Source organism: Nelumbo lutea, chromosome 2 (assembly GCF_056320005.1).
Source record: "Nelumbo lutea isolate HS-2025 chromosome 2, American lotus-T2T, whole genome shotgun sequence".
NCBI classification, from domain to species: Eukaryota; Viridiplantae; Streptophyta; class Magnoliopsida; order Proteales; family Nelumbonaceae; genus Nelumbo; species Nelumbo lutea.
In genome coordinates, this window is record NC_142685.1 from 10,745 (window position 1) to 138,442 (window position 127,698).

At 38.7% G+C, this 127,698-nt stretch overlaps 5 protein-coding genes, 1 long non-coding RNA gene and 1 pseudogene across 33 annotated transcripts; 2 read left to right on the plus strand and 5 right to left on the minus strand.

The window, feature by feature from the left end:
- Positions 1-6,475: 6,475 nt before the first annotated feature.
- Positions 6,476-7,443, plus strand: LOC148867950 (putative galacturonosyltransferase-like 3 pseudogene; annotated as a pseudogene).
- Positions 7,444-8,176: 733 nt separating this feature from the next.
- NDHN (NADH dehydrogenase-like complex N) lies at positions 8,177-28,042 on the minus strand. The gene is made up of 4 exons (XM_088973908.1): positions 27,077-28,042; positions 9,402-9,518; positions 9,228-9,313; positions 8,177-8,470 (listed from the first exon to the last, which is right to left on the minus strand). Exons 1-4 carry the CDS (start codon positions 27,413-27,415, stop codon positions 8,398-8,400), a joined length of 615 nt encoding a protein of 204 aa, XP_088830034.1. The 5' UTR covers positions 27,416-28,042; the 3' UTR covers positions 8,177-8,397.
- Positions 28,043-28,308: 266 nt separating this feature from the next.
- LOC148867952 (GroES-like zinc-binding alcohol dehydrogenase family protein) lies at positions 28,309-68,550 on the minus strand. Of its 20 annotated transcripts, XR_016108249.1 has the most exons (9): positions 68,022-68,459; positions 67,002-67,176; positions 66,826-66,917; positions 66,426-66,684; positions 61,170-61,313; positions 33,389-33,555; positions 31,895-31,987; positions 31,640-31,757; positions 28,428-28,641 (listed from the first exon to the last, which is right to left on the minus strand). XR_016108249.1 is itself a non-coding variant. In XM_088973907.1 (6 exons), exons 1-6 carry the CDS (start codon positions 68,360-68,362, stop codon positions 28,603-28,605), a joined length of 984 nt encoding a protein of 327 aa, XP_088830033.1. In that variant the 5' UTR covers positions 68,363-68,459; the 3' UTR covers positions 28,309-28,602. The 20 variants fall into 20 exon arrangements, 6 of the variants coding, with proteins under 6 accessions (XP_088830033.1, XP_088830030.1, XP_088830032.1 ...); XR_016108248.1 differs by lacking the exon at positions 28,428-28,641 and having other exon boundaries at positions 31,182-31,752; XR_016108246.1 differs by lacking the exon at positions 28,428-28,641 and having other exon boundaries at positions 31,182-31,757.
- A 138-nt stretch (positions 68,551-68,688) lies between these two features.
- LOC148867953 (uncharacterized) lies at positions 68,689-75,293 on the plus strand. 2 transcript variants are annotated; one of them, XR_016108262.1, is made up of 5 exons: positions 68,689-69,140; positions 69,234-69,355; positions 73,552-73,644; positions 73,759-73,836; positions 74,801-75,293. It is a non-coding gene; the product is annotated as an uncharacterized LOC148867953 (long non-coding RNA). The 2 variants fall into 2 exon arrangements; XR_016108261.1 differs by lacking the exon at positions 74,801-75,293 and having other exon boundaries at positions 68,708-69,140; positions 73,759-73,974.
- A 5,648-nt stretch (positions 75,294-80,941) lies between these two features.
- On the minus strand, positions 80,942-83,309 carry LOC148867954 (Calcium-dependent lipid-binding (CaLB domain) family protein). Its single transcript, XM_088972478.1, has 2 exons — positions 82,623-83,309; positions 80,942-81,594 (listed from the first exon to the last, which is right to left on the minus strand). Exons 1-2 carry the CDS (start codon positions 83,080-83,082, stop codon positions 81,080-81,082), a joined length of 975 nt encoding a protein of 324 aa, XP_088828604.1. The 5' UTR covers positions 83,083-83,309; the 3' UTR covers positions 80,942-81,079.
- Positions 83,310-91,514: 8,205 nt separating this feature from the next.
- On the minus strand, positions 91,515-118,259 carry LOC148867955 (Acyl-CoA N-acyltransferases (NAT) superfamily protein). Of its 8 annotated transcripts, XM_088970226.1 has the most exons (6): positions 117,650-118,083; positions 116,883-116,960; positions 116,665-116,733; positions 116,237-116,293; positions 109,273-109,624; positions 91,515-91,970 (listed from the first exon to the last, which is right to left on the minus strand). In XM_088970226.1, exons 1-5 carry the CDS (start codon positions 117,655-117,657, stop codon positions 109,417-109,419), a joined length of 420 nt encoding a protein of 139 aa, XP_088826352.1. In that variant the 5' UTR covers positions 117,658-118,083; the 3' UTR covers positions 91,515-91,970; positions 109,273-109,416. The 8 variants fall into 8 exon arrangements, with proteins under 8 accessions (XP_088826352.1, XP_088826347.1, XP_088826353.1 ...); XM_088970221.1 differs by lacking the exon at positions 116,883-116,960 and having other exon boundaries at positions 116,665-116,723; positions 117,650-118,259; XM_088970227.1 differs by lacking the exon at positions 109,273-109,624 and having other exon boundaries at positions 117,650-118,146.
- Positions 107,066-109,265, minus strand: LOC148867956 (uncharacterized). The gene is made up of 3 exons (XM_088970220.1): positions 108,886-109,265; positions 107,822-108,013; positions 107,066-107,679 (listed from the first exon to the last, which is right to left on the minus strand). The coding sequence occupies exons 1-3, from the start codon at positions 109,213-109,215 to the stop codon at positions 107,287-107,289; spliced, it is 915 nt and encodes a 304-aa protein (XP_088826346.1). The 5' UTR covers positions 109,216-109,265; the 3' UTR covers positions 107,066-107,286.
- Positions 118,260-127,698: the final 9,439 nt, after the last annotated feature.

The following is a 127,698-nucleotide window of genomic DNA, read 5'->3' on the forward strand; positions in this document are numbered from 1 at the left end:
TTTCAAATTATAAAAACCCCGACAATGTCATCTAAAGCTTATGTGATTGTTGCCAACATGGGACTTAATCAATGTTGGACAGAACAAAAAGCTTATAATGAAATTGCATTTTAATAAAATTAAAAAAAAAAAGGTTTTTAGTTTATCTTATGCCTCTCTCTCTCTCTCTCTCTCTCTCTCTCTCTCTCTCTCTCTCTCTCTCTCTCTCACGCACACACACATTCTCAAAGTTATCTCTCTTTGCTCAATGACTGTATGATTTAAAAATAAATAAAAATGTTTTTTTGATTTCTATGTTTACGTTCATTCTATCAATTTCTCTTATTATCTCTCTACCTATCGTTTTCCCTCAATCTCTCTCATTCTCTTTCTCTCTCGCTCCCTCTCTCATTCTTTTTCTTTCATTTTTCGTACATACATATATATATATATGGTATTAATCAGATCATATAAAAGAACATGAGACCAATTTGGTATGATTCAAAAATCATTACACCAATTTGATAAAAATTCATAAAAAAACTCTTGACTATGAAATTTACACCAACTTAATAGAAATTTATAATTTGATTGTACACGTGGTTGGTCCATTTAGTTCTTTTATACGGACTTATTAATATTGTATAAGGAAAATAAAAAAAGAACGAAAGAGAGAGGGGGAAAAAGACTAAGGGAGAATGATAGATTGAGGGAGTAAGAGAAACTGAAAACATATTTTCAGTATAGGTTTTTTGTTGTATCCAACATTGATTAAGAGTTTCGTGCTGGCAAACACCACATAAGCCTTCGATGACATGGTGGGGGTTTTTATAATTTGAAATGTAGAGATGGTTTTCAAAGTTTTGTTGGTTTCTAAACCAATCTACAACCTAATTTAAAATGTACAATTGACTTTGACTATAATTTTTCTTTTAAATTATATATATCATTTATATTATATTAAATAATTTTTACTTATCACATTTAATTTTTGTTTGCCTATGATACCATTTGACCCAAACCACTAACCCACCACTCAAAAAGAAAAATAGTTTGATTTCTAGGTTGACATTAAATTTTGTATTACATTTCCACCATTGATAAAATTATTTCTTATGTATAATACTTATTTTTGTTCAATATAATGAATGCATAATATTAGAGATGTACCCAATATTTTATCATTTGACTATGGCACCATTTCATTTCTAGATAGATTTTAAATTTGGCATTCCATTTTCATCATTAGTAAATATACTTCTTATATTTCGTACTTATTTATTTTATTTTTTTATTATTTAATTATGACATTATTTATTAATCCATTTGACCCCAATTGGTCAAATTGCTTGACCACCATCGGGAGGGAAGAAAATGATTTTGTTTTCAAATTACTTTTCAAAATATTTATTTTTATACTATTAAAATAAATAGTGGATTTAATTACAAGAATTTAATGATGAGAAAAGTATATTTTAAATATAGGTTTTAATGAAAGGAATAAGAAAATATTTTTATTTCCAATTGGCTTTAAATTTTATATTCCATTTCCATCATTAATAAAAACCTTTCTTCTTTATCATATTTATTATTGTTTAATATGTATTTCAAAAATGTTTCCAATTTTTATAATTTCTACTTTTTTATTTTATTATTTAATCGTGGAAAAAACATTCAATTTCCATCATTAATAAAAACATTTCTTATTTATCATACTTATTATTGTTTAATATGTAAGTTAAAAATGTTCCCAATTTTTTTATTTTATCTATTTTTGAATTTCAGTATTTAATCGTGGCAATATGGATTGACCCAATTGACCCAAAATGGTTTATTTTCTTACCACCACTTAGATGAAAACATTATTTTTTCTAGGTAGATTTTAAAAGTATAAGCTTTTATGTTATTGAAATTATTAATTTATTAAGTATGGATTTAATTAATAGAACTTAATGATGAGAAGAAAAAATGACTTAAACAAATGATTTAATGAACATGAATGCAAATTAATAACTTAAATGTTGGATTTAATGAGAGGGAGTTGAATGCGTTGAATATCTTAAAACTACCTCTTTTCAATTCATTTAATACCAATAACCAATTACCTGATTCGCTCTCGTTTTTATCAATAAATTTAAATATAGAGGAGTAAACTTTGTACTCAAAAAATTCCATAAATATTCTTAAGGACATTCGTGCTTTTTAAAGTATTATTATTATTATTATTATTATTATTATTATTATTATTATTATTATTATTATTATTATTATTATTATATATATATATTTGAAATTCTAACTCGCCAAATTTTTCTTTTCCCCAAAAGAAAAAGGAATTCACCTAATATGTACTTAGTCCAATTATAGTTTTCTTTTTGTTTGAACAAAAGGTTAATAATAGCAAATTGATAATGAATGATAAATATCGGTAAGCTTGGATATGAGTACATGTGATATGGTTTTGATCAAGGTTTTTAAAACCGGCCTGGAGAATGAATCATTCGAATGGTTAACCACCTGGGTCAATGGTTTGCTGACCAAAATCAATGGTTTTTGGCAAAAATCCGATTTTGGGGAAAAACAGACTGATGATTGGTTTTTTCAGTCTGACCATCTGGTCCGGTCTAGTTTTGAAAACCATGGTTTTGATAACATGTATACAATCGAAATAAATGGATACAACTTTTACATGTTCCACAAATATATAAGTAATAATAAATCTAAAGTTGAAATAATTATGAATAAGTTATAAATATATAAGAAAATCAAACTTTTATTGACAAATCCATAAGTTCTTCATTATCATGAAAATCATTTAGAATATATGAAATAAATGGCTTTTTATTTTTCAAGTTTTCCTAAAATTTAAGAAAAAATTCATTATTGATACAGTTTATTGTTAATCAATGAGAACTACAATGAAAATCATTTATAAGTAGGAGTGCTCATAGTTCGGTTAACCGAACCGTAGGGTTTTTTTTTTAACCAAACCGATGCAAACAGTTAACCATGGCTCAGTTTTTCGGTTTTTTTTATGCACTCAAAAAAAAAAAAAAAAGGAAAAAACCTTCTTGTTCTACTAGTTGATCTAACCCAACTAGGGTTTGGTCAAGCTAGTGTGACTGTGTGAGGTGCATAGAGTAGAGCAAACTTTTGTAAGACACGACAGAAGAAAATGAATAAGGAAAAAATAAAAAACATTGGATGAGTTAAGTAGTGAATTAAAACAGAAATAAAACTACAAAAATCGAAATAGATAAAAGAATGAACTAAAACAAAATCGAAAAACCTCAGATTTATTACATTCAGAAGGAAAGAAACAATGTGAAGCTAACATTTACAGCAACAAAAAGGAAAATGGAAAACATGAATTGAGAGAAATATGCACTTGCTTGTTGTAGATGTTGAAGTAGATATTGAAAAGGTACCATAGGCCGAATAGAGTTTCGAGAAGTAAAGTTTGGATCATACTGTTCGATTTTGCGCTCTCAAACCTCGTCAGTGCTTTCAGGAACCAAGGTTGCCTTAATGCTAATATCCTTGGTAGCTCAATCGGAAATGAGAGATGGAGTAGAAATCCAACTATTGAAACGCGACAAAGAACAGAGCTATGAAGATCTAGAGCAGGAAGAAGCTCCATGGTTAGAGGTGAGATCGAGTGATCTTGGAGAAGAAGAAGAGAGCACAAGAGGAATGAATCTAGTGGTAGGGTTCCGATTCAGAGGTTCTCTGACATTGAGAAATGGAGTGGAAGGAGAGACAACAACTTGCTCTACATTTTCTTCGGGAGCTGAGAAGGACACTCACAGTAACAACCTCAAAGAGTCAGAGATGCAGATTTTTTAGGTTTTTTCTATGGTTTTTTCGAAAGAGGAAGTCATTGTCAAAAGTGGGAGGCTTTTGTAAAGTAATAATTTTTTGGCAAAGAGCCAAAGACGAAGGGACGAACGTTGTTACTTAAGGAAGAATATTTTATTCATCAGACTGGAATCTACTTATTAGCATGACAATCGAAGAGAAAAGAAAAGGAGAATTCAATTTTAAAAAGTATAATATATAATATAATATATATTGGTGTATATGTACCGGTCAGTTCGGTTAACCGCCAGTTTTTTTAAAAGGTTAACCAAAACCGAACCTGAACTATCGGTTTTCTAAGAATATTGAACCGAAATTGAACCATCCGGTTCGTTTGACCAAATTTACTTGAGTGGTTGAACCAATAACCTACCATTTAGGAAAAGCGTTTAATTTTTAGATCAGCTTTAAATTTTGTATTCTATTTCCATCATTAATAAAAATGCTTCTTATTTATCCACCCGGAATTTTCTTTATTGTTGTATTGTATCTATCTTAAAACTTTTTTATTATTTAATTACAGCATCGTGAAGCTTGTATCAAGATTTAAGGGGTAGAAGAGACAAGGGTGGATTAAAAAGTACAAAGGACTTGGGTAGAAGTAAGAAGAAATGAGTTCAACACCCAAAAAATAATAGATATCACATTGAATAAATTGGGAAAAGGCATAGATGATGATGATGATGATGATGGCATCGTAGGTTAACATATTTGACCCAAATGGGTGAACTGCTTATCTAATATTAAAAAAAATAGTTTTATTTTTTTGGTTGGTTTAAAATATAGGTAATTAATATCATTGTTCATGAATTTAATTAGTGAAATTTAATGACGAGGAACAATGATCTCTTAAATATAGAATTTAATGTGAGAAAATAAAAGTTAAAACCTTAGATTAGGGACTTAAATGAGTATGAATAAAATGAACTGAATAGTGATGTTCAAATTACTAATTTTACCCTCACAATGGAGAAGGACCAAATTCAAGATGATGTGTATTTTAGTCAAGAAAAAGTCAAAAATCCTAAAGGTGCATGTGTGTTGCATGTGACAGTTTCAAATAAAAATAATAATTTTAGTTTCCTTATAAGGACCTACAAAATAAAAATAAGTAACCAAAACATGGTGTGATGGTGGGTTTAAATTTTATATGGATGAGAATAAATTTTATATTCCATTTCCATTGTTAATTTCTTATTTATCATGTTAATTTTTCTTCGGTACAATATATAATTTATTTTGTATTTTCTATATTTTTTTATTTTTGTCTATTTTTGAGTTTTTATTGTATAATCATAGCATCATCAATTGACGAATTTGACTCAAAAGAAAAGTGAACATTACAATGGAAATGGTAAATGTCAAGGTAATATTTTTTTTATTTTTGTTTAATTTTTAGTTTTTATCGTATAATCATAGCATCATCCATTGGCATCTCTAATGTCAGGGTAATATTGTATAATCATAGCATCATTAATATGGTAAATGTATAATATTTGACATTAGAGATGCCAATGGATCAAGTTCCACATAAGTTTACCTTCACCCTAACCTGATACTCCAATGCTACCCAACTTAACACTATTACCCTAAGCCATACCTAGACCCTATGGCTGCGTTTGGAAACGATACAAATGCAGTGTAAATCCTGGTTCAGGGTAAATTTGCACTCTGGTTCACTTTTTGCCTGTGTTTGGCAATATTACATTTATGCATTGACAAATGACAGAAAACACATTTTCCAATGCATATTTACATTGATAATAAGATGTAAAAATACATCAATAAAAAAGAAATAAATTTTCATGTCGCAGGCCAGGCTGGCCCGTAGGCCAACCCTTGGCCCAAGACGGGCCATGGACTGGGCCAAAGCTATTTTTGCCTATTTATTTAAAAAAATTGAAAAAAAAACCTTAAAAAATTTTTTATATGATTTTTGATGTATACAATTGCTTATATATACAATAATTAAATAAATTAGTATAATAAATTTTAAAAAAATTGTTTATTTTAATAGTATATTATATTATATATATAAATATATATATTTATAAAATTTATAAATATTATTATTATATATATATATATAATATAAATAGTATATATGGGTCATGATGGGCCGTGCCGCGGTCTGTACTGGGTCGGGCCGCAGGCTGGGCCATGCGGGCCATGGGCACCACGGCCCACTTGATCATGCCTCTCTTTTCCTCTCAGTTTTTCTCTATTTTAAACTCGTGCTTCTCTTTTCCTCTCGGTTTTTCTCTATCTTTTCTTCTTTATGTGCAATAATAAATTTCTGCTAGTTTCCTTTTATTTTCCTAATTAGAGTAAGTGTATAGTTTTCATACATAGATTTGGTGTATGGTGTATGGTGATCAGGAAGAGATATAGTGAAAGAGAGAGAGAGAGATTATGACTAGGGAAGAAAATGGGTCTAGATTGTCATTTTCTAAATTTAAAAACAAAGCATGCAAGAAAGGATTACGAGTTTTAAATATAAACCCTAAGGCTGCACTTGTTTTAAGTGTAAATTCGAATTTGGAAAATTTGATCCCGGTTTAGTGATCAATGGAAAATTGAACCCGGGTATTTTAGAAATTTTCTCACATGTTGTTTGGTTGTTCCGATGTAAAAGTGAAACTCTAAAACTCTGCTCTGCTCTAACTCTGAAACTCTACTCTGCTCTGAATCTTGTCATGGATCCCTGTTCTGCTCTGCGAGGAAGAAAGAGAGAAGAGCATCTGAAGCGCACTTCAAGCTATGTTCTGGTTCAACATTCAACACGAATTTGATCCCATCCCTCCCTTCCGACATTCGTCGGATTTTCTACTTCGATTCTGATCTCATTGTGGTCAACAACGTGGCTAAGCTCTAGGAAATCAATCTAGGCACCCACATTCGGGGTGCACCCGAGTACTACCTCGCCAACTTCCCCATCTACTTCAACGATAAGTTCTGGTTCGACCAATTTTTCTCCCAAACATTTCGAGGCTGAGAGTCGTGTTATCAATACTGGTGTGATGGTCATCAATATCCACAAATAGAGGGAAGGGAAATACACAGAGAAGCTAGAATCATGGATGAGGATTGAAAGCGACAAGCGTATATACAAGTTGGGCTCCATGCCTCCATTTCTACTGGTCTTTGCCAGAGATGTAACAGGGGTGAACAGGTGAAACCAGCAAGATCTTGGTGGGAATAATCTAGAAGGTTTGTGTAGGGATCTGTACCCCGGGCAGGTGAGTCTATTACACTGGAGTGGAAGGGGAAGCCATGATTGAGACCGGACTCAAGGTGACCGTGTCCGTTGATAGCTTGTGGGTGCCCTATGCCGTCCTTGTTGGAGAAAAGCAGAGAGCACAGAGAGGAAGAAAGAAGAAGAAGAGAAAAGGAGGAGAGCAAGATTACTCCGTTTCTTGGGACAAGTGCTTGAAAGTATGGCAGGCGTTAGATCTCCGTTGATTGGAGTCCATGAAAGCACACGAAAATGCCATAAACGTCATTACTATTTCTGTCGACGGAACCGTTTACACAACCGGAGCAGACAAATGCAGGGTATGGGGAAGAACGTTAGGAGAGAGACAAAGAAGAGCAGGCAAGAGAGAAGGAGAAGGGGAGAGAGAGAGCAAGCGATGTAATTTTACACTGATTTTCGGTGTAAAATTACATGTTTACCAAATACCTACAAAATCAAATCGGGGTGCAAGGTATACCCCGATTTGATTTTAGACCTCTACGAAACAAGGACCACAGAATTTGGTAGAGAGAAAGAAGAGGCAAGGAAAAAGAGAAGCATCAAAGCATATCATCAGGATGACTTGTTACTGTTCATACACATTTCCTTTCCAAGGTGATTTTTTTTTTCTTTTTCACCATTTTTTACACATGTTTAATACCATATTCATTACCAACACTGTCCTAATCAGTTAAGTTTCTTTTCCGGCAACATTAACAATCACTCCCGTGCTCAGCACAGGTTACTCCGCCAGTATCAAATTACAAGAATAAGTGGGATCAAGACCCAGCAGACCAGGCGTAGCAAAGCCTGAACCCAACTTGGGTGGAAGAATTAAAACTCAATAGACCAGGCGTAACTTGGGAGGAAGTAGTAAAACTCTCTCTCGATCAAGACCCAACATACCGGGCGTAGCAAAGCCTGAACCCAACTTGGGTGGAAGAAATAAGCCAATGTTTGTAAAATTTCCCCCACCCCATTAAATCTTATCTTTCCTGTTAAATTTCTTACAAGCCCTTTTGATATTAGGCTATAGATTAGATATCCTAATCTAAACATGACCTAGACCCAAACCTAAAATTGCCAATCCGAACCTAGAGAAAATTTCTATGCAAATGCATTTATTTGCTGGTTAAAAATATGTAAAAGTTGGGAGGGCCGGCCTTTTTTTTTTTTTTGGTAATAACACATTTTAACTGTGAAAATAAAAGGCAAAGTGCAAGGCTTTGACAAAACTTTTTAGGTGAAAGGAAGATAAAACATGAGATTGATTGGAGGCCGCCGGCCCTCTATTATGCATTTGAAAGTAATGTCTAGGTCTGAGATCAAGCTGCTGCTCCTCCATCATTTGACGGCAATCCTGCAATTTCTTTTAGTGGTTTCCACATGAATCTCCTCCTGTGTATTCACGTTGATCCAATTAGAATGATCATTTATGAATAAAGGAGAGAAGCTTGCAAAACAGATACTAATGAAATGTGGCGGGAGATATGTCAACGGATAGATCCCGGTCTAACTCAAATTTATCAAGGGGAAGGGTTGACCGTGGGTATTCTTAAATAGACGTGAACAACCATTTGATCTGGTAAAGTGATGATGATACCAGTAGGCGGGACCAGCATAATGGTATGCATGGTTTTCAAAACCGGACTGGACTGGATGGTCGGACCGGAAAAACTGGGAACCGGTCAGGTGACCAATTCCGTTTTACCCAAAAACTGGATTTCCCCCAAAACCGTTGATTTTGGTCAGCAAACCGCTGAACCGGGCAGTTAACCATTTGAATTATTCGAACAATTTTGACCGTTTTTTATTTTTGTCAGAACGGGCCAAGCTTTCGGTTCAAATGATCAGACCGTTCAACCCGTTAACTGGACCCCTGACCAGTTTGGTCACCGGATCGGTTTTAAAAACCATGATGGTATGTATCCGGTCTCCCAAGACTTCGGATGGGTTAGCATAGCCAGACGGCCCAGATCAACATAACAGTAGAGTGGCCAAGAAAACGTTTTAAGTCATTTAGACCCCTCCTAAGATGATCCAACAGCATCTTTTGCAGCCACTTTTTTTAGCCTGATCAGATCATCTTGTCCAGCCACTTTGGTTGATATATAATAGATTGTTTTGATGTAATATGTTAAAGAAAGAAGCATACCAGTTTCCACATTCCGCGATGACCTTCACCTTGGGTCGGAGACTGGGAAGCAGAGCAAGGAACTGTAATTCTGATTTGGACAAGACCTAAATTGGATTGACGGGTATTATTGGGTACACAAAAATTAGTGTTTTCAAAAGAGAGGAAATTATTAATATTTTAAAGTAGCAATACCTTAGCCTCAATTATCCACAGCACAAGACCTCTAGCGTCAGGAGGCAATAGAGAAAGCCTGTAATCAACTTCTGGTGGGAAATACCACCTGGCAATGGGCTGTTTTCCTACGTGCGCCTGCATTGCCATTTATTTTTAGATAGATATATCATCATCTAAGCTTTGTCCTAGCTACATAGGGTCTGTTACATCAATCCTGTTCCGCCATTAGTTTGAGGGCACATATATAGCAAGTGTAAAAGTATTGGGTAAAGATAAAAGTATAGTATATCATTAAACAGATTTAACTTTTACGACCTAATCCAAAACAATGCAAATATCTTTATTATGCATTTTATATTGCATTTATAACTTTTTTATTTAGATAAAAAATAATAATTTGTATAGTATTTTCCATGTAACTTAATATGAATAATGTCATATATGCATGTACAAATAAATAAAGTGTTGGGGGGCTTGGTCGGGGGTCTATAATTGGATTAGGGTATTAAAAAGAGACCCTAGTAAATATTTTGCCAATGTCACCCTGCATCCAACACCTTTAATTCTCGGAACCGCATAGTCAACTTTTGTTGGTGCTCGTTTTTTCTTTGGATCCATGTGTATCCAATTTGTTGGAAAAAAAAGGAAGGGCGACTTTAAAGATGAGGAACTAGAGTCAACTCAAACATGTCACAACTATAAGCACGAAAACAAAAGGAAGACTCCTAGGATGGTGGAAGTATAAATAGAGAAGAATGAATCAATCAGATGCAGATCAAAATGAAGAAAAAAAAGACTGGATATTGGAAGTTTGAGTAGGGACGCCAATGGGTCAGGTTAAACGGAAACCCAGCTTTACTCGAGTTTAGCGTTAGGTTTGGGTTTTGCAACTTCAACCAGAGTTGAGTTCAGGTTAGGTTTGGGTTTTGCTGCCCTGACCCATTGCACCATGATACTCCAACGTATAGAGGGTATTATTCCTCATTTGGTATGACTTCTAACCCCATACCAAGTTTAGGATTTCTTCTTTCATTATAGAGGAAGTGACACCTTGTAACCTATAAATCAAATTCCAACTAACATTAGTGCTCTAAAATATGTTTATAAATTACAATTGAAAGACTATGAATCGGGTCAGATCAGATCAGTATTGGACTATTGGGTTGAATCCTCCAAGGTCGGGTTGAGTTAAGAAACTACAAATTATTAAGTCAGTTTGGGCTGTTTTAGGGTGAAGGAAGACCAAGCCCACAGAGCCAGGAATTTTTTACGAGGGGAGCCAACAGTTGGGATAGGAAGTAGGGGAAGGGGAAATATACATGAAAGAGTATAATATAAGTGGGGATTTCTGGCCACCGGGGGCAGGGGCCATGGCTCCCTTAGGTCTCCCTGGCTCTGCCCCTGGCTACAGCTTGGGCTTAACCCAACCACAGCCCATACCCTAGGCTGGGCTTTGGACCTGAAATATTGTCCTAGGCCTGTCCCACACATTTCTAGGCCTGATCCCAATTAAGCTAAAAATGATGACTAGAAATGGCAACAGGGCTACACAGCCAGGTTTTGCACACCCCGTCCTTGACCCCGAACTCAAATACCTCACTCCATTCCCCAATGGAGCTAGAAATCTCAACCCGTCCCTGTGTGGAACGAGGATTCCCAAATTTGCCCCACCCCACTGCAATCATTCCCAAATTTACGTCATCACGGTTTGACCTCCGATTGGACCTCGATTGAATCTTTGACCTGTGAACCTCTCCCTCTTCCGGGTCGATGCCCGATCCAATTCTCTGAACATTGGTTTATTCTGGTGTTTTTTATGACATTTTGTTCTATAGCAAATCTGAGGAAGACCATCTGAAGCATCTAAGAGCAACCTTAGAAATTCTATGAAACCATAGGGGTCTATAGCAAATCTGAGGAAGACCATCTGAAGCATCTAAGAGCAACCTTAGAAATTCTATGAAACCATAGGTTGTATGCCAAATTCAGCAAATGCCAGTTAAGGAGGTTGGCTACCTGGGTCACATAATTTCTCAACATGAAGTTTCCGTGGACCAAAAGAAGATCCGAGCAATTATGTCCTAGCCGAGGCCTAAAACCAGCAAGGAATTTAGAGGGTTTTTGGTCTAACCAGATATTGTCGAAAATTTATCAGGGGATATGGGCAAATAGCAACTCCATTCACCAGGTTGCTCAGAAAAAAAAATGGGTGAGGGTGGGATTCTCAAGCAGAAGAAGCCTTTGAAGCACTGAAGGAAGCCATGACTATGACTCCGTTCCTAGATCTCCCATACTTCAACCAACTATTCACATGAGAATGTGATGCTAACAGATAAGGGTTGGGAATTGCCCTCTCACAGGAAGGTAAGTCAATATCTTATTTCAACATGGCTCTTACTGGGCAAGCCTTACACCTTTCCACTTATGATAAAGAGTTGCTAGCAGTAGTGGCTGCAATCAAAAAGTGGAGGCCCTATTTGCTGTTTGCTGGGAACTCGAAAACTAACCACACCCACACAACAGTGATTGCTCAACAAGTTAATCAGTTACGACTAATGAGATCAAGTACTGCCATGGAAAACAAAATGTTATAGCAGATGCACTCTCTAGACAAGCTAAAGGAGAAATAACAGCTATCTCTATGCAAGTACCTGGATGGATTGAATAGTTGAGGAAGGAAGTTTCTGAATACCCTATCACTAGAAGATAATTGCTGTAATTATCAGCCAGTATTCTTCCCCCATATATGAATGGAGGTCAGGATTGGTTTGGAAGCAAGGCCGGGATAGTATTGAGCCCCACCTCCAATTTCAGGAGGAGGCTATACGAGGAAGCTCATGAGACACCCACAGGTGGGCATTCGGGTTATCAGAATACAATAGAAAATAAACAGAGTTTGTTCGTGAAAAGGGATACAGGAAGGAAATCAGATGATGGGTGAAGGAGTGTGACACCTGCCAAAGAAACAAGATTGAGAATGTCCCGACCCCAGGGTTACTACAACCACTGTCCTCCCAACCCAAGCAAGGACAGACATTTCATTGGACTTTATAGAAGGGCTCCCATCCTGGTAATCGACAGTTCATCAAATACGGGCATTTCTTGTCCCTAGCTCACCCCTACACTACAAAGGAAGTGGCTCAAGTTTTCATTGAAGGAGTATTCAAGTTGCATGGGTTACCCAAATCCATAGTGAGTGATAGAGACCCTACATCAGCAGGAACTTTTAGGGAGAACTATTTTTAGACCCAAGGAACCAAGCTCAATATGAGCTCTGCTTATCACCCCCAGTCTGATGGACAAACTGAGGTCTTCAATCGCACTCTAGAGACCTACCTCAGATATTTTTCCATCACTCAACCTCACACATGGATCAAATGGTGATAAGGGAAGGACCAGAAGAATCTTTCAAGTCGGTGAATGGGTGTTCTTTTGGCTTCAACCTTACAGGCAGAGTTCGATGGTTTTAAGAAAATCACAAATACTTTCAACTCACTATTCGGACCCTTCCAAATCATTGAGAAAATAAGGACCATTGCATAAAGGTTGGAATTTCCGTCGGACAGCAAGATACATCCAGTTTTTCATGTTTCTTGGTTGAAGGCTAAGGTGGTGGGAAACTAAATCCCAATCCCTGCAACCAAACTCGGTTGCTATCCAATGCAAACAAATGGTTAAGAAGAAGAACAAGGAAAGCCACTGAAGTTCTTATGGAATGGGAAGGAATGGGTTCAGAAGATGCCACATGGAAAGACTAGGTCGAATTACAGAAGAAGTTTCCTAGATGCAGCCTTGAGGACAAAGCCGATAGCAAGGGGGAGGAATGATACAGCTCGCTAGAGATGAACAGGTGGCGGTCCACGGGGGAAACCCTCTGTTTTCCCTTGTTCCTCCCTGCTCTTGATGAACCTATCTAGGCGCCCTAATGGTGATTTGTTCAAGAGATCACCAAACTCTCCTTTACTCTCTTTCTTGACTGAATATTCGATATCCTCATTTAATAATGGTGTCTCCTTAAATAGGAGATTACAAGAGTCCTAATCTTAGGGAGTCTCCTTGCTGAATAGGGAGACTTCCAATTCTATCTTGCTAAGGATAAGATAAACTAATCCTAATCTGATAAAAAGATAAACTAATCCTAATCTGATAACAAGATAAACTAATCCTAACCTGATAATAAGATAAACTAATCCTAATCCGATAACTTACTAACAAGATAAGATAAGAGCAATAGAATAAGATAAGAACAAGCAAGATGATCTAATCTAATCTGGCAGTGGGTCAGGTTCCTGTTGCTGCCGACGGCGATGGTACGCCTTTCCAAGGAATGTGTCCATAACATTTTCCCCCATCCCATCCCAATAAAACCAAACAATGGAAACGTAATTTTTTACACTTTCTCATCCCATCCCATCCCACCCAAATCTTCCCACAAACCAAACGGAGCCTAAACCGCCCCAAGGTAACAAACGTGATTAATTGCTTGGAATTGTTAAAAACTGGAGAGACCCTTGACAACTCGGCACTTTATTGCTCTCTTCCAAGGAACTAAGCTTCATTTTTTTCCATCAATAATATCTAGTATCTACTATTCTACTGTACCAAATATAAGTTTTTGAAATGAAGGTTTGAGTTCAAGTGTCACTTTCTGTGTATTTGTTTAATTAGGTAGTTTAGCAAAGGTTTTGTTTTTGTTTTTTTTTTTTGAAGATAAATAAAGAAAAAAAAAAGTTATTACTGAAAAGAGTTTACAGCTCATAGGGTGACAACTGACAAGAGGTCACCCCCAAGAAACAGTCGGAAAAAAAAAAAAAAAAAACAGACTTAAAACAAATTACATCAGAACCCAGAAAATTAAGCATTCAAAGAGCTCCAAAAGTCTGCCCCAAAATCTTCTTTCTTTAGTCCTTGAAAATCTGGCAGGATTAACACCCAACCTATGACTGGTGAACTGATTCGAGCCACCACCTCTTCCCAACTTTTTTTCTTCTTCTCAAAGATTATTTTATTTCTTTCCTTCCAAACTTCCAAGCACTCCGCGAATGGAATGCATCTCCACAACTGGATCAACTTCCACCATGTTTCTGATCAAAATTGAGTACATTGACTTGACTGTAAATTTCCCATCCTTGCATTCCTTCCAACACCTTCTATCATCTACTAACGGATTGATTTCCGAGGACTGCAACTTGGACAGCAGCTCCACACATTCCTCCATCTCCCTGTCAAGTAAAGGTCTTCTGAAGTTTGGTGTCCATACCACAGAACCATTTGAGACTTCATAACAATCAGAATAGGTACAGCCTTCCAACCCAATATGTACAGCCTTGGATAGATTTCACAGAGACTCCCTAACCCAAACCAATCATCCTCCCAAAATCTAATGCTGGAACCATTCCCGACCCTCCAGTAATAATGAGAAACCATTAAAGAATTAGAACTTGTTATCCCTTTCCACACACAAACCCCATAAGAATGTCTTACTTCCTTCGAATCCCACCCAAAGTTCACTACCCCATATTTCCCAGCCACTACTCTCCTCCATAAAGCCACCTAGCCACTACACCCCTTGTTTTAGGTTCTTCGGTGTTATGAGAATTTCTGATGTCTGGGAGATCTCTGATAGAGGTATTTGACCATCATTTGGTGGCATCTTCAACCTCTGGTGCTGTTTGTAGAGACCTCCCAAGATCACATGACACTCTTGGTGCTCAGTTTACTTGGTCTGTACTGTTTAGTCCAGTGGTGCTTTTTGTTTGCTCTTGTCTTTCTGGTTCTTGTGTTGAATCTTTTAGTTGTTGTTTAGATTGTGTTGTTTTTCGTAACCTGAGCATTCTTCGATGAAGTTTAGCTATTTAGTGTCAAAAACCAAAACTCTGGCCAAGAATAAAACAGTTTTGAATTTATCAAAAAGCATAAATTAGTACACCCCTAACCATTGTTAAATGCTGCTCATCATCAGTCAAATTTATAATTTAATAAAGGCTTCTATGGTACCTAAGAGTCACAATGTCAAAAACAATTATAACCAATCAACCGGTATCATAAAAGTTATAAGTGGTAACGAATTCATCAAAATTAATGGAGGTGATTATATTTATATGATGACAGAAAGGTATAATCTATACTAAAGTCTAAAAGGCAGTTGTCTATATCAGTTTACTTACTTTACTTCCCAGTCCCTTTAAAATTTTGTGTTTTTGTCAAGAATAGAAAATTTACAGAGGGGGAAGAGGAAGAGAAATGACAAGAGAAGGGAGAGAGGGAGAGAGGGAGAGAGAGAGAGAGAGAGATTCGAAGAAAATTGCATCTGTATTCTGTTTTCTTACTCTGTAGCTCATTACAATTTATAGGTATTTCTTCAACATCTTACAACCGATGACTTCAACTATTTAACAATTTGACATCTCAGCTAACTAACTAACTAACCAACTGAAGATCCAGAATTCGGTTTCATGACAATTGCCTCCCTCTCAAACAATCCTTGTCCTCAAGGATTGAAATTAGGGAACTAAGAATTGATAAAGGTCCAATCTTCCCATGTAGCTTCCTCAGGACTGAGGTTGGACCATTGAATGAGGACTTGGATGGCTGCTCCTTTGTTGCGCTTGACCATCCTCCAATCCAACACAACTACTGTTTCAATTTTGAATTGCTCATCAGAACATACCAATGGTAATGTGGGACAGGAATTCCCATTTGAACCCACCTTCTTTTTCAATGGAGAAATGTGGAAAACTGGGTGGACTTGGAAGCCCAGAGGCAATTGAAGCTTATAAGCTACAACTCCAACTTTCTAAATAACTTGATAACAACCATAATAATTGGAGGTTAATTTGAGGTTGCTTCGGATGGCTATAGAGGTCTGTTTGAAGGGTTGTATTTTGAGATACACCCAGTCACCCACTTCTAGAGTCCTTTCTGATCTATGCTTGTCAGCAATCAGCATAATACTTCATGCGTTGCTGGGCCTTAGTGAGTTGGTCTTTAAGTGTGTAGAGAAGATGGGCCGAATGGCCCATAGGCTGTTACTGTATATTATCTTTATGTTCTTCTCTGTAATGGGCCTTATTCTGGGCCCATACTCTTTTATGTTCCTCTTTTCTAATTTCTTGTCCAACTAAAGACCTCTCTTGTAATTACTAAAAGATTAACTTAATAAAAGTGTATTAGAGAGTTAGAGGGAATTTATGTTCGAACTCCTCATCCTCTAACTCTTCTTGCCACAGCTCTCTCTTCTTCTCTAATCTTCTCTTGCTAGTTTTCTTTGTTTCAAACACAGTCCCTACTTCTAGGACTGTTTTTCAACTTGGTATCAGAGCAGGCCACTGCTTGGCGTGTCCCTCATGTGGTTCTAGTCCAGCCAACTACATGAGGAGGTTCTAGGGCTGAGAGTTTACAGTCATCCGCCTGATTCTTGGAGGTCATTGGAGGGTTCCCAAGCTTCTACACACTTGGAGAAGGGTTCGGTGACCAGGAAGAATCAGAGAACAAGTTGCTTTGCCTAATTTAAAATCAGAGAAAAGAGTTTTCGAAGTCATCCAAGAGGACAAGTGTTCGGCCTGGTTTATTGTTCAAACCAGAGACTCTCTTACTGTAAGTCTTTGCTCAGTTGTTTCTGGGTTAATTTTTTCACTGTTCTGGACTGTTAAAAGGCCGAAGTTTCTTTGGAAACAGTACAGCTATTCGGCTATCCTCTGGTCTGTTTTAATCCAGAGATTTCTGGGTTATTTTTCATTTCTTTTCTGGACTGTCAAGTAGCCGAAATACCCCTGGAATCACTGCTGCTGAGAATGCTTCATTCGGCCACTGTTGTTGGACTGCTCCTACCCAGAAATTTCTGGGTTGCTTTGGAGGCCCTATTCGGCTGATTATTGAGTTGGGAAGTTGCTGAGACTGTTAAAACTAAGTGGTACTAGTCTCATCTTCATTCCAGCCCCTTCTTGAAGGCTGAAACAGTAAACAATGCCCTATACTTTGAAGGCTGAAACAGTAAACAGTGGGCTGTTAACCTGGCTCTAATACCATGAAACAGTAAAGAAAAAACTATCACCGAACTTTGCATGATGGATTTCTCAAACTTTGAAAACAAGAAATTACAAAAGAGGAACATAAAAGAGTATGGGCCCAGAATAAGGCCCATTACAAAGAAGAACATAAAGATAATATACAGTAACAGCCTATGGGCCATTCGGCCCATCTTCTCTACAAAGTGTTTGCATCATGTGTTGTCTTTCCTTTAACACTGCTTCAACTGGAGTTTGGATCAAATCAGGAGCAGAAAGATGAGGAGAAAACCCACAAGGGACCTGGAACGGAGTCATGTTATTGGTAGTATGAAATGTTGAATTGTACCACCATTCTGCTAGAGATAACCACTTACACCAAAGCTGTGGCTTGTGAAATGTCATGCATCAATTGCATCTATGGTAATTTTCAAGACATTGGTTCAGCCTCTCTGCTTGGACATCAGTTTGAGAGCGGTATGCAGTGCTTAATTGTAGATGTACTCCCACAAGCTTGAACAACTCTTTCCAAAAGAGACTAGTTGTTAGGTAACTGCCTAACTCAGGGCTTCTCGAGGAAGCCTACCTCCTGAAACGAGAGAGAGAGAGAGAGAGAGAGACTGAATTCCCAGAATCAATGTTCACTCTTATGGATTTCCTTTATTTATAGCACTCAGTTACAATTCTGTTATCCCAGCCTCTCACTTGTCCAGTTTATTAGAGAGAGAGGCTGAATTCCCAGAACCAATGTTCACTCTTATGGATTTCCTTTCTTTATTTATAGCACTCAGTTACAATTCTGTTATCCCAGCCTCTCACTTGTCTAGTTTGTTATGTAGTTTGTTCGAGTGGTTGGCTTTCAGTTAAATTACTTAAAGGCTAGCGTGGCCTTTTCTTGTACACTTGTCCCTCTGTTCCACTTATTTGTGTCTTACCAGTCCCTCCTCCCTTGAAAGAGACCTTGCCCTCAAGGTCAAGATGTGGGAATCTATTCTGTACGTCCAAGTAAGGCTCCCAAGTTGCATCTTCAAGTGGGAGACCTGACCATACCACCAATGCCTCTGGTTCGATGTGATGCCCTTTGCATATCCACCTGAAATCTGTTATCTAGGTGGGCTCAGTTTGAACTTGGCCATCTTCAAGAATGATGGGAGGGTGGTTGTTGTTATTGCTCCCGCTTTCGGCCATTTCTTTAATAGAGATACATGAAATACGGGGTGCAATTTTGACATCGCTGGAAGGTCAAGTCTGTATGCCACGGACCCAATGCGTTCCACAATCCAAAATGGACTGAAGTACCTTGGGCTTAGTTTGTTCCACTCGCAACCTGCTACTAAAATTTGATTGTATGGTTGTAGTTTAAGGAAGACTTGATCCCCAACCTGGTACTGGACGGCCTATGCTTTCTGTTGTAAGAGTCCGTCATCCATTGTTGGGCTCGACAGAGGTGGGATTTGAGATCTTCGAACACCCGCTGGAGGAGTTGGTCTTCCACTGCTACTACTGCTATAGACCCTTTCTCATATGGGAGTAGGGTAGGTGGGTCCCATCCATATAGAGCCCTGAATGGAGTCATTCCTATTGCACTGTGATACATGGTATTGTACCACCATTCCGCCCAATGAAGCCACTTGAGCCACTGATGTGGACTATCCCCTGCATAGCACCTTAGATAGGTTTCCAAACTCCGGTTGATCACCTCAGTTTGCCCATCTGTTTGAGGATGGTAGCTGGTTGATTTGAAGAGTTTCACTCCCTGTAACCGGAAAAGCTCTGCCCAAAAACGACATAAAAATTGGGTTTCCGTCTGAGACAATGAAGTTAGGGGTACCATGCAGTCGTGCCACCTCCTTAGTAAAAAACTCAGCCACCATTGAAGCTGTAAAGGGGTGGGAGAGAGGGAGAAAATTGTAATATTTGGTGAATCTATCAACAACTACGAGAAGGACAGACTTGCCATAGAAAAGGGGGAGCCCCGTTATGAAGTCCATGGATATATCAGCCCACACTTGTGTAGGAATTGAAAGTGGTTGTAGTAGACCTGCTGGACACTGGGTATCAGCCTTATTTTTCTAGCAAATGACACATTCGGCTATGAATTTTTGGACCGAATTCCGCATGCCTTTCCAATGGAATTGGGTGGCTAGTCTCTTGTAAGTGCACAAAATTTCTGAGTATCCTCCTGCTGGTGATGAGTGGAACAATTCAAGAAGCTACTGAATATGGGCTGAATCCTGTGGTATCACCAATCAACGTTTATACAGCAAGTTATTCTCCATTGTGTACCCTAGGTGGTTGTAGGGTCCTCTTGGACCTGTGAACACAGCTTGCTCAGTTGTGGGTGTCTTTTAGCTTCTTCCCTTAATTGATTCATGAAGGAACACGTTGGGGCCATGAGAAGTAATGGAAATAGTTGTGGTTGGCGTGACAGTGCATCTACGACCTTGTTAGCGTGCCCTGCCTTGTATTCAATGACATAATCGTAGCCGAGTAATTTGGCTATCCATCGCTTCTGTTTCGGGGACAATATTGAATGCTCCAACAGAAATTTCAGGCTATGGTGGTCAGTTCGTATGATGAACCTCCTCCCTAGAAGGTAGGGTCGCCACCGCTGAACTGCGAGAACAATTGCTATCAGTTCTCGTTCGTATACTGACTTGGCCCATTTTTGTGCTGTCAATGCTTTGCTAAAGAACGCTAGTGGCCTTCCTTCTTGCATGAGAATTGCACCCACTCCTTGGCTTGATGCATCACATTCAATGATGAAGTCCTTCGAGAAATTTGGAAGTGCGAGTGTCGATGGGGACGAGATAGTTGTTTTGAGTGTCTCGAAGGCCTGTTGGGCCTCCCTAGTCCAACAAAATCCATTCTTCTTGAGTAAACTTGTCAAGGGGGCAGCAATCAGTCCATACCCTCTGATGAATCACCAGTAGTACCCTGTTAGACCCAAGAAGGCCCGTAACTCCTTAACATTTTGAGGTTGGGGCCAATTTATCATGCTTGAGATCTTTTCCGGGTCTGCCGCTACAGTGCCATTTTCGACTACGTGCCCCAAGTAGTGTACTTGAGTCTGTCCGAATGGGCACTTTGACTCCTTTGCAAAGAGTTTATGAGTCCTTAGTAGTTCCAAAGTGATTTGTAGATGCACTAGGTGTTCGTCCCATGTAGTGCTATATACAAGTATATCATCAAAAAAAACTAGTATAAATTTCCGCAAATGGGGTCGAAATATGTCATTCATAAGTGCTTGGGACATAGCTGGCGCATTGGCCAACCCAAACAACATCACCAAAAACTCATAATGCCCATCGTTTGTACGAAAGGCGGTCTTGTGGATGTCACCACTGTTTTAAAGTCCCCTTCAACCAGAAGCTACTCCACACCCATTTCTTTTGCAAGAATTCTTCCTTGTATTGCAGCTAACAGCTCTACCCTAATAGAGTTACCAACACCTAAAGGGACAGAGTATAGTAAGACAGCCTCTCCAATCTCATTCCTCAGTACACCTCCCAAACCAGAGGGACCCAGGTTGCCCTGACTAATTTGATCAAAATTCAGCTTCAAAGAACCGCGAGGAGGGGGGGGTCAGCTTGTCATTACCTCTATCTTTGAGGAGGAACAACTTGCTACTGATAACCAATCCCTCCAACAGTCAATAAAGGAGAAATGATCAAACAAATCCAAAGTCTTTAACCAATGTATTGCCCTATACAAAATGCAGTCCTTCAAGGCCTGATTGCTTCTCCCCTTTTCCTGGAAGATCCTAGCATTCCTTTCTTCCCAAACTATCCATAACAAGGCTGCTCGTGCACACCTCCACATTTTCCTTCCTCTTTTATGGGGCCAATAGAACATAGAAGGGTTAAATATTGCACTTACTTCTGTTGGCATATCCCATCTACACCCAAACAAAGATAGAACCTAAACTCATAGTTCTATAGTGATACTACAAGATAAAAATAAGTGATAACAATCCCACCATGAGATCTGCAAAGAGTGCACCAGTTTGGAGAAATACATAGGAAGGGTCTTCTCTTTTGTAGGTTATCCATCGTGGTTACTTTACCATGCCACAGTTCCCAACACAAAGCCATAACCTTGGGGGGAGACTTCTTTGGGAAACTTTGCTAAGAGGAGGTTTGGCACAAGAAATTAAAAAAGGAACCACAAGAAAAAGACCCATTAGGGTGAATGGCCCAAATCCTCTTATCAAGCTTTAAAGGATCCAACCAAACCTTATCGAGGAAACCAAGAAGAGCAGACAAACAATCAATTTCATCCTCCCTTAACCCTCTACGGAAACCAAGTCTTAAGACAAAGACGACAAATTTAAAACTGAAGGAAGGAATTTTGCAATCACCTCTTTTTTATACAAAGAAATAGAGTACAAGGACAGAAAAAGGTCTTTTAGGGGAAGATCTCCCACCCAAATGTCCTCCCAAAACCGAATAGAATTACTAGAACAAGCAGCATACTTTATACAACTTAGGAACTGCAGAAGAATTTTGTGAATTGCTTTCCAAGGTGTTGCAAGGTTAGCCCTCCTTGAAGCACCAGCATCCCATCCACTCTCTGAGCATCGATGAATACTCTTCACCACTTCGTGCCACAACCTATCTCGCTCCATAGGCCACCTCCACAACCACTTCCCTAACAAGGCTGAATTCTTCTTAAGCACATTCCCAAGCCCTAATCCTCCTTCCTCTTTGCTTCTACCCACAACCTCCCCACTGATTAAGTGATCTTTTTTACCTTCACCTGGTTCCCAAAGAAAATCTCTCATTAATTTTTCCAGTATATTCGCTCCCCTAGATGGTATCCTAAAGACAAAGAGGCAATAAGTAGGTAGGTTCGCAAGGGTAGCTCTTATCAAGGTGATCCTCCCACCCAAAGAGATGTAATTTTTCTTCAACACAGCTAATCTCTTTTCAAACTTCTCTATAACTAGGGTCCAGAACCTACTCTCCTTAGGGTTTGCCCCTAACGGCAGCCCTAAATAGGACAAAGGACAGGTAGAAATGGAGCACTGAAGACAATTTGCAATAGCCTCAACCACATCAAAGTCCAAATTGACTCCAGCAACGCAACTCTTTTCTAAATTGATTTTCAAATTGGACACTACTTCAAAGGTTTTAATCAATTCTTTCAAGTTTCCCACCTTCTCACTAAAACCACCACCACAGAAGATCATCAAGTCATCCACAAACTGCAAATGCTACTGAAATTTGGTTTGTGCCTATTCTCCATCCCTTTATCACATCTTCTCTATCAGCCCTTGTGATAATTCAACTGAACACATCAGCTACCAAGGTAAAGAGAAAAGAAGAAAGTGGATCCCCTTGTCTAATACCCCTACTAGCTGGAAAAAAATCCCTTACCACCCCATTTACTAAGATGGAGTAGTGACAAGAGCTAACACAACCAAACATCCAACCACACCATATTTCCCCGAACCCACACTTCCTCAAAACCTCTACTAGAAACTGCTAGTCCACCAAGTCATAGGCTTTCTCAAGATCGAGCTTACATACAAAGCCTTTTTGCTTAGACCTCTTCATCTCCTCCACACATTCGTTGGCAACTAGGATCTGATCAATTATTTGTCGTCATTGGATGAATGCCCCTTGGGCCTGACTAATAATGGAGGGAAGGATTTCTTTAATCCTCAAAGACAACACCTTTGCCAAGATTTTATAGATACTAGTCACCAAACTAACTGGCCTGAAGTCTTTACGATGGATGGCATCAGATTTCTTTGGAATTAGAGCCAAGAAAGTAGCATTAATGCCCCGACTGATTATATGCTTATCTACAAACTCATTAAAAACCTCACAAAGATCATTTTTTATCACATCCCAACAATCTTGGTAAAAGGCCATTGTAAAACCATCTGGGCCTGGAGCTTTGGATCTATCCATTAAGAATACCGCCTTCTTAATCTCTTCTTCCTCAAAAATTCTTTCCAGCCACCTAACTTGATCTTCATCCAGACTTGGCCAATCTATCCCTTCCAATTCCAACCTCTCACCCAAGGGTCTTCTATAAATCGATTTGAAGTGATTCACAAACTTCCTAGCAATATCTTCCTGATTAGTGAAAACCTCCCCCCCAACTCTAGCTTAGACACAAAGTTCTTCCTCCTCCTCCCATTTGCCACATCATGAAAAACTTGTATTTCCATCACCTTCCTTGATCCACCTATGCCTCGATTTGTGCCTCCAACTTATTTCTTCTCTTAATAAGACCTCTTCTAAATCCTTCTTCAATTGTTTCCTTATGTCTCTGTCACCCTCCTCCAATCTAGCTTGAGCTTCTCTTTCATCTAGCTCTTCTATCCTAGAGATTAGATTCACTTTTGGCTCATCAATTCTTCCAAAGTGCTCCATATTCCATTCTTTTATTTTGGATCTCAGCCTCCGCAGTTTCTTATGAAATCTTACCCCTTTCCATTTTATCCCCCTCAATTCCTCATTCCACCATAATTTAACTTTGTTCACAAAGTCCGAGTGGGTTAGCCACATGTTCTCAAACCTAAATAGCCTAGGTCCAGCTGTAAAATATCCCCCACCTATTCTTATAGGACAGTGATCCGAGGTTACCCTAGGCAAAGCTCTAGACACCAAGTTTCCCCAATAGTTTTCCCAATCAACATTAAAAATAAACTTATCCAACTTCGAGCACAAAGGAGTTTCCTGTAGGTTAGACCAAGTAAATCTAGCTTGAAACAATGGAATTTCCTTTAACTCACAATCAACAATAAAGCTATTAAACTTTCTCATGCTAGTTGTGATGGTTTGTTGGGAGTTACTAGTTTCTTCGGAAAAACATATTACATTGAAGTCCCCTCCCAAACACCATGGACCTTCCCATAGACCCTGAATTGCATACAACTCCTCCCACATGTCATTCCTTTCTCTATGGTTATTGGAACCATAGATATTGGCTAACACCCAAGTGAAGCCATCCTCTACATTCTTGAATTTGATGGAAATCGAGAACCTCCCTATTAACTCCTCCATTGCTTCTACTACATTCTCCCTCCATAATGTGACAATCCCTCCCGAGGATCCCCAAGAAGTCTGAGGTCCACCTTACTCCTCTTGACCTCCGCACACTCCTCACCCATCTTTTGTCCAACTCCAACAACTTTGTTTCTTGTAACATAACAGTGGCAAGCCTTTCCTTTCTAAGTAAATCCTTTATCACCCTCCTTTTCCCTGCACTCCCTAATCCCCTAACTTTCCAACCAACTATTCTCATGGTCACAAATCATGCAAATATCATCAGTTGTAAATCACCACTCCTTACTTCATACCCTTTCTCCAATCACCTCTACCACTAAACTTTATATTCCCTTCGATATCACCAATTAAACTTTCCACTTCAGAACGTTCTTCTTTTCCTTATTCCTTTTTGATTCACTCTTTTTATTATAAGTTTTCACCTGTCCTTTCCTTTCAGCCCTCTCTTCGTCCTAACCTCCCTCACCAATAGCTTGCAAAACTGAAGTCTGAAGTCCTCCTTTATCATAATCAACCCCTTCATTTCCCCTATCCATCACCATTTCACTGAACCCTCTACATATCCTTCCTTTTGTTTAAGATTCTCAAACTCTGTACAAATCAGCCCCCAAATTTTATCCACCTCCCCACTCTTCCCTTCAAGGAACCCTTCCCCAACTCTTCCACCTCCAATCGTACCCATGTTGTACCTTCTAGGTGGGATGCCGGTACCTCTGTTTCGGGCATACTACACTGGTTAGTAACCAAAAACAAATTGGCATCCATACCTGGTTGGAAAGGGATAGCATAAGGAATGCTAGGACTAGACTGTTTGCCAAATCCGACTGAAGCTGGTGTCTTTTCCTTACAAGGAGACTTCTGTGGAGTAGACATGGTGGAGCAAGCACCACTATCTAGCCTACCCTCTTGAAAACCCAATCCCAATATTCCCCTTCCTAGTTCACCCTTATCCATGCTGACAAAAGAGAACTGTTCTCTTACATTTAAGTCCTGTATGCCCTGAGACTTTTTGTTGGCTTCCTCGTTATGGGATAGTGGAATCTGTCCAGCACCTCCTACCCTTTGTTCTTCCTTGGGAAAATCTGCAGTAGCCCCTTCTTCTTTAAAGTACAACACCTCCGTATTCAGGCTCCTTGTTTCAATCAGATTTTGTTTATCTTGCAAATCGAGGCTTCCCAAACTTGAGGCTCCATCTGACTCATAGTCATTGTCGCTGCTACTTTCATTTCCAAGCCAAACTGCAGCATCTAGCTTTTCTAAAACAATGCGCTTGACGCATCTAGGATTCCGCCTCTCAGGCGACAACTGAATCAAACTCTTAGTCATCAGTGTACTTTTACACCAATGACATTTTACACTGATTCCGAACACAGCCTTAAGATCGTTGGTGAAACTTGATATGAAACAGGATTTCATGAAGGTTGGATTCTTGCCCATCTAGGACCTCAATTCTTATCTTTCTTGGTAATCTTCCACTGTAGAGGTTTGATTTAATTCAGTAAATTCTTCTACCAAACCCTGGCATCCTTTTTCACCAAATCTTTCGCACAATTCTTCTATGATCTCCTCTCAATAGACCACTCTTCTACTATTTGATATTGATATCCATGGTACCAAATATCCACTCGTCCCTCCAAATGCATTGCCGCAATCTCTAACTTTTGCACTTCTGGAATTTGATAGATCTGGAAGTATTTTTTACACTTCCTGATCCAGCTTCTAGGGTTTGAACCCTCAAGGGTGGGGAAATCAAATTTTGGGAGGGAGAAATTAGAGCAAGATCGTTGATACCTCCATTGCTGACCATTTTCTCTGGCTCCAGAATGTCTGGGGTTTGGCAGAATGCCTTCTTGAGGTGAATGGGCAGTTTCAGGCTTTCAGCAGGCATACTCTTCTCTCGGCTCTGGCTAGTGGACATATTTCGCAGCATCTCCAAGATCACATCAAATATTCAATCCGTTGCTTCCCAGTTCTGCTGGATTTCAGCAGCGAATGATTGTAGTTGAGTCTCCAGACTTCTGATCTGATCATCCATCGTTCTCAAACAAGTTTCCTCAGCCACTTTTCCTTTTGTTTTCTGGGCCAGGATTCCTAAAACTCCAAGAAATCCTCAAAACCGAACGCTCTGATACCAGATTGTCAAGAACATAAAAAAAATTTACAGAAGAAAGGGAAGAGGGAGAGAAAGGAGGAGAGGGGAGAGAAAGAGAGACTGGAAGAAAATTGCATCTGTATTCTGTTTTCTTACTCGGTAGCTCATTACAATTTATAGGCATTTTTTCAACAGCTTACTTGACAATTTGACACCTCAACTAACTAACTAACCAAATGAGAGCGAGAAAACATAGTTATAAGATCTAGAATTCGGTTTCATGACAGTTTTTTATTTTAACAAATAAAAAAATAATAATATAACAAATAGAAGCTCCTTACAACCAATTCCGTTTCCTCAATCTCAGCCCCCTGGGGGTTGAATTTTTATTATTATTATTATTTTTTTTTGCTACCACTTTGTTGATAACGATTGATTGATTATAGTTTTTCTTATAGCATGGCTTTCCAGCCAAAAATTATCATGATTGAAGTTTAACCTATCAAAAGAAAAATATCATGCCTTTTAATATTAGCCGAAAAATAAAAAATAAAAAAAAAGAAACTGACTTACAGGGCAAACTGGATGAATCTTCGTAAGCGTAGTTTCAGGATCGCCGAGGCCTCGAGCGGAGAGGTCGAGGAAATAGTAACCTTGATACCTTAGCCGCGTCAGGTAACGTCCCTCGTAACCCCCCTCGTGCGGTGTGTAAATGGCTAGCGCCTTGTGCTCTTCCACGTCTGACAACCAACGACCTAGATCAAATCTCACTAAGTCCCCTCCGATGAAATCCTCTATCCCACACCTCACTGATGCCATCCGAACCCGTGCAGCGCTTCGGACGTTATTGGGTGATCGTGCTAATCGCCTAAAGTTAACTGGCGCTCCGTAAAAGGAAATAGCAGCCGCCATTGTTTATTTTGTTTTTGTAAAGATGATGAGATAACAGGAATGGGAGAGGGATGCATGTTGAAGTCGGTATAGAGATGAACTTTATGGATCATCCATTCGTAAATGATTCTTTATCCATTTTATGGTCGACAAACAAGATAAGATTCTCCTCCATAGACTTTAAGCGAAACAAACTAAACCCTAGATAAGATTCTAGTGACCATGACGGACGTGTTCGCATCACGGATGCATTAAACCTCATAAAAGGGCAAAAATGGTTACTGTACTCCGGATCCACTACTCTCAAGAATGCGCCAAACTGCATCACGAACATTTGGATTTAATAATAATAACTAGCCGAGGGTGCGAGCATTGCAAGGGCTCGCTCATAACTTATTTGTTTCGAGCAAGATTCGAATTATAAGACTTGAGCTCGAGGCTCGAGTCAAAAATTCGGAAATTGCAGGTCGTCACCTTTAACTGTTACTGCTGAAGTTTCCTAAGAGGCGAGGTCTCGAGTTAAAGTCTCCCTTAAAGTCTTTTTTAATTGTCAAGATGCCAAGTCCTAGGTGATCAAGGTGTCGAACCAAGGTCTCTTTCCGACCGATCGAGCGAGGTCTCCCTAGAGAGACCGACAATTTTGTACCTTAATTGATAAGGTGTCAAGCTAAAGTCTTTTTTAATTGTCAAGATGCTAAGTCCTCGATGATCAAAGTGCCAAACTAAGGTCTCCTTCTGATCGAGGTATCGAGCCGAGGTCTCCCTGGAGAGACCGACAATTTTGTAATTTATAAAGAAAAAGAGATGACATTCTTATAATTTATAAGAAAAGAAAGAAAGTGGTATTTTTGTAATTTGAAAGAAAAAAAACAAGAGAGAGAAAATTGATAAGAAAAAGAATGACATTTTTGTAATTTGAAAGAATCTATATCTATCTATACTATTATAAAAGTGCCAATGAAGTATAATAGTTTCTGGAATTTTAATTGGAGAGAATACCCTCATTTTAAAATTTAAATGGGAAAAACATAAATGGCAAATGTCATTCTCACATTTTCATTTACTCTCAGTATGATAGAAATAGGAAAAGCAACGGTTGTATCTTCCACGATCCAGCAATTTATCTCCCACAAACTATTTCATGCAATTGAATTCCCACCCCGATCGAAACTATCCACGAACGACTTGTCTCCCGCAAAGTGAATGTTTCATCTCCCACAAATTGTTCCCCGGAACATCTGAGTACCCTGCAACATAATTCGTTTTCTTTACATCTGAGTACCCTGTAACATTAAGATTGCCGAGTTGTCTATCTGAGGAAGAGACTGAAGGTTTGGAGAAGAAAGAAAACAAGGCATGCAAAGAATGATCTGTTATTTTTGAAACTGTCTTGCTCAATGAACCGCCCAAATCGATCAGTATGTAAAAAATGAAGTCCAGGAAGACAGATGTATGCTGCTTCAGTGGCGTAAAAGATGTCTAGGAAGACAGAAGTATGTTGCTTAATTTCTATTCTTTTGAACGTATCGGCAAGTATGCTGCTTGCCATCGGAATGTTGCTTAATTTTCAGGGAGCTTGGCCGATTTGGATCGCTCCTCTGACGATACCTCTGTGAATTCTCGGGGTACCTATTTCAAATTTACTCATTTCTTTCCTTCATCTTGTTCTAAACCAACCACTCTTTTTCATTGGTCATTTTCTATGACAACCGGGTTTTATTTCCCTGGCTGTTTCCTGCATTGACCGCACTAGACGTCTATAGAATGTTTGTTGTCATTTAGTACTGTACTCATTAAGCGTTTCTTCTTCAGCTTGGTTTCTTTTATTATGCGTTCCTGGCTTTTAATTTTATTATCATACACTTGTTGATTTGGTTTTCTCGAGGTGTTTGTTTCATACAATGGCTTCACTACCTCTTTCTTCTCTACTCATGACATGAGACCCTGTTTGTATTCCTTGAATGTGTACTCTATTTTAACTTGATTTTTTCCTTTCTAGGTTTTATTTTATGTTTGTATAGAGGAGACCCAGCCACGGCTCTAAGCTGGAATTTACAGAGGACGAGGAAACGCTTATTGCTCGGATGTACAATCTGCTTGGAGACAGGTCGGTCTGATGCCTTTTCCCCATTTCATTAGTTCCTTCGTCCTCTTAATCTTCTGGGTTCTCGCTCTTCCTAAGCCTTGTTTTAATCTAAGATTTCAATATCATTTGATCAGGTGATCTCTAATCGCTGGGAGAATAGCAGGAATAACAGCGGAAGAGATACTCAACAAGTGAATGAGAGTCTTTATGGTGTTTTCTCTATGAAAACATAACTATGATCCATTTTTGGAGTCGAGTTCTGACAGTTGTTCCATAAGAGATTATGTTCTTTAAGATATACAATTGAAAGTTGAGAATATTGCTGCTGATTAATCTGAGATTACATTCCTAATGATGCTGTCCAAAGGCAGAGAAAGAAGTATTGGCCAGCTTCGGATACAGTGGCCGGGGAGTCTACTGCTATTATTGATGAGATTTCAGCAACCAAGGAATGCATCCTATGTTTGGTTGGGGCTCCAACGTCCCTTGAAATTTGAGCTACTGATCAAACTCTTGCCAATGTTCTACAGGGCTTAAGCCTTGGAGCACCTGGATCAGATTCCAGACATCATTTACCACTTCAGATTCAAATGACATCGAAAAAGTCATCGAACAAGAAGCAAACACCAATTCGAAAGGCAATCAAGATTTTGAAGGATGACAAGGAGAACATTGACAAATAACACCACCACCAAGAAACTGAAGTCGGGTAGTGGACTGAAGAATGCCAAGTTATTAACTATCATTGCAGAAGAGAAGGAGAATAATGCCAAGTTATTAACTGCATATCAGGGATTCAGTAGCACGGGTTTAGGAAAGCTGAGGAAGACTCATAAAGAGAAATTGCAGAACAACAATAATAAGGTCAGAAGACATCTATTAGTGGTCAGGGAGTGGTTCACATTGGCTTTGTTTTTTTGTTTTGGTTTTAATCTTGATATGCATAATTGGCTCACATATTTGTTTGGCAATTGCAGGAACAAGAGTAGCAATACCAACAGTTTCAAAAGACAAGAACAGCTCTGCAAACTCTAATAGAGAACCGGTTGATGTTGGGAGATAGAAAAAACTAAGTCAAGATACTTGCTATTGGCGTTGGTGTGGTTATGGCAGTGGGGTTAAAACTTTGCTTTGCCCCTTAATTTTTTTTTTGGTAGTAACATTTTCATGGGACCGTTAAGTGGTTAAGAGTTGCAAGTTCTTATATGCTTGCTCTTTTTTAGTGTTATTAATGTTTAGAAACAATGAAAGGGGATATTTCTGAAATGAGATAGAGAGAGGTAGAGAGAGAGGATGCTTTTCTACAGGATAGTAAATTGAATTGAATGATTTGAATACAATATCAAATCAGAAAAATTCCAAGTAGTAAGCACTTTTCTTCTTTTTATGGCTTGTAAATCAATCAAGAATACCAAGTGTGGAGGACCTACCTGTTCTGTCAGCAAGGAAAGTAACCCCACTGAATTCTATAGGTTTAATTTTGCTTTACAATAGTATAAATGTTGGACTGTTCTTCTCATAATCTATTATCAAATTTACAGTTGCCTCGAATTTAACACCATTTGGGTGATTTTGGCACTATATCAACTCTGACTGAGAGTAGCCTCACTCAGCTTTCTTTGGGGTAGCCTCCATTTCATTGTCACTAACCACTAACCAATAAACCATTTAATATTATCTTATCCTAAATTTTTTTCATCATTTTATGAGTTGAAAACAAAAGGTTACTATCTATACTAAAAGGAAATGTTGTACAGTCAAGGCCTGATGTGCGATAACTGGAATCACTCAGTAACCTCTCTTTTCAATTGTTGTTAAAATGCCCATTATTTGCAAACACGCCACCACTAAGTAACCTCTATTTACAATCTCTCCCTCCCTCTCTTTCTCTCTTCGTCCCCTTCATTCTTTCTCTCTCTCCCCCCATTCTGCTCAGTCTCCAGGCACAAACCTTAATGAAACCGGCTTCTCTCATCGTCCCCTCTGTTCTCTCTCTGCCCCCATTCTGCTCAGTCTCCAAGTATAAACCTTAATGAAACTGGGAGTTGTGATGCCAGTTTACGGCTAAAAATGTTGTGAAGACGGTGCGAGGACCAATTTTTTTGAGGATGAAATCCAGATTCGAATTGTGAGGATGAAATCCGGATTCGAGTTCTCACCTTCTCGGTAATGCTGACTTCATTATATAACCCTTCTCCGACCAGTTAAAAATGGTGGTTTCCCAGGTTCCACTGATGTTTACTCTCGGCTCCACTAACGCAATTTGGAGAAGCTGTGCTGTCAATCGATAGGAAAAATAAGATTGATCACAAGTTTGAAACTTAGCATTTGTTTTGGCAGAATACAAGAATCAGGTGCAGGTGTGCATTGCAGTAAGGGTGTTATGGAACAGAATAGAAGAATCAAGTGACCACCTGCTGGTGCATTGCAGTTTCACCTACAACAGTCGATTTGTTGGAGGCTTCCACAACCAACATAATCACCCACGACTGGCTTCCTTTGACGATCTGTCATTACAGAAAAAGAAAGGGTGGCTGATACACACCTTCATGTTGCCTTTTCACCGATGGCTGGGTAAGAGGCACCACAGGACTGCAATAGTTTGGGTTTTACATTCGAACTTGATCAGCAAGCAAGGAACTGGCATCCAACCAAGACACGGACGGGCAGGTCAGGTTTGGATTGGTTTCAATGAAACAACAATGAAACCGAAGCAGGGGTTATGTTCGGTGATGATGGTCTCAGTCCTGGTTGACGGTAGATACCAACTGAAATGAGACAGAGAGAGATAGAAAGGAGCGGAGAAATGGTAGGAGAAGAGGAGACCAAAGGAGAAGAAATGGAGAGGGAGGAGAAAGAGAAAGAAAGAGGGAAAGCGGAAGGAAGAAGAAAAGAGGAGAGGAAAGAGAAAGGAGCAGAAGAAAGGAAGGGAAAACAGGGCAGAGATGCTGACGGTGATTGGTTCTTACCTCCTCTGATTCGTTCGATCAAAAGGGAAGAGAATGGAGAAAGAGAGAGATAAAAGATAAAGGAAGAAAAAGGATAGAAGGAGAAGAGAGGGGAAGAAGAAGAAAAGGAGTTAGAGACCGACGGTGTCGTCACCTTGTTTCGATTGGAGAAAATACTAAGAGGGGGGAGAGAGAGAGAGAGAGAAATGGGGGTGATCGCTCGTTGGTAATGGAGATGGGTCTCCGTTGTGTTCGTTCCATCAAGAAAAATAAGACCCCCCTCTATTCGCAGCCTCATGGAGAAGAAAACCGCCTTTTTCCTACGTTTTTATTAATTGAAACCGAACAAAGAAAGAAGAGGAGAGAGACGAGAGGTGGAGGGGGAGGTTTGAGAATGGAGAGTGGGGGCTCAGAGAACGAGGGTGATATTGGGTTTCGTTATAGGTCATGTGGGGTCACATGTGCACAGATCGTAACAGAGCATTAACGAATGCTAATGACAGGGGTAGAGTTAGTCAATTGTCAGAAACAGTAGGGTAGTGTTAGTCAATTTTCAAACAGTAAGGGTACACTTAGTCAATTAGCTAAACCATAAGGGTAGTTTAAGAAATTTACCCTTTAACAAATTATTGGAAGTTGCATGTTAAAAGTATAGCTGTTGATCATAATCTGGTCTTATCAGGCCAAAACCTAAAACCCTAATTACAGACCCTACAAGGTCTGGTTCAGAACTGGTTGTGCACATGGACTTGTCAGGTTGGGACAGACCCAAACCATTTGGATTTCTAAAATGCAAAGAACCAAACATCAATCATGTTGGCAAAGACGCCCTTGTTTTACATATGCATCTTCTGTTTCATGACTTGTATAGTGGTATCTGTATCCTCCTTACTTAACTCTAGGTTATTATTATCTAGCCACCTCACAGAAAGAAGTAAATAAGAATGAAAGGCCACTTACAGTGGCGGATGAGTATCAAGACTTTCACACTTCAAGTCTAAAATGGCAATGTTCTGTGAGTTCAACCATGATCATATCTTAGATTCCAGAAACTTCTGATTGTTGAATGCAATCATCACCTTCCCAATGACTTTCCTGTCCTTGATTGCAGAGAACGCAAGGTTGGCCTGTTAAGAGCATGTAAGCAGAATTAAGCACCAATTATTCCAGTATTAATTATAACAACCATGCAACTACATGCATTTTAGTGCATTCTCTACAGAAATCTGGCGCTTCTAAGAATCATAGACCTGTTTCAATGTTCTTTCCTTGGTAACATATAAAGGTTACTGATGGCAAGGTTTGAGAAGGAATTCCACAGGTATCAAAGTGTAGGATGCATAAAGACAAAAAAGAAAAAGGATAGGAAAATTTTTTTGAGGATTTAAAGATTCTACAGAGTGTCTTCTTTGTTAAGCACGGGTGGTGGCGAATGGAAATACTTGTTGCATAGCAACGCATACATTTGAGTAATTAATAAAATCCTCCCATCGTGTTCTCTTCCTCTATTTCCATAATTCTATTAGAACTTCTGGTACTCATCCTAAAAAGACAACATAGAAAAAAGGAAAAAAAATAAAAGATGTGGTGAATAAATTATAGAAATATTACACGAGTAAAAAATATAGAACTTCTGCATATTACACGAGTAAAAAAAAATAGAACTGCATGGAGGATTTGTTTTTGGGGAGAAGAATGGAATTCTTTGGGTGTTCTTTCAGGGGCCAATCCAAAGGAAAGTAGATTCTAAAATCCAATCATAGGAAGGGTCAAGAAGAAACTAACAACTTGGAAAACGAACCACATATCTTTGGAAACAACCTTAAAAAATATATTTTGGTAAACCTTCCAATTTACTACCTTTCAATCTTTAAGATCCCACATAAGATAGCAAAGGTGATAATGTGAATAATGAGAAACTTCTTGTGGGAACCAAGTGAAGGAAAAAAAAAAGGATTATTCAGTGAAATGGGGAAGTTGCATTAAGAGTAAAAATCAAGGTGAAGTGGGGACTGGAGATTTAAGAGCAAAGAACTTGGCACCTTTAGGAAAATGGCTATGGAGGCTGCCTCTTGAGAATGAGACGTTCTGGAACAAAGTAATAGTAAGCATTCATGAACCAACAAATAATAGTAAGGATGTAGGTGTATCACATCAGGCTACCTTGGCTTCTCACTAGAATGCTATTCTCTAGACTTTCTAAATGTTGTAAAGTGTAATATATGTTCTACGAACAAAATTTGTTTTTGGGAAGACAATGGCAGGCGATTCTACCCTTAAGGACCTATCCCTTTGTATTTTATTGCCAACCTCAAAAGGAAACGATTTCGAAATTTGTATCTTTTTCATCTTCTTCACCCAAGGGTTTTGATTGGGTTTTGTGTTTGGGTCTGTTTGGTTCGCAGTCGGAATCAGAATCAATATCCTTCAGAACCGGAATTGGGATGGTTTATTCCCATAGTCTGTTTGGTTCAGACAGGAATTGGAATGAGAATTAGAATGAGCTGGAATGGGATTTCATTCCCAAGGGAGGGGGAGGGAATGGCCACACCTTCAAATGGGGGAATGCCATTCCACTAGGAATGGGAATGGGATTCCGAATCTGCCCAACCAAACAGATGGAATCAGAATGACCCATTTCGATTCCGATTCCGATTTTGAACCCCTATTCCCACAAACCAAATGGACCCTTTATTAATGTAAATTTAGTAGTTACAAGAGATTACAGATTTGCCCAAAACATTTATTGTCTTACAACCCCTTGTTTGGCCAAAGAATCTGTCATTCCATTTGTTGTTCTTCTCACCCACTTAATGTTAGACAGTTATGCCCTTAGCTCTAATCAAATTGATGTATCTTTTGACATTTATTGTAAATGAATAAAGTACATAATTGATTCATGTCATTGTGGTGTGTTTCTGTGTAATACCCTTAAACTGGACACTTATGAGACTCGTGTTAGTTTAGAATTTTCACAACCATTGGATAGATCTGGGGAGACTTATCCTGCCAAGGCTAACACTGATGTACCCCAAGTTGGTTGGGGTGGCTTGTCTCAGCTACCAGGGTGAGACCTGAGGTACATGTAGTGTGGTTTTCCTTGAAACCCTGAACCGGACCAAAATTCCAATATTGCCCTGAACCTTGGAGATAGATGGGCAAAACTAGAATGTTACACCTAACCCCTGGACTCGATTATAGTACTGCACTAGGTGTTGAATCGGACTGTCTTTGATATGCCAATCAGTGAGATCCTTAGAGGGTTTCAAAACCTGGGTATGTTGGGACAATCTGAGAATTCATTTGAGTGGGTGATCATAATGACAGGATCAACTCCTTTGTCGGACAAAGTGAACGATCGGGGATGCACTCTCTCTAATAGAAACCTAAACTGCCGACAGTTGATTTCAACCGTTTGAAATTTGCTTTTGTAAAATATATTTATGAAGAAAATTGAAGAAAACAGACCTTGAGAGTTCGGCAATGAGGGTTTTGAGAGTGAGAGTTTCGAACCTTATTCCCTCTCAGCACCCTAACACTATTTTATTAAGATAAATTTGAATAATTACAAGGAGGCCCTTAGTTGGGCAAGAAATTACAAAAAACATAACATAGAAAGGATGGGCCTGGAATAAGGCCCATTACAGAAAAGAACATAAACAGTAAGAAAATCTGCCAACTGAGCATAGATGTCAATCATGCCAAACTTGCTAGTATCACGCTGAAGTTTTACCTTGGGAATGCCTTTGGTGAGAAAATCTGCCAACTGCCCTTCAGATGTGATGAAAGGAAGACATACTTCACCCGAAGAGACCCTTTCTCTAATAAAGTGTTGATCAACTACAATATGCTTAGTTCTATCATGTTGTACTGGATTGTGAGCAATGTTGATGACAGTCTGATTATCACAGTACAACATCATTGGCTTGTCGTGCTCAACCCCAAGTTCCTTCATCAATTATTTTAGCCATAATAGTTCAGAAACTCCATGTGCCATGGCCCTGTATTCTGCTTCAGCTGAAAACCGAGCAACAATCGATTGTTTCTTGCTTCTCCAAGAAACAACATTACCAGCCACCAAGCCACAATACCCAGAAGTAGATCTTCTGTCATCAATGTTTCCGGCCCAATTAGCATCAATGTAGGCTTCAAGTTTCATACAACCATGCTTGGCAAACAGAATTCCCTTTCCTGGGGAGCCCTTCAAATAACATAGGATTCGCTCTGTTGCTACCATATGAGTGTCTCGGGGAGCATGCATGAATTGGCTAATGCAACTGATTGCATATGCAATATCTGGCCGAGTCATGCATAGGTACAGAAGTTTCCCAAGAAGTCTCTAGAAGATTCCTTTGTCTTCTAACAATGTCCCATCTGAGGCAGAGAGTTTATATCTCATATCAATAGGAGTAGCAACTGGCACCCATCTTTTCAGTTTCAGAGAGCAAGTCAATAACATACTTCCTTTGGGAGATCAGAATCCCATCCTTGGATGAGCAACTTCTATGCCGAGGAAGTATCTCAGTTCCCCCAAATCTTTAATCTCAAACTCTGTATGGAGGAAAGATTTTAGATCATGAATTCCTGAAACATCATTACCAGTCACTACAATATCATCTACATATACAATGAGGTATACTGCCAGAGGTCCACTCCTCTTCACAAAAAGAGTATGATCAGACTGTGTTTGCACATAACCAAAATTAACAAGTGTTGTTCTAAATCTCTCAAACCATGCTCTAGGGAACTGTTTTAGTCCATAAAGGGATTTCTTCAGCCTGCATACCTTTCCTTTCATATTAGTTCTGTACATCCCTAGAGGAAGAGACATATAAACCTCCTCATGTAATTCGCCATTCAAAAATGCATTCTTCACATCCAATTGATAAAGGGGCCAGTCAAAGTGAGCAGCTAAAGATAGAAGAATCCTCACAGATGTCATCTTGGCAACAGGTGCAAAGGTCTCCAGATAATCAATCCCATATGTCTGTGTATAGCCTTTTGCAACCAGCCCGGCCTTGTACCTTTCAATGGTGCCATCAGCTCGATATTTGATAGTAAAGACCCACTTGCAACCGACCGGATCATTCCCTTCAGGCAAATCAACCACTTTCCATGTGTCATTCTTGTGTAGGGCATCAATTTCAGACCTCATAGCATCCCTCCATTCTGGAATATTAAGAGCTTCTAACACAAACCTGGGAATAGGGTTAGAAGCAACAGAAGATTGATAGACCAAGTATGAAGGTGAAAGCAACCTGTAAGAAAGGTGCTTGGAAATGCATTTCCGTTTTCGTTTCCTAACAGCAACGGGAATATCAAGGTCAGGGAAGGATGAATCCAAGGGTGCTGAAACTGTACCTGTTGTCTCATCTGTGACTGGAAGTGTATGAGGCTCATGTGTTGTAGGAGAAACAACCTACTCATTTCTGGATCTTTGCCTTTGATACACCTTGGGATTGAGGATAGGACGAGAAGGTAAAGGTGGAAGAACACTGGGACAGGGAGAATGAAACGACTGATCCGCCTTTGATTCATTTGAAGGAGAAGCATACTCATCAAAAGACTCAACTGGGACAGGAAGAGGAAGAGCAAACACCTGTGACAAATCCTCCCCCTGTGGACAATGTCCATCCGGAGAGGAACCATAAAAGGGAAAAAGCTTATCAAATGTGACATCCATTGAGACATACCGAGTGCCAGTCTTTGGATCAAAACAACAGTAACCCTTCTGCGTGGGGGAATAACCAAGGAAGATACACTTGTGGGCTTTGGGTTCAAACTTATGCCTTTGGACACTTGGAACATGTACATAACAGGTGCTGCCAAAGACATGAAGAGGAATAGGAAAAAGATCATTGTCCGGATGAAGGAAATTGAAGGGAGACTTAAACCCTAAAACCCTGGATGGCATACGGTTTATAAGGTAGGTGGCTGTGAGAACGGCATCACCCCAAAACCTTGTAGGAACATGTGAGGCAAATAAGATACTTCTTGCAACTTCAACAATATGCCTATTTTTCCTCTCAGCAACTCCATTCTGTTCTGGGGTCCCAACACAGAAACTTTGATGAATAACCCCCATGTCAAAGAAATAGCATGATAGATTCTTCTCAAAATATTCTTTTGCATTGTCAGATCTGAAAACTTTAATCCTGGTATCAAATTGGGCTAGAACAAATTCATGGAATTGTCTTATAAGTCTTGGAACTTCATCATGGGATTTCATCAGGAATATCCAAGTGAACCGAGAAAAGTCATCAATAAACAATATAAAATATTTGTAGCCACCCATTGAGGGTAAGTGGTAAGGCCCCCACACATCAGAGTGCACAATATTAAAAGGAAAAGAAGATCTTTTATTACTCAAAGGATAATTGTTTCTACAATGCTTTGATAACTCATAAGACTCACAATGAAGACTGGACAAACTAATTCCCTTAAACAGTTCAGGGAATAGATGACTCAAGGCAGAAAAAGACAGATGACCCAAACGACGATGACACAACATAATATGACTAACAGACTCTGAAGAAACAAACCCGAAAGCAACATTCCCAGGATGATCAGTGCATTGTCCCGGAGTATCAAGCAGGTATATTCCGTTCGCCTCATGGCCACTCCCAATCACCTTCTGAGATTCCAGATCCAGAAAAACACAGTAAGAAGGAAAGAAGGTTACACAATAGTTTAGTGACTTGGTTAAACTACTTACAGACAACAAATTTGTATTTAGTCTAGGTACATGAAGGGCAAAAGGTAGAAACAAGGAATCTGTAGCCTTGATGGTTCCCTTCCCAAAAATAGGGGCAAGTGAACCATCAGCTAAAGTGATTTTATCACATCTAGGAAGCAAGTCATATGAAACAAACAAGGTAGAAAGGTTAGTCATATGATCAAAAGCACTTGAGTCAATAATCCAAGGGATCTTAAGATTACCTGAAGTGGTTGCATGATTGGCAGACGCCCTTATACCTGAATGAGCAAATGCAAAAGAAGCAGACAACTCCTGAAGGGTTGGAAGAAAAAGTCACATCCTCTAGATGACTGATCATCTACCCAAACTTTTCATATTCTGCTTTCATGTCTGCCAACTGTGCACAAGCAGACATCTCTTCAGTATAGTACTTATCACTATCTGGCCCAACAGCCAGATTTGCACTTCCTGTCCTTTTACTATCATGTTTTTTCTGAAACCGAAATGGAACAAGATTATGATGTAATTTCCAACACTTGTCTTTGGTGTGCTTCGGCTTCTTGCAGTACTCACATACAACTTCTTTCTTTCTTGAGCCACTAGATGTCCCAACAACACCTTTGGGTTTAACCCCCATATTCGCAAAGTGATCACTAATACCAGCCCCTTGAACCTGAACAGCCCTTCTGCTCTCTTCACTGCTCACCAATGCATAAGCTTGTGACAATGAGACACTCTCCTTGGAAAGAATATTTTGTTTTGTGATATCATATTCTGGGTTTAGTCCGGTTAAAAACTCAAACACCTTGTTCCTTTCAACCAATTTTTTGTAAGTCTCTGCATCATTGGCGGTGTCCCAATTTACAGCTTCTATTAGGTCAATTTCTTGCCGCAGAGACTTCAGGGTTGAGAAGTATACAACTAAAGGTTTCTCCCCTTGCTTTAAATTCTTCACATCACTTCTCAATTTATAGGCTCTAGCCACATTTAGTTTTTGGGAATAGGTTTCTGCAACATTGTCCCAAATTTCCTTTGCTGAATTCGTCCATAGGTAGTGTTGGCTAATTTGTGGCTGCATTGAGTTCACAAGCCACCCAATGACAGTGTAATTTTCTTGCATCCACTTCTCGTAGGATGGATCATTTTCTGGGGGAGCCTTCTTGCTCCCAGAAATAAATCACCTGGAGTCCCCTGAACCGGTCCATATTCAGCACCATTCTTGTTTTCAAATTCTGAGGAGTTCATCATGTAAACACTTCAAATATGATTTCAGATGGCTCCTACAAGTGTACCGAATGAGGATAAGCAAGGATTGAGCTCAACCAACCTCAAGACAGCAATACACAAGGCCAAACTACACCCGGAAATTGTAAGAACCAAAACTGAAGTAGAACCTTGGTTCGGCCTTCAAGAAGTAATCAGAAAACTTCTAAGCATTGTGCACTCAATTGAAGTTCCTTTTCTAATCAGGGACTTCAAGGTAATCAACAAAAAGTAGCCAAGAAGAGTAAATACCAGTCCGTATTGATGAAGAGGCCTTTTTACAAACACAATGTGGGCAATAGAGAAGACCCCATTGTCAAAGGTGAAAAAAGTCTCAAGAACTGTCCGTACAGGCCCCCAAAACATAGTAAAAAATAAGCAACAATTTGCAGCACTGAATCCAAGGATGTTTCAGCAGTTTTAACAGTCCAAAAAGGAGTGAAAACAACCCAGAAATCTCTGGGTTCAACCAGATTAAAAGACAGTTGAATAGCTTTACAGAAACAACCCAAATAATTTGGACACTTCAACAGTCCAAACACAGAAAAATAACCTAAAAATCTAAGCACAATTTACAATATTTAAGCTTCAAATTAGAAACCAAGCTATTTCCCTTTTTTCTCTGATTCCTCCTAGCCACCGAACCATTTCTCCAAGAGATTTGAGTCTTGGGCACCGTCCAATGACCTCCAAGAATCAAGCAACACGAGTTGAAGCTTCCCGCCCTAGAATACTGAAGTTCAGGCCTGCTCTGATACCATGAAGAAAACTGAAGAAAACAGACCTTGAGAGTTCGGCAATGAGGGTTTTGAGAGTGAGAGTTTCGAACCTTACTCCCTCTCAGCACCCTAACACTATTTTATTAAGATAAATTTGAATAATTACAAGGAGGCCCTTAGTTGGGCAAGAAATTACAAAGAACATAACATAGAAAGGATGGGCCCGGAATAAGGCCCATTATAGAAAAGAACATAAACAGTAAGAAAGAATAAACAGCCTATGGGCCATTTGGCTCATCTTCTCTACAATTTATATATATATATATATATATATATATATATATATATATATATATTTGCAAAAGGTTTTAATTCTTGAGATCCATGTGAGAAGAGAGTGCAACACTGTTCCTTGCAGCCGAGGGAGAGGTCCTCTCTTGTCGGGCAGTGTTTAATCATTATGGGCTGAGAGGTTAAGTGTAAAACCATTGAGGGTAATACCTGATGGGCTAATCTTGCATCTGCCCACAGTCCTTGGGTTTTCATAAGGTGGCTGGACCCAAGGACCTCACTATCTCCTATAGTGAATTCGGCCAGGCCTTGTAACAAAGATTGGGCTGAACCCATGTAGTTGATGTGTAGATCAATGTTTGGGTCCCACGCCATACAAAGAGAGCCAACAATATGTTAAGAAGATAAGTGAGCACATAAACTTAATGGGCCTAAAGCCCAATTTCGAACTAAGTTAATTAGATTAATTAAATAGGGGCGGATCTGGGTTTGGATCAGCAGATAAGAATAAGAAGGTAAGTCTTATCCACTTAAAGAGTCCAGATCCAACTAAAGATTTGGATTAGGAAACTCCTAATTTGATTAGGATTAAGCTGATCTTGAACTGCAGATAGGATAAGGGATTAGGAGGTTGTCTCTTTAAGGCTATAAATAAGAGAGCAAGGCGGACATGAAACTACCACCAAACACCAGATACAAGACAACAATCTACAGAGTTCTTCCCTGTTCTTGCCGCCCCTACCCAGTTCGATCTCCACTTGTGAAAGTGATCAAGAATCGTTCTTGATATTGCTTCTTGGTAGAAGAAGCAATCTGAAGTCGTACTCACCAGCCCTCTACTCCATTCTTGCTGAAGAGTCGTCCTGTTGATCCTACTTCACCTAACACTATGTCATCTTCAGTGGAAGCAGGTTTTGGTTTTCTCCTTGGGCGTGAACACCTTCATTGGAAGTTACTGCTACTTCGTATCAGGTATATCCCTCTCCCTTTTGGTTTCAGATCTGGTCCGATTTAGTTCAAGATTGATCCTTGAAAATGCAGCTTTCTAAAATAAGGAATGAGATTCCCAGATGGGAGAGAGAAATTTTTGAAATTTCGCCCATCCTTCCTGCAGGGTTCGGCCATCCATATGATGGATCTCTCATCCCTTTCACTTAAAAGGCAACATTTAGCTCCCTTCTTAGGCTTACAATCTCGCTGAATTTATACCAGAAGACCCAAGAAATCTGGGTACTGTTTCTAGTCCATGAGATGACTACTTGAAAATCCCCTTCCACCTCTAGATTGTGGATGCACAATTGTTTAGCAAGCCTTTACCCCCTATAGTAGACTAACCAATTTTGCTGTCAATGTGCATCGCCATGCTCCAAGTCCTTATGCAAGGACCAACACAACCACTAGCCAAGTCAACTAAGTTGGGAGCAGTTCAACCAAGCCTAGGTCCCTATGCAAGGGGCATCAATAGACCCAAACACCCTAGTCCTCTACTCCAATACAACCACTAGCCCAAAATTCCATGCATAGGGCAACACTCTTGCCTGTGACACCAATTGACCCAAGGCTAGACCAACGATTAACCCACCGACAACAAAGCCATAGCAACTTGCAAGGTAACAATTTGGACTTAGTTGACCTTAACTTGACCATTGGACATAGGCTACCTCTAGGCTTCAAGTGGCCTAACATGGTCAAATACGATGGGACTGGGTGCTCAAGGGCTCACATTAGAAAGTATCAGCAAATCCTAAGGACCAAGGGCTTAACTGATGAGCTTCTAGCCCAAGCTCCAAAACTTTGGCCTGATCTCTTGTCAGCAGGCCCTACCAAGTCAAGGCCTGACTTGGTATGATTGGGATTAACTGAATTGGTAGGGCCTGAACAACCAACCTCTAAATTTGACATGGAAGATTTGGCAATGGTATAAAGCAAGTTGAGCATGACCAAGACAAAGAAATCTAGCATAGTACAAGGCAACTAAAGCAAGACTCAGATCGGGTCGATCAAGACCCCATCATTGAATTAGAATTGGCATAGTGCATGGTAAGGAAAGCTAAAGCCTAAGTAGGCTGACCCATAGACCATCGTGAATACAAGCACTGAAGTTTGGTAATGACACAATGATGGTTAAACAAGACATAAATGGAATTAACCAAGATCCCATCATTAAAACAAAAGTCTAGCATGACACAAGGCAGGTAAAACAAGAACCTCAACAAACCAATTTGGATCCCAACCCCATCACAGAAATAGAAGACTAGCATGGCATAGGACAGGAAAAGAGAGACCTAAACTGGGTCAGCCAAGACCCCATCATTAGCATAGAACCAAAAGGTAGGAAACATGAAGAGTAGGTCAACTATGATTAACATCGGCCCAACTCGGTGGTTAGTTTCAAATCGAGTCCAGAAATGCAACAGGAAGCTTAACAGGATGTGGAACAAATCAACCATTATTCAAGTCAGCTCAATTTGGGGCTTACTTTTGACTCAAGTATAGAGATGCAACATGGGACCTGTCAAGATGCAGAACAGAATAGCCATAATTGGTACAATTTGAAGCCCATCTATGACTCAGATCCAAAAGAAATGACTCTCGACCTCTTACAAGAATTAAGCAAATTAAGCTTGGTTCACATGGGTAATTTCTTTACCAACAAGGTAAGCCTCTTAGCCCACCATGGGTAATTATCCAAGCAAAACCTAACCCTGGGTGATTGTTCAATGGACACTAATGCACCATGGGAGTCTTAAGTCCACATTCGATTTTGGCCCAAATCTAGGGCTTTCATAATTTCTCACAACTGCTTGGTTCACTGGATCCACCATGCACTAGACTTAAGCCCACATTTGGCCTTTGTCTGATCATAGTGTCTCACAATCTTTCACAATTGCTCAACCAACCATGGGCTAATCCTCATTTCATCTCTAACTTAGGCCCAAATCATAGGGCCTCACAAGCAAGACTTCGTTACTACTTGGTTCACTGGATCCACCACAGACTTAAGCCCACATTTGGCCTTTGTCCGATCATAGTGTCTCACAATCTTTCACAATTGCTCAACCAACCATGGGCTAATCCTCATCTCATCTCTGACTTAGGCCCAACTCATAGGGCCTCGCAAGCAAGACTTCCTTTTCATCCCTTCCTAGATCATTTGAGACTAGGGGCAAAGTAGTTGATTGAGGTTCACCAAAATAGAGGCCACTCTTGGCCGATTTCTACCCTACTGAGCCACCCATGCCTACACACTTACCCATTGTAACCCATGATTGGACCTTAGCCCGCCCTTCCTTAAACCCGAAAAGTTGACTCTTAAACCCTTTCCTAGAATAAATAGCTCACCTTCCCCACCTTATTGGGCCACATGGATTCAAAAAAATCAAAATCCAAGCAAGAAGGACCTCTTGGTGTTAACCACTTGTGTCTTAAACAAGGGGCAACAAAAGCCCTAAAGAATCCATAAAAGGGGAGGCCATCGTTGGCCTAACACTTACCCTGACCCGCACATGATCACATTTTAATCCCTTGCAAGCCACTTTGGACATGGGCTTTGTTAGACAGTTTTGTATGCCCTTAGCATCAATCCATTTTGATGTACTTTTGACAATTAGTGTAAATAAATAAAGTACATGTTTGATTCATGTTGTTTGGTATAATTCTGTGTAAGACCCTAAAACTGGACACTTATAGAAACTTGTGTTAGTTTTAAATGTTCACAGCCATTGGATAAGTCTGGGGAGATTTATCCTGCCAAGGCTGATACTAATGTGCCACCAAGTGTTGAGATGGCTTGTTTCGGCCATCAGGGTAAGACCCAAGGCACATGCAGTATGGGATTGCATGAACCCTTGAACCGGACCAGATTTCCAGTATTGCCCTAGACCTTGGAGATAGATGGGCAAAACTGGAAAGTTACACCTGACCCCTGGACTCGATTATGACACATCACTAGGTGTCGAATCGGGCTGCCTTTGATGTGTCAATCAGTGAGATCCTTAGTCGAGTCAAAACCTGGACATGTTGGGGCAGTCTGAGAATTCATCTGAGTGAGTGATCATAGTGACAGGATCAGCCCCTTTGTCGGAAAATGGTAATGATCGGGAATGCACTCTCTGATGGAAACCAAACTGTCAGCAGTTGAATTTTGTTTTGCAAAATTAATATATATATATATGTACGGTTTCAAAAGATTTGCAAAAGGTTTTAATTCCCGGGATCCATGTGAGTAGAGAGTGCGGCACTGTTCCTTGCAACCGAGGGAGAGGTCTTCTCTTGTCGGGCAGTGCTTGATCATTAAGGGCTGAGAAGTTGAGTGTAAGACCATTTAGGATAATACCTAATGGGCTAATCTTGCACCTGCCCACAGTCCCTAAGTTTTTATAAGATGGCTTGGCCCAGGGACCACTTAATGTAAGTGCTGGGCCCATAGGGTCCATGTGATGGGCTCAAAGGGGTCACTGAGTTTTTCAGTGAATTCGGCTAGGCCTTGTAATAAAGGCTGGGCCAAACCCATGTGGCTAGTGTGTAGATCAATGCTTGGGTCCCACGCCATACAAAGAAACCCAACTGGGCAGCAGATTGGAAACTAGTTAAACACTGAACACTTAATGGGCCAAAAGCCCATTTCGAACTAGGCTGATATGATCACCTATTCATGGGGCGAATCTGAGATTAATGTTAGTAAAAGGATTGGGTCTTTAACCTAATCCACTCTAGGAGACCAAATTCAAATTAGATTTGAATCTGGTAACCTCCTGATAAGATCAGGAGTCAGCTAACTTAATCTATAGATAGGATTAAGATTATCCCCTATCCAAATACTGATTTGGATTAGGATAACACCCAAATTAGGAGGTTTCTTAATCAAGAAGAAATAGGAGAAACCCTAACAGAAATATCAGATTTCGAACAGGGTTGGTATGCAAGAGATACCTCCTGCGAATTGAGATTTGATCTCACACAGGCTCCAGAGAGAAGAGACACAGTTCAGCCCTCTTCGTCCCTAGATTTCTCCTCCAGCAACCGCCATTCCCTGTTGCAAGATTGGATCTTTGCATCAATAGGAAGTCAAGAAATCAGTTCTTGACAACAGTCTTGCAAGAAAGACCAAAAGATTCTGTGTCAAAGTTTCCAGAGGATTCTTGCGAAGGATCCAGTGTGTAGGATGCACCCTGCTGGTTCCGTTCCATCCATAGTTGTGTCATCTTCAGCAGGAGCGGATCTTGGTTTCTTCTTTGGGCGTGAACACCAACTTTGGGAGATATTGTTTTTCCGGATCAGGTATAATCCTTCATGTTTCCTTTTGGTTCAAATCTGGTTTGATTATGGTTCAAGTAGAATCCTTGAACATTGTATTCTAAATTTAAGGAATATGATTCCCAATTGGAAGAAGGTAGGAAAATTTTTGAAATTCGCCCACCCATTCCGCACCCTTCATGGCGTCCATTAGATGGATCCTACCATTCTTTCAGGCTTTCCTTTCTAAAACCTTAAAATTTTCCGAAAAAAAATCCAAAAAGATTTTTCTTACTACACCCTTTCACCTTCCTTATGGTCCTTTTAAGGAATATTCACCCAACCTCCACCCAAACTAAGGGCAATATGGCCATGAAAAAAAGTTTAGTCCTAACAAAAGCTTTTGAGAGAAAGCTCGAAAAAAAAAAAAAGAAAAGAAAAATAAAACTATTCAAAGAAAGAAAAAAAAAAGAAATTTAAGCAAAGGTCAAGTCAAAGTTGTAATCCATCATGACCCCAACTATCCAATCACTTAAATGAGGCGATACATTGTCTTCATAACCCCTCAATAGGCCCCTAGGTGCCACTTTCAGTTGAGCTTTTTTTTACCCCTATTTTCTACACCCAAGTCCTAAGCGATGTTTCGTCCTACAGAAAAGTCCTTTCCAAACCCTAGGGCAACGAAAAACTTAAGCCAAAAGAGATAGGTGGAACCACTATAAGAGGCCCTCCATTGCAAACAAAAAAGAACCATTATCCTACAATTTTCAATAGGAAGGTGACCCCTAAACACTTAAACCCCATTGTCGCAAACCCACAACCCTTCAAAGCAACTTTATATCCACTGTCATTGAGCCTCTTTATCCCTTCCTTTCCAAACCTAAATCCTAAATCACATTTTGTCCCAAAAAAAGTCTTTTCTGAATCTCATCAAGCTACCAACCACTTATGATCAAAATCAACTCCTAAAAATACATTGGCTTGACCCCACATTGGGTATGTGAGCAATGTAGACCCTTGTTCCAGATGCATCCATTCCTGTTAGATAGTTTTGTATGCCCTTAGCTTCAATCAAAATAATGTACTTTATGAATTTATTGTAAATGAATAAAAGTGCATATTTGATTCATGTTCCCTTAGTATGTTTCTATGCAATACCCATAAACTAGACACTTAATGAGACTCGTGTTAGTTTAGAATGTTCACAGCTAGTGGGTCGGTCTGGGGAGACCTATCCTGACAAGGCTGACACTGTGGTGCCACCAAGTCGGTAGGGGTGGCTTGTCTCACCTACCAGGGTGAGACCCTAGGCGCATACAGTGTGGGATTATTTGAATCTTTGAACTGGACCAGATTTCCAGTATTGCCTTGGACCTTGGACATTGATAGGCAAAACTGGAAAGTTACACCCGACCCCTAAACTCGATTATGATACTGCACTAAGTGTCGGATTGGGCTATCTTTGATGTACCAATCAGTGAGATCCTTAGCGGGGGTCAAAACGTGGGTATGTTGGGACAGTCTGTGAATTCATCTGAGTGGGTGATCATAGTGACAGGATCAGCCCCTTTGTCGGACAAAGGTAATGATCGGGGATGCACTCTCACTGATGAAAACCAAGACTGCCGGCAGCCGATTTCAATCGTTGAGATTTGTTTTGCAAAATATATTTTATATGAGATATAAAAGTATATATATTATGGTTTCGAAATGTTTGCAAATAGGTTTTAATTCCTGTGATCCATTATTGAGAGAGTGCAACACTGTTCCTTGCAGCCGAGGGAGAGGTCATCTCTTGTCAGGCAGTGTATGATCATTATGGGCTGAGAGGTTAAGTGTAAAACCATCGAGGATAATACCTGATGGGCTAATCTTGTATCTGCCCACAGTCCCTGAGTGTTACAAGGTGGCTTGGCCACGGGACCACTTAGGGTAAGCGTTGGGCCCATAGAGCCCATCTGATGGGTTTCAGGGGGTGCATTGTCCATAACAGTGTATTCGGCCAGGCCTTGTAATAAAGGCTAGGCTGAACCCATGTGGTTGATGTGTAGATCAATGTTTGGGTCCCACGCCATACAAGGAAACCCAACTGGGCAGCAGTTTGAAAGGCTTAATGAATACATAACCCTAAATGGGCCTTAAGCCCATTTCGAACTGGGCTAATTTGATTAGTCTTTAAGGGGCGAATTCTGAGATAAGATCAGCTGATAGGATTGGGCCCACACCCTATCCACTCAGAGAGTCCAAGATCTAAATGAGATTTAGATTTGGAAACTTCCTAATTAGATTAGGAACTAGCTGATCTAATCTGCAGATAAGATAAGGATTATCTCTTATCTTAAAGGGACTTCTAATCCAGATATGATTTGGGTTAGCAACTCCTAATGGGATTAGGAGTTGATCCATTTAAGTCTATAAAAGGAAGAGGGGGCGGCAGCCTTTAGACATCCAACACAATCACCAGCATCAGTCTTGTCTTCAGAGCTGAGATCACATAAGAGATAATTCTGCACCCTGCAAATACTCTCTAGCCGCCTCCTTCCTGCAGCCGCCGCCTATAGCAGTTCAATCTCCATTGCTTGGGAGAATCTTGATTTCAATCTTTTGGAGAAAAGATTGGTAGGAGTTGTATTCACAAGCCGTCCAGGTGATTCTTTGGAAGGATCAAGTTCTTAGGAAGAACACTACTGATTCTGCTCCACCCTTCACTGCGCCATCTTTAGTGGGAGCAGATTTTGGATCCTACCTTGGGCATGAACACCTCCATTGAGAGATATTGTTTCTCTATATCAGGTATTATCTCTCTCTCCTCCTTTTGGTTCAGATCTGGTTCAGTTTATGGTTCAAGAATGATCCTTGAAAATATGATTTTCTAAATAGGGAATTCGATTCCCAGTTGAAGGGAAAGAAAAATTTTTGAAATTCGCCCCTTTATTCCGCAATCTTGGGTGTCCATATGATGGATTTCCTATCCCTTCATTATGATCAAAATCAACTCCTAGAAATACATTGGCTTGATCCCACATTGGGTATGTGAGCAATCTAAACCCTTGTTCCAGATGCATCCATTCCAAAAGAAGGATATCTCCCTAGCTCATTGACTTGAAAACCCGAAAGGACGACTTAGGCAAAAGATATTGTACAAATAAAACAACAAAAGCAAAAAAAAGAAAAAAAGATGACAAGAAAAGAAATAAGCCTATTGAGTGAAAACCTAAAAGGGTATCCAAACAAAATATAGGGAATCAAAAATAAATGGCATAAACAGTGAAGAAAAAAAGTGTTTTTAGCATCTCATGTAGTCCATCACCACCATCTACTCTATTGCACCTCTCCAAGGCATACCGGTTACAATCAATAACATCAACACCATCGAGCTTCAACATAGATAAACACCATATATGCAATCATCAATTGTCTCATCTCTTACATTGCAAATCATGCATCTTTTTGTTACAATTGCACTATCTCATCTTTGCATCAACATCACCATCATTGTATTGCACCCATTACGGAAGCTCTGAGTCAAGGTTTAAAGTATCAGAAACGCTAAGTGTATCAGAAAGACAAATTTAAGAGACACATCATGATGTCTTGAATACACGCACGGATACGGACGAAAAATTAAGATGCGCATGGAAAAGACCAAATACTCTAATAAATCATAAATATACACCAATAACATTAAATATAGGGCCTAAATGAGCTATATATACATAAAAATCAAATCCTTTAGTGATTTTTATGAAAAAATGTCATATCAACATACGAAAACATAAGGATATTCTCTAATAAGGTTATAACTACAAAATATAAGCTTAATAATTATTTCATGAAACCTTTTCTATAATTTGTTAAACAATTATTTATTTCTTATTCAAACAATTATTTTATTTTTTATTACAAAAATTATAACAAAAAAAATGTAACAGAAAAATAATTCTATGGATGTGGTAGGTCATCCATAAATTTACAACATGGTAAATATTATGATTAGATTACACCAAAAATTAGAAAAAAAAATAAATATTTTACATAAATTTCAATAGATCATCAAATTAAAAATTGGAAAAAAATCTTAAAATTACAAAAAGTTTATAAATAAATATGTTTCATACTAAAATTGGAAAAATAAATATTATTATTCAAAAATTAAAAAATGAATATTTCAGAAATTTCAATAGATCTATGGATATGGTACTCACCCATAGATCTATTACACAATTATTCTTCATGGGCAGATTACACCAAAAATATAAAATTTTATTTTTTATGTTATTTTTTTATTTTTTCTAAATTCTCTTCAAAAAAATAAATGGATCTATTTAAAGCACAAAAATATAGGATATTCAACATATATATATATATATAGCATTTCCAAGAATTAAAAAAAACACAATATTGTAATATATTATCGAATAAATTGAAAAAAGCATTTATTTTGCAATTTTAGTAAAGAGTTGAAAAAACTAAAAAATCTAGAGTTTTGGAGGTTGTTTTTGGGTTTTTTTTTAAGATTTTACAATCCAAGAATGTGTAGGGATGATTTGGTGAGTTTGGGAAAGAAGGCTTTTGGAGTGAATTAGAAGCCTTTTTTTCCTAAAAAATTGTAATTCATTTTTTGCTGACAAGAAAACATACTGTATCGGCTGATACACCCCAATACAAGTACAATACAGTCCCCATACGCCCTTGATACAGTCACAATACAGGGTCAACATGACGAAAAGACACGATACAAATGATTTTGTAGTGCCAACCCCTTAAAGATACGATACATATCGGCCAGTACATTACGAAATTTTGAACCTTGCCCTAAGTTCCATACACCCTAGTCCTCATTTTAGGCGGCTGACCAAACACCCAATGTTGCGGATGCGTTCATAGGGAGGACGTACAGCCACCAACAACAACAGTGAAGAGGGGCCCACAAGGGTCCCACAAAGGCAGCAGCTTATCTTAGCTCATCTTATCTCATTCTTAGTAGTTTTCCTTATCTTCTAGAGTTTGATTTACCTATTAGAATAGGAGTCTGTTGATCCTAAAAGTGTGAATTATCCTTATCTGTGAGTATTCAAATTCTACTAGGAGTCTTCCCCCACCTCTTGTAATCTCCTATTTAAGGAGCTACAAATTAAGAATAAAGCATTCAGTTTTCAGTCAAGAAAGAGTAGGAGAGTTAGGGTGGATCTCTTGAACAAATCACCCTCAGGTCGCCACCATAGGGTCTGCGCGCAAAGGGAGGGGCAAGGGGAAGCTAGGAGTTCTCCCTGTGGACCGACCCGTGACAAGATCCTACGCTAGGGCCCATAACATTTTGGTATCAGAGCCAAACGTCATGGGCGACATGGAGCAGCTGTCCTCCAGGGTCCACGATTTGGAACACCGACTCGTGGAGAACCACGCGGAAGAGAAGTCAAGGAAGATGTCAGGGAGCTTCGTCGCCTACTCAAGTTATACTTCTCCACCAAGGAGAGGAGCCCTGAAGGGGCGACCACCAGCAACAGCCACCGCCCAGAATTGGCAGAGGAATCCGGCGAATGACCAATCGCCGCCCCAACAGCACCGATCATACCCAAGTACAGTCGACTAGAGTTTCCCTCATACAGCGGCAGCGGCGACCCACTGGGATGGTTGTACTGTTGCGAGCAATTTTTCCGGAATCAGCGCACGGAGGAGAAAGATAAAGTCAGCCTGGTCGCATTCCATATGACAGACAAAGCACAGCTCTGGTTCTACCAGGTAGAGCAGGAGAAACCAGGTCTCAATTGGGATCAATTCAAGTCCTACTGCCTCCTATGGTTCGGACCTCCATTAACAAGCAATCCATTGGGAGAGTTGATTAACCTCAAACAGACCGGGATTGTAGCCGAGTACCAACGACAATTTCAGACTCTTCTCGCTAGAGCCTCTTCGGTGCGCCCAGACCAAAAGGTGGATATGTTCACCGCTGGGCTAGCCGAACCTCTGAGAGTCGATGTAGAGATGCAGAGCCCTCCCAACCTAGTCACTGCGATGAACTTAGCTCGTGCCTTCGAGCACAAGCTACAGATCAGCCGAGGGTCCTTCAGCATGGGGCGTTTAGCGACTTCTTGGGCAAACCCAAAATCAGCTGGAGGAGGGTCTTCGTTGACAGACAGCAGGGAACGACTCCACTCAGGCAACACTTCCAGACCGGCGCCCAGCATAGGAAGCAACACGGCAGCACCCCCCATCAAATGCTTATCTAGAGCTGAGATGGCGGAGCAACGGGCAAGAGGTCAATGCTTCAACTGCGACGAGCTGTACTCAGCTGGGCACCGATGTAAACGACTGTTCTGCCTCCTGGTTGACGAACCGGAGGAAGACGATGAGTAGACAGCACTAGAACCAGAAATCTCCCTCCACACCATCACCGAAATACAGAACTCCCAAACCATGCAGCTACGAGCACAAGTGGCAGGGAAACCAGTTCGCATTCTGGTGGACTTGAGAAGCACCCACAATTTTATCAGCAAGGAAGCGACACTTCAACTGAAACTGCCAGTGGAGGGCAGACCGCGACTTCAAGTAGCCGTCGCAAATGGGGAGAGGGTTCACAGCCTGGGAATCTGCCGGAACATCCAAATTCAGGTTGAATCAGAACCCTTTTTCGCTGATTTATTTGTACTGCCCCTGGATGAGTTCAATATAGTGCTTGGAGTCAAGTGGCTCATCACTCTATGTCCTATCCTATGGGACTTCAGTCCCCTAACCATGACTTTCAACCTAAATGAAAGGCAAGTCACCTGGCAAGGAACCAAGGTAAGGGCGAAGAGACTACAGGTACATACTCTCCATGGCGACACCATGCACACCACAGAGATAGAGAGACTTCTCACCGACTTCCCAGACATGTTTTCCGAACCCAAGGGACTCCCACTCGTCCGGTCGTGTGACCACTGGATTCCTTTAATCCCAGGTTCCGAATCCGTCATCGTCCAGCCATACCGCTACCCGCACCTGCAAAAAGATGAGATAGAAAGACAATGTGCAGAGATGTTGAAACAAGGAATCATCCGCCCCAACCACTCACCCTTTTCTTCACCGATCTTATTGGTACCGAAACAAGACAACACCTGGAGGTTTTGTGTGGATTACAGGGAACTTAACAACAGAACCGTCAAGGACAAGTTTCTGATTCCCGTGGTAGACGAACTACTAGATGAACTCCACGGATCTCAATACTTCTCAAAACTGGATCTCAAATCAGGGTACTTTCAGGTCTGGATGGGCCCTGAGGATGTGGAAAAAACAGCCTTCCGGACGCACCATGGCCACTTCGAATTCCTGGTCATGCCTTTTGGCCTCACCAACGCTCCCTCCACATTTCAGTCTTTGATGAACAAGGTATTTCGGCCCCACCTCCGCAAATTCGTCCTAGTATTTTTCGACGACATCCTGGTTTACAGTACATCATGGGTGGAGCACGTTCGTCACCTAAGAACTATTCTGGAACTACTGCGCCAACACAAACTCTTCCTAAAGCGGGCCAAGTGTTCCTTTGGGGAACGGCAGGTACTTTATCTGGGCCATGTGATCAGCGGAGAAGGTGTTTCGGTAGATGGCTCCAAGATCCAAGCAATTCAAGAGTGGCCCAAACCTCAGTCCACCAAGGCTCTCCGCGGGTTCTTGGGACTCACAGGATATTACCGCAAGTTCGTTAAGGATTACGGACTCTTAGCTACCCCACTGACCAAGATGCTAAAGAAGAACACATTCCAGTGGGATGAAGCAGTAGACGCCGCCTTCACAACCCTAAGGGATGCATTCTCCACCCCAGTGTTGCGGTTACCAAACTTTGACCTAGAATTTATAGTTGAATGTGATGCTTCTGGTATGGGCATTGGAGCGGTACTACAACAGCAAGGGCACCTCGTAGCCTTCTTTAGCCGCAAATTGGCCAACTGGCACCTAAAGCTACCGGCCTACGAGCGCGAGTTGATTGGACTAGCCAAGACCGTACAACACTGGAGACCATACTTGTGGGGTAGACCCTTCGTCGTCAAGACGGACCACTACAGTCTCAAGTACCTACTAGAGCAGCGGCTTACCACTCCACCCCAACAACACTAGGCAAGTAAACTGCTCGGGTTTGACTTCCAGGTAGAACACAAGGCAGGGACCTTAAATCGGGCCGCAAATGCACTGTCCAAGCATGACGAAGATGCTATACACCTTTGTGCGATCTCCAGGCCCCGCATCACCCTATTGGACAGCATTAGGAGTGTACTGCCCCGAGCAACCAACCCGAACTGGTTCATCCACGACAGACTAGTACTATACAAGGGGCGGGTATACCTCCCGACAAATTGTCCATTAATCCCCGCCATCATCTCCAGCATTCATAACGCCACACATGAAGGGGTTCAGAAGATGTTGCACCGCGTCCACACCAATTTCCATTGGCATGTTATGCGGGCTTCGGTTAGGGATTTCATCCAGAGTTGCTCCATGTGTCAACAACAAAAATGGGAGAATTTACACCCGGTAGGCCTCCTCCAGCCGCTTGCACTGCCAACACAGATCTGGGCTGATATCTCCATGGACTTCATTAAGGGCATGCCCAAGGTCAGGGGGAAATCAGTTCTATTCGTGGTGGTGGATCGTTTCTCCAAGTATGCACATTTCATTCCCTTATCCCACCCATACAACGCAGTTTCGGTTGCCCACGTCTTCTTCACACATATTTTCTGCTTGCATGGGCTACCCAAATCCATCATTAGTGACAGGGACCCGGTCTTTACCAACACCTTCTGGAAGGAGCTATTTCGATTCTAGGGCACGACACTAGCTTTTTCATCCGCCTACCATCCTCAGACGAACGGACAAACAGAGGTCGTAAGCCGGATCATAGAGATGTACCTCCATTGTTTTGTGAGCTACCAGCCACGGCGATGGGTGGATTGTCTTCCATGGGCCGAATACTGCTACAACACAACCTACCACTCCTCTCTTGGCATGACTTCGTTCCGGGTTGTCCATGGTCGGGATCCCCCCGCCTACTGTCCTACGAACCCGGTTCGACACGGTTGGAAGAAGTCGACCGTAGTCTACAGGATCGCGATGCCCTCCTGGCTGAAGTCACTCTCCGCTTATAGCAGGCTCAAACACGCATGAAGAATATCTACGATTAGCGCCACAGGGACCTAACCTTCGAGCCGGGACAATTCGTGTGGTTGAAGCTCCAACCGTATCGGCAGCATTCTCTCAAAGGCAGATCTCCCCCTAAATTGGCCCCCAAGTTTTACGAACCCTTCAAGGTGGTACGGTGAATCGAAAAGGTTGCATATCAGCTTGAGCAACCAGAGCACAGCAAACTCCATGATGCCTTCCACGTGTCCTTGCTCAAGCCATTTACAGGAACCCCCCCTGACGAGGTACCTCCCCTTCCACCCATATGAGACGGCAGGCCCATTCTACAACCTCGAAGTCCTAGTGGCGTGGGACGATCTACCACCAGCTGAGGCCACCTGGATTCCCTGGACTATTCTACAAGACGCCTACCCCAATCTCGAGCTTGGGGGCAAGCTCGTCGTCCAGGAGGGGTGTAATGTTGCGGATGCGTTCATAGGGAGGACATACAGCCGTCGACAGCAGCAGTGAGGAGGGGCCCACAAAGGTGGCAGCTTATCTTAGCTCATCTTATCTTATTCTTAGTAGTTTTCCTTATCTTCTAGAGTTTGATTTACCTATTAGAATAGGAGTTTGTTCATCCTAAAAGTGTGAATTATCCTTATCTGTGAGTATTCAAATTCTATTGGGAGTCTTCCCACACCTCTTGTAATCTCCTATTTAAGGAGCTACAAATTGAGAATAAAGCATTCAGTTTTCAGTCAAGAAAGAGTAGGAGAGTTAGGGTGATCTCTTGAACAAATCACCCTCAATTCGCCACCATAGGGTCTGCACGCAAAGGGAGGGGCAAGGGGAAGTTGGGAGTTCTCCTCGTGGACCGACCCGTGACAAGATCCTACACTAGGGTCCATAACACCCAACTCCCAACATTAAAGCATATTTTTAACTTCAAAGACAAATACCCAAAGAACCATGCATATTGACTTGCCCATATCAAACATGCATGGTTTAGGTATAAGAACCTTGTTGGATGTCTTTCGGTTGTGCTTAACATGGAAATACGTTGCAACAACTTTTCCACACTTAATTGTTTCCTAAAAAAAAAAAAATCTCATTGACAAAAATATCTTTCCTTTCTCACCATTTGTTTATCAAAGCATGCATCTTGGAAAATCTCAAGGAATTGACCAACGAAAATTTTCACAATTCCTATGTTGCAAGGACAACTATAGTTCTAGACAGCCATACAAATGTTGTGGATGAGAGATTACATTTTAAAAACCCCTTCGAGAAGATCTAGGGATTGGCTTATGTACGACAATCCTTCTGTCAATAGCCGAATGAGTGCTAAACAATTATAATAGTGTACCAGAGGCAAGGTTCAAAGTATTGGAAACACAAGGTCTATTGGAAAGATAATTTTAAGATACGTATCAAGATATGCAAGGATATGGACGAAAAATCAAGATAGAAAGAAATACGTTAGGAAACTTAAATAAATCATAAAAAAATATATTACTAACAATAACTACAAGTTTTATACAATTGTAAATAGGTCATTTAAATGTAAAAAACCATAATTTAATGGGCTATATAGTGTGAAATATTGGGATACAATTAGTAACCGTTGAAAAATGATGAAAGAACTAAAATGTAGAAAAAAAAAATCAAAAATGTGAATGTGTATACATCGATTTTCAGATAACCAAGATAATGTATTTTAGTATTTATTAGTATATAATTTTTATTAATTAATTCTAGCTTTTATTAATAAACATCCACTATGAAAGAGAAAACTTAATTAAAAATAAAAATGCATATGACCATAACAAACAAATATGGGTGTGGCCTAGTGGTGAACTTATGGTCGTTAAAATCTAGTAACCAATGTTCAAATCTTGCTCTTGCTAAATTTCGTAGCATTTATCCTAACAAAACAAAATTAATGAGAGATGATCATTAATTCACGAAATTAATGATAGAATTCGAATTAGGCACTAAAGTTCTAGTTTAAATTTACAATTGCCTTTAGTTATAGGAATAATTGACTAATCAATGAAAGAGAAATTAGACTTAAATATAGGAGTAACTAATGAAATTAATGAGAGAGAATTCGGAAATAAATATAAATTAGTGAAATTAATGAAAAATGACACCCAAAACGAATCAAGTGTATCACGTTGTATCAGACTGTTTCGAGCCTATATCGGCCGATAAAAAGCCAAAATAACCCAATACGTGCACATATCTATATGACATAAGAAAACAGAACATGTGATTTCTAAATGTTACATGTATTGGGCTCTTAATGAAATGATACGTATCGGCCGATACAGCCTAGTACATTGCAAAATTGTAAACCTTGATCATAAGAGGAGAATCTAGAGGAGTCTTTTCAATAAAAAAATAATCATCTTCTTTCAATAAACCAGCATTTTGTCATAAAAATATTTTTTTCGAGTGGTATTCTTTTGAAAATGGGAAAGCTATTCCATTGCATTTCTGCACAAAAATAAGTTACTTCCTCAAGCTTTGTTGTTCAAATTATCATCCTCCAATAAAAAGAGGTAATCTGTAGACACCCCATTTTTACACCCTTTAGTCTTTCTACAGCACTCCAAGCTTCAAGCATGCTTCAGTTAACTTCTCAGCCAACTAGATGCATTTTTGAAATTTCACAAAAGTTTTAATCTCTAGGCCAACAAATCCAATACAACAGGTACATAGAGCCTGAAATTCCAAATCTAATAGTACCATGATTACCCAAACCCAATACAATTTACCCTTTCATCCTAAGGCACAAAAACAAAATTGATTTCAATCGTCCAATTGAAATCTTTTTTATCCTAAACCTCATCTCACATCAAATTAGATATCTAACACCATAGTTATATAGATCCCAAAATTCCAAGTCCAATGATATCAACACCCAAACCCAAAACCATTTACCCCTTCGTCCTAAGACACAAAGCTAGAAACGATTCTAATCGTCTGATTGGAATATCCTTAAACTCATCTTACATTAAATAAAAAATCCAACACCATAGGTACGTAGAGCCCAAAATTCTAAGACCCTAAGTCAGAATCAATTCTAATCATCCGATTGGAATCTTTTCGATCTTGAACCTTATCTCCTATCAAGTTAGAAATCCAACACCATAGGCATGTAAGACCCAATATTCCAAGTGCAATGATACCAAGATCACCCAAATACGAAACCATTTACCCCTTTGTCCTAAGACTCAAAGCCAAAACCGATTCCAACTGTCCAATTGGAATCGTTTTTATCTTGAACCTTATCTCACCTCAAAACAGAAATCTAACACCATAGGTACATAGAACTCGAAATTCCAAATCCAATTATACTAAGATTGCCATAATCCAACACCATTTGCCCTTCCATCCTAAGACTCAAAGTCAGAACCGATTCTGATCATTCAATTGAAATTCTTTCGATCCCGAACCTTATCTCACATCAAGTTAGAAAACCAAGCCTGTAGATACATAGATCTTGAAATTCTGAATCCAACGATACCAAGATCGTTCAATTCCAACATTGTTAATCCCTCAGTCTTGAGACCCAAAGCTAGATTCAATTTGTGCCCTCTGTTATCAGGCCTGTATTTAATTAAATAAATAAAAAGAACGCTCCTGGTATTAGCCTAGAAGGAGAAGAGACGAAGAAGAAGAGGAGAAGAAAGGTCAAACAGAATAGGTCTATACAGTTTCTGTCGAAGAAGAGAACTGCTACACAAAATGTTTAATTCATAATAAAAGGTAAAATTACACTATTACCCCTATATACAAATGCTTGAGAATAGAGACAAAAAAGACACTAATTTAAAGAAGGGAAAAGACTAAAATAACTGTAAAACAAAGTTTGTATTTTAACACTCCCCCTCAAGTTGGAGCATATATATCATACAACTCCAACTTGTTACAAATGTATTTCATCCGAGCACCAATCAAGCCTTTGGTAAACAAATCAGCTAGTTGATCTTCAAACTTCATGTATGGGGTAATGATTTCTCTACTGACCACCTTTTCTCTAACAAAGTGGAAATCAACCTCTGTGTTTGGTCCTCTCATGATATACTGGATTGGAAGAGATATGAATGGTAGCCTAGTTGTCACAAAATAGCTTCATGGGGGTTGTGACTGATATTCCCATCTCTTGTAACAATTGTCTCAACCACACCAACTCACATGTAGTGTGGGCCATGGCTCTATACTCGGACTCAAGCACTACTCCTAGCCACCACATTCTGCTTCTTGCTTTTCCAAGTAATCAAATTCCCTGCCAAAAAGGTGCAATAACCAGTTGCTGATTTTCTATCAGTAACCAATCCTGCCCAAACAGCATCAGTGTGTCCTTCCAAGGAAAGTTCTCCCTCTTTCTTATACAACAACCCTTTACCTGGAGCCCCCTTCAAATAGCGTAGAACTCTAACAACACCTTCCCAATGGGTTGTCCTTGGGTTCTGCATAAATTGGCACAATAATCCAACGCTGAAGGAAATGTCAGGTTTTTTTTTTTGATAATTAAGGAAATGTCAAGTTTTGTAATGGTTAAAAAAATCAGTTTTCCAACTACTCTCCTGTACTGTCCAGTATCATCTAGGGACTCCCCCTCACTATCAAACATCTTCACATTCAGATCTATAGGAACTCCCCCTTACTATCAGACATTTTCACCAATACTTTCTTAAATGTTTGAGCAACACCTTAGAGATTATTTTGTAGGTACCACCAATCAAGCTAATGTGTGGAAACAACACCATGGATCTTCGGTATTAGGAAAATGAAGGTGGAATTTCTGTCATGGGTATATATGAATGTCATCAAATACATGCATCACCTCCATAAAGAAAAAATAGTTTATTTCTTCTTTTATAATATATTATATATTCTACATTTTTACTTAATTTCTTAAATACATATTCATCCCACTACAACCAAAAGAAGAGAGAGAGAGAGAGAGAGATACCCACCATCTTTATGGATAATCGAGAAACATATTTTATTGGAAAGATCTATATACAAAGCGATGAGTGATTTCCCCAAAGTTATGGAGTAGCAACCCCCTTTTTACATTTCACCCCTTTATGTTGTTTCCCAATGTATTTTTTACCTACTCACACCTTGTCTTGCCAAAGAGTTGGTCATGACGTTCGCCAATCTCTTTATCCAATTAAATCTTGCAATCATCTCCCTTGTCGTTTTAAATATTGTTTTTTGATCTGTGTTATATTGTAAACTCAACCTAATAAACTTCCAAGCTGAATTTTGGGTTTTTGAGTGCTGATTCACGTTATGGTTCGTCATAATGGTTATGATGATAACATGGAGTATCTCTTGGGATCAAAAACTAGAAAAGGGGAAAAATGAAAACATAAAGCTGTTTGAAGTAATTGCAAATAACCAAAGAATCAAAAGCACCTACCTCTGATAGACCATAAGTATGAAAAACATTGATGGATATCAAGCCCTTCGCTAGCCAAGACAGCAGCTCCTTAACAGAATCTTTAAGCAAACCAGGCTGATGTATTTTATAGCTCCCCCAGTACAGTCCATGTATTGTCCAGTTCTAAAGAGCAGCATACAATGCAAAGGAGATTAGAGCTTATGATTTATAATCTACTTAAACAGAACATTACCCCCTTAAAAGGAAAGAAAAAGGCAAATAACCAAATGCATCAGCAGACGGCAATACAGAGGAAAAATAAGAAGCACAACTTTCACTTTATACGAAAGTGTGAGAACTTGAAATTCTGTCATTTAGTTGACAAGAAACCAAGTCAAGGATCAGAAATGCAATTTACTACTAAACAATTTTTTATAATTTAAAAAAAAAATAGGAAATTCTTAATTTATTGCCCTTAAAAGTTTGATGAGATATTCTAAAAGTCAAAAATATCATAAAATAAATTCTAATAACAGGTCCTTAAGTGAAGAATGAAAATCAGAAATTGAATTCATTATATGATTTATTGTACATCTTTTAGAAGATGTAGCCACTCGGAAACCAAAATACTCCAGCATTTCCTCCACAGAGCAGCATGTTGCATGCCCCTACCAGTTTCACCATGGCAGCATGCTTGAAAACATAATAGCCATTCATATTCAATCATTGAGATTGAAGGAATCAATTCAATGCAATATTATTTTTCTAAAATAATATACCTGATGAATATTCACACCATTTCTCAAAAAATAAATAAATAAATAATAACTGATCAATAAAAAACTCATTCCAATTCCTATTTGAATGTTCAATAGTCCTTAGTATCAGTGTCGTAGGATGGTATCTATTTTAACAGCAGGCTTTCATGTAGTTTAAGCTCTTTAAGAATGGAACAGTTGAAACTAGATTAGTTCTGTCTTCAATCTGGGCATATAACTAAAAATCGTACATTTTTCTATCTTATTTTCATCTTTATGATTCATTTCACAATTATCAAATTTTATGGTATGGATTTGAAATGGAAAAGAAAGCTTCATTTTATCAATGAACAAAAAAAAAAGATTTGTTATGGATCATACAAAATTGACCCTTCTCATGCTTTAAAATGTCCACAAATTTCCTATTTTTTTATGACATTTCCATTTCCATAGGTATCGACACAAAATTTTGCTAAAATTGACATTTTCTCCAATGAACACTACCGGCACTACATGGAGCACAAGAGATAGTATTATAACATAAGTTGGTGACAATATTTTATAGATATGTGGATTAGCAATGTTACTGCACGCCTAAAGGACACAATTACCACTTTATGATAGCTTGTTATTCATTTCAAACATGGAGTTAACTATTAGTTCTTGTTCATGTAATAGATTATTTGATCGATCTATTCGATACATTTGAATTTTCTAAAGTTCAAATTTTGCATTAACTCATTCCATCATGTAGTTTTGACTTTTAGGGTTAACAGGACAACTTCACAACATATTAATTTGTTTATGACCTTACTTCCTTAGCTTTGTTTAATAAGTTGGAACAAGACAATATTTAAAAAAAATGTGCCTACGCTTCTTTTATCATTCATAAGATATCATTCCATATTTTTGCATATTTCACAATGTTTCTACCATGTCCATAACTTTTACAATATTTCTAACATTTCCAACATGTTTCCTGTATTTAGATTATTGATATTTTGAACAGTGCTCTTCTCATACATAAAGATTGATCTAAGTGGAAAACTTTTTTTTTTCTTTTTTTTTTTTTGCAGTCAGGATCGTAAAGTAAGGGTTTATGGTGATTCAAAAAACTACAAAATAATCATCATCCAAGTCTTATCCCAACCATATAGGGTCGGTGTTGGTGTGAAAATTTTAATAAATTCTCAAGCAACATAATTCACTCAATCAAGTGATTGAGTTTTTATTATTTTGGGTAAGGCCCATTCAAGGAATCATACGTATTGTTCCCCTTAAGTACATCTCCATAAGAAAGTAGAGAACACCTTTTGATTCTGACATGGAAAAATGACTGCTAAAACAAAGGAAAAGAACAATAGGGTACTTAAAAAAAAAAAAACTTTTCTTTTCTTTTACATCAAGTGTACAAGAATGAGAAGAAAGAAAAAGAAAATACAATTGAGAAACTATACAACAATACATTTCTCTTTTATTTTTTAAAGAAAATTTCCTTCTCACTCCTTTCTTCACAATAAGCTATAGTCAATAAGACGAAATTCTGATTGTAGACAGCATTAATCCTTGGAATTTTGCATACAAAAAAAGAACCATAGTCAATCAAACTGAATATTTAATTGTAGATGATTTTCATCCCTCTACTCTTCATTTTCATTTGGAGGGAACCATAATTAGCCTTCGAGAATTAGACTGTAGATGGTTTAATCCCTAAGTTTATCTTGAAAGAGGGACCATAATCAACCAAGTAGAGGCACCTGGTTGTAGATGGTTTATTCCCTTCTACTCTTCATTTTCATTTGAAGGGAACCCTATCAGTCTTCGAGAATTAGAATGTAGATGGTTTAATCCCTAACTTTGTCTTGAAAGAGGGACCATAATCAACCAAGTAGAGGCACCTGGTTATAAATGGTTCATTTCCTCTATTTCCTTTCTCAAAAGTGAAAATAAAAGAGAGAAGAAAAAGGATACATAGCAAAAGACATATATATAGAAAGTATTCACAGAGGACTTTCTTTTTTCTACCTGTATTAGTGAGATTTTTCCTTCCCTGCCTTCCCTTGAGCACTTCTCTTTTCTTCTCTCCTTATTTTTTCTTTTTTCAATAATCTCTTGTGAAAATTTTCTCCGAAGAGTCTCTTTGTCCCCTTTCTAGCTTCCCCTTAAGGTGCTTAAACAAGGAGTGGGGTAGTTATGGAACTACCTCCTCCTCCTAGGTAAAGGACACTTGTCCCTCCCACTTAAAGGGAGGGAACTCCTCACTTAAAGAGAGGGAACTCCCATACGGGATACTTTTTTATAGTTTTAATGATTTGGCTAGCAGACTAGCCAACCAACTTATTTGAGTTCTAATTTATTAAATATTATTTGGATTAAAAAATGCCTTCAACAATCAGTTACGAGAGTCATGTTTCACCATTTTGTTCTGTTTAATGCAATATCCATTGTTAAATTATGGGACTTAAATCAATTCATACTACTTCAACCCAAGCCCTTTTTGATGCACTCCTAGCCCTTCCTAGCCCCTTCAACTTGTAATAGATCACTTCTTATGGGCAAGGTTCAAAGTATCGGAAATGCCAAGTGTATCAGAAAGACAATTTTAAGAGACGTATCAGGATACTCCTTAGATATGCATGTGTACCAGAGAAAAACTAAGATACGCTTGGAAGAACTATAAATACTGAATAAATCAACTATAAATGCTTTAACAAATCATAAAAATATATCAACAACACTAAATATAAGACCTCAATGAGGTGTATATACATTAAATTAATATATTTTAATGATTTTATAAAGAAATATGTTGTAGCTAGTTATAATTTCATTAAAAATCCTATGCTTAACTATAATTTATAAAGTATAATTCTTAAGTTTTAATGTTTTATGGGATGGGAAAAACCCAACTCTCCTATCCAACCATAAAGCACGCATTGGCACAACTTCTATGCTAAATTATAATTAATAATTATTTATTATTTAAATAACTATTATTTATTACTTAAAGCATAGCTGGCCTTAACAATTGTTTTATAGAGCTTTCCTTTCAATCTAAGTAGTAATCATCTATTAGATAAAATTACAAACAAGTCTTAAAATATAGATAGAAATCTAGTTTCAACAATCTATGGATTTTGACTAAAAATCTTATACCTTTTTGCTATAGAAAAAAGGGTTTTCAATCTTGTTTATATTTATTGTATATCCTCCAAAAAATATTAAATAGAGCATTTTAATGATGTATAAATATTGGAGGCAAGAAACTCCTTTTCTATAAGAAAAAGAAGAATTTTTGTTGTTCTGAAAGTAAATCAATGGGAAAATGACAGTCCCCATCTTGTAAATCTATAATCCTACTAAAAAGAAAGGTAAAACCACACATTTTGGGCTAACCTACTTTATTTTATTTTTGTCAAGCAAAAATAAAACTTTTTAGAACTCATTAGACGACAAAATATATATATTTTGTATACAACATTAGACAATTCCATTTCATATTGATTGGTTTAAAACTTTAATTAATAGGAAATTATTGTAAATGAAATTATACTAATGACTCATCAGATTATTCCAATGATTGGTAATTTATTTGATGCAAATGAAGAACTTTAAGAGCTTTTGGTAGAAAGAAATTTTCACTAGCAAAAAAGTTGTTACCATTGCCTACCCTTTCTTTTTCAAATATTTTACAAATACGCTTTTGTCATATAAAAGTACATTTTGTTTGAACCGCCATTCAAGATAAAAGCGGTTGCTCATTGCTATAATTGGATGTAAAAGACATGTATTTTTCTATTCTTTCTCTATATTTCTTTCATATATGATATTTCCTTAATAACATGCAAAAATAAAATACAGATACATGTGCATCACATAGAGTCTCACTAGAGACCAAAATGAAAAATGAGAAATGATGTGATATTTTTTTTCTATTACATATAATAATATAAAGCAATAAACTCCAAGGATCACCCTATAGTTTGAGGTTTTAGCACTTATCCCTTGTTTTATGGTACAGTGACAGCATTTAAAAAAAAAAAGATCAAGAACCACTTGAATGGCAGATATTAGGTGAAATCTTGATCACTCTTGCATATAAACAACAAATGGGCAATTTCGGAAATGTCCATTCACTGTTATCTCTGTCAGAGGTGTGCACAGTTTGGGGGTCTCTTAAAAAATAGAATACGGCATTATGTGCCAGAAACCTCAAAAAGGGGAGGGGAGTTGGAGTAAACTCTATATTTGTCCAAGCTTAAAATACCAAGAAGATTATTTAATTGTTGGGGACTGATAATAATACTTCTACAAGAACTGAAATTTTAGTATTAACTCGAGTACAAATAATGGAGTTTTAAGGCTCAGTTTGGAAGGAGTACAAATACAAATATATAGAGTGAAAAACCTTGTATTTTGTATTATTTTGTATGTATTTACATGGTAGATATTTGTGTTTGTACTCTTTCCATACTGAGCCTAAGCTTTACTGCTTGCATCAGCTAGTAACAGCAAGAGTTGGAATCACTAAGAGCACCTTAACAAGTGCAATATTTGCTGGGATGACAGGGACCTCTCCACTTGCAAACCCTATGACCAGGATATTTGCTCCCCAATTCAACAGTTTCAAGCTTTCTTTTGTGAGATTACCACCTACTGGATCATAGAGAACATCAACCCCTTTGAGCTTCCTTGCCTTCAGGAATTCTTTCACACTTCCAAAAATGTTCCCCTTGCTTATGTCAACAACATGATCAATGCCAAGTGATTTGAGAAACTGTACTTTTTCAGCTCCCCTAAAATCAAAAATATGCTCCAGAAATTATTCATATCCCTTTGAAGCTTTAATAATTTCAGGGTTCAATGGTTGCATAAACAAACAGGAACAGTAGAGATTAACAAAATTCATGCTGCTACACTGTCCAATGCCTACATACCTGGCAACAGCAATGACAGTGGCACCACAAACTTTTCCAATCTGCACAGCTGAAAGCCCAACACCACCAGCTGCACCCAGAACAAGCAAAACCTGTAATTTTATCACCGTCAAAACAAGTTACGCTACAATTTCTCAAAAGCATCACTAGCAAGCTTCTGTGGTTATTTTCTCAACTTCAACTCTTTTGATTCTGAGAAGCCCATGAAACAATTCAAACTTCAATGGGAAGATTAACAGTACTTGGCCAGAGCTTAATCCTGCTCTATGAACAAGTGCCACATGTGAAGTTCCAAATGCAACAAGGAGTGCACCAGCAGCAACCAGATCACATCCATCGGGAACTAAAAACCTTTACGTCAAAGAGAAAGAAAGAAAGATAAAAGTACATGCAAAGTTAATCAAATAAGTTATCCATAAAAATATTAATCAAATATGTAAATAATTAACAAACATGTTAACCAGCGTAACTGCTCATTATTGAAATGACAAAATGAATGAACGAACATACTCTACCACATATATCAGGCTGGACTTGCGAATGAGAAAGTCCAAAAGATTTCCTTAAATTGTCCACTTAGTTTTTCTCTATCTTCTTTTTTCTCCTTCAATTCCTTTCAGTTCTTTCTCATTCACAGCCAACTCATTAAGCATAAACCTATATTTTTCCCGAACATCCATGATAAATTTGATTGATCAAATTAATTTTTCCTGTTCCATATTGAAGCAAACCGGGTACTTATCTATATCTAAGGTACCAGGTAGAAAACATGCAAGTTTAGGCACTAGCATGAAATTCTTATCAGCTGCAATGAAATCTGTAGATGTTTTGAGGTTTTCTTGAAATAGGATTTAGTTTAATTTAGAAAATTCAGACGTCGTGAAAACATGCTAAAAGTTAGGTCCGTATCCAAGCAAACCCTCCAAGACCCCAGATAGCTGGGACCAACAATGGGTAAAGGCCTTTTTAGTTAGGATTTTCAGTTCAGGAATAAATATACAAACATTTTAAAATACAAAAGCTTTTGCCGGTTCTTGAAAAAGAGATCTTCAGCTCTTATATCTCAATATTAAGAAAAAAATAGTTTGTTCTCCCTGCTGGTGGTTGGAATCAAAAGAGTCTATTACTTGTTTATGTACCGAAACAATAATACAAGAAGAAAACATGAAGATCATTTTCAAATAACCAGAACTTACAATTCTTTCTCATCCGCGACGATATATTCAGCAAAAGAGCCAAGGGCTGCAAAGGAACAAACCCTATCACCAATTTTCAACTTGGAAACTTCATTTCCAACAGCCTCCACCACCCCGGAGTAATCGGAACCCGGAATGAAAGGGAGAGGAGGCTTTTCCTGGTATTTCCCAACTATTTGCAGATAATTCGCGCAGTTTAGGCTGGTAGCTTTCACCCTTACTCTAACAGCGGTCGAAGAATCCAAAACAGGGATTGGATAAGAGGTTGATATGAATATCGGTGAAGCTTCCGACAGTGGGACCGTTGGATCACCGATCTTTCTGCAAAGTAAAGCTTCCATTGATGAAAGTTGGGTTTGAAGTGAGCTTCAAGTGGTCTGATGCATTGCCGGTGTGTCTGTGTCCGATGGTTTTTAGTTGTTTTCGTTTTGATTTTGTGAGTCCGGATCTGTTATATAGCGCTACTCACACCAATATCTCCCGCATTAGCGGGACTCGTGCCGGCCGTGCGATGCATGAGAATATGAATATCTAATCTATATCTATATAATAAATAAATATATATATATATATAAAATTCTGGAATGGGTGGTTTCTGCATTGACTCGTGCGAGTAGATTTTCAATCTCACGTGTAAATAATTGGTTCATGTCTTCGATACACACTTGTTCTGACTTTTTTCATAATTTTTCTTTTTGAGAGGCTTCTTCCGTTGCGAAGGGAGAACGGAGGAGGTCCTGGAGGCTTCACAAAGGCCTTCCCGAAGTCTCCCTCTTGAGCTCTTGAGTTCTGGAAGCAGCCGCAGCGGCGGTTTGGCCTCCTCAACTTGTTCATCTTAGCGGCGGTGCCTTCCTTCACCGATCTCTCTCTTCCTCTCTGATTCTTCTTCTTCTTCGTCTTCTTCTTGCCCCCTCTCCCTGTTTTCGTTTCTTCTCAACCACCGCCGCTGCAACTCTCGGCAGCGGTGGTTTGGCCTTCCCATCTTCCACTTGTCTGATTCCCTCTCTATGTCTTTTTGTCCCAACTCTCATTTTATTCCTCTCCCTTCTCAACGAAGCAGAGCCAGCGGACTCTCCCTGTTGCAGTGTTGACAGAGTTCGGAGCCAAAATCTCAACCGAGTGAGTATTTTGATTGCTTATTTTATTTTATTTTATTTTTATTTTGTGCTCATTTTCTGGATTTGTTTTCTCCTTTGCATTTGATTAATCAAGATTTTGGGGAGGAGCCGAGGAGGAAGTTGAGGGCTTATTTTTGGGTTGAACAGTCAATCGTGCAAGAACCTTACTATTCTCTCTGCCTAGACTTTCTAAGATGTACAAGTACTCATTTTTAGGTAACTTGTGATCTTTCACTATACCGACCACTCGTTTATTATGGGTTCTTTAGTTTCTGAGCAATCGTTCGTGTGCTTATGTCATGACATAAAAAGAAAAAAACTAAGATAGTAGTTGAGAGGTACTAGGACTCGGGGCTGAAGCTGAGGTAACTTGTGATCTTTCACTATACCGATCAATCGTTTATTATGGGTTCCTTGGTTTCTGAGCAATCTTTCGTGTCTTTATGTCATGACAGAAAAAGAAGAAAACTAAGATCTTAGTTGAGAAGTACTAGGACTGGAGGCTGACATGGGTAAGGCTTAAAACTCCTATTATGGGAAATTCAGTGAACTGTCAGGTGTTCATATTGTTTATGTATATGAACAGCTACGCCACCCTAAGAAAGTCACTACAGAGGAATACAACGAGTTCTACAAGAAGACCTTCAATGAGTACTTAGACCCTCTAGCTTCCTCACACTTCACTACAAAGGTAACAAGAACAATAATAATGACAATACATGCGACAGTTACTGATGAGGGCAGATTTGGCCCTCCAGTGAAATTGTGACATGTGGCACCTCGTGACAACTAGGAAAACACCCAATCAACAAACTTACGAAGTTGGTGATCCACCCGGGCACCAGTCTGGTCGGCCTTGCGCGACCTACGTGCGGCACACGCAACCTGCGCGGCACACGCGCGACCTGCGCGAGCTGCGTGCGGCGTACGGCCTGCGCAACCTGGACCAGCCTAACACATGATCCGGCCAAGCCGCCCATAAGGCACCCACCGACAAACCTGGTAAGACACTGACCCGCCGACTGACACAGGCACCAGCTTGACGACCTGGTCTAGACACTAACCCGCCGACCTGATGACTTGGCCTAGACACTGACCCGTCGACTGACGCAGGCGCCCCTCTGACAACCCGGCCCAGGCGCCGACCTAGCCGCCTGACGACCTCGAGGAGTTCACCACCGTACCCCGGTTCTGACAAGATGCGACGAGTCTTACCGTTTGGAGGCTTTTCACTCACCTAACTCGCGAGGACTCTGGGATATATAAAGACCTCACCCCCAAAAGGGGAGGGGGATGAAAAAAGGGAAGTAATCCCTACTCTCTAGCTCTCTCATATTATTTTCAAAGTTCTCTACAATAAGAGTGCTAACTTAAGCGTCGAAGAGCCCCCATCAGGAAAATACCCTTGGGATCTCTGCTTCAGTTCTCGCAGGTCCTTCAGCTCCCGCCGCCTACAAAGAGGAGGAAAAGATGGAGTTCTCGCAAGTCTCTCAGCTCCCGCCACCTACAAAGAGGAGGAAAAGATGAAGTTCTCGCAAGTCCCTCAGCTCCCGCAGCCTACAAAGGAAAGAAGACCACCTCATGCTGAGGGCAGTCGGATTGCGCCGCACCAGGGAGCTCCAACATTCTCTAAGTCATCGGCCGCCTAATAGGCAGTTCGCCACCAGGCAATTCGTCACCGAGCAGCTCGCCACCAGGCAGTTGCCACCAGACAGTTCACCATCAGGCAATTCTCCATCGAGCAGTTCGCTAGTAGGCAGTTCACTACCAAGTAGCTCATCACTAAGGCACGCCACCACCGGGTCAAATAACGAGGTACTTAGCCAAAAAATTTTACATCACAAAACATTGGTACGTGGCCGAAAACGGTTACATCAATTGGCGCCGTCTGTGGGAACACGCTACAAAAAGCTAAGTTCTCATCTTGCCAAAACTAAGTCCTTACTTTTTAGAAATTGAAGCTATCGCTTTATAGTTTACATTTTTTATGAACTCAGAGACTATGCAGGGAGCTAACGGACTAAGTAGCTCTACCAGCCTTATTTTCAATTCAGATAATGCCACATCAGTCCTCTCCGCAAGGTCCCCCCTACAAAGATAAGCTCTTCATGGCTTCCGCGGGAGTTGGCGGCCAACTGACTACATAGGCGCCCTTACTGGTCAAGCCTTCCAAGGCTCCCGTGTGAGTTGGCAATCTAAATTTAGTAGTGTTGCCCCCGAAGGTCGAGCCCCTAGGAGCTTCTTGTAGGAGTAGGTGACCGGCATTACGAAGCTGATGCAGGCCAAGCCTACGGGCCACATTACTACATAAGACCCGGTCGCCTCTCCGACACGGGCAAAAGTCAAAGAAGAGTAGACTACTAATTTGGAATCGCATTTCCTGATTTTAGAATCATATTCAATGATCCTACTTGAACCAAACCAAACCAAATTTGAACCAAAAGAAAAGGGAGTGATTATAACTGATCCAGAGAAATAATATCTCTCAAAGTTGGTGTTCATGCTCAAAGAAGACACCAAGATCTGCTCCTGCTGAAGATGACACAGCAACTGTGGAACAGAACCAGCAGAGTGCGTTCTATGCACTGAATCCTTCACAAGAATCCTCTAGAAACAATGAGCACTGAACTGAATCAGCCTTTTAGCAAAAACCGATATCAAGAACTCTTTCTTGATCTTTCTCTCATAGAGAAAACCGAACTGGTGGTGGTTGGCGGCGACTGATGGAGAAGAGAACTAGAGAAGAAAGTGGCGAACTGCTTTTTCTTCTCTAGGGTTTATGTGATCCAATCTTCAGAATGCAGGTGTGTTCTCTGTGAAATCCCTTGGGTTCGAATTCATGTAATTCGAATTAAGGCTTCCTCCACTTGCTTAATGATTAAGAAAACTTCCTAATCATATCATGAGTTGCCCTTATCCAAATCTGTATTTGGATTAGGACACTTCTTAATCTTATCTACAGATTAGATAAGCTTTTGGGCTCATCCTAATCTCAGATCCGCCCCCTTTTGTGACTGATCAAATCAGCCTAGTTCGAAATGGGTTTTAAGCCCATTAATTAATAAGTGCTCAATAGTCTTCCAAAGTGCTACCCAGTTGCCTAAGCATTGATTTACACACCAGCCACATGGGTTCGGCCCAGCCTCTGTTACAAGGTCTAGCCGAATTCACTAGGAAGCCAAGTGAACCCCTTGAGCTCATCACATGGACCCTATGGGCCCAGTACTTACACTAAGTGGTCCCTGAGCTAAGCCATTTTATAAAAACCTTGCCCAATTGGGCTTCTTTGTATGGCATGGGACCCAAGCATTGATCTACACACCAGCCACATGGGTTCGGCCTAGCCTCTGTTACAAGGCCTAGCCGAATTCACTAAGAAGCCCAGTGAACCCCTTAAGCCCATCACATGGACCCTATGAGCCCAATACTTACACTAAGTGGTCCTTGGGCCAAGCCATCTTATAAAATCCTAGGGACTGTGGGCAAATGCAAGATTAGCCCATCAGGTACTATCCCAAATGACTTTACACTTAACTTCTCAGCCCATAATGATCAAGCACTGCCCGACAAGAGAGGACCTCTCCCTCGGCTGCAAGGAACAATGTTGCACTCTCTACTCACATGGATCCCGGGAATTAAATCCATTTGCAAACAATTTGAAACCATACATAAGTATATATCATATATATAAATTTTGCAAAACAAAATTCCAACTATTGAAATCAATTGCCAGTAGTTTGGTTTCCATCAGAAAAAGTGCATTCCCGATCATTACCTTTGTCCGACAAAGGGGCTGATCCCGTCACTATGATCACCCACTCAGATGAATTCTCATACTGTCCCAACATACCCAGGTTTTGACCCCTGCTAAGGATTTCACTGATTGGCATATCAAAGACAGTCCAATCCGACACCTAGTGCAGTACCATAATCGAGTCTAGGGGTCAGGTGTAACTTTCTAGTTTTGCTCATCAATCTTCAAGGTCCAAAGCAATACTGGAAATCTGGTCCGGTTCAAGGGTTCAAGTAATCCTACACTACATGTGCCTTGGGTCTCACCCTGGCAAGCCACCCCAACAGTTGGCAGCACACCAGTGTCAGCCTTGACGGGATAAATCTCCCCAGACTTATCCAATGGATGTGAACATTTAAAACCAACACAAGTCTCATTAAGTGTCCAGTTTTAGGGTGTTACGCAGAAATATACCACACAACATGAATCAAACATGTACTTTATTTATTTACATTAAATATCAAAAATACATCAGAACTGATTGAAGCCAAGGGCATACAAAAACTGTCCAACAACATGATCTTTCATGATGATCCACAATTCAAGGGAATATCACACTATACTCCCCTTTCTCTGTAATCGGTTTGCTTACATCTGTCTGTTGTTTCTAATTGATCAGTTTCCAAGGTATTTGAGTTTCATGAAAGGTGTTGTGGACTCAAATGACCATCCACTCAATGTTTCTCGTGAGATTCTTCAGGAAAGTCAAATAGTAAGTTAATCTACCACATGACCCCAAACCTTTTAGAGACATCTCTTATTCTTGTTTTATTGTTTATTTGAGTATTCATGGCCTAGTATAATTAGCTTTATATCTTGGTTATAGGTAAGGATTATGAGGAAGTGATTGGTCCGGAAGGCCTTTGACATGATCCTGGGCATATCTATGAGTGAGAATAGAGAGGTATGCCACTGTTTTTCTTCTATTTCTTTTAGCCTTTTTGGATTTTGTTGCGATGAGCAAGGGTTCAACTAAAAGCATTTGTTAGAGATATTCCAATTCATGGAGGAATCAATCATTTTTTTTACTATTTTACAAAAAGACTATAAAAGGTTCTGGGAGAGCTTTGCAGGAAACCATTTTATTTGCACGAGGGCTATGTACATCCTTATCCTTATTTTTGAAATATCCAAACTCTTGGAACTAGAAGAACTAAAAGTTTTTGTTTTTTTAGAGATGGCAAAACCCAACCACACTAGGGCGGGGCTGGGTTTTGCCTGCCCCATATTCAACCCTGAATTCAAAGTTCCCATCCTGAACCTCAGCGGGGTTAAGAATCTTAACCCCATCCTCATCTCGGAGAACGGGGATCCTTGACTTTGCCTCACCCCGCCCTAATCATACTTACTTGTATACTTATTAATTTATTTTTTGATAACTACCGAAAACTATTTTATTTTATGAAATATATATATATATATATATATATATATATATATATATATTATGTTATATAATATAGTCAAGGTGAGTTTAGGATGGATTGGACAAATACCACCCCCGACCCTAGAGTTTTGGGTTTTCCCCAAACCCTTGGTGGTCAAAAAATGCACCCCAGTCGGGGTGGGGCACCACGGGGATGAATCGAATTGCCACCTCTTAAAAAACAAGAACAAAGTTGTTCCAAGGGACAACCAATGCTGTGAGCCAATTTATATGGGCATTTGATTTAAGTATTTGGAATATTAAATGACATCTACTATATATATTGTCTCCATACATTAGACAGGATTTCATTTATTCTTAATTACTCTTTAATACTAACCGATGTATGTAGGATGTTAAGCATGTTGAAAATATGTTGACCTTAAGAAATTATTAACTTCCATCAACTATATATCAATTTTATACTTTTTGTAACTGTCAGGACTATGCGGAATTTCCCTCCAATAGGTGGAAATTGTATCAATCGACTTAATTGGAGTATTGAAAACCTCTAACTTAACTGATATCATCCATTCTTTTCTAACTTGTCACATGGACTGAATAAAAAAGGGATCTCCCTCTTAAATTAAGTTTGAATTAGATAGGGGCTTTATTATTGTTGATGTTTCTTTCTAATTGCATAGGATGTAGCTCTGTTCTTGCAAAATTTGATAAGTGTTCCCGTAAGGATAGTTTCAGGTGTTGACATCATTGTTCCACAAACAAATAATTGGTTGGTTTACAAGATGAATAGCTTGTTATTTTGGGAATTATATGTTTAATAGCTTTGTTTGTAAGATGTTCTCTTGTAATGCATATAAAATTTGTATTTCTTTTGGGAATTGTATATTCAACGACTTTGTAAGATATATCTGTTATCATATATATATATAATATCTTGGTTCGTTCCAGCAGAGACTGGGAGACGACCACAACTTATTATTTTTTCCTTTACTTTTTACACTCCCGGTTACTTGGTATTACTCGCCCGGGCACCCCTCGCTAGTATTATTTTAACAAGAAGCCAAAATTTATAGGTTGAATGGACTTAGCAGTTAGCAATTATAAGAAACCCGAATTTTCTGGGTCCAATGACTGATGATGAATAACACGATTGAGTGAAGCTCCATGGATCATGATGATATATGATTCATGGCCTGGATGTTTAGCCTCATTCAGCATGGTAAATAAGGTTTGCATTGTCACTAGCTAGGTTGTTAGTAGGTGTTGCCTGTTTCATTTTCTTGCTTGCAAGTCCTTCCCATTACTGAAGAATCAATCTGGTCCAGAGCTGCGTCACTCAAATTCAGTGTATGCGTCTACAGTAACTAATGGCAAACCGTCCACCCCTCTTCCTAGATTATGCAACGGTATTGTCAAACAGGCTTAATACGAGGAAATGAATCAAACATCTTGTAGAACTTGTATAAAGAGAGAAGGGCCGCTGGAGGTGGAGGTTACGGTGATCAGCAGGAGGAATAGATGGTATCAAGGTTTAAAATTTTGTCATGTATAGGTCGATACGTATGTATCAATGGTCATCGATTCGTGAAATTTTATGAGTTTAGGGATAAGATTTGTTTCAGGGTGTAACCAGGCCTTTAATCGACCCCCTGAACATATTTTGAAAAAAATATATATAAAAGAATGTTGATACAAAATCCAATACACCCAATTTGGCATATCAGACTATCAATTCTTTGAACCTTGGATGGTATATATGCAGAAGGGAAGAATCCAAGAAGAGGGGTTAGGGTTAGGGCACGAAAGAGATGAAATTTCAAATTATTCCTAAGACTCACACATGGAAACGGGGTTATATACAAGGTTTTTAAAACCGATCCGGAGAATGAACCGGTCAGGGGTCCCGTTCCCAGGTCGAACAGTTGGTTCATTTTGACAAAAAATAAAAAATAAAAATAAAAACAATCAAAACAATTGAATGGTTTGAACGCTCGGATCAGCGGTTTGTTAAACAGAATCGGCCACCTAACCGGTTTCTGATTTTAAAAACCATAGTTATATATACTAAAACAAGTAAATTTATCTTTTTTTTCCTTTTTGAAAATTTTAATTTTATTTAATTCTATATCATTTTCACAATCAACGAATAGATAAAGGGAAAAAAAATGTTGCAGGTATGAATCTGCCAATAGAAGACATTCCAACGCTCAATCAACATCATCTCACATCTCATTCATAAAAGGTCCACTTTTATAATGAATCCTAATTTTTAGTGGCATGGGTGGTGCTACGTTGATAGGGTGTTGGAACATGTGATCCCAATTCTACTGGCATCACTAATATCCCACTCCGCATTAATTGCCTACCGATTCACCTGATCAGCTCACATTAGGCATTGGGATCCCATAAACGACAAAGATTGGCTCTGTTTTATGGGCTGACCAGAAATATTAATAAACTATGTAGGACAATATTAATGAATTGGGCGTAGAAAATGAATATATAATTGGTGCAATGGATCGAAAGTGATCTATTGAGGTCTATGCTGCTTCCCATTACATTATAAAAGTGTTCTAAACATTTTTGTGTGAAGGGAAAATTTTGGGGCAGGAATGGATTTTAGGATTTGACAATCCATACGGTGTGGGTAGAGTATGGTATTATATTTAACTTGATTCTTCCCAATATATATATATCAAAGAGAAAAAAAATAAAACTAGCCCAAAAGACAGACTCCCTATCCACCTCTTGTTTGGCCAATCCATCTACAAATGAGTTAGCATTCCTCTTCACCCAGCTATATTATATCTCAATGTCCCTAAACAGCCATAAGAACTGTTTCTTTTCATTGTTATAGTTTCATAATCTATTGTCTTTTTTCTTCAACCAGCTAACCACCACCTTTAAATCACTTTCCAGGATCAAACGGCTGATATTTAATTCTTTTACTCTTCGAATTCCTTCAAGCGTTGCAAGGATCTCAGCCCTAAAAGAGTCACCTTGTCCAATAGGGCCTAAGAACAAAGCAATAACATGCCCTTCCTCATTCCTAAAAACTCCTCCAATCCCAGAGGGCCTAGATTCCTTATACTACTGCCATCAAAATTCAACTTTATAACACCCAAGGGGGGAGGGGACCAAGAGGGAGAAAGAGTCCCCTTGCACCTAGCAGTGGAAGCAATATCTTTCCAATTTCTTAGCAAGTCATCTATAGGAAAATCTAAAAACAACCCCAAAGATATATGAGTTTCTTTCTTCCCATAATTACCAGGACACAGCTGCCCTAATACTCCTCCACATAGTCTTCCCTCCCTTCTTAGGCCATCTGAAAAAAAAAAAAAAAAAAAAAAAAAAGAGAAAAAAAAATAAGCTTTGGACACTCTGGCGGATTCCAAGAACACCCAAAGTAGTAACCTTACAAGAGACCATGAGGTGTTAACCGGATTGCCACTAGCTTTACAAAGAGCACATCTATTAAGAAGAAGGCAATAGTTGGGTCCCTTTCTCTGAAATAAGTCAAATGTGTTTATTCTTTCCATGAATATTTCCCAACCAAAAAAAAAAAACAACCCGAGGAGGAATAGGCTTGCTCCATATTTCATTAACCAGAAAGGAAAACCTAAAGGGACAGAAGGCGGAGTTAAGTTTTCAAAGAATGAAGTGCAAGATAAAGTACCAGAGGTAGAAGGGGTCCAAAATCTGGTGTCTTTCTTATCAAGATTTAGGAAGACATTCTCAAGGGTGGCTAGCAAAGGTAACAAGTTTTCCAAGTCTGTATCCCTAATTGCCCTATGCAGGCCTAGGTTCCACCCAAAACCAGAAGTGGAGTCAAAAGGAACCAAAAAAGAAGAGATAGGTTCATTTTCCAAGTTTGACAGAGCATACAAGGACGGAAACTGATTCTTCAAAGGTGAATCCCCTACCCAAATTTGTTCCTAGAATTTTATTCAGTTACTAGAGTTTAAACCATACCTGATCCAAGGGGAAAAAATTGGAAGCAATTTGTGAATGGATTTCCAAGGAGAAGCAGATTGTGAATGGATTTTCAGGATCCTAGCCATTGTCTTCCAGCCCATGTATGTTAACCACAATCTCAGTCCACAAATTATCCATTTTCCAATGTAAACCTCCACAACCATTTCCCCATCAAAGCCATATTCCTTTTCTTGGTGTTACCAATCCCAAGACCTCCTAGTTTTTTACACCTAGTTACCACCTCCCAACTCACTCTATGATCCCTCTTCTCTCCAGGTTCCCACAGAAAATTCCTTATTAATTATTCCAAGAGATTGGAAACCTTTGAAGTGGTCTTAAACACTGACATATAGTAGACAGGTAGATTAGCTAGGGTAGACCTAATGAAAGTGACTCTCCACTACCGGATTCTAGAAACTTACATTCTTAGGATTATCTCCTGAAATGAGGCCCAAGTATGTTAAGGGCCAGTCTGAGATTGTGCAACCTAGCTCACATGCAAATTCCCTTAGGTCCCTTTCATCCACATTCACTCCCACCACACAACTCTTATCAAAGTTCATCATGAGGTTAGATATCTGCTCAAAGAGTCGTATTTCCAACTTTAGATTCCGGATCCAATTAATGTTCCCTTCTTGTGCCATCTACAAACTGTAAATGTGTTAAAGGAACCTCCTCCCTTCTTACTCTCCACCCTCTTATCAAATTCCTTGAGTCTGCTCTATGAATCAATCTCCCAAGTACATTAGCAATCAAGGTGAAAAGAAAATGGGGAAAGATGATCTCATTGTCTTAAACCTCTCAAAGCATGAAAGAAATCAACCACAATACCATTCACCAAGATAGAATAATGACACGTCTTGACACAACCCCAGATCCATTTACACCACATGTCTCCAAAACCAAAACTCGTCAAAACCTCCAACAAGAAAGACCGATCAACAAGGTCATAAGCCTTCTCCAAATCCAATTTACAAACCACTCCCTTCTTCTTTGACTTCCTAAAGCTCTCCAAGCTCTCATTTGTAGTGAGGATCTGATCAGTGATCCATCTTCCATTTACGAAAGCACCTTGGTTGGGAGCAATAATAGAGGGAAGCACCTTCTTTATCCTAAGAGACAACACTTTTACAATAACTTTGTACAAGCTAGTCACCAGACTGATAGATCTAAAATCCTTTGATTGTGATGCCTCTTTCTTCTTTGGGACCAAAGCAATGATAATTGAGTTTAAACCCAGATTTATTATTCCCCTAACAATCTTGGTAGAAGGCCATTGTGAAGCCATCTGGACTCGGAGTTTTTGTCCTATCCATTGAGAATATTATTTCATTTATCTCCTCCATATCAAAATTCTTTTCTAACCACTCTCTCATCTCTGCACTTAAAGTCGGCCAATCCGAACCCTCCAACCACACTCTCACATTTAAAGGCCTTCTATATATAGATTTGAAATGGTTTACTATGGCCTCTGCAATTTCTACTGGGTGGGACAAAACTGCTCCATCAACTTCCAATTTAGAGATGAAATTCTTTTTTTCCTCCCATTTGCCACTGAATGGAAAAACCTTATGTTTCTATCTCCCTCCTTTAGCCGCTTACACCTGGATTTTTGCCTCCAACTAATTTCCTCCTTAACTAGGATGTCTTCCAACTGCCTCATCAAAACCCATCTCAACTTCCTTTCTTCCTCTCCAAAGGAACCTCTCTATTTTTTTAGGTCCAAATCCTCAATTTGCTTCATCAAAACTTGTTTTATCTCTTCTATTCTTCCAAACTCCAGCCTATTCCACTCCTTTAGTTGTGATTTTAGGAATTAGAGTTTCTTGTGGATCCTTGTTCCCTCCCATTCTACTACCGGATTAGATTGCTCCCACCACTCTCTGATCTTCTCAATGAAAACCGAATGAGTCAACCACATGTTTTCAAACTTAAATGGGGTAGAACCATCACCTCTTAAATCCTCCTTACCCAACACTGTAGGCCAATGGTCTGAAGTAAGTCTTGGAAGAGCCCTAGAAGTTAGATTGCCCTAATGTTCCTTCCAATTTGTTGAGAACAAAAATCTATCCAGTTTAGAGCAAATTATCCTGGATTGAAGGTTGGACCAAGTGAAATTATTTAGGAGTGAAAGTTCTTTAAGTTTAAAAGAGTCCACAAATTAATTAAACTTTCTCACACTTGTTGTCACTCCCCAGCATATATATTATTGAAAAGCATATGAATTTTATGTATTAAGTGTTGATTTTTTATAGTATTTTGAATTTTATGTGAAGAATAATTGATAGTTTGTATTTTTACATATCTTAATAAAATAATTGAAAATTTTTCTATTCATTTATGTTTATTTATTTATTGTTTATCTAAAACAAGAAATAATAGGAAATTAAATGCTGCTTCACACCCAACCTTCAATGCAAGGAGAATAAGGTTGGGTGTTTTGTATTTTCATGTTTGAAAAAGATTTAGATTCTCAAAATCCAACCTACTACAGATTTTGAAACAAATACAGATTGGAAGGTTAATAAAGATGAATAAGGTCTAAATTTACAAAATCCTCCCCAGACCCACCCCCGTTGCCATCCCAAAACAAATTATTCTTTCTTTAGATTAATATTAAATATTAAATACTACTAGGAGCCACATGGTCGCTGGCATAAATGGGAATGTGGGTTTAATGACTTTAATCCAACTTTAGGTAATACATAGATCATAATCATTGCTGTTATATGACACAAGGTACATTTATTAATTGCAAGGTTAGGACAGTATTACATGGAAACTATAAATTTGGATCGGTTGATATGGTAAGGCTAGCATCTTGTAAAACTGCCGGAAAATCAAATCCCGACATAAAATCATCACCAAAGATCACAGCCCCAGCTGCCAATGCCCCAACACCAGCCCCCATTGCAAAACCAGGTTCACCAGATCGGCGTATAGGTGCTGCCCCAGATGATGGCATATTCACGTAGGTTGTTAGGAATTGGTCTGCTCTTGGGAGAAAAGTGGGTATATATCCTACGTTAGAAGGTGGAGGTGGTGGTGGAGGAGTCCGAGGTGGACAATAGCTTGGACCACTTGCCAGTTTGTAGCTTGGTCCTCGTAAAGATGGGTTTAAGTTGTCTATGGGGAATGACATTGGATGGGAGTTGGGGGAATTCATCTGCGGGTAATTTTCAGACTGGCCAAGTGGAGTGGGAAGCGGTTGAGGTGGATAAAAATGCTTAAACCCATCTTCCATGGCCAAGGGAACATATTCGTGGGAGCCTGTAAGCTTAAATCCTTCCCCATTGCCTGCAAAGCTCAAAGCAAGCTAAACATTAATAATCAGCCACCATCTACTAACTCTTTAATTACAAATTTGATTTTTTAATCACAAATTTGAATAATAGTGTTGGAAAGAATAAACAGATATTAACAACAATAAAAATCTACTGAAATCTAATAACAATAAAACAAAAAAAAAAATAGCAAATTGAATTTATAAAGAAAAATTAGATGATACTCCGAGTGGATATTCTGATGATCCTAACTTTTTTGAATAGAAGAGGTAAGAATTTGTGATTGTTAATTTTTGTCAACATTTAGATGTTTTGTAAAAAAAACTAGATTACACTCGAAAGGCATTGGTGTCTTTTTCAAATGCTACTTAACAACTGGTTAATGATAGGAATTGGATTAACACGTTTTAAAAATTTAAGTACTGAATTATTGCATTTTAAAATTTGGAGATTAAAATAACACTAGGCTCAAAATACAGATACTAATTGAGAATTTTCCCAAATAAAAATAAAAGATAAAAATAAGAAAATTCCTCTCATAATCTATGTGGAACTAAGATAATTTCTACAACTAGAAGGTAAAAAGACTAAAGAAAAGACAACTAAAGCCAACAATAAGTTGTTATAATCGAGTCCGAATCTACTACTTCCAACGTTTTTTCAAAAAACAAAAATTGGTTACAACGTGCGCGCACAATTTAGGTACAGAACATATTTGAAACCTGCGGCTATCAATCTTGTTAGATGTAATGTTGGTAGTAGATCTAGGTTCCTTATAATCACTTAATAATTTGTCCATCAAACCAAAAATATATTATTGTAACAGATAAAATGTATCTGCTAAGAAATAAAAGCTCATACAGATTCAAACCAAAAAATAAAAAATAAAAAAAATAATAAACTAGAATAATTCATTTGAATGACAGGACATATAAAACATCTATAAATAAATTATAAAAGTTCATAAAAATGTAAGGTTTAGTTTATGTCATAGAGTGTTTATTTGTTCAAACGATCATAAACCTTATCAACCTGACTGACCTGAGTTAGAACTCTCTCCCTCTCTCTCCTCTGAGATCCGAAGAGAAACATCGATAAATCCTTGCGGCTTATTGGAATTCTTTTTCCGTAATTGGAAGCTCCCCACTTCTTCAGTTCCTGGATTTGAAACGTTCGGTGAATTCTTCATGTACTTGGTCAAGAATTCTTTCAAGTAAACGGCTGCCATTCCTTGAAGCTTCTCTCTAAGGAAGACGGGCTCTCTACTATACACTTGGATATGCAAAGCTAGATCTTGCAAGTTGGACTCTGAACCATCAATAATGGCTGAAAACTTTGTTTTCCAGGTTGGGTTTGCATTTCCTGAGGCATCAATCTTGGTGCAGTATTTGTTGTTCGGATCAACCCACCCAACAGCAAACCACTGGAGCTTCCAAAGCGACAATGAACGACGAAGCCCGCGCGCAGAGATCAGGCAGACTTCAACCCGGAATTTTCCCATATTGAAACAAGCTAATTGGGAGGATCAATCGAGAGATGCTTAAATCACTTGCGGACAGAAGCTTCTTTCGATAAAGTGGATGAAATAGGAACGAAGTGGAGCTGCTTTGCATAACCAATAAGGCTACTTTACTTGATGAAAGGAAAAATTCTCCGCCATCTAACAACGGCAGCACCTTTTAAGGGCATATTCTTCTGCAATTTTTCTTACAAGTAATTCCATTCTCCACCTTGGCGATGGTTCAAACCAATATGTCATGGATACAGTGCTCTACAAGTTAACAATTGTGACGAGTGCTAAGTGCAAACCATGGAGTATTTCCTGCACTTCCTATGCTGAATTCCTATCTATATTTAAGGAATCAGTATAGTCTAGGGTAATTTATCAAAAAAAAGTATAGTCTAGGGTGAGCATTGTTCAGTTAAAACTTAAAACTTAAAAAACTGTATCTAAAATTTTGGTTCTGCTTCGATTTTCAGATCAGAAACCTGGCTAATCCAAAAATTAGATTAATCAAAAATTATTATAATATATTATTTCAGTACTATATGTAGTGTTAATATATACATATATTATATTATATTATATTATATTATATTATATTATATTATTTGAGAGAAAGTAAAGTATCATTGTATTAAATATGAACAAAATGTCTAACAAGATAATGTGCTAAAGGAACCAGAAAAAAACTGTTCCCTCTAAACTTGAACAAGATCATGTACAAAAAATGACTCAAAACCTATATTCCTAATTAGCCTGTGACCAAACTGAAGGAATGAGAGACCCATCATATGGATGGCCGAACCCTGTAGGTAGGTTAGGCAAATTTTCAAAAATTTTCTCTTCATTCATCTGGGAATCGCATTCCCTGTTTTATAAAATCTGCATTTTCAATGATGAATCTTGAAACCTAAATCGAACCAAATCTAAAAACAGAAGCAGGAGAGAGATATACCTGATACGGAAAAACAATATCTCCCAATGGAGGTATTCACGCCCAAGGAAGGAACCAAAGACTACTCCCACTGAAAATGGCGCAGTGTAGGATGGAGCAGAATCAGCAGTATTCTTCCAAAGAACTAGATCCTTCACAAGAATCAGCTAGACGGCACGTGAGCATGACTTCCAATCAATCTTTTCACAAATGACTGATTTCAAGAACCGTTCTTGATCACTCCTACTATCGTGGAGATGCACTAGCAGCGGCGGTAGTAGGGAGAAATCAGCGCAATCTCACTAGAAGTTGTTTTCTCTCTTCTGTAATCTTTTTCTGTAGGTGAGAAAAAATGATCTTCTTAAATGTTGCCGCCCCCTCCTCCTTTTATAACCTTAAAGGGATCAACTCCTAATCCTATTAGAAGTTGCTGATCCAAATCTTATTTGGTTCTAAATCCCCTTTAAGTGATAAGGATGAGTCATTATCTTATCTGCAGATTAGATCAGTCATTCATGATCTTATCAGGAGGTTTTCATATTCAAATCTTTATTTGAATATGAACTCTCTAAGTGGATAGGGATAAGACCTTATCCTATCTACTAATCAAATCTCAGATTTGCCCCCTTCTTTAACTGATCAAATCAGCCCAGTTTGAAATGGGCTTTAGGCCCAATAAGTATATGTGCTCACTTAGCCTTCCAAACTACTGCCCAATTGGGCTTCCTTGTATGGCTTGGAACCCAAGCATTGATCTATACATCAGCCACAATGGTCCGGCCCAGCCTTTGTTACAAGGCCTAGCCGAATTCACTAAAAAGCCCAGTGAACCCCTTGAACCCATCACATGGACTCTATGGGCCCAACACTTAAACTAAGTGGTCCCTGAGCCAAGCCACCTTGTAACACCTAGGGACTGTGGGCAGATGCAAGATTAGCCCATCAGGTATTACCCTCAATGGTCTTACACTTAACCTCTCAGCCCATAATGATCATACACTGCCCGACAAGAGAGGACATCTCCCTCGACTGCAAGGAACAGTGCTGCACTCTCTACTCACATGGATCCTGGGAATTAAAACCTTTTTGCAAATGTTTTGAAACCATAATATATATATATATTCGTATATAAAATATATTTTGCAAAACAAAATTCAACGATTAAAATTGGTTACCGACAGTCTTGGTTTCCATCAGAGAGAGTGCATCCCCGATCATTACCTTTGTCCGACAAAGGGGCTGATCATGTCACTATGATCACCCACTCAGATGAATTATCGAACTATCCCAACATACCCGGGTTTTGATCCCCTCTAAGGATCTCACTGATTGGCATATCAAAGACAGCACAATCTGACACCTAGTGTAGTATCATAATCGAGTCTAGGGGTCAGGTGTAACTTTTCAGTTTTGCCCACTAATCTCCAATGTTCATGGCAATACTGGAAATTTGGTCTGGTTCTGAGTTTCAAGCAAACAAACACTGCATGTACCTTGAGTCTCACCTTGGCAGCTGAGACAGGCCACCCCAACACTTGGCGGCACACCAGTGTCAGCCTTAGCAGGATAAATCTCCCTAGACTTATCCAACGGCTATGAACATTCTAAACTAATACGAGTCTCATTAAGTATCCAGTTTAAGGGTATTACACAGAAACACACCACTATAACATGAATCAAATATGTATTTTATTCATTTACAATAAATGTCATAATGTACATCAATCTGATTGGAGCTAAGGGCATACACTGTCTAACACAAACAACCAAGATAACATCTTTCCCACAATTTTCTAAAAAATGGAGTCAGCAGAACTTGTCTTACTTTTGAAAACTCGATTCTTTCTTTCTTGCCACAGACACCAAAAAACCACTTTTGGGGTTAAATTCCAAACTAATCTTCCTCTTTCACTCAAGCCCTCCACTCTCCCACCTTTTACAAAATCCAGTACTGAACTTGGGCAGCAACTTTTCACTTCAAATAATTGTGAGATTCTGTTCCAGATCTCTGAAGAAAATTTGCAGTGAAGTAATAGATGATTTACTGTTTCTAGATGTCCTTCACATAGGACACAGCTATTTAGAGTCCAGAAGAGCACCTTTACGAGAGAGGTTATCCCTTGTAAGTATTTTGTTGAGGTAAGCCGTCCATACAAAAAAAAAATGAAATCTTTGAAGGCACATTTTTACTCCAAATGATGTGGGTTGGAGCTGAAAGTCCTGAACCATCCAAAGCCTTGTAAAAGGATTTGACTGTAAACTTTCCTGTCTTCTCCCACCTCCAGATTCTACTATCAGCCCTTGTTGCCTCCACTTGAGTACTGTAAAGGAGTTGCAGAAGTTCCATCCACTCCTCTACTTCCCAATCATTTAGATTCCTCTTGAATTGTGGGATCCAAACCACATTATGATCTTGGATTTGCAAACTTTTAGCAACCTTAGCTTCCTTGTTTGCTGCAACTTCAAATAAAACAGGGAACCTCTCGTTCAATGGTCTCTCCCCACACCAAACTTCCTTCCAAAATTTGACCCTCTCCCTATTTCCTACTTTGAATTTCACACATTTTGCAAGCCAATGATAATATTTCTCAATACCTTTCCAATTTAAGCATCCATAGGAGTGATTTGAAGTTCTTGGATCCCACCCCATATTTCTAACACTATACTTGGCCTGCACTACCCTTTTCCACAGCCCTCCTTGACTTTCCCCAAATCTCCAAAATCACTTCCCCAGCAGAGCAGTATTGATGCTTTTCACCCTTCTATCCAAACCCCCTACAGCTTTGGGTTGACATACCTTGTTCCAGTTCATCAAGTGGTATTTCTGCACTTTCCAACCTCTTCAGAGGAAATCCCTCATCTTCTTTTCGATAATAGTAGCCATTCCTGCCGGGATTGGGTACAAGGATAGCAGATACATTGGGAGGGAGGATAAAACACTTTTCACCAGGGTAACCTTGTCTCCATAAGAAAGATACTTGGTTTTCCAAGATACTAGCTTCTTTTCAAGTCTTTCAATAATTGGCTCCTAGATTGTTTTGGAATTGCATTTAGCACCTAGGGGCATGCCCAGATATTTTAGAGGCAACTTTCCCACCTTACATCCCCACAAATCTGCCCAATTTGCCAGCCTACACCTTTCCCACAGCCACTAACTCACTTTTGCTTAAGTTAACTTTCAGGCCCGAGACTACTTCAAACCATTTTAGTACTGACATCACAAAATAGAGTTGCTCTTGCGATGCATCACAGAAGATCAAAGTGTCATCAGCATACTGCAGTAAACTAACCTCCACCCTCTCGTTACCTACTGTAAAGCCTTCTAGAAAACCCCCCTGAACCAGCCCTTTCACTAATATTATACTAATATAATATGTATTAGTATAACATTAATAAAATTTAATTTTAACCGAAAAGTGAATCAAAAATTTTGGTTTTCGATTTTTTTGTTTTTTTAGTAATTTTGTTCAGTTTTGGTTTTTCAGTAATGCAGTTTCGGTTTGGTACGTTTTGTGAGCCAAATAAACCAAATGCTTACCCCTAGCACAGTCCATGTTTATCTTCACCATATGAATATGGATGCTTACCCCTAGTACAGTCCATGTTTAACTACTTACACCTCCCCTATCTGAATGAGATGCCATTGTGTTTGACAGAATTGATAAAATACACTTTTATCCTTTATTATACTTCAAAATCATTTTGAAACAAGAATGATTGTTGTAGCTTGGCTCAACCTTTGAAGTTTGAACAACTACTTTAAGTGCTTCTCACAAAGTTGATTCATAAAGTTGATATCATGAACATTTTGGGGTAGTTTGATGTGAAATCAGTTATGCCTTCTGAAACCATGAAATCACAGCCTTCGGTAAATGGGAGGTTGCTAAAGAATGAAAGCTTTAGATTTTGCCTATGAAACCATTCGAAAGACTGAACCTGGGCTAGAACAGAGTTGGCAAGGCAACGGTGATAAAAACATCTGTGAAACTAAATCTGTCTTAGTTGTTTTCCTAAGGTTTTCTAAGATTATCAATCATATTTCATTGAAGGGTTTAATTTCTAAAACCCTGAAATCTTAACTTCAAAGTAGGAGAGTCAATTAACCAATTTTGGGTTGGATCCGTCCAAATCAAAATCAATTTGGATGAATTGGACAGACCAATAAGCCAATTGAACTGAAGCAGTCCAGGCTTAATAGTCCAGAGTATTTATTGGATTGGATTGGACCTGGTCTATCTGTAATAGATTTATATTGGATTGAGTTGGATTGAACCAATTTTTGGTCCATTAAGAATACAGGTAGGTGTCAATGGACCATGTTTGTGTTAGAATCAATCTAAATTAAAACCAATTTTAACAAATTGAATAGTCCAAACATTAAATTGGGCTGATCCAAATAGTCCAAATTATTCATTAGATTAGATTGAACCTGATCCATTTGTAATGGATTCATATCAGACCGGATCAGATTGGATTAGTCCGATCCAATACACCCCTACTTCAAAGTCATTGGTCAATCATTGTAGCAGCAGCAAAATCATGATTGTAGAACAGTCACGAAAACACTAGTTCCATATTATTTGATTTCACTGCATTTTCTAATCTAACCACATCAACCTGCATCAAGTGATTGATGATAAATCCTATGAGAACTTGTGTCCATAAAATTTCTTACCTCAGATTTTAATTGAACATTTATAAAAAAAAAAAATGATTCTCATCGTACATGAAACTCAAGTCTAGATAAAATAAAAATAAAAGTTCTACTGACAGATGGACATACACATAGAATAAGAGCGACCCCATCTTCTCTCTCTTTCTCTCTCCCATGCAACCAATTCTTAACCAATAGCTAATGGACAGAAGGTCTGTGTCCTATGACATCACCCAGCAGGGGAGGTATTAATCTATTTTGAAAATAAAGGGGAAGTCTAGGTATTTAGCATAAACCTCAAGGTGTTGAGCCTTTTACCCTTATTTTATTTGTCCCCTACTTTTCTGGGTCGAGGTAGGGTGGGGTGGGGACTCGGATCTGCTACCCACATCCCTATGCACGGGATATTACAGCTTCCCATTGGAATTATCTCCCTTGTAAGGGCGGCCAAGAAACTCCAGATCTGCTACCCACAAAGTGTCTCCACATCCCTACCTACACAACATCACTACTGTATTGAGAACAACTCTACAAGAATGACAAAAAAAATATTCTCAATGTGCAACTGTAATGTCCTATGGGTAGGGATGTCAATACAGCTTGTGGGTAGCAGATTCGAGCCCAACCTTAGGGGGCATGTGGAGTATACCCCATTATTTGACAGTTTAAGGGTATTTTAGACCATTTATGTATTGTATGCGCATTATCATCAATCAAACTGTGAATGGTGTTCAAGAATTAAATTGAAAGTTACAAGAAAGTTTTAATTTTAGGCCCCGTTTGATTTGCAGGGATGGAATAGGGGTCTAGAATTGAATTGGAATGAGCTATTCCAATTCCAATTGTTTTATTGAGTAGAATCGGAATTCATTCCCATTCCTGCTGGAATGACATTCCCCCATTTAAGCAAATGCCCATTTCCTGCCTCTTCTTTGGGAATGAGATCCCATTGCTGCTGAATTCAATTCACATTCTCATTCTCATTCCTGTCTGAATCAAACAGACTATGAAAATAAACTATTCTGATTCTAACTATAAACCAAACAGACCCTTAATATTTGTTTTTCATTACATATGAAGAAGAGAATTCATAATAATGATGACAAGAATATAATTTAGGCAAAGTTTGGTTCTAGATTTTCACCACACCAAGATCTCATGAATCCGTCCACACCACAGTAATAAAGTAACCATAATGCATTGTAATGATCAAAATGTTTTATTTGAACTTTTATCGATTACATCACTTTCATCCATACTATGGTTCAAAACATAGAGAGCTTATATAGAGTGGAATTAAAATCATATTATTTCAACCACATCACAATGTGGCCGAGAAAATTCAAATACATCACACGTTAAAACTACGCACCGCAAAGAAAATCTACAAGTAAATTCAGGACCCTCCATCAATAAAGAAATGGTAAAAACACACACAAAGAAAAGCATAGAATGGGATTAAAGTTAATATTTATTAAGAAAAATGGAAATTTACCAGTGTGACAATCACTTATTGGTGTTGAACTTGAGAGAAGATAATCTCCGCCATAAACCCTCCTCAACGGCATTCTGAAAGGGTGCAATTCTATCTTCAACCAAACACTAACTCCTTAATTCATTGTCTTCACAAAGTACCAAAAAAATTTTCACTGTCTTCACAAAGTACGAAGCTACTCTTTTAATGGGTAGATTTGTCAAAGAAATTAGGTTCTTTTTCCCTATTCACCGTAATAAGCATTATTTTGCAAACATAAATGGCTTTGTCAATAGAGAACGTGGTTATTTTTCATGCAAAAAATCCATCTTATTATTATTATTATTATATTTTCTTACATAACAATTTTAACATACATGTATTGTTCTGGTGGTTAAGGAAAGGTGGATGATGGGCACAAAAACAGGATTAAATGACATAAATAGCCATATATGATTGACCAATACACAAAAAGCTGAGCATGGCTCAATTAATAAGATCTCTGACAACTGTAGTCAAATCCCACTGCCACCGGGGTTTTGGGGGTTGGAGGGTTAAGGGAATGCGCTACCCCCAGCCAGCCCCATGAAACAAAAAAAAAAAAAAAAGACATTCAAACTGATGTAGTGTGTTAAGCATTTGAACATGTAGAATTGTAAGATAATACCACGCTTCTATAATTGATGTCTCGGTGCTTTCACTCTAGCGGGAGGTAATCTTCTTCACATCTCACACTTTGGGCTCATTTCGCTCCAGGTTACCCTCTCTATTGTAACTCTAATGGAGTGTATCATGATTCAATTCAAATTCGATCCAATCTGACCTATACATATGTATATATTTATAAACATATTTACTTATAAAAAGATTACATTTTTATGTAAATTTTTTTTATAAAAGAATGATAAAAATATTTAAAAAAAATTACTTATATTTTTTGTTTTTCTTTGTATTAACTTTTATATTCTTTCACTTTTAATTTATTAAAATTTTCAGATTTTGAATCCGATCGAATCAAATTCAAATATCCAATATCCTTAACAATATTCAAATTCAAATCACTATTTATGAGATCTGATTGGATCTTCAGATCGGATCATATCTTGGGTTCGATTGTACCTTGATTCAAATCCGATCCATTTGTATCCCTAACTTTCAGTCTACTCTAGGTAGCACTCTTCATGATTTGAACTTGAGACGTGGTGATAAGCTCTAATACTTAATATTTTGTGCTTGATAAATATGCCAAAGGCCTTAAGACTGATGGAATGCATCAAACAAAGCATTTTAACATTTAAAAATAGATTTTAACGAAACCAAGCATTTTAACATTTAGGACAATAGTATAAGACATAAGCAGCCAAATATGCAAAAATGTAAACCTTAAAATGCCATATTCATGCATTTCTATTACATGAAAATACAAAATTATAGGAGGCAACGTAAGCAGTCATATAACAGAGCCACTAAAAATTGATTCTACCATCTTTCATTAACTCTCGTTTTTAAGCTGTAGAGAGGAAAAAAGAACCTTGAAATCCATATTCCATATTCAAGGAACCTCCTTAACCATCTGATTAGCAAACCCCTGCAGTATGCAATAGTGCAGAGAGGTTGAAAATAAGTCACATTTATGCATCTCGTTGGTGGATTCTTAAGATGAGAAGGGCGGCTCAATGGACGGGGGAACTAACAACAGCATCCGACCAGCACTTTTAATTGTCTGTTCACCTTTGTTGTTATAGTTTGAAGCAGTTCGCGTATACATCATCGCAGTGGACCCTAAAATGTCATCTCCAAATCCACATGCTTTGAAAAACAACCTGAGGGAAATCTCTAGGAAATATTATGAGCATCGCAAGCCACCGATTATATGCATGGAGACAGTGATACTAGTTTAGAATGAAAATTGATTTTCCTCCATATGACACATTTAAAATGCATTCAAATATATGTTATGATAACCACAAACATCTCAAGTCGGTAGCTTAAAACTTATGATATCCGAACAAAACTCTTTTCTGAAATTATTCAATGCGGGTGCATCAATTGATTGTTTGAATGCCCTGAAAGCATTTCACATAAGGCTAAGATTGGAAAGAGTGCAAAGACAAATATGTTCAGTGAAAAGCCTTGTATTTTGTATTTCTAAACTTGTATTTGCACTGTACATATTTGTATTTGTACTCTTCTCAAACTGAGCCTAAATAGTGAATCAGAATGGAGAATAAGGCCTTGTTGCCTCTATTTTTACCCGATTACCAGATATTCCAACTACAGTTATCTTTGCCCTGTTGCCCAATCTGATAACTTCTGTAATTACCAACCATATTTGTTATGGATGTCTAATGAAAATTCCATGGCTGAAAAGAGTAGGCAAAGAGAACCATCACTCTGAACCCTCCAAGTCCCAGGTCAGCCCTCAGATTGGGTAAAGATAAAGCCTTAATATAGCATATGAATAAATACGGTTCAGGCCAAACTCAATAGGCTAAGTGCATTGATTGACTGTTCTTTTGTGCCATGGACCATTCAAAGATTGACCTGATAGTTGGATAATCCTGATTTAGGAGCTGATACCATACTTATAACAGCATAATCAACTTCAGGAAACTAAAAAGTTTTAGCCATCATTCACAACTTTTTTTTGGGATCTCATAACTTATGTGCTTGTGAGAGACAAAGTTCTTGTTTTCCTTCTTTCTTTTTATTGTTAAGAGATCAAATTCTTTTATGAAATCTACATGTACAAGTGCTCAAAGAAAAAATTACAAAACAGAAGAGTATAATGTGGAAGAGTGATATTGCCACAAATTGTTAATACAATGGGAAGATTCTGCAATACAATATTTTTATAAATTAAAAGTAATTATTCACTCAAATTCTGTGGCATTCACATAGTAGTAACCTTGATTCTAGCATTAGGTCAACTGAAAATAACCAAAGAATTGAGTCTGTAAATGCTGCAAATGAGAAAAAGGGAAGCACCACTTAGATGCACAGAAGACTCCTGGTAAATGAGGATGGTAAACCTAGGGGCCCGTTTGGCACATCTTTTTGAGAAGATCTTCTTGTAGCTCTGATAGTCAAAAGACGCATTGAGCTTTTGACATAAGATCTGGGCAGCCCGAAGACCGTTTGGAAGATGCGCATCTTTCCATGCGTCGTTTCGGGTCTTTCCGTGCGAGATTAAAATGTGGAAGATGTGGGAAGCTTCATTTGGAGCTTCCCGAAATCAGCCCAAAATGGGCTTCCCACATCTTTTCGGCGCCCCGTCTTTTGGTGGCAAGATCTTCCACGTGCCAAACGGGAATAGACCGATTTTCAGTCTTCCCGGCTTGTAAGCAGCCGAAAGACCGCACGGAAAGACACGCCAAACGGGACCCTAGTTACAGAGTTGAAAGGCTTCAAGCTGATCAAAATTTTATAGTGGCGGTGTTGCCAGTGAAGCTTTTCCAGCAAAGCAAACAAGGGGAAAGAGATGATAAATCGCAGAGTCAACAGAGAGGGCATGTGTATTAGTACTCTGAAATTTCCACATATAAGGAAATCTTTGGAAGTGGGTCATAAGAGGAGTTAGCAGGGCATCAACGAGAAGAGAAAAAGAGAGAGAGAGAGAGAGAGAGAGAGAGAGAGAGAGAGAGAGAGGCTAACAAGGTGGGTTTGGCTACAAAAGGAAAGAGTCTGATGACTAAGAGAAGTTTTCTATAAAAGCACACAAGCCACAGGAACCTGAGCTTACCTACCGGCTAAAGGTTGATCAAGGAGCTGTGAAAGGAAAAATTAAATGATATTGACATTTATACTGAGATCATGAAGCTGGTCAACCAAGATATCGTTATGCAAGAATCAGCCCAGGGAAATCAAATCCATGAAAATGAAGCTAAGCATGAAGAGGTAACAAAATATACTATTTATTTGATTTTTCAATTTGCTATTGTATTGATGTTTTGTGAGCTTTTGATCTTTGTAGGGGAAATAGGTTAAAAACAAGTGTTAGATGGAGAAGTTCTATGGGGTATCAAGCCAGAAGTCAAATATGGACTGGAGCAGCTTAGCTCCAGAAGGTTACCATGCTGGTTGAAAGCCAGGAAAAATATCTGCAAGCACCATTTTAATGTGGATAGAACCTCTGAAAATAGAATAAAATCTGTCAAGATAGTGTTTGATGCCAAACCTGAATGCAAGGTGTCCAGTCTATGCAAGGCAGAGCTGATAATGGGAGATGCCTATATTGTAAGAACGGCTTCCCGGAATTTTGCTGGGGGAACTAGAAGCATCAATAAAAGTTGGAAGTTGAGAAACTTCATCATTATCATCATCTACACCTCATCCCAACTATATGGGGCCGGCTACATGAATCCTGTTTCACCACTCCATTCTGTTTAATGCCATATCCATTGTTAAATTATGGGAACTTAAACCATTTCTTACTACTTTGGTCCATGTCCTTTTTGGTCTACCCCTAGCCCTTTTAGCCCTTCAACTTGAAACAAATCACTTCTTATAAGTGAAGAATAGACTGAGAAAAGATGGTGAAAAAAGTGAACCGCAAAAATTCTTGAAATCAGTCCAAGAGAGAGATTGAATCTCGCATGAGAAACAACTTTTCTCTAAGGATCGATCTAGAATATCATGCCAAAATGATTTCCAACAATTGGGTGAAATGTTACTTGATACGGATCCACGAGTGCAGCTCCCTAGGAGGTGAAAACACCCAAAGAATCAGGTCCAAAAGACCCCCAAAGCTGAAGATGCTGCAGCCTAAAAGTGGAGATCGAATTCGTAGTCCAAAGAGAGAATTGATGTTGACAGCTTTACACCCTCCAAGTTTGATCAAATCCAGCAATGGTGTATTGTCTTTTTCACTTAAAAGGCTCTTGTTTTTCTGTAAAAACTGAGGTGGGAGAAGAATAAAGGCGCTGCTTTTCCCTTGGGTTGAATTAGGGTTGCAATAGCAAGAAAACTTGTCTTGATTGCTTAACCTAGTCTCCCTTCTCTACAACTTTTATATATATGACTATTAGAGTCCAAGTAGAAGTTTCCTAATCACTCTCCTAGCTGATTAGGAAAGCTACAAATTAGGAAATAATCCTAACCAACCTAGGATAAGGGAGATCTAGTGATTTTCCTACTTCAACATTATGTTTCCAACAAACTAACTACCTAGTCAAACTAAGAAGTTGGAAACAAACTTGCCTCTTAAGTAACTCTATTCTCTTACAACTTTGACCAGCTATTTAACATTTTTTTATCAATAACAGCTATTGAACCTTATCTTGGTATGGCATGAGACCCACATAGATCTCAATTTAAACCAAAAGGGTTCAGCCCACATACTAAAAAGTACATAGGCCGAATTCACTAGGTCTAACTTTGTGAATCGTCCCAAGTCCCAACACTAATTAGGCCCAAATTCAGTCCACCAAGTGTAATAAAATTGACTTGGGTTTCAACCATCCCATGAGCCCAAGCCCAATAGTCTAAACTGAGAAATGTCCATCAGGATATTAGCCCAACAAGACATTTACAGTTAACCTCTCAACCAATAATATCCTAACATTTTCAACAAGGAAGAGCCTCTTCCCTGACTACAAGATATAGTGTCACACCCTCCACTTAGATAGATTCCGAGAATAAAATCATTTTGCAAACTCTTTATCAAACTATTTATAAGTACATTTTGTAAAACTGATTTCAAAACAAGTTGAAATCCACTGCTAGTAGTTTTAGATTTCCATAAGAGAGGGTATACTCCAGGATATTCTCTCTATCCAACAAAACGGCTGATCCTATCACAATTATCACTCACTCAAGTGCCTTCTCAATCTACTCCAACAAACCTAGTTATTTGACCCTAGAAGGATCTCACTGGTTGGCAAATCAAAAGCAGGCTGGTCCAACACTCTATGTAGTATCACCATCAATTCAAAGATTAATTGCAACTTTCCAATTTTACCCCTATCTTCAATGAGAATGATTTCAGGTCTACTACGAAAGCTCTAGATAGAAGTCCTGAAAATAAGGTGGAGAGGTCTGGAAGTCTACCTATTAGAAAATTGTTGAGAAAGATGTAGTGATTGGTAAAAGCCTTGGCTTTTTTTTTTTTTTTTTTTTTTGGGGGGGGGGGGGGGGAGGCAGTGAGGAATTTGCTAGGAAAGCCTGGCCAACTTGAGATTTTACCATTACACCAAAAACCTTAGTTTTTGAGCAAGATGGAAACAAGAGAGGGCCCTTGTTGATGGGGCAAGATTTTCTATTAAGAATAATTGGTGGAGGAACTCTCTATACCTTCCAAGAAGAATATTTTAGGCAATATTAAAATGTAACCAAAAAGGCTGGATTGTGATGATATCAAAGACATTTTGTGGTAACAAAAGAAAACTCATCTGTATACCAGAAGGAAGGCGAGGCCTATGCTGGAGGCGGATGGTGCAGCAGCTTCAGGAATTCCTGTCGATACTACACAGGCTTCTTCCAACAATGACAGTCCTATGAAGGAGCCAGTGGTCCAAGTCCAAGATAACGCCCAACAAAAGATTTTGATTGCAAGCACAAGTTTAGAGACTATTATTAGAAAAGGAAGAGGGTGATTGGGATAGTACGTGGGTTGTTAAGGTTGGGAAGAAGGTGAATAACCGGGGTATAATAGTTGAAGCAATCATGCACAAGCTCCAAGTTCAATCCGGTGTTTACCCATTTAATGACAACTGGGTGATTTTGGAGACAGGGGAAAAGACTACAGATTTTCAAACATTGAATACCAAATTGGGGGTAGTGTTAATTGAAAATTGGTTGATTTCTTGCAACTATAAAGAATTTACTGATGAAACATTTGAGATAATTCTGGTTGGTGTTCCATTCACTTTGTGGAAGGAAACATCCTTCAAAAGAATTGCTAAGGGTGCCCTACTTGAGGTAAACATCGACAATCTCAGGGTGGTGAGGATCAAACTGGTTGGAGCAAAACTAGCAAACATGCCAAGGTACATTGGCATCCTTGTTGATTGAGTGTAGAGCAAGGTTTGGCTGGCAATGGAAGTTGAGGTGTCACTCTAGAAAGAAGGGTGAGAACTTGAAGAGGATGATGAGATGACAGGGCAGTGGACACATGGCATAAAAGAAGAGGTGAATGGGGAGGTGTTAAAAAAGAAGATGAAGGGACACAAGTCAAGCTGGGCTTCGAAAAAGAAAGAACTTCAAAAGTTAACATTTTAAATTTAAATGACAAGGGCCGGAAATCCTTTGTTGAGGCTATTAAGTTTAGGTCCACTTCTAAGCCAGTGGGAGGCCCAACCATATCAGTATGAAGAAAAGGATGATCATGGATCCAACCTTGTTAGATCCTATGGGAGGTGTTTTAGGCCAAAAATTAGGCCCATTGAAAAATATGGAGAAGGCTGAGTCATCGAGGTCACCTGATACATTAAGTGATAGCGTGAGATGTGATCAATCCCCGATAAGGGACCAAAACAACCTCCATCATTGTCCCAAATCTAGGTTGCCCATCATTCTAAGGTTTCCTCTCGCCTAATATCGTCCTTCCAATGAACTTTGAGGCTTAGGGCATCCACCACTGCTTCCTCTAGAATAGAGGATGACCAACTGAATCTCAGATATGTAAGGAACAGACCAGAGGATGTTGAAGATGATGATAATGGTTGGGTGGACAGTGACTGGTTAGAGGATGAAGATAGTGGCTCTCACTCAGAAAACAACTCATTAGTATAGAGCATGGAAATAAATTATATAGAGATTTATTTCCATGTTCTGGTTTGCTGAGTAGATGAATGCAGCTAAAAGCACCTCATCTTTGAATCAAATGGCAAATTGTGGTGGTTATTACTAGGCTGAGTTTGTTGAGGGTGTTAGGGCTAGAAGCCAAAGCCCAAATAAGGGGATGCCAAAACCAAATTCTCATATTAGACAGGGTGTTCGTAAGGGGTTAGTGGAGGCTCTCTTGAAGTCAAGCAATGGGACATTGGGAAAAGATAATCCACAGAAAAATGGGAGTAAACAGGGTATTGACGCTAATGAGGAAAGCTTTCTGAGTCCAAGTAACCTTGTGAATTTTTGTTTAGTAACTAACCCTTGCTCTTACTCTTTGCCAGAAGCCTTCTCTCCAAGTTCCCGAGAGACCATGCCGCAAGTTGAAAGCAAAGGTATGAGTGAGAAGGAAACAGTTGTCAAGGAGGAGAAATAGAGAAAAATCCGGAAATTGATAGAGAGTTTTCTAGAGGAAATGAAGAGAAAAGAATTGGATGAGGAGGAGAAGTCAGGGGGGCAATAGTAGAAAATATTAATGGTGATATTAGTGGGGAGTGCTTTGGGGACTCAAGGGTGGAGGGTGATGAGGTAGAAGGGAAGAGTTGATCACTGAATTTGTGGATAAACTGGGGTGCAAATTAAAAGAGCCAAATGAATTAAAATAACCTTTGTGAGGAAGAAGAAGGAAGTGGGTAGGGTTAGGAAAAGGAAACTCGGTGAGATTGAAAGACTAAAAAAAGATGTGGAAGGGGATAAAGAATTCAGTGGTAGAAAAGGAAGGGTCAGGGACAACAAGTAGGGAGGGTTACGAACAAGGGTCTTAAAATCAAGTGGTGATGAAAATCCAGAGTTGGAATGTGAGAGGGCTAGGTAGGGCCGAAAAGAGAGCAATTATCAAAGCAATGCTAAGACATGCCATTGAAAGACTAAAAAAAGATGTGGAAAGGGATAAAGAATTCAGTGGTAGAAAAGGAAGAGTCAGGGACTACAAGGAGGGAGGGTTACGAACAAGGGTCTTAAAATCAAGTGGTGATGAAAATCCTGAGTTGGAATGTGAGAGGGCTAGATAGGGCCAAAAAGAGAGCAATTATCAAAGCAATGCTAAGACATGCCATTTCTCTACTTTGGTGAATAGTAAGGTAGTGGACCACTTTCCGGCTACTTGAGGCATTAGGCAAGGGGACCCCCTCTCTCCCTTTCTATTCACCTTGATTGCTGAAGTTTTGGAGAGGCTAATTGAGAGGACCGACTCTAGCAGCTTGGTAAGAGGGTGGAGAGTAGAAAGGAATAGGATTCTAGTTACCCACTTACAGTTTACAGACAATAATAAATTATTTTGTGGAGGGGAGGAGATCAATTGGGTCAGTAACTTGAAATTGATGATTAATGTGTTTAAACAAATGGCTAATCTTAAAGTCAATTTAAATAAAAGTTGTGGGGTTGGAATCAACTTGAGTGATAGAGAAGTGGAAGAAAGGGTTCAAATTTTGGGTTGCGCAATTGTTCTGTGGACGTTGAACCATTTGGGGCTAGCCCTAGAGGATAATCCAAGTAAAAGGAGCTTCTGGAACCCAGTGGTTGATAGATTCACCAAGAGATTAGCCTCGTGGAAAAAAACTACCTATCCCTACGTGGAAGGATTACATTGATTAAATCAACTTTGTCTAATTTGCATGTATATTTTTTGTCGGTATTTAAGATTACTGGGAGTGTGGAGTTTGGAGAAATTAATGAGGGATTTCCTATGGGAATCGGTGGAGGAGAAGAGAGATCATAGAGTTAGGTGGGAGGTAGTTACTAAAACCAAGAGTGATGGTGGGTTAAGATTAGGTAACTTATAAAAGAAGAACAAGACTTTATTGGGGAATTGGTTATGGAAGTAGAAGTTCAGGACTGTTATCAGTCTTAAACCCTAATGGATTTCAGGATCGAAAATAAGAAGAAAGGTAAGAGGAAAGAAGAGGAAGAGGGAGGAGAAACATTAGAACACAAGAGTTGAAAAGAGGAGCAGAAGCTTAATGTTCTGCTGCCGCCACTTTAATTAATATTTATAGGTTATGCTCATTACATGGAAAGGACAGATCTGCCCTTAGTCTTTACATAACAAACAAATCAAAATAAGACTGAAATAATAAGTAACAAATAACAACTGAAACAACTAAATAACCAATAGCTAACCCTAGGAAGACTAGAACACCTTCTACCCTACAAGTATAGTGGGACCCACATCAGTGGTCTCTACACTCCCCCTCAAATTGGGAATAAATGTTTATCATTCCCAACTTGGATAGATCCGCCTCTAGCTTCTTCCGTGGTACAACTTTGGTGAGGATATCTGCCAACTGCATGTTGGAGGTGATGTATGGGAGGCACACTTCTTGTGATGAGACCCTCTCTCGTACAAAGTGTCGATCAACTTCAATATGTTTAGTTCTGTCATGCTGCACCGAGTTGTGTGCTATATTAATAGGCGCTTGATTATCACAATACAGCATCAGGGGCTTCTCATACTCAATGCCCAACTCCTCAAGTAGTGATCTCAGCCAAAGAATTTTAGCCACTCCATTAGCCATTGACCTGTACTCAGCTTCAGCACTGGATCGGGAGACAACACTCTGTTTCTTACTCCTCCAAGAGACTAGGTTACCTCCCACAAGAGCACAATATCCAGAGGTAGACCTTCTGTCATCAACACTCCCAGCCCAATCGACATCCGTATAGACTTCCACCTTCATGTGGTCATTCTTCTTGAACAGTACACCTCTACCCGAGCATCTCTTCAAGTATGCAAGTATTCTTTCTGCTGCTAGAAGGTGCGTGGTTCTAGGAGAATGCATTTACTGACTGACAACACTAACGGCATAACTGATATCTGGCCGAGTGAGGCATAGATATAGGAGCTTTCCCACTAACTGCTGGAACATAACTTTGTATTCAAACAGCTCCCCACTCTCTACACTAATCCTGTGGTTCTGTTCAATGGGTGTATCGGCAGGTTTGACACCCAGTTTTCCAGTTTCAGCCAACAGATCTAAAACATATTTCCTCTGAGAGACAAAGATCCCCTGTTTAGATCTAGCAACCTCAATACCCAAAAAATACCGTAGTGTACCCATATCTTTCACCTCAAACTCTTGATGAAGGAGCTATTTGAGGGACTCAATCTCAAAGTTGTCATTTCCTATCACCACAATATCATCAATATATACTCCACCCTCTTGATGAACAGTGTATGATCTGACTGGGCCTATACATAACCGAACTTCCCAAGGGCTAGTCTGAATCTGTCGAACCAACCTCTAGGTGACTGCTCCAAACCATACAATGCCTTATTGAGTCGGCAGACCTTCTTACCTGCCTCTGTATCATAGAATCCAGGAGGCAACTACATGTAAACCTCTTCCTGCAAATCCCCATTCAGGAAGGAATTCTTAACATCCATTTGGTACAAAGGCCAAGTGTAGCTTGCTGCAAGAGAAAATAGAACCCAAATGGTGGTCATCTTGGCTACCGGGGCAAATGTCTCCAAGTAATCTATACCATAAGTCTGAGTGAACCCTTTTGCAACTAGCCGAGCTTTGTACCTCTCAATGGAACCATCCACATTGTGCTTCACAGTAAATACCCACCTGCATCCAATCAGTTTCTTTCCTTTGGGCAAGTCAACTAGCTCCCAGGTATTATTTTTCAACAGGGCATCCATTTCAACTTGCATTGCACCTCTCCACTCCGAGACTAATAGGGATTCTTGCACTGTTCTCGGAATAGAGACATCAGCAACGGAGGTGAGATAGGACCTGTAGGAGGGAGATAGGCGATCATAGGACAAAAACTGGGAGATGCAGTGGGCTGTAGATGTGGTGCAATGCTGTTTTCCTTTACGGATGGCAATGGGAAGGTCTAGGTCATCTGCAGAGGGTGAGGTAGCAACAATGGAAGGAGTCTCTATGGGCCCTAGGACTGTAATATCTGGACTTGGAGCCGCAAAAGAGGTTGGAGCTAGCCGGGAACGCTGATGACCGGGATCAACCTACCTGCATCGCCTGTGATAGACTCTCAACTCTCGATTCCTCTGACCACCCTCGCTACTGCAGCCCTCATCACCAACTGGAATAGGTAAGGGAACAGCCCCAAAAGTATTAACCATGTCCTCACTGCACTCCCCCTGAAGAAAAGGATCCAAATCCCCACGCTCACTACTCTCCCTCTTAGGAGAGACCCGAGAATAATAGGGTGTTTCCTCAAAGAAAGTGACATCCATGGATACAAATTTCTTCCTTGAGATAGGATCATAACAACAATAACCCTTTTGAGTTTGTGCATAACCAAGAAAGATGCATTTGGAGGCCTTGGGTTCAAACTTGGAGTGATGGAGACCGAGAAACTGAACAAAACAGGTACAACCAAATGTTTGAGGGGAATAGTGAACAACTCCTCATTGGGGTATAAAAGGGAAAAATGAGGTTTTATATCAAGAACCCGGGAAAGAACCCGATTAATAAAATATACCGTCGTAAGGATAGCATTACCCCAGGAGCGAATAGGGACATTGGGGGTAAACATAATACTTCTAACCACCTCCAAGATGTGCCTATTCTTCCTTTCTGCAACCCCATTTTGCTGAGGTGTATGAGGGCAAGTGCTTTGGTGGATAACCCCATGATTAAGGGGGTACGATGCCAATGGCTTAGCAAAGTATTCCTTTGCATTATTAGATCTAAGCACTTTGATCCTGGCATCAAACTGGGTTAGGATCATTTGGTGTAAGTTTTGGGTCAGGGCAGGCACCTCATCTCGTGAACGCATAAGATAAACCCAAGAAAACCGGGTGTGGTCATCAACAAATAACAAAAAATATCTGTACCCACCCACAGAAGGAATGTGATATGGCCCCCAAACATCAATATGCGCAATATCAAAAAAACTATTACTCCTTTTATTACTCAATGAATAAGAGTTTCTACAATGTTTAGCAAACTCACAACTTCCACACTTCAACTGAGATGACTCAACAGACTCAAAGTAATAAGTAATTTCTACAATGTTTAGCTATATATACTTTATCCCTACCAGAAGATAAGTAATAAGTCGTAAACAAAGAGGGCAAGCTAGTCATATGGTCGGATGCACCTGAATCTATTACCCAACAAGGTTCAGTAGTACCTGGAGCGGAGGCATGGTAGGCTGAGGCTCGAGTACCTGAGTGTGCAAAGGCCAATGTGGTCGGGGCTGACGATGACTGCGGTAACTGGGCTGAACTGCCAACTTCCTTCTCCAATTGTATTAGAACAGCCTGAACTGCAGCTAAGGTCTCTAATGGTGTGTCTCTTGTGCCAGATGAGGATGTTGAATCAGTAGTCATAGCCACATGAGCATTACCCTTTTTATTTCTCAACTTTGTCGGGACCAAATGTGGATGCAGCTTCCAACATGTTTCTTTTGTGTGTTTAGGTTTCTTGCAATGCTCACACACCACATCCCTTTTATCTTCCTTCTTTTTGTCCCTCTCTGAATCACCCCCTATTTTGGGTTTGACAGCTACCAAGGCAGGTGTAAGCGGCTGAGGTTGCATCATGACTTTCCTCCTGCTCTCTTCACTGTGCACTAAAAAGTATGCCTGCAAGAGGCTCACACTATCTCTGGTCAAAATCTGTTGCCTCACAATATCATATTCTGAATTCAGTCCTGCCAGGAACTCAAACACTCTATTTGTCTTGATGTGCTTTCTATGTATCTGAGCATCTTTGGAACTCTCCCACTCAAGAGTTTATAAGTGATCAATCTCATGCCACAGGGACCTCAAGGTAGAGAAGTAGACCGACACCGGTTTCTCTCCTTGTTTAAGGGAATTCACCTCACATTTCAATTCATATGCTCTGGCAACATTAAGGGGTTGGGAGTAAGTCTCTTTCATCACACCCCATATCTCCTTAGTTGTCTTTGCCCATAAGTAATTTCGGCTGATATGGGGCTGCATAGAATTACAGAGCCATGTCATAACCAAGTAGTTTTCTTGGACCCACTTGGTATACATAGGGTCTGCCTTGGAAGAGATACCCTACTTTGCCCCTTCCCCCAATAGCCACCATGACTGATTGGGCCCATTCCAAATAGTTTGATCCATCAACTTTACGGTTGTAATCTGAAAACATGTCTCAGAACCACCACCATAACGGCTGTTCCCAAAACTGCCTTCTGCCTAATTCTTAAACTCCATTTCGGTCAAGAACCAGAAGTCTCAAAATTAGGGTTACTACAGTCAAAAACAGCACTAGGACTACCAATCACAATCACAAAATCAATATAGAACCAATCTGTACTCACAGTAGATGTGCATGAAACATGTATAAAACTGATCTGAAATCAATAACCACACACAACAGCAACAGTCCAAACTGTTTTCACCCCTTTAGAAGTGTTTGAAACCCCAAAAGAAAATTGAAAAACAGTTTGAAGAACAATCTGATATGCTGAAGCTAATCTGAGGTTTTAATCAGTCCTAAAAGCCATACACTCCAGACAGTACCGTACGGATAAGGTTTGTATTAGGGTTAATATGAAACCCAAAAACTCATCAATGTTGAGGAGAACTATTAGGGTTTGCCACAATGATAAGATCACAAGGTTCAGTCCAATACTAAGGTTTGCTGCAGGGATAAGACAAAACCCTGGAGAATAGAGAGATAAAACCCTAGAGTGGTTCGACCACCCTTGCTGGATAGGTCCAACCTATCTTCTCTTATATTACTTCTCTCAGAAAATAAAAGACTTACAATAGGATGCAGTTTTCTGCCTACCAAGGTTACCCGAACCCTAGCCTTCTCTAATTCTTCCTGATCACCAACTCGCTGCAACTGTGGCACTTCTTCAAACAGCTGCTAATCCTCTGGAGATCTCCAAGAACCAGTTAACGAACTCTGCTTTCTCAGCTTCCAGCCTTAGATGGTTCTCATGTGGTCGGCTGGACTAGACTCACATGAGAAACCCTAGCTCTGATACCAAGTAGAAGTTCAGGACTGTTATCAGTCTTGAACCCTAATGGATTTCAGGATCAAAAATAAGAAGAAAGGTAAGAGGAAAGAAGGGGAAGAGGGAGGAGAAACAGTAGAACACACAAGAGTTGAAAGGAGGAGCAGAAGCTTAATGTTCTGCTGCCGCCACTTTAATTAATATTTATAGGTTATGCTCATTACATGGAAAGGACAGATCTGCCCTTAGTCTTTACATAACAAACAAATCAAAATAAGACTGAAATAATAAGTAACAAATAACAACTGAAACAACTAAATAACCAATAGCTAACCCTAGGAAGACTAGAACACTTTCTACCCTACAAGTACAGTGGGACCATAGCTGTGGGGCCCACATCAGTGTTCTCTACAATGGAGTTTGGCAATGCAAAGGGATAAGTTGTGGGCTAACGTAATCTTAAGCATACATGGGCAAGCAGCTGAAGGTAGGGATGCAAGAGAGTATCAACTAAGGCTACGAGAGCTTCTCCTTGGAAATCTATTCATGTCATTCTACTATCCTTCCTTCCCCTCATTAGGTATGATCTTTGCTCGAGAAACCTTGTGAAATTTTGGGAGCATATTTGGGTGGGAAACGTACCTTTGAAAGAGCAATTCCCTTCTTTATATTCCCTCTCTAGCCTCTAGGTTCAAAAATGAGCCTATTTCCACCTTCCCACCTTCCTAGCCCATTCTAACTTGATTTCTGCTCTGGATTGGAACTTGGGTTTTAAAAGGGCACTTAGAGACTAGGAATTGAACAATGTTTCTGTTTTACTTAAAATCCTTAGTGAGGTGGTTTTTTATAGTTCTAGAAAGGATAATAGGATTTGGACCCCTTCTCCCTGGGGTGTCTTTTCTTGCCCTTCTTTCTTTAGAGAGTTAATTCTACCCTCAATTGAAAATGGGCAACCTTTCCCAGTTTTGGAAGTTTGGGGTAAGCCAATTCCTCCAAAAATAGGTACTTTTGTTGGGAAGCTTTCTTAGAAAACTGTAACACTTGCGATTTACTCCAAAGAAAAATGCTTAATTGGTGTTTATCGACACACTAGTGTGTCCTTTGTAAAGATAATGGTGAGAGCAAGGGATTTGAATATAAAAATCTGATGGTGGAAGGTGATTTGGTGTTGGTTTTTGGCAGGTTGTAGAAGAGACAGGACTTCAGAAATTTTTAAATGAAAAAAAAAATAAATTTAAACAATTGACCCAAGACATGGAAATTAAGTTTCAATGGATTAAGAGAAGTGCAATGACGAGTTACCGCTCACCTCAGAAGCCCCTTCGAGGGTAGCTTAACCTCCTGAAACAGAAGATGGAAGGGAGGGGGTGGTAGGAAGAAGATAACACAGAGAGAGAGAGATAAAAAGGGATATTCTTCACACCACTTATTACATGATCAAGGCCTTATATAGCTGGCCTACATGTATGCAATCATGAAGAGAATATCGTTTGGTGGCAATGTAACTAACTCTGGAAGGCTCTACCGCATGTCATGCTAGCCTCTCTATCTTCTAGTGAAATGATGCTCGGTGGAGGTCTGCTCCACACCTATAGTTGGGTTTGGAGGGAGTTTTTGGGTCCGAACATGCAAACTCCTTCCTGACTCGCTTGCCAAACAAGGGATAGGAAGAGAGAGTCTTTTTTGGGCAATGTTGTAACATGAATATCAATCTCAAGGAGGGTTAAGAGATTTTACCCCTACCTCCTTTCTATTGAAATTTATGCTTTTATTTTTATCATTAATAAAATTCTGCTAATTATCCAAAAAAGAAAAAGTCAGATGTTGTTTTGTTACAAGAATCCAAAACGGGTGAATTTGATGGTCGGTGGACAAGAAGTGTTTGGAAAAGTAAGGGATTGGGGGGATTCTCTTGGGGGATTAGTACAATTTGGAACAGTGATGTCCTGATTGGAGTTGAAGAATTGGTGAGGGCATTAGAGGGCTATGGGATAGGCTTTAGTGTCTAGGGGTGAGTTTCATGTTGTTAGATTCGCTAAAGAGACTAATAGCCTGAGACAGAGGATAAGCACAAATATGAGGAAATATTGATACGATACGTCCAATACAGGGCGTATCTGTCAACACTCTTGGACGAATAGAGAAAAGAACAAGAATAATCTTAGAGGTGTCAAGAATGTACGACCACCACCTCAAAGAGTCTCTTATATATTAAAAGATATGTACAATTACAAGAATGCCCATATGGGGCTGAAAGAGAAGAAGAATAAAATGTAAAATTAATATACAACAAGGACTAAACTAATAAGATACATCAAGTTGTAGAGTCTCCACACTCCCCCTCAAATTGATGCCTAGACATAAGCATCAGTTTGTCTATAAGAAAGAGATGTCAAACTCTAGTCATAGCTTTGGTGAAGATATCAGCAATCTGCATGTCCAAGGATACATGAGGAAGCGATATAGGCCCAATAGTGAAAAGATCTTGGATAAAGTGGCAGTCCACCTCAACGTGCTTGGTCCTTTGATGGAAGATAGGGTTAAATGCAATCTTGATAGCACTCGTATTGTCCGCATAGAGAGGAATAGGAGTAGGAAGTTGAATGCTAAAATCCATAAAGAGAGATCGTAACCAAACAATCTCACTACAAATCGAAGACGTGGCCCTATACTCTGCTTCAATAGAAGACGTGGAAACTGTTTGTTGTTTCTTACACTTCCATGAGATGAGTGAATCACCCATAAAAACACACCACCCAGAAGTGGACCTACGAGTGTCTGGTCAACCAGCCCAATCTGCATCAACATATGCTCTCAATTGAATAGGAGAGGAGGATGAGAAGAACAATCCCTAAGAAGTTGTGCTTCTAACATATCGAATGATGTGATGAACTGCAGTCATATGAGGCTGACAAGGAGCAGAAACAAAGTGACTAACCTGAACAGCAGGAGAAATATCAGGCCGAGTCATAGTGAGATACATGAGGGACCCCACAAGTTGGCGATACAAGGCAACATCGGGAAGTAGTGGACCTTCAGATTTAGATAGCTTTAGATTTAACTCCATAGGTGTATCAACATGATTTTCATCATTAAGACCAGCAAGTTTAACAACGTCGGAGGCATACTTCTGTTGACAAACAAAATACCCTCGATCACTACAATGTACTTCCACTCCCAAGAAATAGGTGAGAGGGCCTAAGTCCTTCATGTGAAAGGAATTATGAAGTAATAGTTTCAATTCATGAATGCCCTCAACATCATTCCCAGTCAACATGTCATCAACATATAGTAGGAGAATGGTAATACCCTAAGGCCGTCGCCTAACAAAGAGAGAGTGATCAAAAAAACTTTGGCTATATCTAGCAGCAACTACAACATCACGAAAGCATTCAAACCATGCCCGAGGAACTTGTTTTAGACCATATAGAGATTAATTTAGGCGACATACTAAAGAATGATCACTGCAGTATCCAGGAGGAGGCTTCATGTAGACCGTCTCCTTCAATTGACCATGAAGAAAGGCATTCTTCACGTCAAACTGGCATATAGTCCAAGACTGAGCAGTAGACACTGCTAAAAGAACACGGATTGTGGTGATCTTTGCAACAGGAGCAAAGGTTTCTTCATAGTCGATACCATACTCCTGACTATATCCCTAGGCAACTAAACATGCCTTGTATCGATCAAGAGATCCATCAAATTTCAGCTTTATGTTGTAAACCCAAAGACTCCCAACAATGGATGCATCTAAAGGAGCAGGCACAAGGTCCCAAGTGTCATCCTCATGCAAAGCATGAATCTCTGCATCCATGGCTTCCTTCAATGAGGGCTACTATTAGCTTCCTAGTGAGAGCAAGGAACATCTATGGAGGATAGGACAGCAAACAAAGAGTTATGGTTTAAAGGAAAACCATAGCGGTCAGGAGGTCTAGATATACGAGTAGAATGGCGAAGAGGAACATAAGTATGAAGAGTGTCTGAAGTAGAGGTATCACTTACAGGAGCAATGGTAAGATGATCTAAACCGGGAGGAAGAAGAGTCGCAGGTGTAGGGGCTGGATCACGTAACCGCTTGCGAGAGAAGAAAAGAAGGTTTTTCTCAGCAGAAGGAGGTGGAGCATCCTGTGAATCAAAGTTTGGCAAAATAGAAATAGATAGTGCAGATAATAACATTACGTAATATACAAATGCAACGAATAGAGGGATCATAACAAAGAAATCCTTTGTGATCAGGATTGTAACCCACAAAGACACACATGGTAGATTATGCAAACAATTTAGAGCGTTCACGAGAGGGAAGATGAACAAAGCACACACATCCAAAAACATGAAGCATGGATAAATCTGGAAAACGACCAAACAACTTCTAAAAATGAGACATATTACCAAGAATAGAGGAAGGAATATAGTTGATCAAAAACACAATTGTACTGGCTGCCTCTACCCAAAAGGAAGATGGAGTATGGGACTCCTGCAATAATGTCCTACAACACTAAGGATATGTCCATTCTTACGCTCGGCCACACCATTCTACTGAGGAGTATCAGGGCAACTTCGTTGCACTTGTATTCCATGATTCTTCAAATAGGATAAAAAATCTTCATCAGTGTATTCTCCCCCTGAGTCCGAACGGAGAATACATACTTGTGATTGAAACCGAACCCGTACCATAGCATGAAACAGCTTAAATGTTGAGAACACCTCAGACTTGTGGCAAATAAAGTATATCCATGTGTACCTGGTACAATCATCAATGAACAACACAAAATATTTGTATCCAAGCTGAGAAGTAACAGATGCAGTCTAGACATCATTATGTATAAGCTTGAAGGGAGAGGTAGCATGCTCAAATATATGAGGAAATGGCAAGTTATGACTCTTACTTAAGCAACAAGAAATACAAAATGTATCAAAGGTGTGCAAGGAAGGAGCTCTATTCTTAATATGGCCTAGATCAAACAAAAATTTTAATTTTTCAGCATGTAAATGACCCAAACGCTTATGCTATAAGTCCCAAACATTATTTCTATGACTCGGAAAGGAACTAAAAGTGGAGGAACTGACAAACAGCCCAACCTGCACCCCTTCCCTTTCGCCTTCCCAGTGTTTTGGTCTTGAATCAAACATCCATCCTGAGAGAATATGAGAATGTTACCTTCATCAACTAATTGGCCGATAGAAATCAAATTTTAGTGAGATTAGGAACAAGAAGAATCTTGATAAAAAGGAAAGATGCGGTGGGTGAAAGCTTAAGAGACAGATTACTACTACCAATGATGTGTAACTTTTCACCATTGGCAGTAACAATATGTTTGTGATGGGTTCCAAAGTCAGTGATCTAAATATGAGAAGAAGCACAATAACCGGAAAATTCACCGGGAAGCCAATAGCAAAAAGAGTAGAAAAAATAACAGATGTTACCATTTGTTGAATGTTTTGCTCAACCATAGATGCCAGAGAATCGCCTTTAACAAAAGAATCACCATCAGTACTAGATTTCTTACTTCCATGTGATATAGCAGTAGTGTCAATTCCATAGGTAGATCCTTCCAGTTTTATAGGAATAGAATCGACTCTATCGGAGGCCATTTCAGCAAGAAAACAGCAATCCAGGCACAAGAATATCAAAGACAACCAAATTCAGCAACCAAGAACTCAATATGACAGTTCAAAAAAGGCAAGTTTTTAAGACAGTCGAGTCTAAGACCTTTCAAATATGAATCTGAAGTCTGAATCAAATAAATGGGAGGCAAGAAAACCCTAAACGACACCAGATCTAGGGTTATAGGTTGATCAAATCAGTCAATTGAGAGAAATCTGTGATTTACCAACACATCAGACGTCTTCTTCAAGAACAAGGAGGTATCTTGTGCTGATCAAAACAGTCCTTAAAAAAACTCCCAAACCAGAAACTGAGTGTAGGGTTAAGAAGAGCTTGAGAAAACCCTTCAATATGGAGAGAAAAACTCAAATCACAGGCTGATGTCCAGAAAAAAGTTGCAATACAAAGAAGGAAACAGTATAGTGTTGCCACCTCAAGAAGAAGATCAATACTCCTTCGAAAACTTTACCAAATCAGATGTTGTTTGTAAGTGGAATAGATCAGGTCTAGGCAACACCAGATCTGAAGTCCAAAGTTGTTGCAGTCCAAGAAAGGAAACTATACAGTGTTGCCGCCCCAAGAAGAAGATCAGAACTCCTTCGAAAACTTCACCAAATCAAATGTTGTTTGTAGGGAGAATAGATCAGGTCTATTGATAAAAAAAAAAAAAAGAATAGATCAGGTCTAGGTGACACCAGATCTGAAGTTTGGCATCGAACCAATGTCTCCCAAGAGAGATCTAATGAAATCTCTCCTACTGGTTGCATAAGGAAGAAAGAACAGAAAATGGTTGATCAAAACAGCCCTAATACGACAAGATTACTACTTCTAGTGAGGTTCAAGAGAGAGAAAATAGATCAGAGAGCAACCTGCTCTGATACCATGTCAACACTCTTGGTTGACTAGAGAAAAGAACAAGAATAATCTTAGAGGTGTCAAGAATGTATGACCCCCACCTCGAGTCTTATATATTAAAAGATATGTATAATTACAATAATGCCCATATAGGGCTGAAAGAGAAAAGAAGAATAAAATGTAAAATTAATATACAACAGAGACTATACTAATAAGATACATCAAGTTATAGAGTCTCCACAGTATCGTATCGATATCGTTAGTGTCCGGCACAGGATACGCTACGACTGGAGCATGTATCGGTCTTTATCGTACTGTATCAGCTGATACACATCGATACGAACCGATATAGTACGATATGCTACCATCGACACGCAAACGTGCATGCTCTTCTACCGAAAAAAAAAAAACTGTTGCAAAGAATCGAACCTGCGTCAAGAAGAGAGCCTAACGTCCGCACCTATAAGCCACTACGCCATTCCATCTTTTGTGTTCAAAAATAAATGAATAAAAACTTTATTTCTTTATTACTTAAATGCAATTCAAATAAATAATACATATTACGGTTAGCTTTAACTAAAAACTAATAAAGTAATGTTTAAAATCAGTATTTTATAAAATAATAGGAATAAATAATATATCAAATCCACATTTATATCAAAATATTATTTGAATATCAAAAAAATTATAAATATATAATATTAATAAGAGAATAATTATTTTAGTACTTAAAATTTATAAATTTTCGCATGATATATATATTAATTTACATTACATAAAATCATAAGTATTATTTAGAAAATAAAAACATTGTTTACAAAATATTCAAGAATATAATCTTAAATTGAATCTATCAAATCTACTAATCTACATTTATACCAAAAACATGATTTCTAATTATAAAATTATAGGAATAAAAATATAATAATGTAATAATCATTTTAAAAGTTAAAAATTATGAATTTGCATATGATATGTATCTTAGAAATTTTAATAGATTTGATATATTTTAAGTTGAGATTATACATTTTATAAATTATTAATAGATATTTTAATTTACATAGAGAATTTAATATTCAGTTGACCTCTTTGTTAATGTAAAGAAGTAAAAATAGTAAAATCGAAAATAATTGATATAATAATTAAAACATAATAGGAAAATATGTTATGCATTTTGGACTCTTGATTGATACATTATCAATAAAATTGTATGATATCTATGCACCAAATTATATTAATTGTAATATATTTTTTTCATATACATCATTAAAATATATATTTTCTATGTATTTATACATAATTTATGGTTATTTGACCTTAAATTTAATATTATTAATGTATTATGAAATTTTTATGTGTTTCCATAGCGTATCCATATTTTTCGTCCGTATGCATGTGTTTCCGTAGCATATCCATATCCATATCCAAGTTGTCTGATACGATACTCGTTACCAATACTTTAATCCTTGCCTACAGTAATTTTATTTGGTATAATTTGCAGCCCAATCCAATTTGTTCTAAATTTAGACAGATTCTTATTCACATTGGATTGGGAGAAGCATTGGAGTAACATACTCTTTAGAGCATTACCTAGGATCACATCCGACCATTTGCCTATTTTAATTTTTAAGGAAGATTTTTGGTAGAAGAGGCCTAACACTATTCAGGTTTGAGAATATGTGGTTATGTGCAAATGAATTTACGGAAGAGGTCAAGGAATGGTAGGAGGAGAATAATCCAAGGGCCAATTGGAAAGGTATGAAGTTCCACCGGAAACTAAAGGAACTCAAAGCCAAAATTAAGGAGTGGAACATTGATATAGGAAATAACTCAAAGCCAAAACCAAGGCTGCTCTCCTTTATGAATTTTATCTATATTAATAAAGCTTTCATTGATTTTACTGTTCAAAAAAATTAAGGAGTGGAACATCCATCAATTCAGGAGACTAAAGAGGAAATAAGAGAAAACTAGTAGGATTGAAGAAAGGTGGCCTTTAAGGAGACAATTGGAAGACCTGTTGTTTTGGAGACAAAAATCAAGGAATAAATTGGCTTCAGGAGGGAAATAGAAATACCAAATTTTTTCATGCTCTGGCAAATGGGAAGATGAGGAAAAAAATGTCTCCAAATTGGTGGTGGGGATGTTACTCTGACTCGTCATAATGAGATCGCCCGAGCCTTTGTGGGTCATTTTAAGTCAATCTTTAGGAGATCCCTGGATGGAAGAGTGTGGCTTAATGGTTTAGATTGGCCTAAACTGACTAACAATTCTAAGGTTTGGTTGGAAAGGAGTTTTGAGATTGAGATCAAAGAGATTATGTTTTCTATGGATAGATCTAAAGTCCCTGGTCCAAATAGTTTTACGATGGCTTTTTACTAAGATTGCTAGGAAGTATTTAAAGATGATCTACAAAAAGTCTTCAGTGAATCTTTTGGGAGAGATGTAATAAATTCAGGCTTAATTACACATCTATTGCCTTAATCCCTAAAAAACTGATGTTGTGCACCCAAAGAATTACAAACCAATCAGTTTGATAAATAGTTTGTACAAAATCATTGCTAAGGTGCTTTCTTAGAGAACTAGTGTTGTATTACATTCCTTGATCTCACAGTCCCAAAGGGGCGTTGGTAAGAATAGGCAAATTATTGATTAGATCTTAATTACTAATGAATGTATTGAAGAAATAAAGAGATCAAGAAGGAAGGGATTGCTAAGGTGCTTTCTCGAAGAATTAGTGTTGCATTACCTTCCTTGATCTCACCGTCCCAAGGGGCCTTTGTTAAGGACAGGCAAATTATTGACAAGATTTTATTTGCCAATGAATGTGTTGAAGAAATAAAGAGATCAAGAAGGAAGGGATTGATATATAAATTGGATATGGAAAAGGCTTATGATCTGGTCAACTAGGGATTTTTGGTGGAAGTAATGAAAATATTGGTTTCGGTGATAGATGCTGCAATTGGATCTTAGCATGTATTAGGACATGTCATTACTCGATTTTGGTCAATGGAACTGTGGTGGATCACTTCAAGGCTAGAAGGGAATAAGGCAATGGGACCGCCTTTCCCCATTCTTTGGAGCTGTTGGACAGAAGGGTTTTTGAGGACAAGTCAAAAAGTATTGAATATCTGGTAGCAGCAGTGAGCAACCTGATTTCAGACTGGGCTCTTAGACTTCCAGGCTTTGATCAAGTAACCAAAGCTGATCTGTTGGAGAGATTTTGGAACACCTTTTTACAGCCTTGTAAAAATCTAGAAGGGAATACAGCTCCAAAGAATTCTAGCTTTCTTGCTTCCTCTGAGTTTTGGCCATTTGGAGAAAATCTCTACTGGAAACAATGGTTGGAAGACACTCACTCCAAACAAAAAGGAGAAGAACTTCCAAATGAAGTTTGCTACACTGCATGAGAAGAACAAGTGAAGGATTGTTTCTTCCTTCTGTTTACATAAGTAGTAGCAGTTTGCCAACTGCTATCCCCTAGACTTAAGGTGGTCTGAAGTGAGAATATTGTCATGCGCCACCAGCCAGGCAAAGTGGAGGGAAGTCGTTGATTTTGCTCCATTGAAAGTTGTTACAAGGCCGTCCTGGACTCCTCCAACCAATGGATTTTTCAAGCTGAATTTTGATGGTAGTAGTGAAGGTAATCCAGGACCATCAAGCATAGGAAGCACTTTCAAAGATGAGGATGGCATAATTAGGGCTCTTTCTCTGGGCCTATTGGAGTAGGTGGCTCTTTGAGAGGTGAAATCTTTGTTGTTATGGAAGGAATTCAGAAAGCCAAGGAATTAAATATTTCTAAGCTGATAATAGAAGGGGACTCAAAGCTTGTTATTGGTTGGCTTCAAAAGGAGATGGGATAGTGGGATTACATAAATGAAAAAAAAAGGGAAGTTCAGGTATCTGACACAAGGATTGGAAATTCAGCTGCATTGGATTAAGAAAGATGCTAACTGTTTGGCCAGAGCATTGGCTAAGCAAGGGGTGGGAAGAAGCAATTTTTTCTGGGCTATGTTTTAATTTATTTCATTCAAAATTTGGGGGGAGCTAAGAGAGATTATATCCCCTCTCCTCTCTATAATTTCTTTAATTTTATTTAATGAAATTCATTCAGTTATTGATCAAAAAAAGAGAAAGCCTTGAGGAATTTGAGAGGAGGAAGAAGGAAGAGAGGATAAAGAAAGTTGTAATTGGAAGAGGAGAGATTTGGGACAAGGATGGTGACAGGCAGGAGGAATTGTTCGAGGGGGAGGATTAGGGAGCAGACCATTCTAGGTTTTGCTTGGCTTTGGAATAGGTGAAGGTGAGTGGAGTTGTTGGGAGATATGGTGCTATTCAGTCTGTCTCTATTAGAGTATTGTAGTTTGAGGTCTTTGGTTATAAGTTGTGCCTTAGTGTATTTCTCTTTCTCTTCGGTTATAAATTATCACCTTCCTTTTTGTATTCTCTCTTTCATTTTAATGAAACTCTTTTTATCTTTCAAAAAAAAAATATTGCAATAGAGCAAGCTCATCTGGCTAGCCAACAAGTCTCAAGGAATCAAAGTTTTTTCTTGGAGACTTTCCAGCCCGGTTAGGGGATATATTATAGCAGAGGACTGCCACATCTTGCAAGCTTTTATTTCCTAGTCTGTGTTCTTTCGTTGAGACAGATCTTTGGTTGTTGTTGGTCTTGTTTTCCAGTGGCTGTTTTCCTTTCCGTTCCTCGTTGTTCGTTTCTCTTCTGCTTTAATGAATTACCTTTTAACCAAAAGAAATGTGGTATTAACAAAACATGCTTTGACAAATTTGTTTCCTAAGTATAGATCGAGTACTAGTAAGCACAACTCCAGCCCTAGTGAGGCCTGAATCGCTTTTTGTGTTTTAAACACTGGTTACTGGGGGTTTAGAACAAAACCTCTGTTTTTCCATGCACAGAGCTGCTATGTCATAAATGCCTCTACTTGTAAGCAACCTGGAAGGAAAAATAGAGACATCAGATATATGGCAGGATATCTTAAATGGGTATTTTATAACAAATAGATATTAGAATTTTAAACCATCCAAACACTTTTTGTCCCTTTTAATCTTTCCTGAAACAATGTTACAGTTTAATGACTTCAATCAGAACTCCAAGGTACTGGACAGCATATCCTTGACCATTAAAAAAAAAAGAAAAAAAAAAGTAAACTTTCATTCCAAAAAGGAAGGATGTAAAAGCATTTGCACAATACAAAAATCCCCTTCCCAATCCTGATTTATGTAAAAGAATGTGAAAGGAATTGCATTAATCAAAGGGTACAGATCATATAAAATTTCAAGTTTTCTATATGACTGTCCACACACCTTATGATCTTCTTAACTATCATCTGACCAATTCCCAGTCCTCTTAGTGAAGGGACAACCTGAAAGGAACTGAATTCCATGATAAATCCAATTGGAAAATATGTCTTGAATCCTAAATTACCTTATAGAAGGTAACACAAAGATTAGTAGACCAAAAATAGTAATTATGAAATTTAATTAACATTCTGGGGGATTAGAGAGATTGCTATAATTCTCACCTAAGAAAACCACACATAATTTTCTGAAAGCGCATGATCTTCAAATAGATGTCAATGGTTTTCGGTGAATGTAAATCACTACCAACAGAAAAAACAAAATCGAATCATTTCACAGAAGGGTACAAAATGATTAACAAGAAGGGTCAAAATGGTGCCTTGAGAAGAAAATGCTCCAAGCTGATAAGAATGTCGGATTGAGACTTCAAGTATTTTAAATCGATAGAGTATATTGAGGCTCCAATTCCAGCAAAACAACGTTTGTACATAGTTCTACCAAAAAAATATATATATTAAGCCTGACTTATTCTATCAATCCCCTAACCGAAGGATCCGAAGTAATCAAGCAAACAGTTGTATCTTTAGAAGGATGGCCTTAGATATCCTCCTAAAGCCTAAAGATGTTACTATTACAACCCTTTACCATACCACAATTAAGAGGGGCCATGACTGAAACGACTATAAAATGGTTACCTAAACCGATGTCCGATGGATCTCCGAATTCAAGTTCCAATGCAACGATCGGCCAAAACAACCAATTCTAAGCCAAAAGTGAAGTACTATTCACAAACAAGAAAAAAAACGAACAAGGCCGGAACCCAAAAAAAGGACACAGTAGCGAGAGAGAGAGAGAGTACATAGCATGTAAATTTAATACGACCAAACGTCTAAATGATAACACTCGTTACTCGTATGTAGTGAAACGGAAAATACAAATAATCCCTTTAAAATAAAATTCCATATAATGGAATCAAGAACCGTTCTCGTACCATGACATCGTAGATTGAAGCTGTCAATCCGGTATCAGAAACTGCCCGGCCAAAACCGACCAAACTACCGTTGGATTCCGTCACTGGAGTTGCTCTCTCGAACAGTTGTCCGAACACAAATCCTAATCTCCTGATAGTGGAGCCGTCTGTCGGGGGATCCCCATAAGAGAACTCCGGTTTGCAGAATACGGAGACTACAACGGAACTGTGAGAGAGAGCAATTCTGAGCTTGCTGATATCGACAACTTCAACCCGGCCATCGGGGTTGAGGTTCGGGAATCTGTGGCACGAGATATTGCAGGAACTGAATAACTCCCTAAGGTGAACGAGATTAATGTGAGATGGATTGGTGGAGATGAAAATGGGAGGTCGGACTCTCTCCCTCTTCTGGGTTTTCCCTGTCGATGCACATATTTGCAGAGTTGAACCAGCGCGAACGCCGCGTACAGATAATGCCATGAAACCGACGCGAAGTAGCAAACCCCAGGAGAAGCAGGGAATCGGATTGGGTAATGTACAAGTACTGTTTACATGCACTTTGGGTAAAGTTTGGGCACCGGAATTAGGAAGCACATGCCACATCGATGAGCACTTCGATTAATATTCTCGTAACCGTCAAAAGTGATTTTTAATGTTTTTAAAGGGAGAAATTACACTTTACTACCCTGAAATTTGCGGGTACTGTCAAAGTTAGTAACTGAATTTTCAAATGTGTCAATGCAGTATCAAAACTTTTAAAAAGAAGTGTATGGTCCCCAACGTTAATCATTGTAATTTTTTTTTTTAAATGTCGAACTAATCTTTTAAAAAAGATATTGTTCATTGTCTTCTATTTTGAGATTTAGGTGTTTGAAATTTTAGATTCTAAAGTTATTATTTATTACCGTTAATCTGAAATACATTTCTATCTAATTATTTCTTTGTTTTTCGTTATTGTTTCCCTTTATTATATCTCATGTTTTTTCTCTTTTTATTTGAAAATAATCGATTCAATCTCAAAGTAGAAAACAATGAACAATATCTTCTTTTGAAAAATAATTTTAATATTTTCAATAGATAACTAACATTAACAGCAAGGACCAATTTGACACTTTTTTAACAAGAACATCACTCAGCAGTCACCACTTAAACATAAACATTTCTAACAAGAAAAAAACATATATAATCATTTCTTGTAGTTGCAAAGATCTCCAACGCAAAAAAGTTATTATTTGAACATTTCAACAAAGAATGCATGATAGGATGGACACACATAAGCATTAAATCTTCGATTGATAGAAGAACAAAAATTTGGGATTTGGAGTTCGAGAACAACATTTCTGGCAACATGGTGCTCCTCTTCACGAACATCACCAACATCGTGAAAACACACTAGCCGCAACATCAGCCTTACCCATGTCCAAAGAAATAGCACCAAAGATGGCTTAGTAAACACCAGAAAGGACCGATGCAGAGTAGAGTATGTTTTCCTTTAAATTCTCACCCATCACCATTTTGTCCAACTCAACTCTAACCCCAACTCATCAAAGGTAGCAAAGAGATGCTAAAGTTTGAATGATGTTGATACACCAAATGGCTAAAGCTCTGTAGTTTTCTCCAGATATAAGGGGTGGGTCGTTACGAGACGAAAATATTCAATGTTCTTAAACTAATATTTGCAAGGAAAAGAAAAACCAAAACAAATTAGATGAGCTTTACGAGGAAAAAACAATGACCGAGAGATACATATTTAGGAGTTTGGTTTAAGGTTTTGATAATCAAGAGAACTTTCTTACAAACTATAAGACATTTTTTAAATAGTCCAACCTAAGGAAGGGTATACAATAAGAAGGCGATAAGAGAAGAAGAAATGTGAAATAGTGAGAAAATGGAATTATATCTTGCAAATGGCTTCTGCCCCTAGGTGAAAATTGAAGAGAATAATTTTATTGCCAATGATTTCTGCCCTTATGTCACAAATGACTCCTTCATCGCGCCATCAAGCCCCTACCGTCGTGCCATCAGAGTGCCTGTAGCATGCCTTCATGATGTCATCATGTGTGTCATGGGTGGGCTATGTATGTATCTTGTAAGGAGGGACCGCCAATGGCATTATTGTAATTACTTAGTATGATTTTCCATTATTTTGATGTTTTCTTTTGTCACTCCCCCAAAAGCTTAACGTATTCTTTGAGGGGAGGTAAGTAGTCGAGTGAATCAGTAGCGTGTAAAGGTTAAGCACGAGATCCCCTCGACACTGAACTGTGTGTTTGTGCTTGCCATCTATTAATGCAATATAAATAACCTTTTGCTAATTCGTGTGCCATCTTGTTGCCTTTTTGTGTGTGTTTGCTTTGTTGCTTAAGCTTACTCGCCCCATTCGAGTGCCGCACAGGGCCTCAATGATTAACCCCATGACAGTTGGTATCAGAGCAGGAGCTCCTTCCTAACTATTCAACCTGTGATGCGAGTGACAGCATGAAGCACAACAAGGACATCATGGAGGAGATTGAGCATGGCCTCTCCACATCCCATGAGCCCGACGATGCAACCGCCGACGACATCGGCAAAGACAAGGCACTGAAGCCCAGCAAACGTAGGTGAGTAATCTTCCAACAAGCATGCAGCCATTGACTTGTGCATGCTACATTGCGAAGCCACCGTAGGTGAGATGCGAGACTCTATAGACGAGCTGCATCAAAACATGGAAGCCATGGACAGTACACTAGTTGAGATGGAAGATCGCCTGAGTGGAGTTGTGGACGAGGTTCGTGACATAATCAATGGCACGCTCAAGGAAATTTGCAGCACTACGCGCCAACAAGAAGAAAGCTCATCCAACTCGCATGTCCAAGACAATCTTGGTAGTTTTCAAGCCCAACTCAATGAGATGAAGAAAAATGGGCAATGTGGAGAAGAACCATCTCCATATCAATGGTTGTCTAGACCCAATTAGATGAAATGAAAGCAGAGTGGGTCTCAATGAAGTTAGCCGCGTGTGCCTCCTTTGACATCCAAGCTCAACTAGAGGAAATCAAAGCTGAATGTGCAATCCTGAAGAGGGCCATCGCCAATCCAGCCAGCACCTCATTTGAACATATTCCCTCCCACATCAAGATTAGGGAGCCAACATCCTATTCGGGTACTCGCAATGCACGGGAGCTTGACAACTTCTTGTGGAAAATGGAACAGTACCTTGCCACAGCCAATGTAACTAACGAACTACTCAGGTGCGTACTACTACTATGCATTTGACTAATGTTGCTATGTTGTGGTGGCAAAGAAAGTGTATTGACATAGAACGTGGTACGTGTGCTATTCGTACCTGGGCTCACTTTAAGCAAGAGCTGAAGAAACAGTTCTACCCAGAAAACGTGGAGTACCTCGCTCATCGCAAGATGAAAGACTCTCAAGCAAGGCGACTCGCTCCATGAATATGTCAAAGAATTTTCAGCCCTCACATTGGAAGTCACCGGTATGTCAGACAATGACTTATTGTTCAACTTCATGGATGGCCTAAAGCCTTGTGCCGAGCTCGAGCTCCAATGGAAAAATGTTCAAGACCTTGCCTCCGTCATGGCCGTGGCCAAACAACATAGTGAACTGAGACTATCGGATGATGAAGGAAGCAGACCAGCCAACCTGCATACCACACATTCGAGTGGGGGAAATAGACAACCAAGTCCCCCAAAGGAGAAGCAGCCCTTCAACCACAAACCAGTCGAGCACCACAAAGGGAAGCAGCCACAAGGAAGTCGAAGCTACCACAACAACAGATATCAAGGGAGACCCAGTCGTCCTCCCACTTGCTACATTTGTGGGGAGGAGCACTTGACTAGGAATTGCCCAAAGCGAGAAAAGTTGAATGCCTTCATTGCCAAACTAAGTGATGATGAGCAGAGTGATGGAGAACGGAGTACCCAGGCGCCAAGAGTGGGTGCCCTCCAACTTTTCAATGTTGTGATGAAGAAGGGGGCTATTTCGAAGTAGCCCGCCTCGGTCAAGAGAGGATTGAGGCATATTGACAAATGCCTCAACGGGAGGCCAACCAAGGCCCTAGTTGACACAGAGGCCACTCTGAATTTTATCTCCACTGTAGAGGCCAAGAGACTTAACTTGGCCATTTCAAAAGAGCCTGGCTGGCTCAAAGCTATTAGCACAAGTGAAAAACCCATTGAAGGCATGGCTAGTCGAGTAAGACTTCGAGTCGCCACCTAGAACAAGGAGATCGATCTCTCCGTAGTACCCATGGATGACTTTAATGTTGTCCTGGGCATGGACTTTTTGACACAGGCAAGAGCTGCACCAGCTCCTCATCTAAACGCCTTGCTGATCAAGGATGAGCCGTCACCTTGTATGGTCGAAATGATTGTTTCAGCTAACACCAAGAAGAAACAAGTCTCAGCCCTTTAGCTCCAACATCCAACACCACATCAAGAGACGTCAAAGGACTCGACAGCAGCAACCAAGGACACTACCACCAGACGTGATCGTGCCAACTCCAACAAGAAGACATCGCCACAGCAGCAACAACATCAATAGAAGCCTCATATGTCCTTAACTGATGGGCCCAATAGAAGACCCAAGGCCGTGTCCAATTTCGCCCACATCTACTACCACAACCAACAGGGAGAGCAAGTGCGACCCAAGCCATTTAGGAACCACTTTCGCACCATCCCTCAGGCTAAATCTCGTAGTAGCCCTGTGAGTCACCCTTGCGGAAAAATTCATAGGAACCAACACCCCAACAATAAAAAATACCATTTTGACCCCTACTTGGCCCAAACCTTCCCTATAGCCAAGCTGAATCAGCCACTAACATACCTTGAGGTCGCCAGGAAAGGACTTACCCATAGGAAACCCCAACAGAACAAGCCAACACAACCATGCCACCAAATATATACACCTTGGCCTTGGACGACAGCCGGCTCGTGGAACAGCAGAAGAACCTTCCTTCTGCATCAGTGACTCTAAGGGACCAGTCGAAGCCGATCTCCAAGGACATAGGTCGAATTGAGCGGGGAGACTGTCACAAGTGACTCTTTCACCACGCCATCAAGCACTTACCATCGTGCCACCAGAGTGCCTACAACATGCCTTCGTGGTGTCATCATGTATGCCATGGGTGGATTATGTATGTATCTTGTAAGGGGGGGTCGCCAATGGTGTTATTGTAACTACTTAGTATGATTTTCCACTCTTTTGATGTTTTCTTTTGTCACTCCCCCAAAAGCTTAACGTACTCTTTTAGGGGAGGTAGGTAGTCGAGTGAATCAGTAGCGTGTAAAGGTTAAGCACGAGATCCCCTCCACACTGAACTATGTATTTGTGCTTGCCATATATTAATGCAATACAAATAGCCTTTTGCTAATTCGTGTGCCATCTTGTTGCCTTTTTGTGTGTGTTTGCTTTGTTGCTTAGGTTTACTCGCCCCATTCGAGTGCCGCACGGGGTCTCAACGATTAACCCCGTGACACCTGGCTAAAGAAGAAAGGGCTAAGGAGTTTGGTTTGCAATGGATTGACTCTTGTCTCTCAAACGGAGAGCATTCAAACTTGATTTTCTTTATTTTTTTCTAGTATTTTTAAATTTGAAAATATAAAATATAAAGAACTAGTAGGGCCAATTTTGCCATTTCATAATATTTTGCACACAAGAACAAGGGTGTCATGCTTATATGCAATAATATGATTGGAAGTGCACCCTTGCATACACCAAAGCAAGGGCAAGAGATACAAACTCGCGTTTCAAAATATAAAATGTTGCAAGTGGCAACTGGAATCATTGTTTTTGAGTACTTTAAGTCTTTTGGATATGAATGTAAAACTAAGAAGCTAATACATATGTTGATGGGTTGGCAAATATATATATATATACACACACACACACACACACACTAGTAATCAAGCACATGCATTGCATGTGAGAAAATTTTCTTCAAATTAATTACTTGAATTTTAGATATATCATAGTTAAGATAAAAATAAAAAATTAGCAAAAGTAACAATATAATTAAAAATAAACTTAACTGCTTGTAGTAAATGTGCTTGTGCATTGCACATAGAAATTTTAAATTACAATAACAACAACAACAACAACAACAACAACAACAACAACAACAACAACAATAATAATAATAATAATAATAATAATAATAATAATATGTTATTAATATTACTATTAAATTTTGTATTCCATTTATTTCATAAGTAAAAATATTTTTTATTTAATATGATGAATATAGAACAGTAGAAATGTTCCCAAATGTATTTCACAAAATTATGTGCTTTTTTATTTATTGTGTTCTATATTTTTTTAAACATTTATTTATTCAATTATGACATCATAAGTTTCTTTGAAAAGTTGGATCATTGACTCATCATCTAGATAAGAAAATAGTTTTGCTTTTAGATTAGTTTTAAATTATATATTCCATCTATATTACATAAATAATTTTTACTTATCACACTTAATTTTTATTTGATATAATCAATACACAATTTTTATATATTATTTTCATTACTTATACTTTTTTTATTTTTTAAATATTTAATATTTAACTAACATATTATCTATTAATTCATTTGACACCAAACCACTAACCCACCACCCCAAAAAAAAGTTTGATTTCTAAGTTGACATTAAATTTTGTATATTTCTACCATTGATAAAATTATTTCTTAGGTATAACGCTTATTTTTGTTCAATATAATGAATGTATAATATTAAAGATGTGTATGTGCCCAATTTTTTCTCTATTTCTTTATTTGTATGATTCTTTGTATTTTCTATTTTTGACAAAAAAAAATATTATTTGATTATGACATCATTTTATTTATAGGTTGATTTTAAATTTGTCATTTTCATCAGTAATAAAAATATTCCTTACATTTCATACTTATTCTTGTTCAGTATAACGAATATAAAAATGTAAGAGATGTGCCCTTTTTTTGTATTAAATATTTTATTTATTTTAATTTCATATTATTTAATTGTGGCATTATCTATTATCCCATTTAACCTCAAATGGTTGAATTGCTTACCCACCATCAAAAGGGAAAAATATGGCTTTATTTTCAAAATATTTATTTTTATACTATTAAAATTAATGTTATTGGTTTAATTCATATAATTTAATGAGAAGAAAAATATATCTTAAGTGTAGGATTTAATGAGAGAATATACCTTAGATATGAGATTTAATGAGAACGAATAGGAAAATAGTTTTATTTTCAATTGGTTTTAAATTTTACATTCATTTCCACCATTAATAAAAACATTTCTTAATTATCATATTTATTATTGTTTAATATGTTGAATATATGATGTTATAAATATTCATTTTTTTTTAATTTTAACTTTTTTTTACATTTTATCTATTTTTGATATTATTTAATTGTGATAACATGTGTTGGCCCATTTGACCCAAAATGGTTTAATTTCTTATCACCACCTAGATGAAAACATTATTTTTTTTCATTTAGATTTTAAAAGTATTAGTTTTTATGTTATCGGAACTATTAATTTATTATGTATGGATTTATTTAATAAAACTTAATGATGAAAAAACATAAAATGCCTTACCTCTTTATAAATCATTTAATATTATTAATAATTGATTACCCTTTATATATATATATATATATATAAAAGCAAAAGGTTATATGGCTAATTGACATGCATTTGCCGAATTGAATCTTGTTTTATATAACCTAAATGAATTCTTATAATTTTTCCCTTTTCATGCTTGTAACCATTACCATTACAAATTTAATTAATTACAATGATGCCACTAAGCTTCTACATTTTTCATATTTGTTAAAAATTGTTTTTATCTCTCATTTTATTTACAATCAGGCCATGTTGGGCCGTGTTGTTATTTCCTCCACTATGATCTCTGTAGAGTTAGCCCAGCCTGTACAGGCTTGTGTCGTGTCATGGGTCGTGTTGGTCTGCGGGCCAAGTCTTAGGCTAGGCTAGGCTAGGCTAGGCCATGACTCGGGCTAATCCATGTTTTTTTAAATTAAAAAAAATAATGAAAAATTTAATAAAAGTTGAAAAATATATAAAAATTTTAAAAATATCTCAAAATTTTATTTTATATGAATTTTGATGTATACAATTGTTTATATCTGCAATAATAAAATGAAATAATATAATAAATTTGAAAATACAAATATATATTATATAATTATTGTATATAATATGTGACCCAAGCCCATGTGGGCTAAGTCTTAGGCCAGGTCGGGCCATGAATTGGGCTAAGCCATAAAAATTGAAAAAAATAGTGAAAATTTTAACATAAATTAAAATAAATGGACAAAAAAGATCTTAAAAATTTATTTTGTATAAAATTTGATGTATACAATTGAAAATAAAATTATATATATTAATTATTATCGGACCACAAATTGAACTAAGCCATGTTTTTATAAATTAAAAAATAGATAATGAATTAAACAAGATCTTAACATTTTATTTTATTGAATTTTGATGTGTAAAATTGTTTATATATGCAATAAGAAAATTAAATAATATAATAAAATTGAAAGTAAAAGCATATAAATAATATATTATATAATTATTGTAAATAATTAAAAAAATAGACAAAGAATGTAGCATGAATTAAATAATTCTTAGGCCAGGCTGGGCTACGAACTAGGCTAAGCCATGTTTTTTAAAAATAAAATAAATAAATAAATAATGTAGCATAAATTAAAAAAAAGACAAAGAAATTAAAGAAGATCTTGAAATTTTATTTTAGCCCGTGTGGGGTGCCATGCCACGTGCTGGAATGGTCCGCTAGCCAAGTCTTAGGCTGAGCCTGGCCACGAACTGAGCTAAGCCTGTTCATGGGCTCAATCTTGTGTTGATAATACATAAAGTTTTATTTATTTATTTACTTATTTTACTAAATTATTTAATTAGTTTATAATTATATAATCTAACTAATTATAATTGCTAGCAAAGTAAGACATAGAATCTTGTATATATTTATGTATATTTACTCTCTCACTTGATTGTCTATTTATCTAATTTATTTTATAAACTTATTTATTAAATTAAATTAATTATTGTTTAACTATTTACAATTATTCCACTATATAAAACAAAAGTCATCTCTCCCTCTTTCACTCTATTGCCTAATGGGCGTGAGTGTTTATTTATTGTTTTATTTTATTAAATTAAATATATTATTATCCATCAATTTTTTTTTTATTTTAAATAGATATTTTTCCAATAAACTTTTAATTAAAAATTTACCTTTCTCAAAAATTTCTTATATAATAATTTACCTTTGATAGGCCACTTACCATCATGTTTTACCCTTGCAATGAAGGGCCCCTCTGTATAGTAGAGGTGATTATCTAAATCGTCCTCCTACTCAAGTGCTATTGCTTATGAGGGAAGATCTTTTTGAGTTCCCTCATTGACATAGGGGATAGACTCTATTTGTGGTTTGTTTGTTTTTATACTATCTTTTTGAATAAACAAATAGTGAGCAATCTTCCATGGAAAGAGCTAAGCTCAATTAGGTATGCACATGGATCGAATTGGATTCGAATAAGTGTATACCTGAATCCGATTGATCTCACAGATTGAATCTGATAAGAATGTTGGATATCCAAATATGATCCAATCCGATTTATTTTTTTAATTAATAATTTATTAAAAGATAAAAAGAAAAACTTAAAACATTCCGATCTAAATTTGATCCAATTTTTAATCAGATCCTTTTGTATAGGGGCAATCCAAATTCAATTCAAAATTTAATCAGATCCTATCATTTGATCCAATATGAACATTCGATATCCAACAAAATAGGATCAGACTTCATAATTAGATAGAATCATGATTCAATCCATTTCCATCCTAAGCTCAATGATCTTTTGTAGGGGAGGAGCAAAGCTTTTTTTTTTTTTTTTTTTAATAGAGGCCAAAACTTAATTAAATGGATGAGGGTATGAGAATAAACATGGATGGGGTTGGGGGGGGGGGTAATCCATGGATGGGGTGGGGGAGAGGGGAAATTTACATGAAGAGGGGATTAGGGTTCCCCAACTCCACCC

What these genes read in the sequence shown, in the direction of transcription:
- NDHN (XM_088973908.1), bottom strand. Translation starts at nt 27,415, where the DNA reads ATGGCGGCTGCTATTTCCTTTTACGGAGCGCCAGTTAACTTTAGGCGA. An exon ending in AGATTCATCCAGTTTGCCCT is followed by an intron (nt 9,519 to 27,076) that starts GTAAGTCAGTTT and finishes ATGGCAATGCAG; the next exon opens with GCGCACGTAGGAAAACAGCC. An exon ending in ATCGCGGAATGTGGAAACTG is followed by an intron (nt 8,471 to 9,227) that starts GTATGCTTCTTT and finishes GTGAATACACAG; the next exon opens with GAGGAGATTCATGTGGAAAC.
- LOC148867952 (XM_088973902.1), bottom strand. Translation starts at nt 68,362, where the DNA reads ATGGAAGCTTTACTTTGCAGAAAGATCGGTGATCCAACGGTCCCACTG. An exon ending in CAAATATTGCACTTGTTAAG is followed by an intron (nt 61,314 to 66,425) that starts GTGCTCTTAGTG and finishes GCTGCTCTTTAG; the next exon opens with AACTGGACAATACATGGACT. An exon ending in ATACTTATGGTCTATCAGAG is followed by an intron (nt 33,556 to 61,169) that starts GTAGGTGCTTTT and finishes TGCTCTTAACAG; the next exon opens with GCCAACCTTGCGTTCTCTGC.
- LOC148867954 (XM_088972478.1), bottom strand. Translation starts at nt 83,082, where the DNA reads ATGGGAAAATTCCGGGTTGAAGTCTGCCTGATCTCTGCGCGCGGGCTT. An exon ending in GGGAGAGAGTTCTAACTCAG is followed by an intron (nt 81,595 to 82,622) that starts GTCAGTCAGGTT and finishes TGAGCTTTGCAG; the next exon opens with GCAATGGGGAAGGATTTAAG.
- LOC148867956 (XM_088970220.1), bottom strand. Translation starts at nt 109,215, where the DNA reads ATGTTTTTGGATGTGTGTGCTTTGTTCATCTTCCCTCTCGTGAACGCT. An exon ending in ATCATCTTACCATTGCTCCT is followed by an intron (nt 108,014 to 108,885) that starts GTAAGTGATACC and finishes GTTTGTCAACAG; the next exon opens with AAGTATGCCTCCGACGTTGT. An exon ending in ATATTTCTCCTGCTGTTCAG is followed by an intron (nt 107,680 to 107,821) that starts GTTAGTCACTTT and finishes ATGTTGATGCAG; the next exon opens with ATTGGGCTGGTTGACCAGAC.
- LOC148867955 (XM_088970221.1), bottom strand. Translation starts at nt 118,231, where the DNA reads ATGTGGCATGTGCTTCCTAATTCCGGTGCCCAAACTTTACCCAAAGTG. An exon ending in ATAGTTAAGAAGATCATAAG is followed by an intron (nt 116,294 to 116,664) that starts GTGTGTGGACAG and finishes TTTTCCTTCCAG; the next exon opens with GTTGCTTACAAGTAGAGGCA. An exon ending in CTGTGCATGGAAAAACAGAG is followed by an intron (nt 109,625 to 116,236) that starts GTTTTGTTCTAA and finishes TGATTGTACCAG; the next exon opens with GTACACATGGATATACTTTA.